General features: G+C 40.1%; 4 protein-coding genes across 12 annotated transcripts in view; 3 read left to right on the top strand and 1 right to left on the bottom strand.

Moving 5' to 3' along the window:
• Positions 1-2,996: 2,996 nt before the first annotated feature.
• On the bottom strand, positions 2,997-7,631 carry s1pr4 (sphingosine-1-phosphate receptor 4). Its single transcript, XM_059341524.1, has 3 exons — positions 7,490-7,631; positions 5,496-5,541; positions 2,997-4,860 (listed from the first exon to the last, which is right to left on the bottom strand). The coding sequence occupies exon 3, from the start codon at positions 4,721-4,723 to the stop codon at positions 3,479-3,481; it is 1,245 nt and encodes a 414-aa protein (XP_059197507.1). The 5' UTR covers positions 4,724-4,860; positions 5,496-5,541; positions 7,490-7,631; the 3' UTR covers positions 2,997-3,478.
• Positions 7,632-11,745: 4,114 nt separating this feature from the next.
• si:zfos-588f8.1 lies at positions 11,746-77,637 on the top strand. 9 transcript variants are annotated; one of them, XR_009394895.1, is made up of 45 exons: positions 11,746-12,174; positions 32,161-32,381; positions 32,531-32,750; positions 33,486-33,992; positions 46,257-46,351; positions 49,976-50,038; positions 52,561-52,660; positions 53,140-53,240; positions 53,624-53,753; positions 53,841-53,930; positions 54,797-54,913; positions 55,112-55,246; positions 55,714-55,835; positions 55,961-56,102; positions 56,215-56,410; positions 57,745-57,820; positions 58,363-58,455; positions 60,644-60,757; positions 61,938-61,977; positions 62,428-62,550; positions 62,664-62,744; positions 63,011-63,121; positions 63,396-63,521; positions 63,638-63,787; positions 64,317-64,477; positions 64,735-65,913; positions 66,429-66,504; positions 66,630-66,745; positions 67,955-68,073; positions 68,586-68,782; positions 68,874-68,981; positions 69,175-69,342; positions 69,893-69,934; positions 70,063-70,174; positions 70,319-70,392; positions 70,783-70,975; positions 71,063-71,191; positions 71,435-71,540; positions 72,170-72,301; positions 72,435-72,558; positions 72,712-72,762; positions 74,095-74,210; positions 74,856-75,007; positions 75,096-75,149; positions 75,450-75,528. XR_009394895.1 is itself a non-coding variant. In XM_059340844.1 (45 exons), the coding sequence occupies exons 2-44, from the start codon at positions 32,224-32,226 to the stop codon at positions 75,107-75,109; spliced, it is 6,447 nt and encodes a 2,148-aa protein (XP_059196827.1). In that variant the 5' UTR covers positions 11,746-12,174; positions 32,161-32,223; the 3' UTR covers positions 75,110-75,149; positions 75,450-75,586. The 9 variants fall into 9 exon arrangements, 8 of the variants coding, with proteins under 8 accessions (XP_059196827.1, XP_059196822.1, XP_059196828.1 ...); XM_059340844.1 differs by having other exon boundaries at positions 74,856-74,995; positions 75,450-75,586; XM_059340839.1 differs by lacking the exon at positions 75,096-75,149 and having other exon boundaries at positions 74,856-74,995; positions 75,450-77,637.
• Positions 77,638-79,466: 1,829 nt separating this feature from the next.
• Positions 79,467-87,762, top strand: use1 (unconventional SNARE in the ER 1 homolog (S. cerevisiae)). Its single transcript, XM_059342124.1, has 8 exons — positions 79,467-79,589; positions 81,495-81,544; positions 81,653-81,731; positions 81,976-82,128; positions 82,942-82,957; positions 83,085-83,115; positions 83,405-83,567; positions 85,492-87,762. Exons 1-8 carry the CDS (start codon positions 79,491-79,493, stop codon positions 85,672-85,674), a joined length of 774 nt encoding a protein of 257 aa, XP_059198107.1. The 5' UTR covers positions 79,467-79,490; the 3' UTR covers positions 85,675-87,762.
• A 23,405-nt stretch (positions 87,763-111,167) lies between these two features.
• Positions 111,168-144,179, top strand: part of insrb (insulin receptor b) — a 91,242-nt gene continuing 58,230 nt past the window's right edge. The window contains exons 1-2 of the mRNA XM_059341946.1: positions 111,168-112,609; positions 133,240-133,788. Coding sequence (XP_059197929.1) covers positions 112,516-112,609; positions 133,240-133,788 — 643 coding nt within the window. The 5' untranslated portion in view covers positions 111,168-112,515. The remainder of the gene's footprint in view (positions 112,610-133,239; positions 133,789-144,179) is intronic.

Raw genomic sequence — 144,179 nt, forward strand, 5'->3', positions numbered from 1 at the left:
ACTTGGCTTCAAAAGAGTAGTCCCAACCGTTCTCATCCCAGCTTGTCGTTTAAGCCATTTTGTCTCAGCCCTCTGCATGTGATACATACGCACACAGAAATAGTTTTTGACGTGTCGAGATCTTAGAACAACCATATTTCATATCTATGAAAGCTGACTAGAGATTTAAACTTTTTTTCTTCTTTTTGTCTTTTGTCCAGGCTGTTATGTCACATTTCGTTTTTGTGGCGCTGAGTTGTCGCAGTGCTGATGGCAGCGTATCACACTCTCTCCCCGTGTAGCTCCTCAGTACGTCACCCGCTGCCTTCCCCTCTCCTCAGACAGTACATCATTAGCTGTCTGCTGAACACCTGGAGGCACAGCCAGCGAGGTAATTATTGAGGGCATAGCCACGTCTGCACGCAACCATCATTAACCCATCGTACCTCATTTAGAGCAGAGAAAAGGCCTTGTTGTTGTAAGGGGAGCAGGAGAGGGAGAGAGAGAGCAGTGGGACTGCTGATCAGCCCCTGACATGTCAAATATGATACAACGAATGTCTCTGAGGCTCGAGCTAATAAAGCCTGGAATTTGCTGTTGCTTTTTCATCAGGCACCGGACCTGGAGCTGTGCCAGGACCAAGGATGAGAGAAGCTTATCCCCTACTCTTAACCGTAAAGATGCAGGAATTCATGAGAGGGGAACTCACAAAAACATACACACAAACACACACACACACACACACACAACCAGCAATGACTTGTTTGCTTCCCCAGCCACAAAAAACAGGAAAAGATTTTGAGGAGAGCCAGCCTCAGAAATCCTTACTTCTAAGAAACCTCATAAACGACTGCAGAGACCGGATTTGGTGTGTGTGTTTATGCGCATGTTTGTCTATAAGAGTGTGCACTTGCGTCTACAGAATGCATGTGTGGGCCTGTAGGTTACGCATGTGCGTTTCAGTATGTATTTATATTAAAGAAAACATATGTGTGCATTTGCATATTTGAAAGAGTGCTCTCCTGCCGTTACTGCACAGTCACATCAGCCGATGCGTGGGCGGCCGTTTCAGGTAAAATAGAATAAAAGCAAAGTACTTCCTTTCTCACCTCGACGCCTCATTTCCTATCTCCAGTCGTCACTGACGAGCCTGTACAGCTCACACACGTCACAAACAGGAATGCCTGCATGGTTGTTCTGCCAGCGTGGTAGAACATCTCAAAAGTCATTAATGATAAGCAAGTGTGCACCAGGGGGATCAAACTGGATATGTTTAGTAACTGTTGAACAAATTCATTGTTCTTTTTTTGCAGGAATAAACAGTATATTGTAAAGCTGAAGTCCCATTTATTTTCCAGATTAGATTATTAGTTTTATTTTCGAGACCATATTGCTAAACCTTATCTTTATAACAATGGCAACACACTTAAAAAATAATCTTCGTAATTCGTAAAAGTACTCATTAGACAATGGACAGCCTTTTAACAAAAAAAAAAAACGATGACGAAATACACTTTGGAGGCTGATGCAAGAGAGAGACTCTGACAGCATTGTGCAAGTTCTAAAAAAAATTATAAAGGATATTTACCTTGCTCAATCTCTTACTGACAGCATGACTCACTCACACACACACACACACACACACACACACACACGAAACCTATAGAGTCTTATCAGTAATTTTAATCTGTCGACTGTAATTTGTGATGATAAATCATTTCAGCCATAACTTATTAATGCATCAATCATTTTCAGTATGTCAGATGACACATTACTGTTTTAATGTCTTTTGAATGGTTTTACACTTAAAACATGTGGAAATTTAATGGTCATTAAATCACTAAAACGCTGTTTTTTCCTCCTTACCTCCTCGCACTGATTGAAGAGGGTGGAACTTACTGTAGTAGGAAAAAGATGATGTCTCGCACTCCTGAGCACCAATCAGCATTCAGCAACATTTGAATCTCATGACAGTTGGTGGGTTGTCTACTGAAGTCAATCATAACTGAACAAACCACAGCACCCTGCAACAAACTAGCTGAGATTTTGAGTAAAAGCATAATGAGTAAAAACTCATAAAAACAATCGTCTGAATTTACTAAAAAAAATGTCTCACTCCTAAATTATTGATTAATGAATCATGTGTTTTCATGTGAAATAGTGCTTATAACGGTAACTCCTTTAAGATATGTGATGGGCTCAAGTATAAAAACAGAAACTTAACAAATTAAGCAAGCACATAATACTGAAAGTATTGACCTCTCACACACACTGTGTGTGGGACTGCACCTTGTGGCTACGGTCTGTTGCAGTGAATGTTGCATGAAATAAAATAGTGAAACTCCCTCAGAGCGCACTTTACATATGCTGCCTCTGCAGACCGTTTTTACACGTCAAGTCAAAACCAGTTGTTCCACCATACAGTAGCAGGAGTACAGTACAGCAGCCTGTATAATTTACGGGTGCATACTATCTGCTGAACCTTATCTATCCACCCTGCCAGACAGTCATAATGCATTTATCAATTAGCCCAGGCTGTGTGTGCCCTTGGGGCTGCAGTCCCAGCCCTCACCTCCTCTGCACTGAACTCCAATCAGTCATCCTGTCAGAAAAGCAGGGAGGGGAGAGCAGCCTGCAGAAAGGCCTTTTGAAGAGCCTGACAGGTCTAACAAAGCAGACAAGCCTTTAAAACTAAAGCTAACTAAGTATTTAATCTCATGTGCAGTCACATTATTGTTTTTGCAAATCCTGATGAGTGGACAAACATCTGGTTTCTGGCGAAGAATTGATATGTTATTTTAATGTGGTGCGATTTTTGTAATATGTAGATATGGTACAATTAGATGTGTTTGTGTTGAGGTTACTGTAATATAGGTTTTCATGAAGGAATAATCTAAACATTTTGAATCATCTGATCCATCTGCAGGAGCCAGTCAAAGCTTCGATGATGTGTCTCCCTCCAGAGGAAAGCAGAGGTAGTTTACTTCTACAAAACAGCATGCACTAATGTATGAACCAGCAAAGTAAACTTTATTTATAGTCTCATCATACAGTCTACAGGCATCAGACAGGCTTACACACTAAGTCACACATGAAATACAAAAAATACATACTTTTCTCTTTTGCTCATTATACATTTCCATATCAACTCTTATGTAGATTTTATTTAAAAAAAAGCTGCTTTCATATTTATAAAAAATATACTTTTCAGGTTAAGGTAATAACAACTGGTACAGTGCAACAACAGGTCAATAAAGTGTGTCAAATGCATTGAAAAAAGTAACGTCTGGTAATACACGACACAATGCTCATGCTAATGCTTATTATTGCTTACTTAAGAATACATTCATATTTTTAACAGGATTTCTGACAGCGTGCTATCATGAGTGCAAGAACCTTCAGGCAGCATTCAACATTCAAACCAAAACTCAGAGGAAACCGTTAGATGTGTATCAGTGCACACAGGTCTTGTTTGTATGGGAGGGGAACACATTGTGGTTTAACCACTTGAAACTGACAGGCAGCTGGTGGTGGAGCTCAGCCTATATTTTTTTGGTGCCCTGCGAGGCTTGCTTGGAGTTGATGGTGGAGAGGCCACGCTCAGGTTCCTGACCTTATTAAAACTATTTCTGAGACTGTCCCTCCTGTTCTCTGAGGTGCTGCTGGTGTCCTTGGATGTGAATGTTTCCGGGTTACAGAGGCCAGCCTTCAGGCAGCAGCAGCACAGCAGCTGGGCGATAGCCTGCTTCATTTCACTGCTGCCAAGCGCGTAGATGATGGGATTCACGCCTGAGTTGAGGACAGCCAGGGAGATGAAAAAGTCAGCGCTGAACAGCAGCGTACACTGGCGGGAGACACAGAAGAAGTCCACCAGTAGCAGAAGGAACAGGGGCCCCCAGCAGAGCATGAAGACCCCCACAATGCTGATCACAGTTTTAAGCAGAGCCAAAGAGCGTTTGCGATTGCGCTGAGGGCACCGCTGTGTACTCTTGTGTACGTGGCAGTAGATGGCACCATAGAGCACGCCAATAGCCAGGAGGATGATGAAGAAGATGATGAGAGAGAAAAAGATGTAGGACTTGGAGTAGAGAGGCAGGAGGGTGGAGCATTCGTCCAGGTTGCACACGCAGTTCCACCCCAGCATGGGGAGGAAGCCAATCACCAGCGCGAAAACCCAGCAGAGCGCCACCAGGCCGTAGATCCTATAGTAGCTCGTCTTGGCTGACTTCTGGTGCAGTGGCTTCATCATGGCGATGTAACGCTCCACAGCAATCAGCAACAGACTGAATATGGATGCAGCCAGGGCCACAAACAGCATCCCTTCCCTGAAGAGCCACAGAGCAGGACTGAGGCGAAACGTCTGGCTGCCAGACATGCAGATGTTGACCAGGTAGGCGGCGCCAGTGAGGAGGTCACTGAGGGTGATGTTGGCGATGCAGACGTAGACCCAGCGCCGGCTGTGGCGGATGCGGGAGATGACAGCCACCAGTACCAGAAGATTCTCCAGGATGATGAAAATACTGACGAAGAGGAAGACAGCCATGGGGGCACTGATGTGGTTCTGGGAGTTGGAGACGGTCCTGTTCTGCAGGCGGCCCGTGTGGTTGTAATGCCGCAAGATCACATGACTGATCTGAGAGGCTGCAGCGGTGTCGTTTGATATGGTGGTGTTGTCGGGGTAACTGGGATGGTGGTACAAGTGGGGGCACGAGGAGGAGGAGGTGAGGGAGGAGAAGGCATCCATTGCAACAGATGGGCTGGTCGAGATCAAGGCTGTGAGTGGGAACCGAGCTGGTACGGGAATTAGTGTGGAACTCCTGTGATCAAACAGGCTATCAGCACACTCTAACCACTGGAGCTCGTCCTGCGCACAACACACACCTGAGAACACAAAAGAAGAGGAAATTCCAATGTGGCATCTATGTGAAAATAAAACACAATCCCCCTCACTTTCATGTACTGCGTTCTTCCTGACTACAGTGCTTTAATCAATTTAAAAGGCATCATTTAAATGCCACCTGCATGTGCTAAAAATCTCCACCTAGTTGTGGTTAACACAGGATGACTGAGCAGCTGCAGATAGAGGGCATTTAAATCAACACATGATTATTTTCTCACAACAGTGCCGGGCAATTCTTTCATGTTCCTAAACAATGCTGCTTACTGCTTTACTAATAAATAATTGCAAAAATCTTTTTTTTCTCTCTTTTCATAAAACTCTATTTAGTGATATGAATAAAAAAAAGTGAATAAAGCATGACTTAAGATGCATATAAAGCTTATTTCCAAGGTTAATATTATTTTTGAATCAAATTAGAGCATAAACCTTTTCAGAAATTGCACATCCAAACATTCTATATCCCAAGAGTTAAGTAGAGATTGTGAAATTTGTTCAAAAACTACAATTTTACGCTGCATTGTAATTGCATACTTTTATAAGTTGTTGATTAAAACAATTACAGGTATTTGTTATATGTGTAGAGTGATGTGAGTGCTGTGCAGTGGGGAGGACTTACTCTGGCTGCTGCTGGTGATGCTGAGCGAATGAGAAGATGTCGCTTACTACAGATTTTGATGGGGAAGTAAGCCAAAGACGTTTAGGTAGTCACACCCAAAACAACACCACACACACACAGATACACAGACACAGACACAGACACAGACACACACACACACACACACACACACACACACGCGATACGCAAGAGAGATTGCTGTTGGTTCCATCTATCAACTTGAAAAGAGACAAAGCAACTGTGAGACTTTCCCAGTTGCGAAGAAGTCAAAATTGTTCAACAAGCATCTTTTTTCTCTTTCACAACATCTGTTTTACTCTCACTAATACCACGGTCATCCATGAAATTGGAATAATTTTGTTTTCAGACACAATCCTCTGTTAATTGTGGTTTCATTTTTATTGTGATATGTTTGAAGGAGATTGATTAATAAAGTTTTGAGAAGATATTATTGATTTATCTGTCAATAATAAATCACATTGTCACAATCATTTCATGTAAAGAGGTAAAAAAAAACATTTTTTATTACAACTTTATGGTGACCATGTATTTAACAAAGCACCACTTTTCTAGTGCATCGAGATCATGATGTTATAATGCAGATGTTGCTGCATCAACTCTTAAAATCAAATTGCTCAAGCTGTCATAAGTCATACGGGAAAACTCTTTCAACACATGTGCCACGCTACACGAGTTGTAGAAACACAAGTGAGTGTTTTTAAAGGATGTGTGGCAATGTGTGTCACTTGCATTTACAAGGCCAAGGCCAGGTTATTACAAAAGCCTCAAATTAGGGCTTATGTTTTTCTCAATATTTCTCAGAAAGTAAAAAACAGGAACTTCCAATCAGATGGAAATAGCCCCTCCCTGCAGATCACACAGCTGTGGTTGCTGGTTTGGGTAGACGGGCCCACAGACACACTCCGCGCTCCATGCTCACTATTGTCACCATGCATATCGCACTTGACTTCAGCAAACTTCCACAGCCCTGCACCAGCAGAATGTATAACCACATGCCATAAGACAGGCGGTGGCATTGAGACCATATCACTTTCAAGTCAACCATAAACACACAATATACTGAGAACCAGCATACGAGGCCTCTCACAAGCACCAGAAAGTGATGCCAGACCCCCAAATCAAGAAACCACTTCTCATATATGAGCAAAACCAGAACTCGTGGCTGAACAAATTTGCCCTTCAGAGTGGAGTTTTCAAAGACTTATGATTATATATTTCAAGCTTTCACCAAAGTAGGCTGTAATTGTATCACTGCACTATAATTTCCATTTATCAAATGCTTCAAAAGCATGCAAGTGTGGTCTGAAAAAATGTCAAAATAACAGAACTATATTCATGCCAATACCCCAAATGTTTCATATAAAATATAGTTTTTCATGCTCATTTATAATGTTGTTATTTCAGTAATCTGAAAAATTGTAAATGGGTTAAATCTGTCATCTTCCATCTATGTCCATCACAAACATGTTTCTGTGGTTTGACTCAACAGTTCTCAGTGTTTGAATGGTTTCTCTGCTCAAAGACTGAAACAATGCAAAGGTAATATAAGTGTGCAGCTCTTGACCTACATTCTGTAACTTTCCCAGGCGTGAAACCAAAGAATCTAATTTAACTCAACTTCTCCTTTTTTGTCCTTTTGTTTTTCGATGTAAAACAACAGGCATGCATCAATAAACCATGAAGTAAGAGTATTGATCTGGGATAGATGTTCCCCTTCCAAATTATCTAATGATATTGTGGTGCATCTGTTTCTTGTAAATTAAAAAAGGAAAACGAAAAACACAATTCAATTCACAACAAGCTTCTGCAAACTGAGGTGTTACCAACGCCCAAGAAACACCCTTACTCTGAAAATATCACTTCAAACAACACTGTAACCACAGCGTGCGTAATTTTTAACCACAAGTGCGTGTGTGTGTGTTTGTGTGTGTGTGTGTGTGTGTGTGTGTTGTAACTGATAAGCATAGCCAGACCTGTAAGCTTTGACTGTAGTGGTTCAAAACAACATTGTGTTTCTGCCCTCAAGTCAGTCCAGGGTTTTCTTTTGTTTATCCAACTGCTCACATCACTATCTTGTTGATCTTGTTGAGAGTTGCATGTGGCTGAAGCCAATCACAGAATGCACTCGGGGAGAGAGCATGCACACTGATCGTTGGTTCGTCACACCTGCAGGCATTTACGTTCTCTGTGGCAGGAAGTCAACTCAGCTGGTGTCAGTATTTCACAAACTGCTGATCTACTGGGATGTTCACGCACAACCATCTCTAGGGTTTACAAAGAGTGGTCCGTAAAAGAGGAACTAAAAGAGTCAGAGGAGAATGGCCAGACTGGTTGGATATGATAGAAAGACAACAGTAACTCAAATAACCACTCGTTACAACCAAGGGATGCACAAGACCATCCAACCACAACATGTCCAACCATGAAGCAGACAGGCTACAGCAGCAGAAGACCACACCGCCACTTTATTAGGTACACCTTGCTAGCTAAGTGTGTAAGTCTCAAGTCTTTGCACTCAAGTACAAGTCAAGTCCTCAACAAGTCATAATGCACTCTTTAACTCTCTTCACATGTAATGCCAGTTGCGCAACAGAGGAATAATTTATTACATTCAAAACCATCAAGAATGCTTTTTTACACTCCGGTGTAGTGGTTAGCACTATCGCCTCACAGCAAGAGGATCACCTGTTCGACTCCGGCTTGTTGCTCTTCTGTGTGGAGTTTGCATGTTCTCCCCATGTCAGCTAGGTTCCCTCCAGTCCAAAGACATGCACATTAGCTTTAATTGGTGAATTGTAGGTGTGTATGAGACAGTGAATGTTTGTCTGTATTACGGCAATAGTCTGGCGATCTGTCCAGAGTGTACCCCGCCTCTCGCTCAATGTTAGCTGCGATCAACTGCAGCCCCCCTTGACTGGAGATCGGATACGCGGTTAAGAAGTAATGGATGGATGGACTTTCCTCATAGGTCTTGAGTCCAAGTCAAGCCCTTTATGTTGGATTTGGGTTAGGAAAATTCTAGCCGTAAATATAAATTGTGGGTATAGTAAAACCTCTAACAAAGTGTGGAGCATCACAAACTTAGTCAAAAACAATGTAACAAAGCACTCATGGGCTTGATTTCACAAGTCATGTATCAGTCATGTACCAGTAATAACCACAAGAAAAAGAAAAACAATGACAGGGACAGAGTTTTCGTCTTGTCAGCATTTAGTGAGTACTACTACTTTAGGCACCTCCATACTTGCCTCTGTGTGCAGAAAAAAACGGAGTGGGTTTAACCTTTGGTTTATTTTGTGTTTTTGCCACACCTCCAACCAATGATGTCAACAATCTTAATAGGACCTTTGACGAGTGATTGAAACACCTGCACTTATTTCATGTTGTGATCAGACATGCAGCATTCCTAAGATTACTCCACTGATTAAGGTTTGCACTTCTGTAAAATTGTTGGACTCACAATGAAACAGTGAAAAAGACAAAGAATTGATGCAACAGTACTAGAGATGTCTTTGTTTTTCTGTTGTCCAAACCTGACGCCTACATTATCGACAATACTGCCGATTGTTTGCCCACTGTTTGTTCCTTTGCTCTAGCAGAGATGTGGAGCAGGCAACAGAGACTTGCTCTGACTAACTCCACACTTCCATATGTTTTTTTCTTTCATTTTCTTTTTGTCTTCAGTTACAACCAATGCTGACTCAAGTGACATCACTTGAAGTACTTTATTAGATTTTGTGTAGTTCTTCTGGAGCCACAAATGTGTTTTGCAACTTTTTTCACAAATGCAGTAGTACTCCCCAAGAACTGTAAACAGACTTTGCTGTGCTCCATCAGTGGAGTTCCCCTTTTAATGTTTCAGCCTATGCACTGCAGCATGTGTTTTTAAAGCTGCATTTACTTTTTACTTTTTTAAAACAACTTTGGGGTGGAAGAAGTCCACAACAAGGTGACAGACACACAGTCCTGACATGTAGTCCATGCTGCACAGAGAGCCAACAGTCTGCAGGTGTCATTGCAACCAAAGCTTCCACCAACCCAGTATAGCATTGTTAAGCAAAGGGGAAGAGCTGATGCTGAGGAAATCAGTTGAAGAGACAAACCTGCAGGCGGTTGGCTCTGCAAGGCATACACCACCCCTGTACTATTACCTTTGATAGTTGTCATGGTTAACATACAAGCAAACAATTGCCCATGCACTTGCACATCCACTGCACCATCAGCACTTTTACATTAAACACAGCCACTTTGTTGATGTAAGAGATATTGATTAGTGGAGCTTTAAACATTTAGGAAGCCAACTCCCTTCCTGTTTGTGTGTCTTCGACGTCAGCTTCCACTCCGTGTTGTGGTCAAACGACAACTAATATCAGAACTCTGTGATATAAGCATGATGGAGACGGTTAAACTTGGGTTTGTAAAACATCTGACGGCAGTTATGCATAATTTGTTGGAGAAATGGTTTGATAGTGTTACTCCACCCAAAGAGACTAAAAGAAATAAAAGGTAATTCTAATCTCAGGGTTGAGAGGTTGTTGACCACAATACGGAGCTCTATGGTGACACCATCAGGCCAATCAGTGCAGTTTATGAAACAACTTGTTTATGACAAATGTGATTGTGGTTTGAGTCGGGGCTTACAGTCTTTGAGGTAAAGGGACTGGCTAGCATGGTATTGAATAGTCAACATCTGGTGGCCACAAAGCAGCATTACAGTTTTTCCTGTAAGGAGGAAAATGGGCAACATCTCCGTCAGACTGCTGGAAGATGCTAAAAGCTCACTGAAATCATGAAATGTCACAAAATTATTTTTTGTATAATTGTTATAATTATTGATGGCAGACACAACTTAAAAAAAAATTAAGATAAATTTCCCAATTCTAAAACTGCTATAAAAGTACTATATGTTAGTATTATTTTTCACTTTCAGTGAGTTCAAATTTTTTAAACATTTTTTTAATGATTTTTTTTAATTCATTCAGTTATTTTCAAAATAATGCCACTGTTATTTTTGTTTCCACCCCCCCCCCAAAAGAAATATTATTTTCTGTTCTTTTCTTCCTTGTATTGGTATTTCTTTAGACTATGGAAGTCCAATGAGTTGTACCCTTCATAAAATCAGAATTTGAATTAAATGAAATGAAATTTAGTTTTTGATATGTCAATAAGTAGCAACAACAATGATTTTGATGCTCTGCATCTAATACTGCAGAGCTCCATAATACAGCAGATAATAAAAAAAAGTAAATAACCCTAGTAGAAACCAAGAAAATAGCATGTATTGTCCCATAGGGAAAACAAAAAAAGAAAAGAAAATTGCTCTATCTGGTGGGAAGACTCTAGACAGAGATAAGAATGCATGAGTTCATATTGTAATAAGATAAGATAATATAATAAAAAAAGTTTTTAAAAAGGTGTGGGTTTATAAAAAATGGTTTTAATGGGTTTCAATAAGGACATTTTTGTCCTTTGGGGTCCTAGTTTTTCTATTTTTGCTACAACGTTTATTATAGACTTATTATAGTGAGTATGAAGTTTAACTTACAAAATAAAATAAAAAATATATACAATCCCTTACACTCTTGCTTAAATGTGTGCCATATAGCCTACATCAGGGATGGGCAACTTAAATGCTGGAGGGGGCCACAATTTTTCATCGACACTACCACAGGGCCACCGTGCACTTAACCAGATATGATTAAAATGCAATTTTAAATAATGTTTACAGTGTAGTAACTTAACATATTTCATGCTCAAATGCATGTTTAACAGTATAAATAGGAATAGAAATGGTTTGAAACAATAAAAAAAACCCCACTTACTGTGATTTCTTTTTTTTTTCAGTGCAATAACAGCAGACCAACATTAATTGCAAGAAGTAATTTTGTGCATTTTTACACTGCACTCTTAACATTTTATGCTCAAATGCATGTAGTTGTACTGAGGGCCACTTCAAGTCAGGGTGCGGGCCGTATGCGGCCCCCAGGGCCTCCAGTTGCCCATCCCTAGCCAACATTAACACAGACATTTTTTTTATCTTTAAATGCACAAAGGGTTAAAGAAAAAAACAGCTGTCATGTGTCTCTGCTACCATTTTTGCACTGCCTGTGATTGTCGCCTGATCTTGTAGCTTAGCAACTCCGTGGCACCGTGTGGTACCACCGCCCTGAGCCGGCAGAGGGCGCTGCTCTTCAGTTAATGTCGCGGAGCAACAGGGTGCCTGCATTGTATAGAATCTGGCTTCTGTCTTTTTCCTCAACTTTTTTTTCACCGCCCAGACTGCTTCTGTTATTTAGGCAGAGAGAAAGGAAGTAGCGACAGGCTAGCTGGTTAGCCGGTCTGAAACCACACAGTCTGTCAGGATAGAGTGGACTTCTGAGCCTGTTTTACCTCACAGACTACCCTTCTTTGTTAAATATAAGCGGACAAGACGGGTTTTTTTCCGCCGGTTCTCATTTTTTTCCACCCGGGGTTGAAACCTCCAAACTGACTGAACTCACAGCTTTGTCTGTGTGGGACTCACCGCTGCTAGCTGGGTTCATAAGAGTCTTGGCTTCATCAAAGGAGAAAACAAACCGAAAAGCTGCGACTTGATTATCATTACATTTATGACCGGTTGGTTGAATCGTGGAGACAATGAGAAAAACACCCGTTAAAGGTACGTTAAATACGGTTTGCCTGTGCAGTTGGCTTTGTATGGGCTGTTCTGTAAAATACACGTTTGTATGGCAAAATGATACATTTCTCAAAACATTTATGGTTAATTCTTGAAGATATGTGGCTCGTTGTGTGGCTATTTGGCACTGCATTGACAGAGCTGTTATAGGAAGTTATTGTTGAAGCAGCTCAGTGAATATATCTCGTCAAGTTAACCGTTTACTGTTGAATGTAGTTTTTTTAACGTCCCAGTTTTAAGACAAAATGGAGGTTACCAGCTAACTTTCACAGCCTAGTTGGCTGACTGTAATGATAGTTGTTGTTAACAGCATGTCTCCTGTGTGGTCAGTGCTACAGAGGCATAGCTGCATGTAGTTATAGTGTGTGAATGAGCTGAGAATGTAGGCTGACTTGTTGCAGTGCAATGTGCCCAGGCCTGGTTGATAATGTGACTAACCTACATGTCAGTGCCTTGTTGTTTTGTTGGAGTGGCTCTTTTGGATTTCAGATAAAAAAAGCTCCACATTGTTGAGATTCTTTGCACACTCTATAGCCCTTGACATAAATCCAAGACAGATTTTGTCTAGAAGGGGGGAACTACAGTTTATCCAAATTACCAGTGTACCAGAACTGTTATTATGGGCCCTCCATGGTGGTGCACAGTTTATGGCTACAGCACAGCACAGTACAGTACAGTACAGTACAGTACAATACAGCCATGATAGCCAGTGATGGTGAAGCAGTATAACAGAGGAACAGATGTATTTAGAGCGGGGACATACAGTTTATTGATACAGTATTATTATCATAAAATTGGATTGTCTGGACCTTTTTATAGTAGTATCATGATATAGGTTAAATGTTGCCTTTTCCCAGCTGCAACTAACCAACTTTCTGTCTGGCTGAGTAATATCAGCCTTGACTGCTTTTACTTACTTTTCCTGTCATTGCATGCTACTATTGATATTGCCAACCCCAAGGTTTATGTCTGTAATCGTGTGAAAATAGTGTCACCATATCAATCTAGAGGTCAACAAAGAGGACTGGGAGCTAATGGTTGAAATCAATTTCACTGTATTTATCATAGAATATTTCCCACTGTTGATTACTATTTTGGGATGGCAAATGTATTCATAATCGCACTGCTGTGATCATTTTGTAGCTGTTTATTCCATACAGTAGCACAGAAGCCAAAACCAAATCTTTCACACAAGCTACAGTACCGAGCCCTCGCCTCATGACTAACGTCTGGGTGGTGGAAAAAAGTAATCATACATAGGAACATTAAAATACACACATATGCACTTCACTTGGAAGTTCCTCTCCCTCCTCGTTTCCCTTTTTCCATTTCTCTGGTTTACTTTGCTCTGAACTCTGTCATATTCTTCCAGTGGCATACCTAGCAAGTCATTTCCCCATTGCAAAATAATGTATACACACTCTGTGCTTAATAAGCCTCATGTTCTTACACAGGAATCGCTTGAAATATGCTGTCGGACTCGAGTGGGAACTTATAAATATTCACCTGCTGGGGGGTTATGGGATGTACTGTGACCCTCAAAACAAGAAGGTGGAGCATCAACCTATAGAGGATGAATGAACCATTCCTGTCTTAGTGTAATTTTCTAAGCAAGTGACTGTAAAGTTTTGATATTTTCTTTTAGAATTTGTTTAATTTCTCCTCTGATTACAGTCGGTAAGACCACTGAAAATAGCAAGTCATTTCTTTGCCACAAATGGATAAATAATTGTACAAATAACCATAACAAAACAGCCAGAGACCAATTTTCCTTTGATGTCTTGCACACTACAGTTCATCATTGGACTACAAAGCTTCTGCGTGGAATATAAATGCAAGTGACATCTAATTAAAAAGCCATATCATTAACAAGATGAATGCAGCCAGAAAGCCTTTTGTATTTTTAATTCATATGACTACCTTGCATGGCTGTCATTAATTCTTTAAATTTTACTATCCACAATGAAGCTATTCATTTTACCTTTGCAAGCATCATAGATTAATTCTGTTAGAATACATTGTTTGTAACAGTCACTTGCAATATAGGTAGAGTGACACAGGAGGTGTGTGGAGGTGTGGTGTGTCTGTGTGTGCAGCATCTGCAAGCCCACTGGTGGTGTAGGACCTGCCAACTGCACTTTGCTGTGGATCACGCATCAGCATGTTCGATATAATCAAGGTCCCCATCTGTCATATTCAAAAATCCAATTAACATCCCAATCCCTCAGAGAAAGCTTAAGAGTCAAATCTCCATTTATTAAAATGGCCCCTCTTTCACATTTTCACTTATAGTAACTATTTAGAAATGGCAAAGGTAAAATGTAACAGAATAATGATATTAATCAGATATGAACACTGTCTAAACAAGTATGAATTGCATCTAAACTGGAACTGTACTATTAACTTTCACTTAATTATTAACGTAAAAAGGCCTATTCCAATATCTTGAAATGATTGCAAACAGAACCCCCCCACAAATGATGTTGCAATAGAGCCACTTTTATTCTATACCTCCTCAAAGTGCTTCTAAACACTCAGGCAGTTCACAGAACGGCTCTCTGCCATATGAAAGAAAAGGGCCATATGGCCCCCTGCTAATGGCTGCTACTCTGCGAGCCCCGCTGCAGACTGACAGTGGTAAAGGACAAGAAGGGGGTGGGGGACAGAAGACCAATTACATCTCCAGCTCAGCCTTGACTTGTAATTGGTCTACACATCCTGGCGGATGCAATTGTGTGAAACTGCGGATGAAAAGATAATTGCCTAAATCATAGCGATGCCAATATTTCTCAGAGGGGACACGAGCAGAGATTCAAGGGTTTCCTCAGACACAGCTTTCATATTCAGCTTTATTACGTTTATTTTCAACCACTAAATCTTGCCTTGTGTGTTGCTGAATATTAATATCCTCACAGATAACACTATAAATCAATCTTATCTCAGATTACACATTGTGTGTGTTAACAGTCCACAGAGCTGCTAGTTTTAGCTGTAGCAGCACTGCCCTGCTTATTATGTCCTTATTTTTCTTTTTATACATTCAGGGCTGTAGCTGTTTTTGCTCTTCAACCTGAACCACATTAGAGGATATGTTGCTGTTACCTAGAACAATTCTTATCAAGCAGCTGCTCTTTGCTGTGACGCCACAACCGCAGCCAGCAAGTTAGTTTATAGTGAGTGGGTGAGGAATACTAATGAAATTGCATTGGCTTATTTTTACATAGATGTCTTGAGTTCTCATGGTTTGCTGCATATGAGCATTTTTTTTTTTCATAGCTGATGACTTCAGAGGTTGTGGGGGCTGTTTTTCACTGTAGATAATAAAAGCAACTCTGTGAAGGTTGCAATTGATCTCTTCACACATCTGTGTAGTGTCTATCTTATCTTGTTCGTGTTTTCAGGGTTACTTGAATATTTCTACCTGGAAACTATTTTGCTTCTCACAGCTGTTTGATGTTAGTGTGGGAAGTCAGACCCACATTGGTGGCATGTAGATTATGAATTAAGTGTTGTAAGTTTTGTATTTTAGCCTATTTTTAATCTACTGTTTGATTTTTACGTGTAGAATCTGCAGGTTTTGTAGGGTTGGCTTTGAATGAAATTATAATAAAAACACAAAATGTAAGTGCAAGATCTTATGTATTTCGTCTGTTTGCCTAGTTGAAAGCAAAGACATAGAGTTGGTCTACTATATTATAAGCTTGGCGGTGTGAGATCAGTATACGCTACTGTGTTCCTCTTTTTATTTATTGCTTCAGAGTCTGACTAATCTAGGTCCCTGACAGAAAAAGGACAGAGTAACAGGTCGAACTATGGTGTGCTGTTGCAGGACAGTGTTTTCTAATGGCTCCCTCAGCAGCATGTGTTGTCTCTGTGCAGACTGTTCTGGGGCAGGATGATGTAGGCTACCTGTGAAATGACGCAGGCACCTGCAGTCTCATGGCCCTGCAGAACAGCCTCAGTAAGTAGGATACGAGTGATGAAAAGTGTCTGTGTGCTGCTACACTAGGCATAGTGAAGGGCTCACTGCCAAGGGCTTGGCAGGATAGTCAGACGTGTAGAGGCTTGTGATTCTTTTACATGTGTGCTCATCAGGAAGGTCTCTGTATCACTGCGTTACTTACACTGCTGCACAAGAACACAAGGATTGGATAGGTTAGGTGTCATTCCTCCTTTTGTAAACCTGTGGGCTGCTTAAGGAGAGCAGATCTTTTGTCAGTCAGCCATTGAAAGAGCTCCTTCTCTGTATCTTTTCATCGCAGATGTTGACAGCTCATTTGAATAGGCTGCGATGGGTAAAAACTGGATGATTCCCATCAGTGAAAAGCAAGCTGGGTAGGTGTATGTAGACCAGGGAAGAGAGGAATGGAAAGAAGGAGGTCAGAAAGGAGAAATGGGACACCGGTATGTGTGCATATGTGCGTGCTTTTGTGTACATACAGTGTGTCAGCGCTTAGTCCAATAATGTGACAGGAATGCTCCAGGGTCCGCCTTTCTGTGGCGAAAGACAGAGGGGAAAAAATAGCCTTGCGTTCTTCAGAAAGCTGCTATCCGAGCTTTGCAGCGTGGATTTGCTGTGACCTGTATTTTGTAGAGACTGGACCAGATGGAGAGTGCGAGCAAAAGAAAGTTAGTGAGCGAGCAAGTAAGTTTGTAGACAAGGAGAGGTAAAGAAAGGGGGGAAAGTGGTGAGGTTTTAAAGTCATCAATTCCACAAACTCCTTGGTAACTTGGCTCTTTCAATGTGGCAAGCTGAATTTATGGGCTTTATAAATAGACTCAGCTGTAATGATAGGGTATAAGTGAGGAAAAGGCAGACCAACTGTTTAGGGATGGCCTACTTGCAGTGCATTTATTTGTTGTGCCTTCACTCAGCCATCATCGCAGGGTCCAAACACATCAAGTCAAGATGATTGGGATCAAAGCTTGATTGTGATGATTATGATTATACCAAATCTGCCTGCTTGGATTCTGATTATAGGCACAGTCATAAGCCAAGGTTTTAACCAAAATATACAACTAAAGAATTTTCCACAGTGAATTGAAAAGTGGTCTGTCAACGTCATGGAAGACATATTTTAACCACTTTCAGGCAGCGTGCACACATGGACTTCATATGGCATTTACGTTACAGTTACAGTTTATTATTACTCTCTTTGGTTAGTAACCTGCCAGTGTGCACATCACCTGCTTTCATAACATTCAAATCCATGGATTGAGAGACATAAACAATAACTCAGTTTTACCTGTACTACATGCAGCCGTGATTTTCCAGATTTCAGCTTTTTGAATCTTTAGTTATACATGTTGAGAGCATAATTATACTATTTTGACATGAGGTGGTATGAGTTACTACTCTGTCAGTGATCTTGATGCATGGGCTTTGGCTCAGACGGAGACGCCTGGGTTGGAGATGTCCCAGTGAGAGCCTTCAACATGTCGGCCAAAAATGAGTAGCACACAGCCACGCAGGGCCACCAAACAAAAACATTTCAGCTACGAAAACGCACAAAAAATAATTCAACTGTCTTTAATGGATTATGACATCTTTTGCATGATTTTGGTGTTTGATTTGAAGCAAGACCAATATATCAGTTGGCTGGTTAAAATGTTCTTTCCTCTAACCTAAAGATGACAAAAAAGCAAACGTGCAGTAAGGTGTTGGGCTGCTCCTCCAAATATGTCATTGTTGACTACATCACCATCTTTGTATATGCATTATAATGTGCAATGTGCAACAGCCTTTGCAAAGCCATATCGGCCTATTTTCAAAATTTTCATTTTCTATATTGGTTATATTGGTAATCGTTGAATTGTGCCCTCTAGAACCGGTATCGATATCGGCCCAAAAAATCCCATATTGGCCGGGCCCTTGTTTGATTCTCCTCTTACACCCATTTGAAAGTGTTCCATGCATCAATGTCAGTGTCGGTCAGCAACACATGCAACAAGAAAAAATATCAAATCCAATTGGTGCTTGTATCTCAGAAGTCTGACATATTGAGTTGAAACCTTTCTGTCATTTTCTCCCTGCCCCCTCAGCTCCAGTGGTCACCCACAGGAAGGAGACTCTGTGTGTGTATGTGTGTGTGGATACAGATTGACTGACTAGTTGATGGCTGTGGTGAGTGTTATAACCTCCCCCTCCATCCTCTCTGCGGTCACTGATCCTGTCCCTTGGCTCTGGATAATGGGCAGAGAGAGGGCACACCCTGAGGCTCTTTTTGCTGTTACTCTGCACCACCGTCCAGTTCTAGAGGTTACTGTCAAAATGGGAACTTTAGGCATAGCTTACAAGGGTCAAAAGGTACACTTTCTTTAGTATAACTATTAATATTATTTACCTAAATGTCTCCCGTAATTAAATCTCTCTCAGTTCTTCTTTAAAGTTTAGGAAATGGAAACTAGCTGTAACTATGAAGAAAGTTGACAGAAACTAGCTATAAGAGCCTTTAGCGAACAGTTTTCTTTGGACTTACTTAAACAAAAGTCATCTACCTCATCTCACCTGCTTTCTCAATCACTATAGTCACACCACAGAAGTGAAAGTAATAATGTAGGTACATTATAAGAAACAAGAACTCCTTCCTGTTTAAGATAAATTTGCACATTTAATGACCATGGAAATTTGAGTTTAAGCCATCATTTCTTTTGTGTTCAATGAAACACTCACTGCATTTGCCTCTCCCACAATTTTTTGGGAGTATCCAAATGACAAAGAGATTTAAGAATGAACTAATGTCCAAAGAGTCTATAAAGGGGATGGTACAGTCCTTTAACATAAATCTCTCTTGTAAAGGTGAAAAGTATGTTGGGTTGGACTTGTTTACGTCTTGGTTTTAGAGTCATGGACGAACCTTGCACAGTAGACTTCCAACGTCATTCCTTAGTCACTCCTTTTAAAATTATGTGAGGAAAAAATGAATAATCTCAGCTAGGCAAGGCAGTCGAGGTGACAGAACATTCCCATTTAATGTGCCAGGGCAGAAACAAGCCAGTCTATGATAGAGGACAATGGTGAGGGTGGCACAGTGTTTGTTTTGGTGCATACAAGGTCCCTGAAGTGCATGCCGTATGTTGTTGTTTCATTCTACGTGTGTATTTAAATTAGTTTATGGTTTTTATTGTCATAAATTGCCTTCAAACCTGAGAGTAAAATTGGAGTACACCACATAATGTTCCTGTATCAGCGAGTAAAATCGGTTCACAAACCCGAACATGGTGTTTACTCCACTGTACTCACATTGCCTTGATTACAGTTTGATCAGATTATTTGTGTTCATGTAAACAGCCATTAACTTAACCTGGAAATGATTATCTTTAGAGTACTATGTGATGTGATGAAGCTTGATCTTCTTTGGAAAACAAAATGCAACATAATTTATGTGAACTGCTTTTTCTTTTTAGGGGGGATATGCTGTTATTGTGATGTATCTTAGCCTCTGATGCACATTTCCAGACCTTGTATTAATACAAGGCCTGTATTGGAAATTTTAAGCAGTTTGTACTTGGCATTAGGATTAGATTCTGTGCCCCGGCCTGCTGACTGCAGCCTAGTCTTTTACCACCGGGATGCCTGAAGGGCTGTGAAGAGTGACAAGGGAAGTGAAAGAGAAAAAGAAAAAGCACAGAAGAGTTCAGACAAGAGAGGCACAGATGAGGGAAAGAGATGGAAAGAAAGAGACAAGCTGAGGGAGATGGAGCGGGAACAGTAGACCTTGGCCATGTGCTCTGTATTGGCTGGGATCTGCTCTGTTCTGTTTGTTTTTGCTCTATTTTTACTGTGCAGTCTGACTGTGGTCACTGATGAACGGCTCCATATGTAAGTTACATTTCATCTAACAGAAATCATTCAGAAAGTCCAGCCCAGGTGGGAGTGTTCAGAGACATGATGTGATCTGTACAAGAAAAGAAAAGGACAGTAAAAGAAAATGTTTCAAGAAAAGCATTTTTACTCTAAATATATGATTTTTAAAGCACATCAGCTCTCTTCTACTTTTACCTTCCAGTCTATTACTCTTAAAACAATAAAGATAGATTTAGAAAAAGGTCACCCTAGGCCTAGATGTTACAATAACTTTATCCTCTCTAAGATGCTTATCATCCACACGTTGGTGTGTGAATCTGCCAGGCCACCCAAACATCATCAGGACAAACCACAGGGAAGATTGTTTCAAAAGATTATACTAGCTGCACTACATATAATCTATTGTATGTTAGAATGTCTGAGATTATGCTTTTCCCCCCTTTTGTTACTCTCTTTCATTACACATCCTTCTTTACAAGTTCATTTTGTTTTCCCTCCTGCTGCTTTTTGTCCCACTTTTAAGTTCAAACTGAGGTCAAGGCATGTATTAAATGTAGGATGAGTAATATTGCTAACATTGAGGTGTGTGTCCCAGTTGGTAGAGCATGTTTTTGGCACCACTGTTAGCAACCCACACTAAAACATGGTGTTATAGTAGAGTAAGCAGGGGCTTAAGTTTGTGTTTTGCAGGTTAAATCTCAGTTTCTTCCTGCTACCTGTGATGTATGCTATGCTCACAGACAGAAGCAGTTTAGCATTGCACCCTGCTGTCTGATTATTTTCTTTGTCTAAGTAATAGAAAAATGTGTGTGTGCCATGTGTAACTGGCAGCAGGGATAAGGGATTTTAAATAAGTATAAAGTTGGTGCAGTGCAGTTACTATTCTGGCGCTACAATGGAGTCATGTGTTTGGGAAATGCTTTTAGATCAGGGTAGCCCACATGAGTGAGCGTGTACAATAATCCCCTCTGTCTGCCTCCTTCCCTCAACTTCCTTTTCTCCTCTTCCTGATTTCTGCCTGCAGCTGCCCCACATCTCCAGACGACATACTGTATGTTTGTGTGTGTTTGTGCATGTGTGTTTGTCGCAGTGAACGGGAAGGAAGTGTTTCCGTAATGGGAGTCCATCCTGAGCAGAACAGATCAAGTGCACCTGAATCGCACATGAGTAAACACATTGTGCAGATATTAGCTTTTATTTAACAGACTTTATTCAGGGCTGATAAATAACAATCATATTTCCTTAACAACTTGTTGTTGTTTTTTTTACATTAATCAACAGTTGATCAGCTATTAGGTTTATACAATTTCAGCAAATTATTAAAAAATGCCCATTACAATCTCCAAAAACTCAAGTTGGCATATTCAAATTACTAATTTGTCTGACCAACATTCCCCACAAACCATAAATATGGTATTTTTTCTGTCACAGAACACTAAAGTTACCAGCAAATGTTCCCATTTGAGAAAGTGGAACCTTGGGAAAGAAGCATTTTTTTCTTAAATGTATTTTAACGTTGTATGTGAAAAAAATCCCAATAACAATAGATATCTATATAGACTTCTATACTCTTTGCTATTACAGAAATTGATTAGTGGTAGATCCATTAATCAGTCATGTAATTAATCGGGCAGTTAATGCCCATTTTAAGATAATCAGCTTACCGGTTAACAAAAAATGTCTGCGGACATATCTGCAAAATATCATTGTTATATGCAGATTTTTTTTTTTTTTTACAAAGTTGAGTTTTTGACTCACTTACTTGACTTCATTTACTTGATGTATTTTTTAAATCTAAAATAAGTGCCCTGCAGACAACATGCAGATCCACTTAAGCAGGGACAATACCAGGATAAAATAGATCATTTCAGGTAATTTAAAAACAACAGCATGATTTCAGCATTCAATATCGGCCATCAGCTGCCCTGCTCATTAAATATGGGTATCGACATTGAACCATTGATTTTATTATTGGCACCAACATTCACAGTGGAGTTTAAAAAAACAGCTCTGCAATCATTAAAAGAGTATTACAAAAATAGAATTTATTGGAGGACATTATCTCATACTGGTGTTTATGCTGTTTGGTCCACCACTTTGATGTCTGCAATACTAATTAAGAACATACCAGTATCCTACATGTCATCATTTAGCTGTATTTGGCCACCACGGGTCAAAAATAGTCCATTATTAGTCCAACATGGCTGAGATGACGGGTCCGGAAAACTCTCCGGAATCCCCTGTCACCACCAACCAGCGTGGAGTCCCAAAACAGCCAATCAGACTCGGCAGAGACCTTCTGTGTTGCATTAAGTCAGACATGCTATGGCCTCACTGGTCTGGTGTATTTCATGTGGACGCTGCTGCTTTGAATCTAGAGTTTCAGCTCATCACACTGATTAAAAACATATATTTCTCTACAATGTCTTGGTTGCTATGCATCATCTGATCCCAGTATTAACCCCTGGATGAAAGAACCTTGAGACTTGTGCAGGCAGACGTTCAAGGCTGGGATATTATTCAGGGAGAATTTGAATGTGTATTTGCATGTGAGCTTCAACGTGCATTGTTGCAGCACTCTGCCTCGCATATTGAGTGGTTTGATGAAATACAGTGCGCTTTTAGTAGTTTCATTTAAATCTGTATTGTTGTCCTTTTTACTGTTCTTACTGGGGCTTACCCTCAGGTGTGATTGACGGCATGGCAGGATAATAAAAGAGCATTATGTGTTAAACCAAAAACACCAAGACATGGGTTTTTATAGTAAGCAGGGTTCCCTCAACACTGAGCTTCTCCTCAGCTCTCCTCTACTCAGTGTGGTTTGGCATCTGGACTGAGTTAAAGCAGCAGTGCCAAATGTTAGGCAGTGGGGAGCAGAGGGGGGTGAACAGCAGGGGGTCGAATGGGAGGCATTGGAGGGTAGCTTTGGGGGAGATTTTTTTAAAGACAGTGGTATGACAGGAGGGATGGATGGAAGGGGGCACAGTTAAGGAAGTAGTTGAAAACACAGCAGTCCAGCTGAGGCAGACGGGTGGCGAGACATGGGGGAGTAGTGTAAGGCTGTACTCGGGCCTCTTGGATTACTGACCTGCTGTGAAATATACATAAAGTAGGAGTTCATAAACCTGTGGCTAAAACTGGGAACAACAAGAGAACGGGCTGACACGTGGGGGCCTTGGAGGGGTAATAAAGCCATGATTTGTAGTTGTTTTGAAGTTGGTTGTCCAGTTTACAGGCACAGCTGAATGATCTGTGCGTGATACGGGGTCATACCTACCTCCGAGCGATGTCAAATGAACAGCAGCCCACTTCAGTTTGTCAATACGTGACTCAGACACATGATATTGGGAGTGGCAGATCAATGGAGTGCACTCAGATGACCATGTTATAATTGATTAGCATTGTCCATGCAGTTACGGTGATTTATTGTGACAGACAGCTGGCTAGTTTGAGTTTAGTTATGGTTTTGGGAAGCCAAGCTGTCATTGTGATGGGGGATAAATCAAATGGTTTTGTTTATCTCTCTCAAAGACTTACCACTGCGTAGTTTGGCTGTAAGACCAAACAGCATCTGTGATGTCTTTCTCTGCACGTCTTTTATAGCAGCTTACTTGTGGCAGAGAAGAGGATTTTGACCATGAGCTTGGGTCCATATTGAATGAATAGGGTAATATCAACAAGTCAAAAAAGACTGGATCCCTGCAGCTCCTCTGTCCTTTATCCTCTTCTTTAGAAGGAGGCAGCAGATGCTCCTCAGCTCTGGTTTTATTGTTCAAGGCTGGCCAGCCTGGGAGCTGCTGACTTAAAAAAAGGGGGGAGGAGATGAGCTTTTAGTGCCCTTTTTTCATCCTTTTCCTTCACTCTCGCTTCATAGTTCCCTCTCTGTCTGTGTTTGTCTTATTGAGCCCAGTTGGTGTCTGCTGGATGAGTTAATTCCCTGATTGAGGTTTTGGTCCCTTTTTTAAACAAAAGGCTGCATCTTTGAATAGGCCACATGGCTCCAGGGGGAGGTCTCAGATCCATTCACAGCCATTTTGGGTGCATCTGCACTTCCTATAGAGCCTCAACTGTGAGGCTGATTTACCACCACTCAGCAGTAACAGGAGCAATCTCTCACTCTATCACACACGTCCCAAGTGCATCCCATGAATCCCTAAGAGAACACACATACACACAGAAATAGAGTGATTCTGTACTTCCCTTACTTCTGCTTCTCATTGTGCCCAGAAGACAATACATCCTGCTTTGGCAAAGAGCCAGCCCCTCTCATCTCCATTAGGTCATGCAGAGAGAGTTATAGTGGTGATGGATACCTCAGCGAACCCTCAGCTGCACTCTCCCTGGGGAGAGGAAAGGAGCTTGGTCTACAGCGTTGCAGCCAGACACACAGATGTACCCTGGGAAGGCTGTAGGTGGACCTGGGGATTTTGAAATGTTTGAAATTCGGCATAAAACAAAATGATTACATTTAACTTGAGAACAGATGTTCAAATGTTAAACCTCCCCAACCCCACAAGGCCTTCAGCGGGTACATCATTATAAGCACATGTTGTCAGGACAAGCACAGTTTAAACCCACAGAGCTTTATTTAAATTCGAGTTATGGTCTCAAGATTTCTAAAGATATCAGATTTGGACTTGAACAACATTAAACATTAATTAAATACAAAATAGCTTAAACAAAACCTTAGAACAAGCTGTAGAGGTCCTTTCCTGCCATCCAACATCATGGTTGCTTCATGGAGCAGTCTGACATATAGATTTTCATGTGAAAGTGTCATTTCCCTGACGCATCCTTTGTTACTACATCGTTAATCATCCGTCTCTACAATTATACCTGACTTGCTCATCCTTTCTGAGTCAGATCCAGAAACGTCTGCTTTACAACACTCATGACTGGAAGGGTAGCCTTGCATTTACTCAATAGGGCTGGGTCCTCCAGAACAGAGTTGAAGGAATTCCTGTTCAACTAAATTAAAAGTGCTGTAGATGGTGAAATAGCTTTAAATACAGCCAAACTGTCTTTTGAAACTTTATTTAGCCACTGTTATTTGGTTCATTAAGCCCTGAATGCCCCCTCTTTATTCCTTTAACCTTTGTCCCACTTTTTTTAGACTGTGTTCTTTAGCACAATGTTTTTGTAGCCTTCTGACTTTGGCTCTATTGGCGCAAATTAATCTTGATACACGTCTTTTATGTTTTCATTAAAAGTATTTGTATTTAATTGTTTTGGAATCTGTGAATTACTTCTTGTGCGTGTAATGATGGTGACAAACAGAGGCATTGAAAGTTGTAGTTAGCTGTACAGTTTATGGGGGGGAAAAACGCAGTGACTGACTCAAAGTTCAAATACCAGCCTTCTGGGTCTCCTAAGTGCTGTCATTTTCCTGTCAGTGACTGGTTACGTCCATGAGAGGAGCTGCTTGTTGCCCTGACTCATGAGATTTATCAGGCGTCCTGAAGTGGAATTCTGGGAGTCACCATATCTTTGGTCCACACTCACTGCTGACATCCTATCTTGCTTCCTTTTGGATCACCTCTTTGTGTATATGTGTGTATTAGAGTGTGAGGCATACATTGAGGGAGAGCCTGGAGGAGAAAGAGAGCTAACACAGAGACTGAGTCTTCTAGCTGACGCTCATTCAGCCTCTATGTGTCACTGGGTCAATCACTTCCTGCCAGATCATAGAGTCAGCTGGTGGTGTCTCAGCACTGACTGGCTTCTCTGTTTATACAGTCTCTCTCTATATATTTATGTATGAGTGTGAGTGCCAGTCTTGTGAGGTCCATTATGAAGAAAATTTATTGTGTAGTACCGACTGAGAGCATAACAGTCAAGGCTTTCACACATCTCTAAGTGAGATCATAAACACTACAACAACTGGCCATATAAAGGCAAAATATTTCTTTTCTCTCTTCACTAATTGGCACTCGAGACTTACTATTGCTCCTCCTCTTCCTTCTTCTTCCGTGGGTGGAGCTTTTGGCTATTTCTTTGAAGTTGGGTGAAGAAGACAGAGGAGGAGTTGGGAGAAAGTGAGTAAGAGAGCAATACCTTATTGTCTTATTTCACTCCTGCCAGTGAATGTTAAACAGTTCCTGCTCTTTCTGCCAACCTTCAGTTATAATTACATTAAAATATGTTTTATGCTTTTATTATTTATTTTTCCTATTTTCAGTTTGGCAGTAGGGTGTTCACTGCTGTTCATTCTTCTTGTGCACATACATTTATATTCACTGATAGTTTACTTTTATTTATCTTTTCTTTTAATTGTGCAGGTCAGAATTATGAAAAGGCATATAAAAAGGTCCATAACTTCCAGTGTTAACACAGAGCACAGTGAAATATTGACCCCAATGTGACTGTCTCTATGTGGTATAAGAAACTTAAATTTGAAATAATTTATTATTCTGACCTGACGAAGATCTAGGTAGATGAAAACGTCGTCAGCAGTAAACTTGTGGCTGTAAGTCAGTGTGCAGGCTCTCTCTGCTTTTTCATTGATGCTTTTGGATTGCCTTGCACCTGTGCGTGATAAGCGTATAATACTCTCCTACTAAAGATAAAATTAACCATAAACTTTCAATTAGTAGTTTTGCTTTACCTTCTAAATCACAAGCTGTTTCACAGCTTTTTTTTTTCATTTTCACTGCAGTATATAAGTCTTGCACTTCTATGGAAACAGAGGGAGAACTCAAAATGTCTTTTGTGCAGTATAACACAGTAATAATGCCATTCATCTTTTAAAAAAAAAAACAGAAAAAAGCCCAAGTTTGATTTCTTTGTTTATTTATTTTACAAAAATGAGAAAATAAAATGTAATCAATATCTACAACATTTTCCAAGTACTCACAGATTTTCTCAATATTGGAAAAAAATGAGGACTCCACATGCTATTTACATTTTTACAAGCTCTACTGACAACCTCTCTTGTCCTCTCCTCTCTGCTCTGTGTAACCAGCCTGCAGTTCAGTGGAAGTTTCACTGAACTTTTATCATGTGACAGCCGAGTCATTCATGGTTCCTGCAAAAAGTTTATTTTTGACAAAATAGTAAAGTGGTACTTATTGATTGCTCAATTGCTGTTGCTTTGGTGAATCAGCTGAGTAACATTTCGGTGCGTATGCCAGTCTTTATTTAGCTCACAGAGAAATGAACAGTAGATTTAATTTACTGCAAGCCTACTCTTCTTGGCTGGATAATGAGGGGTTAGGTTAGTGAGTCCAGTGGGGATGAGTGGTACCGCCTTAAAAAAATGTCTGGTTTAAGGAGCTTGTTAGTTAGTTAAAGCCCCCTCCTGCCCACAGTAAGCTGCTGAACAGCCCCTCTCTACCCTCAGTTGTAGTCCTTTGCTCTAGTGTCTTCCCATCAGCCCTCAGTAAGCAGCTAAAGTGCCAGGCTAAGCCTACGCAAAGCAGACAACCCCAGGTCTTATCTGAGGAATGCTGGGCATCCTTGCGGAGGATCTCCTCCGCAGGGAGGAAGCTGCATTATCTTAAAGCCTCCGTCTCCTTTGATTGTCCCCAGGGACCTCTCTCTTTTCTGTCTCACTTTTAGATGTTTACTTTTCTCTCCCTCCGTCAGTTCTTCTGTCTTCCTCTCTTTTTCTTTGTTCAGTGTTCTCTCTGTCACTACTCTTTTCCCCCAGCTTTTTTCTCTTTGCACAGCTACACAAACTGAGATGAAATGCTTTTCTGTCTCTTACACACTTACTGTACTTGCTTTTTTGAAAGTAGTTGAGGGAGAAACTCAGGAGTTAAAGTAACAGATTTAAACCAGACAGAGCTCATGATCGAGGATAATGATGATGCTGTCTTTTGTGGTCTCTGCAGTTTTGCATGCCTTGGCATTTTACAGGCTTGCATGTTTTTGGGACTGTGGTCAGCTAGCCTGGCAAAGGCACAAGCTCATGACTCTCAAGCTGCTCTATTTTTCCTCTAATTCTCTACTGTGACCTAAATGATTCCAGAGTTGGCTTTATTAAGATATCTTTGTTCTTGCTGTTCTGTATTGTAGTATGTAGTGATCTTTGTCCTTTCGTAGATATTAAACGACCAATTTGATAATGCTCATGCATCATAAAGAAAAAAGAAACCGTATTTAAAACAGGCAAAAGGACCAAATAAGGCAAATATATTTGGTAGAAACACACAGTCAATTAGTTGCAGCAATGTGTGGTTTGGTATGTCTTAATCGCAAAACAGAGGTGTTAATTCCTTCTAGAGATAGAAACTGTTGGAGTAGATTGTTTGTGATTAATCTTTTCTCAGGATGCACCAGTCTGATACTGGTATTGGATGTAGCGTCGATACTGACTCATAGCTTGATCGGGTATCGTGACAATGGGGCCGATCGATTCAATTCTTTGTTTACATATGCATGCATCTACCTACTAGTTCATGGGTCAGCAGCATGTCAGTAGGCTGCATAGCTGAGGAAACTAACAACAAACATGTCACCGGTTACTTGCATTATCACCAAAGCCAATGTTTTCTAAAGGTGGCAGTATCACTGCAGAATATAACGCAATCAATGTACAGATGCATCATCCAGAAGCCTCCTCCTGAAGAATTTAATGCATTCGACCAATCAGAAAGGAGACAGTTGAAAGTTGAAAACATTGCAAAGGTGCAAGACACTTGCCAGTAATGGTGTGAAATTTACAAAAATAGCAGAAAAGGATTCTGAATTAATTGTTCTGGATGAGCAACCCCTGACTTTTACAATGTTTTACAAAGTTAGGAAGATAATGTTTAAGTCAAGCCTGTGGTCTTTGAATGGTCCCAGTCACTTCCACATAGTGAAACATACAACTTGTTAATTAAACACTGTTATTGGATTGGTACTCAGTATTGGCCAATACCAAAAGCCCAAGTATTGGTACAGGTATCAGGACTGAGAGAGTCGAATCATTGCATCCCTATTCTTTCCCTGACAAAAGATCCCATGGTTAAATATTAGAGGCGAAACATTATCTTTGCCTCCATTACGCAACTAGATGTTTTTGCACATGGTGGAAATTAGCTATCCTATTATTTGACCTAAATGCCTAATTCATAAAACGGCTACTTAGTAGATTGTCTGGTGTTTATTATGATGATCATGATAAGTCCACAGAAGACATTGGATATATCAGCGATTGGAAAGTTTCAGTGAAAACAAACCGTGTAATGGAGAAATGGAGAACTTGATTTCATAACGCATGCAAACATCTGTGAGAGCCTCTTTTCCCTCAGCGTGATTTTTTTGGGTCATATGTCAGACTATAACATTTCTTACTTTTCAGGTTGAGAAAATAAACTGTCTCTGCTTGAATGATAAAAGTGATAAACTGTAGGGCTCGGTGCTTTCAGGACTCGACCCAGGATCAGGTTACCAAAGCAGGGCAGTCTGCCTGCCATACAGTGATTTAAACCAGGTTCTTGTTTCCCAAGGGGGGCTTACAGTGTACACAGAATACATTACTGATGCAAAGCCGCGCTGCGTGATCCTTCATTAGACCAAACTTTACCCAGCTGCTGTCTCTGTTATTCAAACTCAACTATACTTTCAATATCTGCATACATTTTTGTTACAGATGGCCGTTAACATGGATCATATTCTTTTGGCTGTGTTCCAGCTGGATGTTTAACTGACTCTGTCCTGACATACCCGAGCATTGCTTCAAAGAGTTGCCTTTAAATAAATCTGTAATAATGGCCAAGCTTTCCGTTCATCTGCTATGAGGTAAAGCTGTCATCTTGTCAGTCTGGTAAAGTAACCACAGCAACTCACTGTCAGTAATTTGGATGTGGAGTAAAGTTAACTTCCAGTTGTACGAAAAAGTATGATTGTACGATGATTTGAGCGCTAATTACAGAGTAGTGTTAGCCCTACATGGTTTTGTACCAACGATGACTATTGTAAAGTAGATTGTGGTGTGGAAAACTGCTACTCCAACCTGGATAAACCCAAATGTTCTCTTTATCTATGTGCAAGTTGATGAATAGCCATGTGTTTAGTGGAAGGTGTATAGACTGGTATTTAAGAGCAGGAGGCAATTTATTACAGATTTGTGACATCAGTAGAAGCTGTAGAGTCTAGCTCTACTTTTAAGATGCAGACACACAAAACTGATACTAAAGAACTAGTGCCAATGATGGCAGATTTTTTTAAATCCTGTCAGCGCCAAAACACGTTGGGCCACCAGCTAGGGTCACAGACGCTCACTGATGGCCCGATATAGGGTAACCTCTGGTCTTCGACCTGATGCTACAGGGTTTTTAAAGAAACAACATGTAAACACTATGGTTGAATCTTTTGTATTTCACCTGTGAAAACGTACAGTTGAAAACTAACATGTAGTGGTGTGCTAAAAGTTTGCGCGGTTGATACTTTGATTTTACCAAGTCAGCAAGAAATTAGGTATGGTGATTGGATTTGAATTAAAACCTAATTCATAGCCCTCTGTTGCCACACTCGTAAAGCATATTGCAGTTACAAGAAATGGTTTTAAAATAATTGTTGTCTGACTTCGTTGACTCCAGTGAATTTAATGCCATGGACGAGGTCATGTGATTCATCAGTAAGAAGTTTGTCCTGCCCCTCTACTTTGTTGTGGTTTAGTCCGGAATTTTTTAAGAGTCTGGTACATCTTCAAGGCAGCTTCACCTCAGTGAGGGAAATCAGTGATATCCGTAGTAAGGACTGAACAAACCTCTATTTTGTTCTCAGTTAATGATCTGTTCAGTGCTCTGTGATTTCGTAAGGTCTTTAGTGTTGGAGCCTTGCCCAGCAGAGAAAATTGAGTTATCCATGGATTGTGAGATGAGTTTTTGTGGTGAAAAGTTGCATAACACTTCATCCTGCCACCAAGTTCTACGACACACATCACTAAAGGTTTCTTGCCTATGGGAGTGAATTACATGCAGTCATTACACCATTTGTGGTTTAAGTGTTCTCTGTTTTTGTGTCTTGGTTGCTATCATCAAGCGGAAGGGTTCAATTTCTGTGCAGCATCTGCAGCTGCAACTTACGGTAAAGTTTCAGTGGCACAGCTACTTACATATAATTTGATAATACACTGCAGTGTTATTATTATATTTTAGCCACCCAGTGATGCACATGTCAGAGCCCTATACCCCGGCCCATGTGCTTTTTAGAGCTAGAGGAATATTCTTTTTATTTTGTCAAAATGTAAGTAAAGTTTAATTTTCGTTTGATCTTCTCTGGTGACTGAGCTGTATTTTAAGATGCAAGGAAAACCACAAACTGGAAACTAGTTACAATGATTCACTCCATTTAAGCATTAGCTTTTTCTCTGTCAAATGTCATAAATCAGAATATCTTGAGGTTGGCTTTAAAATTTGATTTGTTGTTTTTAATTTTTTTAGCGTAGCAGTTATCATTTCAGACTGTTTCATAACATGAAGATAGGGTCAACAGGATAGCTTACCTTGCTGTTTATGATTTTTCATCTAACGTTTCTAACCTAATGTTCACATTTTAGTGTTATGATTTAGTTCGTGATAAACATTATGAGTAAATAGCATTCAGCTTTGGGCACTCTGCTCACTGTTCACAGAGTTAAAATCTAATTTAATGATAAACCACTGATTACAAAGAAAGGGTTTTAGGCAAGTAAAAAACTTGATGAGACACAGGCCTCACAAATGATCCACTGCTAATCTACAAGGCCTGTATCCTATCAAAATTTTATATTTCTTGTATGAGCCTCTTTTCTAGGCTAATAGAAGACACACCTCTGTAGCAGAGTTACATTATGTCCAGAACATAAAAAATCAGAGGATACCAAAGAAGAGCTTCCCATGTGGTTTGAGACTTTGTTTGAAAATCAACTATTTTGTTTGCATTTTAAGATTCTTGCTCAGAGCTGGAATGACGCATTGTTTAGGCTTTTAGAAGCTGCAGAGCTTTATATTGGAACCCCTACTCTGTCTTACTGTGTTTCTACTGGCAGTACACCACTTCTGAGTGTTTATTGGAAGAGAATAGCTAATTGTTGGCATGAGAATCAATCCTCTCTCTTTCATCTCAAATGTTGAAACTACAAAGGTTTCTGCTGTGGCCTGAATATGGATAATCACCATGTATCATTGTTAGTGTCAATGTATAAAGGTGAAGATATTTGTTACTGATCAATCAACCTGTCATTTATTCAGGTGCTGCGTGGTGAGAGGGAAGCAGTGGGTGCGGCATGCTGAGGCCACTCCCCCTGGCCCAGGATGAGTGTCAGAGATGGCGCTGCCACCATGGCAACGAATGCAGGTGGAGGAGGGGGAGGAGGCGGGCCAGCTAGCCCTAACGATCACGATGGCCGCTCATACCTGCTCCAGATTTACCCACGGTTGGCTGCCCAGTCCTCCACCTGCTGCAACATTAGGTGAGTGTGCTACAGTATTACGGTTAGAAAATGCAACAGTTTATGTTTAGCTAAGATGTTGTTGAAGTAGTTAAAGTAGTTAAAGTAGAGAAACTACTGTAACCCAGCATTGATCAAACTTGGTAATTATTTTTTTCCCTCCACATCAGAGTGCAGAAGGATGCAACAGCGGCCTCCGTGATCTCGGACGCTGCTGCGGCACTTGGGCTGGACCCTGGCCGCATGTATGTGCTGGCGGAGGTGAAAGAATGTGGCGGGGAAGAGTGGGTGCTGGAGGCCGGAGACCTGCCAGCACAGAGGTTTCTGCTGTGGCCTCGGAAAGCCCAGGAGCAACACCCCAGGAGTCTTGGCTTTTACTTCTTACTACAGGTAGAGTTGATCTTGCAGTCAGACTCAGAGAATTTGCACCGCTGAGAAAAATTCTCCCACTTTCTGACTATTGCTTTCTGCTTCCTTCTGCTCTCACTTCCTCTTTGTTGCCATTTTCATGAGAAACAAAAATAAGTTGTCAACCTAAACAACAAATGACACACTAATGCAGAAAAATATAATAAAAAGCATAGTTAAATTAGCCACATGCACAATGTTTCAGAATATAATTTCAACCCTGTGAGTTCAAAGTCATTTGGGATTAATGATAATCCTCTGAACCCCTTCAGGGTGGTTTCCTGTCACATTTTACTCACTGTGGCCTCATTTTTCACTGCAATGTATAGGTCCTGCACCTTTTATGCAAACAGTACAATCATGGCTAGAAGTAGGGATACATCCAGAATATCTATTGTGCAGTACAACACCGTTATAATGCCATAAATCTTTTTTTTTTTTTTGCTCATTTATTTTACAAAAATGTATATACACAGTATATTTCCAAGGACCCTTGGAAAGTTGAAAGTCCAATGATAATGCCTGTACACTTTCTATCAATGAAAGATGGTATAATTTTGCATTTATTTTAAGGAAAATGTCAGCACGTTTCAGGGTTCACCGTTCACACTATTTTGACCCGTTTGAAGAAATTCAAACAAGCCAAAATATTTGTGTCTCAGAAAGATAGTGTATCAGTTACAGTAGTAACAGTTTAGTTTCTTTTCTCTAATTCAGGAGAGGAACCGTGATGGCACTATCCATTATGTCCACCTCCCACCTGTGACAAAGGAGCAGGAGGCACAACTAGCCGCCAGAGGCTTCCTCCCACCTCCACAGGATGACTTTGCAGACCTCTGCAACCTCCCCGTCCTCAATGAGGACAGCATATTAAACAACCTGCGCACGCGCTTTTACAAGAAAAAGATCTACACATATGCAGGCAGCATCCTCATCGCCATCAACCCCTTCAAGTTCCTGCCCATCTACAACCCTAAGTACGTCAAGATGTATGAGAACCACCAGCTGGGCAAACTGGATCCTCATATTTTCGCAATCGCAGACGTTGCCTACTACGCCATGCTCAGGAAGAGGGTCAACCAGTGCATCGTCATCTCTGGGGAAAGTGGCTCAGGCAAGACCCAGAGTACCAACTTCCTGATCCACTGTCTGACTGCGCTCAGCCAGAAGGGCTACGCCAGCGGGGTGGAGAGGACCATACTGGGAGCTGGACCAGTCCTGGAGGTAAGATTATAACGTGTGACAGCTGTTTTTTGGTCTGTTTGTACTCCACTGGTCACTTTGGTTCACAACCAATTCATGTCCAACAAAACGAAACCCACTGTAGCTCTTAGACTAAGCTTAATAACCTGCTCTGGTTGGGGCAGTGGGTTAATACTTGTGAAGAGATGAAAGGTGGGATACAGTCTGCAGTATAAAAGACAGCCTCTGTGTTGAATAAGGGCTCAACAATGAAGTAATGAAAGATACTGCAGATTGTGAAAGAAATAGATGTGTTAGTTCCTCTCTGAGCTTCTCGTCTGTCTGCCTCAACGGTCACCATGTCACAAATGATCTGTCATAGGGATTCACATTGTTCTTTTGTGCATAGGCATCAGTCAGGTGTGAAATGCCCTTTCTCTTCTCTTTTGATTAAGTCACATCCAATGATGGTGACGGTGCTTCCTCAAAAGAGACTGACTCATCATGTTGCTATGGCATGCAAAAAAACTAGCCGTTCTACAGATAATTTGTTTAACAATGCAGCCTTTTGAGTACCTTTGCATACTCATATAAGTGCAAAATTGTTGTGTAATCCAAATGAAAAGTTTTTTTTTAATTCCAGCTCAGAAAAATCCCCATATCATCTGCCTTATTGGTAATTAGAAATTTTTCCTGCTTAAAATCCGTATTGGTCTAAAATAGATCCCATATTTCTCCTGCTCTAAATAGCACACGCATAAAAATGCAGAGGATGCAAAATACACAGAATTATATTTTGCAATTGTTTCATGGGACAATAATAATCTCCAGTTCAGTAGTGATGAATGATAAAACATCCCATGAAAGTATCAGATCCCATGCAGTACAGAGTAAATGTATTTTCAGGCTGTGACTCCACTGCACTTCCGTGCGTGGGCTGTCCTAATGGGGCATATGGTAGTCTGTGCGCAGTGTAAAAGACTTTAACATAAAGACTATGATCTACCCAGAAAGAAGAAATGAAAAAGAGGATGGGAAGTTGCTTTATTAACCCATCATAGGGCCCCTTGCTGTAGAAAATGCTGTGGGAATCTAGACAAGACAGAGCAGTTTGTTTTCTATCTCTACCTACTTTTGTGTTTTTGATTAAGCTTTAGAAGAGATCTTGCTCTCTTTGTGAAACTGATTGCGTAACAAATTAGAATATGAACAGCACAAATTTTGTTTGTAGCTATTGTTAACCAAAAGCTGGTATTTCTTTGTTGCCCTTTCGGTCAGGTGACTGATCCTCTTCCTGCTTTCTGCTCTCTGAGAAATAAAATGCTTGTGCTGACTTGCCCTCTGTAACAGCTGACAGGACAGAATGAACCAAAACTACAGCCAAACTGATACAGAAAGCTTTATGTAAGTAACAGTACTGGTAGCTAGTGAGAGAATTCCCCTCAATAAATCATGAAAACTCAATAAATGAGTTGTACATGAAACTATGTTAAACAGCAGCGTTGCCAGCTGGTTGATATAAATGGTGCACAGGCCTCATGCCTGACTCTGGACAGACAGACAGACGGACAGACTGACCAGCAGTCTGTTCAACTGAGTCATATGGACTCTGACCAGACAGTGTCTCTCTTGCTTATAGTTGTATGATTACTGCCTGCAACTGTCTCACTGATACACAGGAACATACATCTTTCCTCTCTCATGTATTTGCATTGAAAATGCATACATTCAGATTGTTACTGAACCATATCAAAACATACATATCTGCTAATTTTTATTTATCCTGACCTGTCAGAAGAAGAAATGTTAAAGTGAATAACTATGGTTCTAGAAGCAGCTACTGCATGAGGTGTCACCAGTGAATAAAGGCTTCTGTCTGTACTGAGAGTATCTTTATGCTGCAGACAGTTAAATAACCATGGCAAACTACAGCTCTCTGTTTTGGTGACAAACTAGGCTCACACAAATACATGCAGACAACTAGACATCTGTTAGCTTTTACATTGTTTAACAAAAAGATGGTTGCATCACGAGAGGTAAGTTATTAGTTGAATCCCTGAGCTACGTGGCAAAGAACAGAGTTGACTTCATTTTGTTTATTTTTCATCCCTGTAATGAGAAATGGGGTCTCCTCCACTTTCACATATGGAAGGATTTACCTCTGGTTAGACCTCAAGCAGGGTTATTATTGTGAAGTCGTTTTCAGCATCCACATCTACCCCCCTCTCATGCTCTCTTATAAGTAAAGAGTGTTGTCTGACATTGTGCTCTGCAGAGCAGGCCTCCATAACTGGACCTTTACTTATGATGTATATTTCAACACTGTGTGGACTGTCCTCCAGTTCTGTGCTCTGCTGATTTAACTTAATGTTGTGTGCGTGTGGTGCTGTAAGTGACCCTAAATCATATTATGTTTGAGTGCTTCCTGTCAGCGATGTAATCTGGATGTATGTTAGTGATTTGAGATACATAGAAGGACTAGAGATGGGGAAAAAGATCAAATGAAGTTCTGCCTGAGGCTGCAGAGTAAATATCAGAATGGGAACCCCCATATCTCTGCACAATCACCTGAATACCACGTATACAAAAAGCAGAAATCCCAGCACTGAGTTTGAGTTTAATAGTCCTCCTTGGTGTGGGGAACTAATTACTCACAGTCCTGATCTGAAAGTAAATCTCCTACAGATTTTTCTGCTTTATTTCGCAGTAATGTGGCTAAAAATAGACCTTTAGCCTGAAAAGCTGTATGTGGAATGTGGTTTAGCACAGAACGGTGCTGAAAAGTGAAACTCCCTGATCTGTGAAAGTACGTTCATTCGAACACACAATAATATGGGGCAGAACAAAATTAAATAGAAAGAATTGGCCACACGCAATTGGCTTGAGACGCAATGGCTTGAATAGACAGCCAAAGTAACTTGCAGGCACCGTGTATCTATCCATCATCTGTCACTGGCGTCTCCAGACGCTCTGACTCAGTACTGCAGCCTTCGCTCATCAAAACGCTGCTGCTTTCAGAAACATTTAAAGAAGTGCAGCGTTGGTCCCTTGATGTGTGTCAGTCTGTCAGAGTCTTCGGTTCCGGGCGGCTGATTGAGAAAGTGGGGAGAGAGATTTTCCCCTCCATCAGCAGAGTTCTTGTCCCTTTGGCAGACACACTGCCACACTGCCGTTCACTCCCAGAATGCAGTGCGTGTGTTAGCCCGGTCCAGAGCTGTGGTTGTAGGGGCAGACAGGGAGACGGGTTCGCTCCTTGCTGGCCTGCTTGGCGGAGGTTGGATTCCATCTGCGACCAGTCAGTCAACATCTTAGCTGTGAAACATCTGCAGATTTCTTCCCCTGGCAGTGTTTTTGCATATACATTTGCATTTAGTCCAGAAGAGTTAAAACCATCAGCGGAGGCAGTTGCAATAAACGTTTTTCCATATTATTACATGCCTCCCAGTTTATGTGAAGAGATTCTGTTTGGACAACACTGCCAGGTTTAGCAGCAGGCTCGTAAGATGGCTGACATGAAAGAAAAGTCACTTTACAGAGGAAGCAATAGCTCCTCTGAAATGATGTTCCCTGCAGTTTCTCTCCACACAAATAGTCTACCTCTTGTGGTTCCTTCCTGACAAGTTCCAGTCAAAGCCTTTTATATGGACCGTAGAATGCTATTTATAGATACAAATACCAAAATGGAGGTATTCTAACTTTGACAGAAGGGTTGTATATGTTTTGTTTTTGTCCTGGATGCTGATCAGGTTACCGTGGTGGAAAGTGTTTGTGTGCATTCTATGCATGTCTATCCTCAGGCTATAGGGGAGGTCTTCAGGCCTGGGTCACACATTTTAAGGAGATGAGATCATCGTTTATGGAGCTGGTCTGACTGTGTGCTGTGTTGCTGGCAGGTTGAATGGCCCCAACCTGAAACCATGTGGGAAAAGCTGCTGTCCTACTTTAGTTCATTGTACCACTTCTTTCTATTCGATATTCTCTTGTATTCTATAAATTTCCCTCCTTTGTCTAGAAAAGAATGCAGGTAAAGGAGAGATTGTCCTTTATACTTACTGCAGCTTGAACAAATAAGGCTCCTGCCAGCAGAGCAGCTTACCAGTATGTCACTTGTGAACTGGTCCAACTGGTTGATCCTCTGTTACGTAGTTCTTTTGGTGTCTCTGTTTTCTTTTGCCAGACTTTGAAGCCAATTTATTCTTAATGTCAACAGGGCCCTCCTGCGCTGCAGAGAGTTGGCTGAAACATTGCAGGTTATGTGTTCAACATGGGGAAGTGCAGAGCAAGTATTTCTTGTCCACGTGTATTAACAGAAAACGAATGTTTCCTTGATATGTTTTTAAAAATAGGTTTAACAAATACTAGATTTAATAATCCATATTGAACTGATGCCTCTGCAAAAAGGGAAAGAAAAATTTTGGGCATTAAAAAACTTTCCCTTTTCTTTTTAATCAACAACAAGCACACAGTGCCAGTCATCTAATGTTGCCTAACTTGTAAACACAGTACAATGGATAAATAAAATGAAATAAGTCTTGGGTTGAAATCTGATATTTAGATCTTTTTTTTCCATAGCAATACATTTAACAACCACATTAAATAAGTACTTAATAATGAGGTTGTGGGCCTGAAAAGGCAGCATTCGGAATAGCAATCATTTCATCACCAGAAACTAGTGTATTATCAGTCAAAGTTTGTTACAGTTAAAAGCTTGATTTAAACCACCAGGGTCATCCAAAGATGAAAAGAAATTGGACATGCTATGATCATTTCTAGTGTGAATCTAATTAAGATCTCTATTTTAACATAAAGTCTTTTGATGTAAAGTTTGATTGAAGTCACAATCTTTTTATTCTCCCATCCAGTCAGTGATTTTATTAAATTAGTTGGTGAGGAGAAAAGACCTCCTAGATTCCTGTTTAACTCCTCCAGGCCTCCTGCCTGCCACCCTGTCTCACAACTTCAGACAGGAAGTTCCTATCACCCGGAACCCCTTTTAACAGGAAGCAGCTACGACACGGGAAGTAACTGCAGTGGTTCTCTCTGCTGTTAGCTCAGGGCCTTGAGGGGTGTGGATACACCAGAGTATTGTATTGTTGTTCAGGAAGTGCAGAGGAGTAGCTGCCCATTCTGTCTGCTGAGCCATTGTTTATCTCTTAGTTATGGGTTGCACCTCTATATTCCTCAGCTATATTTGGTCAGGCTGGGTGGCATTGTGTTTGAGTCTGGGAAAAGCTGGCATTACTGAGTTAAAGTCACTGCATCATGCACACGTGTCATTCATTTCACACACATACAGTATACAAAGGCCTTACTGTAATCATATCGCTCAGAATGACACTGAAGAGTGGAATATGCTGTTCCTTACAAGCCAAATACAGCTTACATGTAGCAGCATGTTGCGGGCCTCTTCAGGGTCTATTCATGGTGCTCTGACCACACCACAAGCTAAGGTTTGATGTGGTACTCATCGAGACATGGGTGGAGCTGCTTGAAATGGCTTCAATCTGGTAAAACACCAGACCACAAGAGGAGCAAAACTGATGTTAGAATACTTTATTCTAACTATTCCAACCTCTTACCTCTGACATCTTCATTACTTGACCCTCTCATATGTAAGCATACAGTGGTAGGGTAGACCAAATAATTTGGACGTGTCATGAAATTTGATCTAAATGTTGGTTTTGCCCGAGCAAAGATGTTTTAATCCCAGACAGACGACACCAGTGAGATCACAGAAATACCTATGAAGATGCAAACTGCTGCTGGATAACAGGCGACAGAATCATGTTTGTCTTTCACACAATTTGGTTTGCATTGGGACATTTATGTGACTGAGTCACAGAGTAATATACAGAGTGCCAAGTAGGCCTGCTCGATTGTCTCAACAATCATAATCAAAATCATAATAGCTTGGTCAATATTGGGACCACAACAATTTAGGGAAAGTACTAGTCAGTACTCATTACTCAGTATGCATTTATCGACCTGAAAGAAACCCAGTAAATTTTCTTTAACAATAAATATATTCAACTAAAAAACTATTTCTAAATAATTGTAATAAATTAGATGAATAAATTAAATAAATAGATATATACATTTAAATAAATAATATACGAAAATTAATAAAGCACAAAAATGAAAAATAAATTGGATTAAAATTAGATCTACTATGTTGTAACGTTAGTGCACTTCCACAACCTACTTAAAACTACTAAACATATATTCAACATATGAAAATAATAAATAAATATAAATAAAGGCTAAATAAATAAAGGCTACTGCAAGATTGCAAATGCAAGTATTTCAGACCCATGTTAAATAAAAATAATACAAATATGGACCAACAATTAAGAGCATTGGGTAAATAATATAGGATACAGAAAACAAAAACTTTTTCATTTAATCCAACAGGCTTGACAGAATTGAGGGTAAAATTTTAATGCTGCAGAAAAGTTATAGTTTGACTGACTATGTTAGTGTAGAGTTGAATAGTTCATGTTGCAATTTACAGCTCTATGTTCCATAGTCAGTCAGTTATCAGTTGTGACATCTCGCATGGTGTATACTCTTGATGTTGAAATGCCTGTGTGGTCTGTGATGTTCAGACTAAACATGTCTTAAAGATGAGGATTGCTGAAATTCTTGCACTAGTAATAACTACTAATAAAGAAAGTATGTTGTGCTTCAGTTTCTTCTGGGCTCAATTAGATTGTAATATCTTCTACTCTAATACTGTAAAGACTGAATCTCTCGTAACTTTGTGGGTTTGTTGTAGTTTCTCAAGTATTCTTGTTTCAGTTAGTATCTGTTTCTGTGTATGTATCAGTACTTCTAGTGTCTGATCTGTTTTCCAGCCTTTGCTAATAATAACGATGATCTGTTACAATCAACCATTGCATACTGAAGCAATTAGGTTTTTTTTCTCCCAACCACCGCTACCACCACTTTGTTTCCACTATGCTGTCATCCAATACGATTTCATTTTTTTTCCCCCTGTCGTTGATTTACTGCTGTGTAGCTGTCATGTGATAACAGGCCTAACGTTTTTCATACAAGCTTTGTTGTTTTAGAATTAGCGTCTTTGCCATCATTTACTGTCTTCTATATATTAATCTGTAAATCATTTATGACAGAAGCAAACTATTATCATTATTGTTTAATCTGTTGATTATGAAAAAGTGAACATGCCTTTTACAATTTCTCAAAGTGCCAGTCCAAACACAGACATTTGTTCAAATAAAAAACAGAATAGCAGCACACCCCATGTGACACACTAGATCAAATTAATATTTGGCATTTTTTCTTGATATATTACTCAAGTACTCAATTCTTGTTTGACTACAATTCTGTTGATCTCCTAATCCTTTAGAGGGACATTTCACCCCAAAATCAAAAATACACATTTTTTCTTTTACCTGTTTCAATCTAGATTGTTCTGGTGTGAGTTGCTGGGAGTTGGAGATATTGGGCATATATATCTGCCTTCTTTTGAATATAATAAAAGTAGATGGGACTTTGCTTGTGATGGTCAAAGTGCCAACAAAAATGCATTTTAAAAGCTTGAAACTGCCCACAACAATGTCAAGTGACATTTCTTTTGAGATTTTCGAATTTATTTCTGCTTTGAGCACCACGAGCAGTGCCATATAGCTCCATTATATTCAAGCGAAGGCAGACAGCTGATATCTCTAACACTCTGCAACTCCTACCAATAAACAAATTATAAAGATTAACAAATATCACTACAGCTAAGAAAATAATGTACTTTTGATTGGGGGGGAAATGTCTCTTTAATCACTAACATTGTTATATATAAATCATTTACTGTGTAAAAAATAGATCTACACAATTTGCAAAAATCTGCAAATCATTTCCTCTGAGAAAGGGAGCACTGCCATGTCATTCTGCTCAACATAAAAAGCAAAGAGTGTCAAAATAAATGCTTCTGACCTTCATGCTGTGGAGTTATGAAGTGCTACAGTGCAACGTCTTTCATTGGAACAGTCACAGTTATTGAATCGAAGCACTGACCCCTCTGAGCGCTATTGATGGCGTTGTTGAACGACAAAGAATCAATTCTTTGTTATCACTTCGGTTGAGTTAAGCTCTAGGGGTTAAGTGTAGTTGATGGGATATCGTGGCAGCTTGAAGCAAGGCCAAACATAGAGGAGGAACTGTGTAGAGACGTGGTTGCATTCAATCACTGCCAACATCATGTGATTTCACCAAAGCATTTTTCACATTTAGGACAACAACAAACAGTGATTATTTTGTCACTAAGTACTGTACTGATGTTGTACTGGTGCTTTGTCTTAGTAATACAGCCACCAGTTATTATATAGTTCATTACCTTTCTGCTTGGTTCTCCAGTTTAACCTGTAATTAGAGATAATAAAGTTGAGTAGGGCTTAAAGAACATGATTGGTATCTTTGTGGGTGTAAAGTGTCTGCAGCTGAGTCAGTGAGTGAGCATTTCTAACGAGAGGTTCGAACGTTTGCACGAGCGCCTGCTGTTGCCCTCTGTGAATGTGGGAACTCTCTTTGTGACGGTTGGACTATTTGGACTCCTTTTGTGAGTGTATTCATGCTGTAGTGAGGTGTCAGTGTCAGGGCCTTGGCAGTGCCTGTGGAAACGTTAACCGAAGCGCCTTTTAGCAGTTAGACTTTAAAGGATGCAGCAGTGCCCACTTTGTTAGTCGGCCCTCAAAAATGGCCCCACCTTGGGCTGCAGTTCTCACCCGAAGAGGCTGAAATGGAGTTCAAGTGTTTGTGAGGTTGTGCGAGTGTGAATGTGAGTGTGTGGATGCACGTGTGTATGTGGTCACAGCTTTTGCAAATAAGCTTCTGTTTCTCTCAGTTTTGTAGGCATATTAAAATTGTGCTAAAAAAGCTCAAAACTCTCATGCTGTCAGATCATCAAAGAGGTGACTTATAGGAGCAACTGCATATATTTTAGGGGGAAGTATGGAAACTCTCGGAGCATAGAAAGTTGTTTCTGAGAAGTCAACAGCAAACGTAATTAGTTTTTTCCGTGAACATCTAATCTCGTTCACAACATTACACCGTTTTTTTGTCTGTTTTGTTTGCAAGTTGATACTAGACCAAACATTTAATGTCTTTTTAGAGTATATAATTTGTACTCTCTCCCACTTGCTTGTTGAAACAAACAACTCATAAACTGTACTGTTTTAGGGACACTCCCCTAGTTCGGTTGTAAGGAGAAGTGTGTGTATTTATTTGTGTGTCTCTGTCTCTCTGTGTGTGAGTGTGTGAGGGGGCTGAATGGGGATGTGAGACTTCATTCGGATAATTCTGGCTCTGATGAAGTGGAAATGTACAGGGGAGGGAGCAGCCAGAGAAGCCAGCTCACCGCAGAGAGGAATAAGTTAAGACAGTATTGTACGTCATGAAATGGTCATTGGATATGCATACCTGCAACATGTAGATGTACACACTGCAGATAGTGAGTCCTTCTGCTTTCTGTCTCTCGCCCTCTTCCTCTACTTCTCACTCTCCCTTCAGTATTTTTTTTACCTTCGATAAACTTCTTGAGAACAACCCCTATTTCGTAAGAATGCAGATTGAATGCTGTTTGAAAACCATGAGGCTGCTTCCACATACCTGCAGAGCCTTCCAGCCAATCAGATTGTCCGCTCACGGGCAAGTTCGAATACGAATGATGCTGTGACATGTTTAGCATTCCCTCCATGGTGCAGCGGCCGGGGCTTTGCAAAGATTTCCCAGGGTTTTGTGCTCTTGGCTGCAAGGTTTGTGGAGTGGGGGTGATCAGAACAGTGCTGGGCACAGTGGGCACCATTGAGTAGTGAGACGCTTTGGAGTATCGGTGCCAAAACACACTTACTGACCTTCAAACCTGGAAGAGAAGTGATGGCATTGTACACTGTAAACACAGGCAACACCTGATTAAATAAATGTAGTCATTATTTATTGGCATACTAAACATACTGGCAAGCAAGCACATAGCATAATAACAGCGTGGTAGAGTTTGTTTGTGGTCTACACACAAACATGGATAGAATATTTAAAAAAAAAGAAAGTGAGAGTGTGGGTGGGTGAGCCAAGTGAGTGAGTGGGTAAAAGTCTTGTCTGAGCAAGTCCAGGTTAGGCTGAGGATAGATCATTCTGGTCACGGATAAGAGACAACAGAGCATCTCTTTCATCATCCATCAACAAGCAGCAACACTTGCCTCATACTTCCCTCGGGTCCCAAAGCAAATTCAAATTTTAGTGCACTGAAAGAAAAGTTGGTGCACAATTGTATTTGTGCCAAATGGGTAAAAAGAAAAGAAAGTTTCAGTAGAACAAGAAAATATTTAATGTAAAACTTGCAGGTCTACCTCAGTGGCAGAAATGAAAATAGGTCAACGGTTCACCCTTAAAAATCCCAACCAGACCCTTTAGCTGTGTTTGTGTGTGTGTTTGTGCTCCCCTAAGTCCAATCAGCGTCAACACCACTGTATCAAATTCACCCTGCAACTGCTTTGGAAGATACAATGTGGCTCCTATTTAACATGCACTGAGTCAACTTCCCCTGCGGTGGCCTTTTGTTAAGTGTGTGTGTGTGTCCGTCTATCTGTAACCATGTGAGCAAGTGCATCATGAAGTAAAAAGAGTGCTATTCTGTTACCGAATCAATGAAGTGAACGGGGCCCCTGAGTGAGGGCTGGTAGCTGGGCTCTCTGTGCCCCTGGCTGGGTTAGTATTAGACTGAAACCTGGAGAGAAACTCTGGTCCTCTCTGTTGCTGTTTCTGCCTCTGACACTGCTAAACAGAACGGCTGTCCCAACCTCATTTATCATCACTGACCTATGCTCTCTCTCTGTCTTTTCACTCTCACACACACACACACACACACACACACACACACACACACACACACGAGGAAAGATGGAGGAAAGAAAAGAGGAAAGACAAGAAAGAGATGGATGGGAGGAGAGTGAGAGGAGGGCAAGAGGGGACAACGAGTTGCAGATGCTCGCCCCTCTTAAGGCCCTCAACATACATAAACACCCATGCACACACACACACACACACACAGTCCCACCCCCTTCTGCCATCTCAGCTGCCATTTAAAAACAAGATTTAACCCCTTGACTATCCAGTTTCCTTTGTTGTCATGTTGATTTGTTATTGTTGTTGTTGACCTCAGTGAGGGTGCTGATACATGTGCCGGCACCAGAATGTGTTGTACCTAAAGCACCTCCATATAAGGTTTGAAACTCAACAGAGTTCACAGTTAAGTTTCAAAACATTATCAATGAGCCGGAGGAGATTTTTAAAACTTTCGGGGCACTAGTGGCTGCTTCAACAAAAAATGTGTTTCTTCAGCAGTCAAGACACAAGGCATATTTACAGCAGCGCTTTTAAATTAGGTTAAATCGGTCTCTGGTTTGTTTCCCCCTTGTTGCAGTATTGGGTAAGTGTGAACACAGTAATCACACTTACAAACTCATGAACCGGTTCAGACCAGAGCCAACAAAGGATAGGCAGAAAAATCTTAAAATCAAGCCAGATATGGATATTTTTATTGCAAAAAACGTAGATAAAATTAAATACCTAAAGTTATAAATGCAGATATTAAAGCTTAAATAGTATTATTTGTAGCATGCATATGGAATTAACTGATGTGTAATTGAAAACTAAAATATAGATAGATTAAGATGCAATATACAGTACAGGCCAAAAGTTTGGACACACCTTCTCATTCAATGCGTTTTTCTTTATTTTCATGACTATTTACATTGTAGATTCTCACTGAAAGCATCAAAACTATGAATGAACACATATGGAATTATGTACTTAACAAAAAAAAGTGTGAAATAACTGAAAACATGTCTTGTATTTTAGATTCCTCAAAGTAGCCACCCTTATATAAGATGATAGAAAATAAGACATGTTTTCAGTCATTTCACACTTTTTTGTTAAGTACATAATTCCACATGTGTTCATTAATAGTTTTGATGAATTTACAATGTCAATAGTCATGAAAATAAAGGAAACGCATTGAATGAGAAGGTGTGTCCAAACTTTTGGCCTGTACTGTATATGCTACAGCAATTATAGTACAAGCCACTGTGAAGGGCTTTTATAATATTATATGCATCTGGATTACAAGTGCTTAGCTGCATTGCATCTTTTACTTTCAGAGAAATAGGTTTGTTATCTGTCTGCTGTTACGAATATACAGTGTAAATGAATGCACTTTATAGGCAGTGCATGTTTTTGACTTCATACCCTGACATTTACCCTGTCTGTCTGTCTGTCTTCTTCTGTTGTTTCCATCAGGCCTTTGGGAATGCCAAGACAGCCCACAACAACAACTCAAGCCGCTTTGGTAAATTCATCCAGGTGAATTACCTGGAGAGTGGAGTGGTCAGAGGGTGAGTAATTAACAGCAGGTGCATGTGTGTGTAATTTTGAGTGTGTGTGTCTCTGGTGAGTTTCCTTAATGTGCAGTACAGCACCATACAGGGACATGTAGGCGATTGTTTTTGTGTTCTGTATCCGCTTCCTGTAGCTGGTCAACGGGGTCTTCCACCTCTCTATAGCCTAATATCTTCCTCTTTGCTCTTTTTATGGCTGGTCATGTGGATCCCCCTCTGTGCAATATGTGTGTGTGTCGACTGAAACTTTCAACCACCGTCCTGCTCTTCCTTTTTTCTCAGAAGTCAGACTTTGGTTGTACCAAAGTCTGGTCAGCCATGTCACTTCCCCATTTCCTCATCAGGAGAGGGGAACAGCTGCAATACAGTGTTTTTTTAAAAAGACAACATGTCATGCATAACATGTAATTATCATATAAAATGTCTAAAATGCACTAGACCGTTATATATAATATATTTTGTTGAATTGTGAAATTGCATTATTAAGTGTTTCCAACATATTCAAGATGAATTTTAGTAAAGATAACAGCCAGATCCTGTTAATGGTGTCATATCCCCTTTGGTCAGTGAGTCAGGGTTGTGGTTATCTGCCAGAAGCTGACATAAATTGACTGTTTATATATATCTTGAATGGTTTTAACTATATATCTTAACCAGATGTCATGTGTGTCAGATGTCTGGATCTTAAGTTATCAGAAAAACGAGCGGAGCACACAAGTGACAGCCCTGACCCTCGGGGATGTCCTCTGTCCGCCAAACAGCATCTGTGAAACGCTGATTTTAAACATGAAACTGTTTTATTCTGTATTTTGGAGAGGAGCAGTCCTCTGTGGATAATTCGGCTCCTGGTAAAAACCTCCTGAAAGATAAACACTGAAGGAATCCTCACTTCTCATAGGAATCACTTAGAGAAGCTGAGTGCAGGTGCTGAAGGCTGCAGCAGGACCATATTGAAACTCTTTTGTTTTAATTGAAAGAACCCGAGGTGCAGAAAATTAGATATCATGCATTAAAAAATGAGGGACTGCAGAGAAATGGTGCAACACTCAAAAATGTAATCCTGTTAGCCTTTCTGGTGTTCATGCAAATGTTTCCTTCTAGAAATAGAATTTAATTTGAAACTTGTAAATGCCTGTGGCGACAGCTGCTCAGTTCCGCAGTAAGTGGGCATCCCCGACCTGATTATCCCCTAATGGCACCAGGTATCATCATGCTCTATTGAATTGCTGCGCCTGAGAAAGGACTGTAATCTAATCAGTAGAGTTGATTTTAGCTGGCTGATGTTTTTCAAAGTGAACCCGCTTAGACAAGGAAATGTTGAAAACTACAAATGTAGTCATCCTAAAACACCTTCCATAGTCTATCATTACCATTTTGTGCTAATATAGCTTTCTTTTTTACATCAGTAAAGTGTTGGACTCAGAGGAGCATCGTAGCTCTGCTCTGTAGTCCGAACAAAGGCTGCCTGTCTATCTCTCCATCTCCAGTGGCAGCCATTCAGACAGTCAATAGAGGAGATTAACAAAGGGAAGGCTGCTGTTCCGCTCTGCTCTGCTTTCTGAGTGGACTGACTAACTGACAGACGGGACGTTTTATGCTCTCTCCCTCTCCCTCTCTTTCTGGCTAATCCATCCTCACTGGGATCTGAGAGAGATGGAGCAGAACGATGAAAGGAAACACACATAAGGAGAGGTGTTAAAAAAAGCAAAAGAGCTGGTTTGTCAGTGACAGATGTCTGAGCATGAACATATTCTGTATGTATGTGTTGTGAGACTTCTTACTCTTCAGTATACGCTGACAGATACTGTATAACTAGTATCTCAATCAGCTCCTCTGTACTTTTCTGCAATGAGGTTTCTGTCAACATTCCTGCACACGTGTACTGTTCTCCATTCGATCAGCTCATATGAACAGACAAGAACTTATTGTAACGTTTAGGGGGCTATTGTATATTTATTATTATATTTATTTATATTGTCTCCTGTGGTGGTCTTTGATACTCAGAACACCCTGAAAAAATTATTTTAAAAACATACTTTAACACATTTATATGTCATGATGTAAATATGAAACACATTGCCCAACTACTTAATTCACTGGAATGTAACCTGGAATGGGTTCAGGTGTGAAACAGGTTCACTGAAACAAACTACCTCCACATGTATGGGAACATTTGAAATACTGGACACATTTACAAAGAGTTCAGATGCTTTTTTAGGAGGATATCTGCTGAGTTTTTTCAAGAAGCTGCACCTAGCTGTGAAAGCTCACATGGCCTTTATTTCTGTATTCATAGTTGTTTCATAAGCCTTTGTCACAGTTGACACTCAGGCTGCAGGTGGCAATTATTGTCATTATTGATTCATCTGCAGATTATTTTCTCAATTAATCGTTTAATCGGTCAGTCAAATGTCAGAAAATAGTTGAAAAATCTCATTAAAGTCCAAAGTGATATCTTTTAAGTGTCTTGTCAGTCAAAAACAAACATTCAGTTTAATATGAAATAAGACTGAGAAAAGCAGAAAATCTTCAAATTTGAGAGGCCAAAAACAACTTTTTCTTTCATCATTAAGCGATTATCAAAATTGTTGGCAATTACTTTTCTGTCTATTGACTAATCTGTCTGTCGAACAAGGGTTGAAGCTCAACATGATGCATCTACAGGTCTCTGAGTGGTTCAAGAGGTATTTATCGTACAGACGTTAGTGTCTGTAGATTGCCCAGACACTCTAATGTGAATTTCCTGTCAGTTATTTAAGGCCACAAAAACATCTGATTCATCTTTATACATGTACATCTTCAACTTGCAGGGTAATATTCATCCAATGTGAATTAAGCGTAATGGTGACCCTGTGACACCTACAACAAATCATATCCAAACATTTTATAACAATATCCGTTAACATAGATTTTTGGTGTAGAATTAGCAGTGAGTGTTGTGAGAAAAATAACTAGCTGCTCTATGCAGTCAATGTATGAACTTCAGTTAATCTGTCTATAGTTGTGCCTGCAGCAGTTTTAGCAGATGGACACAAATATGTTTCTCACAGCAGCTCAGCTCTATTCTTAGTGTGTCAGACTGGCGTCAGTATTGTTTTTGCCTGGCTATAGAAAAAACAACTCTTACTTATAAAATCTGATTTAGACAACTTTATGGCCTTGGCCTGGTGCAGTAAATACCACTGCTTTTAGTGCATATCTCATGACTGCAGTGGTCTGAAAACATACCTCTACCCAGGCGGTAGCCTTCCAGTCTCCTTTTCTGTCTATACTATAAAATAAAATAAAATGAATTAATGCCCAAGCTGTCCGTTTGTTGTTTGTGTGTGTGTTGCTATGTGATGTGCTACAATCCATCTGATCGTATCTGAACGCTCTGTACACTCTTTGATTGTTCCGACCATCTGTCCTCACTTCCCCTACTGCCCCTCCCCTCATCCTTTATTACCAGCCCACTTTCACATATGACTTGAACACACACACACACACACACACACACACACACACACACACACACACTGAGTTTCAGAGCTGAGTGACCTTTAGTGTTAAGTGATTCGTCCTCATTGTTGTTTTTCTTCCCTCTCCTCTCCCCTCCCTCTCTGTCTCTCTGTCTTACAGGGCTGTGGTGGAGAAGTATCTCCTGGAGAAGTCTCGTCTGGTTTCCAGAGAGAAGAACGAGAGGTGAGGAGCACCAGTAGGGGCCTTGACCCTTCACCCCAACTGACCTTCATGGGGTGCTTTGTGCAAACATGAGAAGCCTCTGATGGTTGGATGTGAAGTTCAGATGAAGGCTTCAGTCTTTGACTTTAGATGTTTATCTGCCTAAACACTTACTGACATGTTCTCATCATAAATTACATTTAGAACATAGGACATTTAATCTGATTAATCATGTTATCGAAATTGTGGATTTCATTCCAGAGGTTTTTTGGGTTATTTTTTTAGGACAGTGATGAACAGTCAAAAACTTCAGTAGAAGCTTTGGATCTAAAACAGACACATTTGGTACAGCCCTATATCTGAAATATCATCTACCTAAATGCTACATTATGTACCTCTGTATACTAATACAAGTGTAATACTAATATCAAAGTGGACACAATGTAGAACTGAAAGAGCGTTTTAAAATAGATTAGTGTTGTAGTGACCTTCAGTGACTCCAGTTTGTGTAAGTTAAGGGTTAACTGTTGCTATACAAACAGAGCTACAAACAAGAGAGAGAAAAAAAAAATCACTTTCCTGTCCTCCCTCACCATGTCGTCGCTCACTCTTCCTTCAAGTCATCTAAGCCTTTGTTACTCACTGTGACGTTCACTACAGACTAGACCACAGGTCTGTTGCTACTTGTGTAACTAATACGCAAACAAATATGTGAGCTTTGGTAACTGAGAAATACTGTTAGAGTTAAAGGGGAATGAGCAAATACTCTGCGGTATTTTCATTTGCAGTAATTTATGATACAGAGAAATTAGTCAAAAGATACAGATTCTGATTTCCCCAAGATTAATCTGTTACATCAAGGGTTTTTCTAACAACACATTTCATATCCTCTCCACCTTAGATCTGTACAGATAAAGAAACTCAGGGGGGTTAGTCTTTAAAACCACAACCTCCCACTGAACTGCTCAGCTGACGCAGTTGAGGCCTTGATATGAAAACATACTGTAGCTGTTGTAAGTGGGAGGAGTGTTACACATTCACATTTCTTGTGCAGATTTTCCCAGTTAGTTTTGGAAAATGTAATCCCTTTCCATTGACAAAGCCGCCTCCGTAACTGTCAGGCTGCTACCAGCCTGCACAGTGGACTATTAATCACCTAGCCTACAGTTGCTGTTGATGGTGCATCTTGTCTGTCTAGTCAGGGAGTGACTCTACTGCATGATGTAATTGTTTCTTAGCGATAAGTGTGGAAACTCATTACTCCTGTGTGCTTTACAACAAAGCTTAGGCGCCTATCTGCCTACCTGCTCACTGATAGCACCAGTGGAAAACTGATATCATTGAGTTCCACACATTGTCTTATTTCTATTAGCTTTTTACAATGTGTTGACTTTTGGTTTATCATCAAAATTTTATTATCCCCTTATTTGTTCCAATAAACATGAAGCGCATATCCACTGATAACTGCTCACCATATAATAAAACACCATGGATGCTTGATGCATATAAGAATGTAGTTTAAAGGCTCATTTCTTGTAGTAATAACCTGGTGTGAATAGGCCTGCCATGATAATTATTTTATCAACTTTTGAGGTCACCAAAAATGATCGAGGTCATGTCCATTTATCCTACAATATCTCCTGTTGTAATTACATGTGTGTTTGTTTACATAAGAATGTCATAAACATTTAAGCCAATATGATGCCAGAAAAACAGCAGGGCTTCCCCAGATTTTATAAGACTTGGACGCAGCGCCTAACAGTGGCAGTATATTGCCTGTTAAGGAATGAATGACTCTTTATACCCCTTTGCCAAATGCTTAAAATTTATTTAATATGTAATATGTAAGTGAAATATCTGTTAACGGAGCTCAAGAGTCAGTTTTATTTCTTGTCTTTGTTGCATGTTTTTTTTTTTTTGCTGATATTTTAGTATGTTCTCACATTCAAATTTGTCAAAATTATAGCCCCACTGATATGTGATTTATAAGTCCAACGGCGATTTTTGTAGATTTGTAGATTTTCGAATTGGTGGTGGAGTAGACTTTTAAGTTGGAAGGAAAAAATACTTTTTCTAAGAGGATTGTGCACCAATTTTGCAAACTCTGCAAAGTTATTCAGAAGACTGCTTTCTTAAACAGACAACATTATACATAGTGTGTTGCATTGTCAACTAATTCTAGACATGATAACTGAGAAAATAATAAATAGCAATCACATAAGTAGCTAAATAAACATCCCTATATTCAGTATCAGTCTGTTGCTGACCATATAAATAAAGAATAAATAAATAATGTCTTAATATTCTTAGGAATTACAGTTTATGACTCTTTAAAAGGTGTACTAGAATTATAATACTAGTTACTATACAATGTAATACTATAATAATTTCATTATTATTTTATCTGGGGCATAAAATGACAATAATATTATTTGTCACACTTATTTCTGGAACAATATATCATCCAATAAAAGTAGTGACCGGTGTGAGTGCAGTTTTGTGTATAGTACAGGCTTTAAGAATGATGTGTGTTGTTCCTGCAGGAACTACCATGTGTTTTACTACCTGTTGTTGGGAGCTTCAGAGGAGGAGAGGAAGGAGTTCAAGCTGCTGCCGCCTGAAGAATACTTCTACCTCAAGCAGGTACAGTACTGCTGCCCTGCTTCACATCCAGCAGTTTATTGCATAGGAATAGAATTGTAAAATGGTACACTTCTATGTTTTATTGTCTCATCATTTGATAAATATTAATTCCCCACTGTCAATCTACCCTGTTAAGTTCACTCAACCTCAGTGGATAACCTTCCAAGCATGTTTATGACCTATAACCAGTTGTTGTGTGTGATCTGACCTTTAAGGTAACACTGTAATTCCCTCTGAGTGGACTCTGTATTCATGAAGACTGTCAAGCTCCTGAATAAGCTGCTGTATACACTCCCAGCTTACTGCGCACATGTGCGCTGCATGTTAATGAAGAAGCCTTTGTTCTCTTTCATTTTTATTCCCCTCTTTCCTCACCCTTCTTTTCATTCACCTCCTTTCTTCACCTGTTTGTTTGTCAATTTCACTGTCTTTGTTGCCTCTTTATACGCCTCTACTTACTTTTATGTCTTGTCTTGTAGCAAAACTTTAAGATAGAAGATGAGGAAGATCTCCGTCATGACTTTGAAAGGCTGCAGCAGGCGATGGAGATGGTTGGCTTCCTTTCCGCCACTAAGAAACAGTAAGCAAATCAGTAAACGTGTTTAGTTTATTGTGTGTAATGCAGGAAAGAGACTTAATGTTCTTCTGTTTAAGGGATTGTGTTGAAAATCCATTTTCCACTCAATCCTGTAAGAGGTTATTTTGGTATGAGCGTTGAGTCATGTTACCAAAAATATAAAAACACAACAAAGAGACTTTTTAGAGCACCAACAGCACAACAATAGCTGCATCTAATGGGCTTAATTTAGTTTATTGTCAGTTTATTAGAAACAGTGTGTAGAGGCAGCTCCAAACAATGGTTCCATTCAGTTTACAAGTTATTGAACATAAACAGATGATCAGACCGATGATGTCTAGCACTGATATTGCATTTGTCATATGACTGCTTTGTCTCTGTCACAGGATCTTTTCTGTGCTTTCGGCCATCTTGTATCTGGGCAACGTGACCTACAGGAGGAAGTCGACAGGCCGAGACGAGGGGCTGGACGTGGGGCCGCCAGAGGTCCTGGCTACGCTCTCTGACCTGCTTAAGGTAACATATGTGTTTGTTTCCCCGTGACTCCATGCTTCACTGCGTTTCATGAGTTGTCAGCTTTAACCTGTGTGTGTTCCCTCTCAGGTCAAAGAGGAGCTGCTGGTCGAGGCGCTGACGAAGAGGAAAACAGTGACAGTCAACGATAAGCTGATCCTCCCCTACAGCCACTCTGAGGTAGGCACCAGCCGCAAAGACATCTCTGCAGCCTGTCATTACTTTAATGGTGTCCAACTGCATACTAATTGGTGGCTTTGTGTGTCTGCCTCTTTCATATGCCTTACTGCTTCTTTATTGATGGCACACCTACTTCGTTTCTCTTCTTCCTGCCAGTGCTTTCATGTCCTCCTTTTCTTCTCCTTTTTTTCTTTTTTTTTAGTTTTTAGGTTTGCCTCAGTCAGACTTCTGTTGCACATTATGAGATGCAGTTCAGCAATGTTACCAGGAACATTTACTCTTGAATAACTAGTTGCTTTCAGATTAAGATTAATACAAAATACAAACATTTTAATTCTAATTATGATGTAATATTCAGAATTTTTGATGCGTGCTGGAACTCCTTGAAAACACTTCTTTAGTAACATCTAATTTAATGTGATGTGAAGAGAATCAATCATCAGTATACTATATATACTGTAAGTACTGAATAGAAATATGTAATTTCCACAGCTGTAAAGATTGAAAATGCTTGAATAGTGCTTCCCCCAGGGAAATTGACAAACTACTCAGCAGTATTTAAATCAGTTCCACCTTCAACAGCTTCAGCAAGTGATTTACATATTAATGCATCACAGATTAATTAATTTACACTAACATACATAAGCGTATGTAACATAAGCAGAATTAACCAGATTTGCATAATAAGTACATTTTTAATTAAGTAAAGTTTTAAATGCATTACTTGTTACAGTTTTTCTCAACTATGGTATTGCTACTTTAACTTCTTCTTCCTCCACTCATGAAAACGGCTGTTTTGCTTCTGTTCTGTAACATTTATTACAGTTTTCCTCACAATATGTACCTTCCCTTCTTGCTCCAATCAGGCGATCACAGCCAGAGACTCCATGGCCAAATCTCTGTACAGCGCCTTGTTTGACTGGATCGTCCTGCGCATCAATCACGCACTGCTTAACAAGAAAGATATGGAGGAATCTATCCCAGTAAGACACTCACACCCAACAACAACACAAACTGACAATTAGAGATTTCCTCTGCTGACGTAATTGAAGGAACTTAATTTTTATGAGGCAGGAGAACAGTACATCATTAAATGCTATAAATATTATTATTCTGGGGAGGAAGATTGTTGTTTATTCCCCTTCCTGCTCCTCACAAGTGTTCCTGTTGCTATTTCCCAGTGTTTGTCTATCGGTGTCCTGGACATTTTTGGCTTTGAGGACTTTGCGACCAACAGCTTTGAGCAGTTCTGCATCAACTATGCAAATGAGCAGCTGCAGTATTACTTCAACCATCACATCTTCAACCTGGAGCAGGTGAGTGGTCTCGTTTTGAAAAAGAATTCATTTTTTTTACACGACACACCGAACAACCCACCATCAGAGGATTCACTCCCCTGTTATTCAAACGTATGACTCCCTTCTCCGCTCTGTGTTTATAATAATGAGTGCTTAAATGGTGACTCATCCAAACATTTCCTCTCTGAAGGGAGGAAAGGTTACATGCTAATTCATGCTAGTTTACGTTATCCTTCAAAGCCTGGTAAATACAAATCAAATTTAAATTTATTGCTAAGATATTTATTTATTTCATGAAACTTGACTTTGCAAACAGTATACTGCTGTATAATCTTTGAGCATACATAATATCATACTTATATCTGTTCCGTTCATTCATCTCTTTGGGTTTTTCTTGTGTTTTTTTAACGTTTGAGACAAAATGGTCACATGACTTGTTTAACCAATGAGTTTATTCACCAAATGTTCTGTCATGACTCAACCAGGAGGAGTACCAAGCAGAGGGAATCACCTGGCACAACATCGACTACACAGACAATGTGGGCTGCATCCATCTCATCAGCAAGAAGCCCACTGGCCTGCTCTACCTGCTGGACGAGGAGAGCAAGTAGGAATAGCTATTCACACACAGTGAGAGTATGAATTAAGTTTGTTGTGATTCAGTTGAATCTTTCTATTAATCTGTCACATATCCCTTGTTTCCCTTTCTCTCTCTGTTTGCCTGTACTCCAGCTTTCCCCATGCCACAGATGAGACATTATTAGCCAAATTCAAGCAGCAGCACCAGGGGAACAAATACTTTGTCCCCACGCCAGTCATGGAGCCCGCCTTCGTCATCCGACACTTTGCTGGAAAAGTAAAATATCAAATCAAGGTAAGGAGGGCGGACATAAAAGACATTTATACCTAGTTACATTTGAATATGACAGAGACTGTTGTGTTGATGATGCCTTTTTTAATGTTTTTGTTTTATTTGACCACACCAGGATTTCCGCGAGAAGAACACAGACCACATGCGTCCAGACATCGTGGCGTTGTTGCGGAGCAGCGACCGCGCATATGTGCGGCAGCTCATCGGCATGGACCCGGTGGCCATGTTTCGATGGGGCATCCTGCGCGCCACCATCAGAGGCATCGCTGCTTTTAACGAAGCTGGACGCTCCTGGGCTGCCAAAACTTCAGGTACGTTATCAGTGTAACATTGTCAGCCCATTACAGGGTAAAATAATTAGTTGTTAGCATACTTTCTTGTTGCTGATAGCAGTGACGGAAAGTATATACATATGTTTACTCAAGTACTGTACAGTTTAGAAGTACATCCATCCAGGTTACTGCATACTTCTCTGGTATATTTCAGAGGGAGATGTTGTACTTTCTACTCCACTACATTTGTTTAGCTTTAATAATAAATTGCTTTTAAGATGAAGATTTATATCTTGGATAATAAAGTTTTCAAAGACTAAACCAGTGGTTTCCAACCTCTTTGGCTTCTGATATCTCACAAAAAGCAATGTGTAGTTGGGGGTCACATTTTAGAAATCTATGAGTTGTGATTGATTCCACCAAATATTAATACTTCCTCTAAACCTCTCACATGGTTTTATTTCAGTGCATTTTGAAATGATTAAATGGCTTGAATAAATCAAAGAATAGAGAAAAAGTCTGAAAAATGAAAACAGATTTGTGTATCAGAACTGTTTTTTCTTCTTCCTCTCCCATTAATCAATCCTCTGTTCTCGTATGTAGAACTGTAAGCAGCTACGGCAAAGATGATGCTGACACACTAAAAAAAGCTAATGATGTCATAAATAATAATGCATCAGTCAGAGGGAGAAAACTGACAACAAACAAAGTACTTTCACTTAAAGTACATTTTGCTGCTCATACTTATGTAGTTACTTTTTCATGCAGGACTTTTCCTTTGTAGTATTTTTACCTTCCTGTATTGTTACTTTTACTTAAAAAAGGATCTCTGAATACTTCTTCCACCACTGGTTGATGGCTTGTTAACAATTTCTGGATTTTGCTAATGCCAAACAAAGACATGATATTTTTGTTTCAAGCCTTAATCAGTCAGGTTGAGGGGACACAAGAGTGCAGCTGTTTCATTATAGTAAGATACATTACAGTACGTGTACAAATATGTCACACACTAGCTGCCTTCACTCCACTTGTGCAGCTTATACCTCAACTCCAGAGTGCTGCAGTTTCTCTGCTCTGTAATTAGCCTCTCAGGTCAGCACAAAGAGGAAAATTTAGAGAAACGTGAGGCTTTAAGAGATTTTGATATTTTCCGTGCAATTCTCAATCCTCTGGACTATTTTGGGGCTCTCAGGCGTAGCACATTGACGTACAAGCCTTTTTATGTGGTTTTACAAGATTAAATAATGTTGAGACAAAAACCAAAACAACAAAAACTACTGCAGTCATGTGATCCCCTTTTATTCAACTTGAAAGCCTACTTATGATTGATTTACTCGTTAATGATGCAGATTAATTGTGTTCCTTTGTTTCAGGTGTTGTCCGTCCAATCTCCAGAACTCCTTTAGGAGAGCTGCAGCGATCCAATGCCCCAGTAGACAGAATGTACAAGTAAGTAATGCTCATAATTGAATATAAAACCATGAAACTTGTCTCTCGTGGTCTTTGTTGGGTGCTGTTCTAACTGTCAGGCCTGTTTCCTCTCGAGGAATCTGTGGACGTGGAGGCAGACTGACTTGTCATGTTTACTTTATGCCTAATAACTTTTCTTCCATGACTCACGCAGACTGGTTATTTTAAATTAGATCAATATTACACAGCCTTCATTTAGCTGCAGCCTTTCCTCCACTTGTGGACTACACACAGCAACATATTTCCTGTTTGATGCTCTTGTTGAAGGTGAAAGAAACATTTCAAATGGTTGGTGAACTGTGGACCTCCACATTTATCCTGTGCTGCTGGATGAGATGAGGAAGGACAGTGTCAAACACATAAACTTTGTTTGGCTTCAGTTACTGTAACTGAGCAAATCACAGCTTTTATTTGACATCAGCCTGACAGATGACTCCTCCTTCACCTCATCTCACTCACCCAAATCCTCTCCACCTTTTGGTGACCCCACTGTGTGCGGTTCTCTCCTCTCCCCTCCACAGACGAGCTTCTATGCTCGATTTCTACTTTGATCACTCAGAGGAGCGCCCTCTAGAGGCCTTTGAAGACATCTTTGCTAGCTATGAGAGTAAGAAGTAAGTGAATTTGGATGGACAGGAGAGAGGAATGAAGAAATGAGGCCAAGCAGGAAGGAAATGTGTTTTGTTTTGGGTAATAGATACGGGTTTGCTCCATTTTCTGAGTTTGCTCCCCTCAATCAAATCTGATCGGTTTTTAGTTATGTATTATAGTTGAATCAAAACTAATGTATCAAACAGGTTTCATCCAAGAATGTCCAGGTTGGCAAGTGGTGCAGTTTCGGCTCCTTTAAATATGAAAGTAGAGGAGGAAGTTCAGTGCAACAATATAAGGCAGCACAACAAAGTTGCCCTTTACCTTGCATTCCCTCTCTTCCCTCACTGTAATCCTCGTCTATTACTGTAGCTGTGATAATCTCTCTCCTTCCTCACATTTATTATTCTTGTTATAGAGCACAGGAAGGTGTTTGTACTGGCCTACTCTGATTAGCCATCCGGATTACTTACATCAACTGTGGAGCTTTGGAAGCACACAAGTGTTCATACACGTACAGAGGCCCCAAGTCAAATAGACAAAAAGAATTGGGGGAGCTTTCTCAGAATGGAGCCAAACTATGAAGAATATTTTTGGATCCTGGGCCTCTGAATCTTGACCCTACACCTCCTGCTTTCAGATCTAAAATTACTGGGTTTTATACAGAGCACCTGAACTGAGTTGAACCTCCCAGCACATTGGACACATTATTAACCATCTGAACCCCACACACCACCGGCAGGTTTGAAAGGCATGCTTTCTTAAGAAAAAAACAACACCAAAATTACACCATTTACTAAAGCCAGAACATATAAAAATATAAATTAAAAAATTGTCACTTTTCTCACCATCATTAAATTAATTGTAATTACCACTTCCCTGCTTTACTTAAGGGCTTTACTTATGCATAAATATACGTATCAAATAAACCAGAAAATATGACTGTTCATAAAATATAAAGAAGTCATACATAGGTTAGTACACGTAGGAAGTATATTAATGAAATAATAATAATCAATAAGAATTCAGGGTTAAAATATTGATCGCTCATTAATGTCACTTCAAACAAGTTTTATATCAAATTTGCCAAAATAAACCGTTTGCACTAAATCCTTTGAAAACAATGTTATTCTGCACTAGAAGTCATGAAGTCATAAATATTTTTTTCAATATGTCAAATAGTTATCAAATAAATTCAACTTACCCTTTTTATGACTGATATTACAACTCTGTTATACTGCCAAAAGAGTTCTCCCTGCTTCTAGCCATGACCGGCAATTGCCATACGCAGCCTTGTTTTACACTGCAGTATACAAGACCTGCACTGCGTATGGCAATTGCCGGTCTTGTATACTGCAGTGTAAAACAAGGCTACAGTGAGTAAAAAAAGAAGTCCTGCTTGGGGTTCAGAGGGTTCAACCATCCAGCCTTGACCAGATCTGCAAACACTGAAGTGTAGAGGTCAGATTCAAAGCGACTCGTTTGCTGTGCACGTTGCCCATTCCTTCACTGCCTGACCTCTGTTTTCATGGTCGGTCATGGTAAGTATAGAAAAATATTGCATGGACTAGCTCTGGGACACAGAAAAGATATTAACCTCACCAGACTAAGTGTTCAACGTAACAAGCCCAATTAAAGGAGCATAAAACCCAACAGCCTCACCAGTAACAACTTACAGTCACACAGTCAGTAACTGCCCCAGCATGGAAACAGACGGCCGGCCACACTGAGCTCAGCTCTGCATGTTAACTACCACAGTGGCGGAGATATGGGTGTGAATACAACCCCTACGTGCCCCAGCCTCTCCTTTTATGTGTGTGTGTGTGTGTGTGTTTCTGTTCTCCAAAATGAGATGGCAGCATGGTTGGGTGGTCTAGTGTGTCTTGTGGTTTCCATGTACATAAACATGAACAAAGGGAGAATACATTTTGTGGGTTATTCTTCAAGGATGAGCAGAGCATGAGGTTCCTCTTGATATCAGACCCCCAGCTATCCTGCAGTGTGTGTCCCTGTCTTTGGTAACTGCGGTGGTGTGTTTTCTTCTAAGGTAACCTAACAGTGGTGTTCTGTCACGCCCCACTTTTTTTTTTCCTTTCCTTCCTCCTTTTGTCCGTTTTTCCAATCTTTTTCCCCTCCCTTCTCCTGATCCCTGTACTCCCTTTTTCTTTTTTTTCCCTCTACACACTGGGTGTGTGTGTGTTGTGTGATCAGAGACATGCATGCAGAGATCATCAGCTCCATTAAGAACTTACAGCTGGATGGTGAGGACCCTCGCAAGTTGCTGCAGTCCTGGGGTCGCCTCCGCTTCCCTCGACACGTCCTCCAGTGAGTCTGCAGACAGACCTGGCAGCAGATCAGTCCAGTCTAGCTGGCTCAGGCAGAACATGCTCTTATTCAAGCTTTTTTTTCTCCCCACAAGAACAATGTAGACTATCGACTCATTTTGGCCCTCCAAGTTCAGCTCATTAACCAGTTTAGCATAAGCAGCAATAGATATTTAGAGCTGTCACATTTATAGCCACTTTTCTCAATGGATCATTGCTGTCTCTTTACAAAGCTTTTCTTGGTAAAATTCCTAGTTTCCTACTTTTTGTGTTTTATTGTTCCCACAGTCAGAACTGAACTGGGAAACAAAGCTTTTAGATCTTTTGCACACACTGCATGAAACAATCTTGAGCTAAAACTTCAACACACAGTAATCCTGAATGAGTTTTAAGCTATGCAAATGCTTTCTATGATATTTTTTAATTAATAAATGTTACTCTAATCTATGTGCTTTTATGGTAACCATTGAAACTTTGTCTCCCTTGTAAATGTGATCTTCGATCTCAATGGGACAATCCTTGCTAAATAAAGGCTGAATACTAAATTAGAAAGTTGTTATCTAATAAAATCATCAAACACTCTCCTGCTTGATCAGCGGACATTACATCATTAGATATGTTTTTAGTCACTATCTAGATTTCTTGAAGGCTGAAGCTGTAATGCCTTCAATGCCTCTGTTAACTGCTGCATGAGCATCATCAGTAAGCTGTGCTGGCATGTGAGGTCTTTTGGAGCATCTTGTGAAAGTATGTCCCAGCGGCATGTTAGAATTTACAGCAGGTTCTGCAGTCTGACGCATCTGCAGCAGAGAAACGCTGAACATGAATTTAGAGCATTTTTATTTAGTGTTGATAGAAAGAGAGCATGTCTGTCTGCGTATGGTGAGTCTCTGCTGAGCTGATTAGACTTTCATCCCATCTTCTACAGCAAACACCTTCCTCCTCCACCTCCTGTCTGTCATCCTCACCCTCTCACTCATTCATACTCTGTCTTTGCCCGTCAATCATCCCGACTTCCAGGTGCAACCCTGGATTACTTCACTGACTGACAGCGCATGAAGAAGTCAACCGTCCGTACTAACCCGGCTTCACACACTCCATCTACTACTTGTTCCATCCTCACGCGTTAAAGCCTTCAGTCCCTGTAGCTGACCCTGCATCTTTTTCTTTTCTCTTCACAGGAAAAACAAGAGCACCAAACAGAGGCAGGTCATCCCCAAGGTAAACCTGAGTAAAGACCAAAGACCTCAAGTTTAGGGCAAATAAGGAAACATACTGTTTAAGACAGTGGATGTGATATTAATATTATTTTATTATCGTTTTGATTTTATTTTTTATTTTTTTGTTTAATTTGAGTGTGTTTCAGAGTGTGTTTGCTAGTTTTAGTTTAGTTTGTATTTTTAGAATTGTTTAGTATACAGTAGAAGGTAGGTAGCTACACATTAAATAAAAATAACTGCAAAAGAGTGGTCATAATGTTTAATTTTTAATCTTAAGGCCACTTTAGTGTTTATTGTTGAGCAATCTGCTGGATTGTCAAGTCCGTTTAATTTCTGTGTTATCCCTGGTTTACCATCATGTCATTAGAACTATTGACTGAGTTTAAGTATTATTATAATAGAAAGATAAAATGAATTCATACTTATAATTTAAACGGCCAATGCTTTGCAGAGTTTGCTGGATTCCCGCTCACTGAAGTTCATTGTGGGCCTGACGCTGCATGACCGCACCACCAAGTCTCTGCTCCACCTGCACAAGAAGAAGAAGCCTCCCAGCATCAGTGCCCAGTTCCAGGTAACATCATTTTAAAATGATGTTAACATGTTCACAGACAGAAACAAGCCAAACGAGCCCTCTATCAGCAGAAGTGAACATTCGGAAAACTCCCTTTTCTCTGTTTTCCTCAGACCTCTCTGACCAAACTCTTGGAGACTCTGAACAGAGCAGAGCCTTTCTTCATTCGTTGTATCCGCTCCAATGCTGAGAAGGTAAGACTGTTATTGTTAACCATTTCTTATTTTGGTCTTTAATATCTTCTATTCAAGTTGTTGAATTTTTAATGAGTACTGAAGTTCTCCTCCAGCTTAAAAAGATTTAAAAGGGAAAAAGCTGAGTGTACATGTGTACTTTTTTACAGTGTAAATGTACAAAAATGTAAATTTGCAGTCCCAATTAGTAATATAGAATGTCTTCATCACGATATTGAGTTATGCTGATGAAAACCACTGAATGTGCTTCTTGTGCATGTGAGCAGAAGGAGATGTATCTGGATGAGGCCTTGGTGGTTCAGCAGCTGCGATACACAGGAATGCTGGAAACGGTTCGCATCAGGAGGTCAGGCTACGGAGCCAAGTACACATTCCAGGTACTGTAAAGTTAATCCTCTTTTTGGAAAATCTATGTGGTAATCACACACCAGTATCATGTTACACCAGGTACTCAAGACAATATTTCAGTTAGAAGCTAATGCAAAACTGTCAAAATATAATTCAAGGCATCGCCATTATTCACTCAAAGCTCCTGCCTGTAAATAAATATCTTTACCTTTATTTTGACCATTCGTGTCAGCCACATAAGTCCTCTCCTAAACAGTCCATTCATTTTTCATTTGTATGATCGATGCTGTCCTGTCCCTGCAGGAGTTCATAGAGCAGTTCAGGGTCTTGCTGCCAAAGAACGCCGCTGCCTCTAAGGAGGACATCTCAGCGCTGCTGGACAAGAAGATGGGTCTGGACCCCACCACGTACCAGATAGGCAAAACTAAGGTACACCTCCAAACTCTAATCATTTCTTCAGATGTGTACACCTTATAAACATCTCATTCTTATCAGAGTTTGCTCCTGTTCCCCTCCATGCATTTAGTTTTTTTCTCTGTGTTCAGGTGTTCTTGAAGGAGCTGGAGCGACAGCAGCTGCAGGACACGCTGCACAAGGATGTCATGCGGAAGATAATCTTCCTTCAGCGCTGGTTCAGAGGTCGTCTGCAGAGGAAAGAGTTTTTGGATATGAGACAGGCAGCCATCTTGATTCAGGTAAACAAAGAAGCATTTTATTTTTACGGCTTCCGCATTGTTGTATTCATTTTGTGTGCTGTGTTCGTATTTAATACCATTTAAAAGATCATTTAAGGGATGGGTAAGATTTTTTTTTAGTCTGTGTATTACCTACAGTAGATGGCGGTTGGCACGCCCCAAGTTTGGAGGAGCAGGCAGGACTACTCTCTTGTTTATATACAGTATCTGTTTGGTCAAATTGCTGTTGGGGCCACTGACAAGACCATAAAGGCTTCACTTCCCTGTCAGAAATGGTGACAAGTGAAAGAGGTGAAAATATTCTAAATATAGCATACAAATGCTGCTGCCCCCATCCTCAGCAGTACATTGGTTACCACCCATGTTGGTACTCCTGAAAGCTTTTTCACACAGGGGGTGAACCAACTGCCATCTATTGTAGGTATGGTACACAGACCATTGATAAGAACCTCATGTAATCTCATTTAACAAACTGAACTATCCCTTTAAAGTGTAACACTGAAATTGTCCTGTTTACTGCCCTGTTTAGCGTTCATGGCGCAGGTACTGCAAAGAGGAGCAAAGGCGAGCGGCAGCCACGCTGATCCAGGCTGTGTGGAGAGGGCACAGTCAGAGATTAGAGTACCACCGGCAGAGACGAGGGGCTACCAAAATACAAGCGCTGGTCAGAGGACACTCAGCACGTAGAAGGTAAAACAGAGACAAGATATTTAAAGTCCAGTTGAGAAGAAGTCAGCTGGACCACATATGGACATGCAAAGCTCCAAAAAATTTTTTTAAAATGGATGTACACTGTCATATTTCCGGAATGCGCTTCATGGAGGAGCAGCAAAAGTTTGGTAGCTCTCTGTTTTCAAGAGATTCTATTAACTGAATTTCCCCTTGGGGATGAATAAAGTAATTTTGATTTGATTGATTGATTGATATTTCTGTTTTGTGTAATACAGGTGCCACTCAATCCGTGAGGAGAAACAGAAAAAGGAGGAGGAGGAAAAAGAAGCTCTGAGGAGAGCAGAAGAAGAGGAGAGAAGGCGGAGAGAAGAAGAGGAGGAGGCGAGGAGAAGAGCAGAAGAGGAGGAAGAAAGGAGGAGAATGGAAGAAGAAGAAGCAAGGAAAAAAGCAGAAGAGGAGGAGGCAAGGAGGAGAGCAGAGGAAGAAGAGGAGGCCGCCAGGAAGGCGCAGGAAGCACAGAAGCAGAAAGAGGAGGCAGAGAAAAGACTCACAAGCGAACCTGAAACGAGAGAAGACCCGGATATAGAGCTGGTCACAGAGGAGACGCTGGATGACCAGGAGACAGAGGAGGAGAGAGGAGAGGAGGACGGAGAGATTAACACAAGCATGCATACAGAGGAGGAACAGGGCAAGGATGAGGAGCTGGACGAGGATGATGAGGAGGAGGAGGAGGAAGAGGAGGAACTGGATATGGAGACCAACGGTACCCTGGCTGAGGCTGGACCCCAGCTGGACGAGAAAGAAGATGATGACGATTTAAAACCTGCTATGCCCACTGATGAGGTCACCAACGCACTTACAGCCACAACTCCAGGTGACGGGTCGGACAAACAGGCTCCCGGCACCTCCTCACCTTCCAGTGCTGAACAAAAGAGAACACGAGCTCCTCCTATAAGCCGCGGGCTTTCATCCAGGAGCCAGGAGAAGAGGGAGCAGAGGAGACGAAGAGGGCTGGAGCACAATCAGAGAGAGACTGAACGAGCCGCCTCCTCTTCCTCCACCTCGACCAGCAGCAAGGATCAAACATCTCCGCCCAAGAGCAAAAGCCAGGATCCCTCGAAGTTGAAAGAGCGGGCGGACAGCAAGGAGCTGGACCAGTACACTTTTGTGGCCTGGAAAATGAAGGAAGACAAAGGAGGGAAGAAGGAGGCAAAACCATCTCCTCCTGCCGCCGGTCCAGTCCGCCCGTCTTCTCTGCCCCTGCACATCGCAGACCCTGTGCCGGACAGAAACGGTTTAGGTGACAGTGTCGGAGCAACAAACCTGCAACGCCGTACTGGTGCAATTAAGGAGAAACCGGAGAAGTGGAGGGGGAGGAGAAGTAATGGAGAATACCCCGAGAACACCAGTCCTCCTCCACCTCACAACAGGGAGGAAAGGAGGAAAAAGCCGCTGTAGGTCTTCTGTTCTGGTCATATTCTCTAAACTCTAAACCTTGTCTCAAACAGATGGTACCTTTCTTAACACTTACATTTTTTGCATTTTCAATTACTTTAGCTGTTATTTGATATGGCATAATTTTGGGTGGGGGGTTTTCTCTGAATTTTAGAAGTTCAACTTCAGCTCCAGTAATAAGTCTACAATAAACTAGCCAAAATACAGACCTTTAAGGACAAAAAATGTTCCCATGAAAACCACAATTTTTGACCTACAACCATTAGAGCCTGAAATCATGCATTCTGTAATATTTAAAAATAATAACAATGATAATAGTATTATTATTGTTATTATCATGTATTTATTATTATTATTATTATTATTGCTTTTTTTATTTAAATGGGTTTGTTTGTTGTTTTTTTTTACAAAAATCTGAAACCTCTCTTACTCGTTTTGACATGATGCTTTTTAATGTAAAGCGAGATGAAGATACAATTTCAGAATGTATATTTTTCTGTCTGTTCATCTGCAGGAGTGAAACAGCCTCCTCATCATTTGACAGTTTGTCTCCAAGCTCTGAATTTGCTGGTGCTTTGTCAGGCAAAGAGGTAACTTAAATACTCATCTATTTGATTTTTTACACTGCACAAATCCGTTCTAACTGGCAATCAATGTATGGTCCAGTTATTCTGAAAATACTTTATCACTTATAAGCTATACTTTTGTTCTGCAGTTGTTTTCCCCCTCAGAAAGCCAAGCCGACGGCTCAAAGGGAAGCTCCTTCAGAAGGAAACACCAAGATGGCTCTGGTCACCAAGAATCACCCTCTATCCCGTCCACACCTGACAGGTACTGAACTCTTCTGGACTGGCCTGTAGACGCGTGTATTTGTGGGGGGTGGGATGCAGCATGGTTGCCATTTATGTGGAAAAAGCACTTTGGCTCAGGAAAGGAGATGGCTCAGATGGGTGAAGCCCAGGACGATGTGTTCAAGAGGTGACAGTGTCCATTGTAACTGTAAAAAAATTCACAAGAAATCAGCCTCAGTTTAATCTCAACTAACTGCAATCTCTGCTTGAGTCAGATTGTAAAAACTGGGAAAACTCTTTTGTCTCATGTAATCAAAACATCCTCGGCTCCTTGTGTGGTGTTGCACGCTCACAGCCGGAAATGCCTGATAGCTGAATTTACTCTGAATGGATTATGTGTCAGAAATGAATACTTAAGGCTCAGTCATGAGGCCAGAGTTCAGACAGAGGCATCGGGTAGACTGCTTTGTTTTTCATTTGTATTGTTGCTATGGTGACAACACTGGAGCAAGGCTTCAATATGTGGCACTTAAAAAAAGACTCTTTCAGGATGATTAAATGTGAATGTATTTTTAAAAACTGGACTTAATGTTATTTACTTAGTTTATCTTGTCTGCCTGTTGCCAGGAAACAATTTGGGTAATTATAAACAGTCATATGATTAAAAGCACAAAACAAACCTTACTCTGCTGCAGTGATGAAAGAAGTATTCAGGTCCTTTAGTAAAAGTACTAATACCACACTGTAGAATTACTCCAGTACAAGTAAAAATCTTGCATTCAAAACTTGCTACAGTAAAAGTACTCATTATGCAGAATGGTTTGTTTTATGTATTCCAAATATATTATTGTTATTGTTATTGTTATTATCATTATTATTATTATTGTTGTTATTATTAATGCACTTATGTAAGCAGGATTTTACTGTTGTCCAGGTAGGGCTAATTTTAACTATTTAATATACTTGTGTGTGGTTCTTGTGCATGTGGTTTAGTTTATAATCATGCGTAATCATTTTAGAGATTTCTGCAGGAATTGTATTTTTTTGTGAGAAGATGGCGAGCGCCACTGTTCTGAAAATTTCTCAGAAACACCCTTATTGTCAGTGTAACCTGGAGAGTCAATTATCCTCTGCGTGACATCATTGGATCCATTTGACTCTTTAGGTCGTCTATTTCCCGCAGGTCTCTGAGGGCTTAAAAATGTTTGTGAATATTCCTTCGAGCATCCTGTGTTTCTGTGTCCTGCAGGTCAGGTGGTTTCTTCAGCAAGATTTTGAAAAAACGGCCACACAAGGAGGCCCAGACTCCTGACAACGGAGAGATGACTCTTGCTCAGATTCTCAGTGAGAGGCCAACAGGAGGGGAAGGTAAAAACACAAACAGTTTGTCCCTGTCATGTTTTGGAAGAATTAAAGGATTTACTGGATAAGGAAGATTAACTTTATTCCTTTAAGTTTATTGCCTTTTAAGATGGTAAAAAAGGAGTCATTCAGCTGATCCAACTGATAAATTTATCAAGAATCAAAATGGTTATTTTGAGATCAAATATTGAGATTTTATCACCCTGCGCAAACTGTTGGCGGCTCAGTCCACTTTTATCAAGCCTCTTGAGGTGAGAAATGCAAAGAAAAACACAGGTGGATTATCACTAAAATTCTCAGGCCTAAAATGATCCTGCTCTGTGCTTTCTGAGAAAATACTGACCCGTGCAGGATCACGCTCAGGGCAAACAGAATAACTTTACTCTGGGTTTCCTCCATGGGACTCATGCGCACTTTACATTCTGCATTAGTAGTAGTGATATATGATTTATTCACCTTTTCCTGCAATAGATATTACTTTGTGATGCTAAGTAATAAAACATTCTTCCTCCCTGCAGCCCCAGCTTCTGGACATCCATCTCGGCCTCTGTCCCAGCCACATGGGGACCGTGCTGGTAGAGGTTTAGGCCGCAACCCAACCATAAAGATGATCAGTCGAGCCACTCGGGTCTCTGAGCAGTGGAACGCCTCGCTGGATCGAGAAATCACCAATGCCAATGAGCTACGGCACCTCGATGAGTTTCTGGGCAACCAGGTCAGTTAAAGCTGCCGATATGTTTGCTTATTGTAGGCATTTATTGTATCTTTATCATCCACAAAACATTTCCTTTCCGTTCCCTTTATAGGTGAATGATTTCCGCTCCAGGGGGAAATCACTGTCAGCCACAGAGGCCATCTTTGTTACAGCCACCATGCAGTTCAGAGAAACTATCAAAGCCATGTATTCTCTCCCAGTGAGTTTTTCTCTGCAGACACACAACACACACACACACACATAATAAACATAATACATGACGTTCAGAAAGACGACTCTTTCTACAGAATCCGAAATTCGGGGGTGAGATGCAGATGTTGGTATATTTTATAATGTGTACATGTTTTTAAAGGAAAAAATGATAATCTCTCCTGTCCCCTGAATGTTACTAGAAACCCACCATTGGCTACAAAGGTCTGATGACGGGCTACCAGAACAAAGTGATCCACCTGGCGGGTGAAAGGCAGAAAGGAGAAGTCCAGCTGGTGGTGAACCTCTTCCAGTCGGTGCTGGACGGCTTCATCAGAGGCGAGATGAAGAAGGAGGAGGAGCCTGCAAAGGTGAAAACACTGACTGAGTTCTGAGGCACCGATCACCCCTCATATTATTTATTTATTTTATTTTTTTCCCCATCTTCTATGTAGGTTATGGATAGTGATATCTGGATTGACTGATGTATCAAATATTACTAATGACACAGAATGCACATTTTCCATTTATAACATCTACACTGAATATTCTTTTGATAGATTATATTGCATGTTAAAAATAATAGAAAACTACAAACCATGCAATAGAGGTCAAGGATTATTATTATTATTATCATTATTATTATTATTATATCCATAAACATGTGCTATGGCCTATTTTAGATTACATTAGATTTTAACTCCTCCCTACTCTTTTCTTACTGTTTTACATTATTTTGTTATTTAATGTGTCTGTATACATGTATGTATGTAGAGTACTGTGTATGTACTGTACATAATTAGTATAAGACAATAAATACTGTTTTAAAAAAAGCAAAGGATGCTCTGACATCCATTATCATTCTATCAAATTAGTCCAAAAAAAGGAGGAAAAAATGCTGATGCTCTCTGTGTTTTTCAGCCTGCTAAAGCTCGGAAGAAGAGAAGGAAAAAGGACAAAAGTGTAAGTATGCAAAGATGAAAGTGACTTTTTTTCAGTTAATTCAGTATTCTATTCTATTTCCATTCAGTAATGATCTCTAATGTATTATAGATTATGATTTCTAATTGAGTTTCTGTCTGTCTTGTTAGATGGAGAGTACGCTGGATCATGTCTTCGTCAACTATCAGGTCAACATCATGCAGTCATGTGACCACTGTACCTCCTACATCTGGGGCATGGAGAAGGCCTACATGTGCAGCTGTGAGTCCACACCCCAACAGAACTCCTTTCCTTCTCTTATGTTTCTTTGTGTGTGTCTTCAAATGTTAACTTAAAATCTTAATGCAGAATAACAAACAAACTGCACTGATTCATAATGTACATATTTTTAACCTTGTCTTAAAGATTGTAAAATGGTGTGCCACAAGAAGTGCCTCGCCAAATTAGTCACCGACTGCACCACCTTCTGTGCCAAAAAGGTAGGCTTTTATTTTTAGACATCTTGCTAAAAGTGCTTATAATATATGAGGGCTTGGAGTGGGGCGGGGCTTCATACAGTAATTTTTATAATAAAACCTGTTAGTTCCAGGAAACTGTGCTAAATTTGACCCTTTTATTGACAAATGTGAATATTCACCCATAATATCAAATAAACTTAAAAAACTTAAAAAAAATTGAGATTTCTGTACATTTTTGGTGATAAGATGACGAACACTACTGTTCTGGAAATTGTTTATAAACCCCCTTATTGTCAATGTAACATCAAATGTAAACTTATAGTGAATAATGCATGATTTCAGTGGATGTTGTTGATAGTTTGTGGTAAGTCGTGATCTGATCGACTGCTGCTGTCCGTCTGGAACCCACAGAGCGACGAAGACTATGGCGCTCAGCACTTCGGTGTGCGTGTGTCCCACCTGGTCAGCGATAAGAACCCGGTGCCCATGGTGCTGGAGATGATGCTGGAGCACGTGGAGATAAACGGCCTCTACACAGAGGGCATCTACCGCAAGTCAGGCTCTGCCAACCGCATGAAAGAGCTGCACCAGCGACTGGAGACCGGTTAGACTCCTCCTGTTTGACACTTACAGATAACTGATAAAAACTCTGTCGACCCTCCTTTATTAATTTTTCTATTGATGTGTTTAGACCCCCACCTGGTCTGCCTCGAAGACTATCCCATCCACACGGTGACGGGCCTGGTCAAACAGTGGTTAAGAGAGCTGCCAGATCCTCTCATGACCTTCACACATTACAGTGACTTCCTGCATTCAGTGGGTGAGGAGGACATTCTCCACCAGGGGGCAGCACAACACAATAGATCATCTGTCTGCAGGGCTTTTGTTTTCTGCGTTTTCCTTATTTGCTTATCTTAAGTTTTTTATAACAGTTTTTTTCTGTTAAATCGAAGATTTCACTTTGAAAAAAAATATTAGTTAATGATATGAGGTATTTTCGGAAATATAATGAGCTCACATTTTCATTATGATGTTTTATTTATGAAGTGTTTTCTCCTCCTAGAACTACCAGAGAAGCAGGAGCAGCTTCAAAGTGTGTACAAAGTGCTGGAAGAGCTCCCTACAGCAAACTTCAACACATTGGAGAGACTCGTCTTTCACCTCGTCAGGTAAAAATTCTCCCACTGTGGTCTTCTGTATTTTAATATGATCACAACAGAAGCCCTGTTCGGACCTCACATGCGTCCTCAGTAATCCAATCACAGGAGTGCAGCTCGAAGTACAGGTGTGACATACTCAAGACACATTCAGGACATTTTGCGATCACTCAGACCACATTTGAAGATAGTCTGGGCTGCATATGGCTGCATTACTTTAGCAGTGTGTACATGAATGTGTGGTCTCTGCCAGTTTACACCAGGCAATATGTATGTATGTATGTATGTATGTATGTATGAATGAATGGGCGCAGAAGTGCAATGTTGTCTGCTGCTGTATTTTTTCATGTCTCAGAAACCACTGAGAATTAATCTTGTACCCTGAGGTGATACGATAAATGATAACCTCATAATTTTAGGAAAATAAAATGTACCGAAATTCACAGATATTATTATTATTATTATTATTATACCGGGTCTGTTAACACCAGTTCTGAAATGGGACATAAATCTCTGTAAACTCCCTCTATTAGCTCTTCTGCTGCTTGACTTATTACGAACATTTTCACTTTATCTCAGCAGTTACAACTTAAATTATATGATTTTGCATCTGAACTACATACTTATAAATTCTGTTGCAGGGTGTGTAAAGAGGAGGCTCACAACCGTATGTCTCCAAACTCGTTGGCGATAGTTTTTGCCCCGTGTATCCTGCGGTGTCCAGACAGTGCCGATCCACTGCTCAGCATGAAGGATGTGGCCAAAACAACCACGTAAGACTGAAAATATGCCTTTTCCTTTACTTTAACATAATTAAATACATTCTGTTGAGCATTGCCAATAAGATAAACTGATGCAGATCAACACCTATACTGTCTGACATCTTGTCCCCTCGTCCTCCTGTAGGTGTGTAGAGATGATCATCAACGAGCAGATCAGACGCTACAACGAGAAGATGGAGGAGATCGAGCAGCTGGAGTATGCTGAGGCTTTGGCTGTTAACCAGCTCAAACTCAAGAGACAGAACACGGTGAGAAACAAACACTGTTTCGCTCTGGACCTTTGTTTGATTAAGTGTGGTCTTAATACCATGACGGCAACGATATAAAATGTTAGATTGTTGCTGAGCCTCGTGCCTTTATGTAAAGGAGTCACATGGCCACTGTTCCTTGTCTCTCTTTAGCACTTCCTGCATTTACCTCTCAGGTTCTCAGCTCCTTTCAAAGGAGTGGTGGTATGTATCATCGAGTTCTCGTACAGTAGCTCTAGTACTCGTAGTGTGTAGTAGTGTGCCATGGAGAAGTGCCTGTGCATGGCATGTTAGATGTGGGTGATGCTCTGGCTGTTTTTTACTTTATTTTATTTAATTTTTTTGGTTCCTTCTTCTCGTAATCCTTTTTTACTCTCCTTTACTAACTGGTAGTAGTTTGCATGTTGCTGTTTGTTATTCTTGTTCTCTTTACGAGAGGACAAGATGGTTCTGGGTTGGTGTAATAATACTTTTGTCTCATTTGAAGACAATCGCCTGACAACAGTGTGACTTGCAAAGCTTGATGGTTATCATGCTTTTTTTCCTTTGTGCTACTCCAGTGTGTTCTGATCTTATTTCATTTTTGTTTTGTTTAAATTAGACTAGAAGTTTATAGTCTTACTTTTTGATGTCAATCCCCCCAATAAATGGATTCATCAAATTAAATAAACCTCTTTAATGAATATAAGTTGTAAGTTGTCAACATGAATACAACACTATGTCCTGGGATCCGCAACATGGACAAGACATAATGCATACCAAACATGACATGAAACCTACATTAAAAAATAGTAACGAAAGACACAAAGCACATTCAGATACTTGGCTTTATCATGTTGTTTTTGAAATGCTAAATGGCAACAAATATGCATTGAAACTGAATATTTTGTTAGATAAAAAATAAATTCTGCAAATGATTACATTGATCGTTTTTCAATACATTTTGACTTTACATCGCTCTGGACTTATTGGAAATGTTTCGATCACACGAGTCAGAAACAATCAGCCACCACTGGAATCTAATTCTACAAATACTATATTACTAATATTTTTAGTGTCACCTTATCTTTATCTGCAACTGTGCAGAAATACTAAGTTTAAACAGAATGAATAGACATGCAAAACTTTTTTCAATGTTGATTTGGAATTTAGAAATGAAGCTTCGAACCATCAAAACAGCCCTAAAGTCTTGTTATATTTGTTGATGGGTGGTTGGACATTTCTTGGTTGTGGTGGTGTGCCTTTTTAACTTTAATCAAAGCTCAAGCAAACCATTTGCAAATCAGTGATATTATAAAATGTGTTAACTAGATTTTTTTGTATCACAGCATTTTTTTTACTACCTATAAGTTATTGTGTTTCACAGAAGTGCTGCAGCAATGTTTTGCAGATGCATGAATGCCACAGGCACCATCCAGCCTCTTCTCTTTTCCTCACTAACAAAAAGAGTTTGATTTGGGTCAAAGTCGTGTGTATTTTGTGCCCATTTGTGTTCACTGTGTAATTATTATATGAGTAATGTTGTTTTTTGTACAGGTGCACGAGAAGGTCAGTTCTGATCTCAGCGTGGTCCCTGAGAACGAGCCTCTGGACTCGGACACGGAGGCTGAGAAGAACCTGGTGGAACGCATCAAGTCCATCAAACAAGAGAAGTAAGCATGCTTTCATTTTATGGAGAAAATATAATCATCATCACATGTGAATCTGTTATCATCACAAGTCAGGAAAAAGGACACATGCACAAATACATAAATAAATAGTAGTAATTATGATCATTATTATGGTTATGATGTCAGTAAATATTCAGTTTTAATCCTGATTAAGTAAATCGAGATAATAAAGAAATATATATATATATTAAATAAATGCATTGGATACGCTGGCGTATTAGGGCCAAGTATGAAAAAATGATAATAATACGGAACCAGTGGAGGGGCGTAATTTATGAGAAAAAAATTGCAGATTTACGAGATTAAAAGTGGCAAATTTGCAAGAAAAAAGTTGGCCAATTTGCCAAATTAGACTTTTAATCTTGTAAATCTGCAACTTTTTTCTCACAGATTTGCTTCTTACTTTACCCCCCTCCCCCAGATCTGTTTTTTTTAAATTTCGTAATTGGCCCTAATACGCCGTCGTAATTGGATAAATACATTTTAAACATTTAAAACATTGAACATTTAAAATAAAATAAAAACAAAAACACTATCCAGAGTAATGGTGTGTGAGTCAGGTATCCTGCAAGTGGGCTCAAATGATACCAAAAAATTCTCATTTCTCTGTCCTGTGTTTCCCTGCAGAGAGGATCTGGCCTGCAGACTGCCAGAGATGGAGCAGCCCGGTTCTGACCAGGAGAACTTTGACTCTGAGGCCTCGCTGAGCTCTGAGAGTCTTTTGGAAGAGCAGCAGCGCTCTTCTGTTCACATCTCAGAGCCTGAAGGTCAGTATTAAGGTACAGTCCCGCCTCTCCTTCCTTCTGCCTGTTTCTCTCACTCACCCGTGGGTTTCTGACCAGACCAGACCTGTTTTTTGTGGTGCAGGTCTGGACCAGTGATGGTGATGGGGGCGGTGACGTCTGCTCTGTAACCAAGCAGGTTGGAGGAACAGCAACCGTGTTTTGTGTTTTTGTGTGTGTGTTTGTGTGCAAACGTCTGCACACCCATGTATGCATGTAAATGCATGTGTGGCACAGAAGCATGTTCTAACTTTATCCAAATTAACTAATTGAACATTTGACGCAACATAAACAATCAGATGCTTAACTACTGAACATCAGTTTTAGATAACATGGTTGCATGCTCTTCCATTTGTCTTCACCCTCTCAGGATTGATGTGTGGATTTAACAAGTAGCTTTAAAAGAAAACATGTTTATCGTTTCCTCTCTTTCTTCCAGGACGAGGTGCCTCCCACCTGAGGAGACACAGGCCAGTTTGTCCACCCAAACCATCAGACCTGGCCCAGCGGCATAAAGTCCTTGGTGGACGCGTCTCTCTGCCAAACCTCACCCCTGCTAGCTCCACCTCCTCCGTGTCCAGCTGCGTTTCTTCCACCTCTGAGTCCTCCACCGCCTCCTTCAGGCACCCTCGGCAACGTCGCAACCCCATCATCCCAGGCACAGTCAAACTGCCGCCCGGCATCCACTCCCAGTCTGCAGCCTCGAGTCCATCTTATACCCCTCCTGGGAATCGAGCCTTAAAGTACCTGGTCCAGAGAAGGGAGCAGCCGGGCCGCCGTAAAGACAGCACCCAGTCCCTGTACATCGACACCCCTGAGTGTGACCTGTTGTTGCATTTTTCCTCCTGCCCTCCCTCCCCTTCCTCATCTTCCTCTTCCATCGCCATTGTAACACCCTCTCCTCAGCACCAGCCCCACGACGCTCAAGCCACGAAGGGCCAGAGACGTTTTTCTGACCCAGACATTCCTTATATGGATGATGATGTCTGACCAGGGCAGAACAGAAAAGACGGAAGGATTACAACCTCCTGTATACAAAAGGAAATGAATTGTTGCCACAGAGGACAATGATGGATTGTAGAGAGCAAGGAGAGCAAAAGACTTAAGACTTCACAGCAGAGAAACAATACCTGTGCATGTGAGCGTGATGAGATGAATCTACAGAAGAGTGGCACAATATGGAAGCTGTTTCAGCCACTATAGTCAGTGGGAGCCAATCAAAGACTTGGGTCTTGTGTCTAAAGTCTTGTTGTCCTCTGACAGTAAAAAATAACTGGACAAGATGTTGCCAAGCACCTTTTTCTACCATTTTAATATATTGTGGTGACTGTTGATGAGTTGGGAAAGAGGCTGTGTTTTCTGTAGCCTCATTATGACGGACCAGCAATTTTGTTTTCTTTCTCCTCTTTTTTCTGTGCTAATTCAAGGAGATATTGCAGGTTCCAGCCGCACTTTTCATTTCTTAGTTCTCCTAATGAGCAAAAAAAAAAACATGCTCACTGAAATGTTAGTTAGTGCCTTGGTGTAATGTACAGTCAGTCGACCAAGAAACTAATTTCTTGTGTCGTGTTATGGACAGCTCTCACATGTGTTATGGGAGGGAGGGTTCTTTGGGATTGAGAGAGGGTACCTTTTGTGTTTATTGTACTGAACCGATACAAGACATGTTTAAAACAAGGACCTAAACATGCACATTGTGACTGTTGTGTAGGTGCCTCGTCACGACAGCTGCAAATGGACAATGTTTTCTGGCCACCTACCGCACAACAAACAAACCCCAGATAGGAAGTCATTGCCTCACACAGCAAAGGGAAATGGGAGCAGCACACGCCACTTTTTTCCTTTTGAAACCAACAAAAACACAAAGCCAGCCATGATGCAACAACCCGTGCCACGATGTCTTTGAAGCTCCGAGTCCTTGAACTCAACTTTCCTGAAATGAACTTCACTCAGCTGTACCGTACTTGCCAATCAAAGCAAACAGTCCCATAATGAGCAGGTTCTGCTGAAGCACAGCTTCGGCCAACTTTGTATGAATACTAATGTTCCTCTCTGACTGCTGTTGAATGATGTCTGTTAGTTTGTCTGGATTATGAGGAAGATGTTCTGATGTGTAATGTGTAACAGAGAGTGTGTGGTTGGGACTGAATGACGTGAACTGTAATGGTTATTAGTATTAACATGTCAATACAGAACGTGATGCTTGTAACATCTGCTGCTGTGTGTCTATCAATGATTTTTGTTGCCTCCAATGAGGGTTAGCAGACGCATTCATGTCATAAACGGCAGTATTGAAGAAAAATTTGAATATGAGCACATTCAGAAATGTTTCTCAGAAAAGAATTTGTGCTTTCATTGGCATATTTAGACAGAAGAGAAGCACCTGGCTGTCAAATAAGTCTTCAGTTTTTTACAGCTTCAAACCGCCTCATGTCTATCTGATATAGGGGGAGTAGGATGGTTTCTCTGTCACACAGGAAGTCCTTTGTACATTATAGTAACACAAATGGTATTATTCAGAGCCTTTCCTGTTGTTTTAAAGATCATCCGTTCAGTTTCACATTCAGTCTGCAGTCAAAAGAATCCCCTGTAAAAGATGAGTAAAACTCTTGAATATTCTCTTGAAATACCGGCATGTTGTTATATTCACTCTCACTTAACCTTGCTTTAGACATTGACATGTTAACTTTTGCTGTTCCCAGTAAAGCTGCAGCAATCACCTGGTAAATCCTCTAAGGAACAGTAGTGTTCAAAATAATAGCAGTCCAATGTGACTAACCAGATTAATCCAGGTTTTTAGCATATTTTTTATTGCTACATGGCAAACAAGGTACCAGTAGGTGCAGTAGATTCTCAGAAAATCAACAAGACCCAGCATTCGTGATATGCAGCTCTTAAGGCTGTGCAATTGGGCAATTAGTTGAAAGGGGTGTGTTCAAAAAAATAGCAGTGTCTGCCATTGACTTTACAAACTCAAAACTATTTTGTACAAACTTTTTTGTTTCTAGGATTTAGCAATCGTGTGAATCACTAAACTAATATTTAGTTGTATGACCACAGTTTTTTATAACTGCTTCACATCTGTGTGGCATGGAGTCAACCAACTTGTGGCTCCTTTCAGCTGTTATTCCACTCCAAGATTCTTTAACAACACTCCACAATTCATTTACATTTCTTGTTTTGCTTCAGAAACAGCATTTTTGACGTCACCCCACAAATTCTCAATTGGATTACGGTCTGGGGATTGGGCTGGCCACTCCATAACATCAATGTTGTTGGGTTGGAACCAAGGTTTACTAGTGTGTTTGGGCTCATTGGGCCTCATTCACCAATATCTTCTTAAGAATCTTCTTAGATTCTTTCTTAAGTCCTTCTTAAGAAGATTTCTAAGAAGACCCTACGTCAGATTCATCGTGTTCTTAAGCCGCTGAATTGTTCTCAGCCGTGTTCTTAAATTGATGAATGCCATCTCCTCGTAAATGGAGCGGGCGTGCCAGGTGAGTGTAATTAACATAGGATTAGCATAGGTAACCGCCCATTAATGCCCATAAAAGGGCCCATAAAAAGAGTGCAGGGCGGTGTGTAGATGCCACACACATATGTGTGTGTGTATATATATATATATATATACATATATATATATATATATATATATATAATATGTATCCTCCTGCCCTATACAACACATCAGGACAGACCCCACCTATTTTACACGTTCTTTATCAGAGTTAAGTTCACACTATGAGTTCCCACAAGGCCTTGTGTGTGTGTGTGTGTATATATGTATATATATACACACACATATGTATATACAGTATATATATATATGTGTGTGTGTATTTATGTATGTGTGAGGTGTAAATGTGCTGACATGAATAATAGATTAAGACTGTCTGATGCTCATATATATTAATGTAATCTTTTTTTATTCTACATTAACAGTTACACATTAAAACAATAAAAATGATAAAAATCATTTAGCAAAGGAAGTAACTGCATGTATTATAAATAAATGAGATACAAATATAAGAAAATATCTCATAAGGTAAATTAAACACTAATTAAAGTACAAACTCTTAACTACTAACAGAGCTTAATATCTGAAAGTGAATGAAGGATGCTTTCTCATTATTATGAGATACTAAGTCATAATGACGAGATACTAAGTTATTATTATTATTATTATTATTATGAGATTCTAAGTCATAATTATGAGATACTAAGTCATTATTTTGAGAAAGTTTCTCATTATAATGATCTACAGTTTTTTTCCCGTCACATTGGCAGTAATAGGCATAGACTGTATAAAACAATGGGCTTCCACACAAACAGGTTAAAACCATAGCCTGTATGGCTAAAACTTTTGTATCAAATATTAATTCAGTGCGATAATATCTGGACGCTGGTTGGACAGTTCGCCCCTACGTCATCTCTGAGCCGTTTGACGCCATTTTGCTGCGACCGTTTGTCGGCGTCAACTATGGCTTCTAGATTAGAAATAAATTTTATCAGATTATTGTCCCGCTGTGAGTCCATAGCGTCGGAAAAACGAGGAGAGACTGAATGGAGGTTAGAAAAGGTAAGACGGTGCAAACACGGAGTGAATGTTGTGGTTCAATGTTGTTATTTTCTGACCTTCATCAGCTAAAGTTAGCATGACTGTTGTTGTTGTTAGCTGCAGCTCAGGCTGTTAGCCACGTCGTCACTGAAACCACCGACACATGGATTCATCACAAGATACATTTCACTGTTGTTTTCATCTCTGACAGTCGTTACACACTAACAACATTTAAACAGTGTTACAGTTGACTTGTAGCTTGTTTTCTAACCTTGCTACATTAGGCTAATGTTAAAACGTTACACAGTTTATTTGATCAGGTAACTGTCAGAACTGAAACATTAGTAACACATGCCTACCTTTGGAAGTTAAACTGTTCTATGATCTATATCAAACACTTCTGTTTTACAAAGTTGTTGTTGGTTACTATGGCTACGATGCGGATCCAAAGTATGAGTAATATCTCACTAGTGTCATTAAATATAAATTGGCTAAATAACCCAATTAATAGAGGCAAGGTAATTTTGAAAATGAAGAAAGTTAAAGCACAAATCATCTTCCTCCAGGAAACCCACTTATCCAAGGAGGAGCATGAAAAGCTTAAGAAGTTTGGTTATAGGAAAACCTACTGTAGCACATGCAGGCAAAGCCGAAAAAGAGGGGTTGCTATAATGATAAAAAACACAGTTAATTTTGAATGCTTGAAAGAAATCGATGAAGAAGGGCGATATGTTATTGATAAAGGGAAACTAGAAAACAAGATGGTCACATTAGTTAATGTCTATGCCCCACCAGAAAGTGACAAGCATTTTTTAAAAAGCTCTACTTGCCACCATATCATCTGAGGCAGAAGGTTTTATGATGTGTGCAAGGGATTTTAATGTCATTCTGGATCATAAGATGGATACAACAATAACACAAAAGAATAAAAACTGAAACACTGGAGTCGTAACCATGGCTACCACTTCATATTCACACTTTAACTCTCAGTTTCCAGTGTTTTCCACACGGTTAGCTAACAACAATGTAGTCAAATTCAAGTGTCTTGTAATAAATCCTTCATGAAAGATGTATTGTTCAGGTTTTGTTGGTTTAACTCATTGGGCATTTTAGAGAATGTAGTTTGTTGTGCTTTTCAGCTGTATTGCTTCACAAAAAGTGTTTGTATGAAACCTTAATGCTGCTAATAGGATTTGCTTTGTATAAAGACTAGAGGATGTGGTGGGAATGCTTAATAGCTGATGCTAAGCTGCCGTGCTGGCTGGCAGAAGAAGTTGAAGTAGGTATAGTTTGAAAAGTGGGTTTGAGTGTTAATGATATAAATGTAATGAAAAGTAGAATAATACCAATATTGTATTCGAAAAAGTTGATTGAAGAGCAGAAAATACACAGCAGTGCTGGTTTAAATGTGTCAGAAGAAGCTGAAGAAAATATAAAATATATAAAAAATATTTTTGATATGAATGTAGTGAAAAGTTGAATAATACCAATTAGATATACAAAATGTGGAACATTTTAAAGTTAATTGGAGAGCTGACGCTACACTGCAATGGCGGCTTAAAAGGGTAAAATAAAGTTGAAGTATTAAAAAAGTGCTGGAAATGATGGAAATCTAGTCAGCTGTCTAAAAGTGGTATTAAAAGAGCTTCAACACCATATCCGACGGCCCATAATATAACATAGAACTTAATTAAATCATTAAAAAAATTGATAAAGGACATCAAGTGCAAATGTGACGTCCACAATTAACATCTGGATTTTTTTTTTCACAAGAGTAGTGGTGAAAGTCATCGGCACTACATTGCCTCAGTTTTCTAAAACAAAATAGACAGTGTGCACAACTTGGCATCTGTTATGAACTATATAATCACACAATGTAAGAAATGTCAGCAAACAATCAAATTTTCTGTGTTTTCTCTCCTTTAGTATGTTGGTGCCCTGGAGGAGATGCTGGTGGCTTTGAGGAAAAGCCTGAGGTAACATCTTTCTCAACTCTCATGTATCTTAAAATTTTATTTTCATTATTATTTTTGCTGTGCTTATTTGTAACAAACCATTTAATAACAACTTGTTGTTTTTTGCAGCAAACCTACAGCAGAAACACTGACTGAATACACAAGAAAAGTAGATTTTCTGAAAGGTCTTCTTGAGGCAGAGAAACTGGTCAGTGGCAACATATATTTATTTCTTTATTTCTTATTTCATCACTTCCAGGATTATTGCAGTTTTCTACATTGTGTTCTGCATGTCTTATTGTAACTAATATTTATGGCAGTGTTTAAAACCCTAGTCTACTCACTTTATTTCTTTTTCGGTATCTGAACTGTACAACATCCCAAAAAGCTAAAAGCATTTATTATATTTAGACTGTTTTCTGATCGCTTGTCTCTCCTGTTTTCATTCACAGTCTTCACCAACAGAAAAAGCTTTAGCTAATCAGTTCCTCGCCCCCGGGCGAACGCCTACAATAGCCAATGAGAGGATGCCTGCCTCTAAAACAGTCCACATGCAGACGAAGGCCCGGTGTACTGGAGAGATGAGGGACGAGCTGCTCGGCACGGTAAGATGAGACGTAGACGTGCAGAGTAGTCATGATTAGGGCTCGACCATTGATCAATGATTATTTCCAGTTAATGAAGTTTTGCGTCCAACGATTGTGAAAATAAGATAATCGAGATAAAACAATATTTGCGCTGCATTCAGTTTTACGTTGATGCTTTTGTTTTGTTTTGTGTTATAAATCCTGCAGCTTTTTTCCTGTTAAGGGGTTTCCAGAAGGTTTTGGCAGTGCACTACAACATATTTGATCAAATTTATTTCGCTTAATCAAATGTTTATATATATTAAATATATGTTGTAGTTTCCAGTAGGTTGTGAAAGCTAACTAACATTACAACAAGATCACCCCTTGTCTATTTTTTATTTATTTGAATATGTATAAAATATTTGTATATTGAATATTATAATATAATATAATATTATTATATTGTTATTTGTTTCAGTTGAATTATATTAAAGGTCTACTGTAAAAAAAAAAAAAAAAAACTTTTTCACTAAATTATTTCAAAGTCAATGAGTAAACTGTGATTATGATTTTTGCCATAATCGAGCAGCCCTAATGATTGGCTCTTGGATTTACACACTGTAGAAATAAAAGCTGATGAATGATACCTGTGTTGTTTTGCTCACTACTTACACACATACACATTAGTCCATTCATTAATTGTTTCCCATTGAAAAGTTGGATGTTTTTGCCTCTAGTCTCTTCAAGTAGAAATACTTTAGGGTTTGGTAGAAAAACTAGCTTTAAAGAATAAATAATGAAGGTCTCATTCTGTCCAATTCACACATTTGTTTATTTGTTTCATTTCAGGGAGGAACAGGCAAAGGTAAGAAAATATTTAAGTCAGATGCATTTTGACTTTAATATAATACTTCATATTTAAACAGGTTTTTCTGGCGAGTGAGAGTGATATTTCAGAAAAATGACGCTCTCCTGTTCTGTCCTCTCTATAGGCACGTCAGAAACAGACTTAAGAAACAGAAGGTAAAATCGCACATATCATTTCCTGTCTCAAAAAGCTCCTGTCCATTATACTGCATTTATTTATTTCTGTACAGTATAGGACTGTAACAGCCAGTGGTGGCAGCTCTGTTAAATGATAAATGTGTCCTATACCATCTTTCAGTTTGTCACACTTCATCTGTGTCTCTACAGACTCCTCCCTGCTAAATGCTTTTTAAATGATAGGAATCTATGAGCTTGTATCAGCCTTTGTAATGACTTTTCCTGCAGTCAAATAAAAACATTAACCAGGCGGTCCCGTCTTGTGCAGAGGTCTTCCTCTGGACGAGCGTCAGTCTGCAGCAGAGCTGGAGGCCGTCCTGCAGCACCACCACAACCTGCAGGAGAAACTCGCTGATGACATGCTCAACCTTGCCCGAAACTTGAAGAACAACACTCTGGCAGCTCAGAATATCATCAAACAGGACAACCAGGTAACCAGATACATAGTATTCATCATACTGTTTTACAACGTCAGGGTTACTTCAGGATAAGACAGACAGACAGACAGACAGACAGACAGACAGACAGACAGACAGACTTCATCCATCCATCCATCCATCCCAAGCTGGGAAATTACAGTGTAGCAGCAGCATGACACACAGAGACAATAACAACACAATTAAATAAAAAGAACAACCTAGGCATACTTCAAGCAATAAAATATAAAAATACAATAATTATCTGTCACTAACCAAAATGATGTGTAAACAAAACCCTAATACAGTAATACATCACCATGTCTGTGTTTAAAACAATTTAATTAATTTAATTTAATTTGTTAAACACAGAGAGAGATACAATGTTTTGGGGAATAAGCTCAATAATCAACTAATGGAGAATGGCAGCTGACTGGATTATGGATGGCTGTTGTAGTCTTTATTAAAGCTAAACATATCCAAATGAGCAAACTTACATTCATTAAACATTCAGACATTCATCAAAGTTCCCTTCCCGACATGTTTTAAAGTATGTCAAAATACTCCTTATTTTATTTTACATGGTTTTCCAAGTTCTAAAAACTCTCAAACAGGGCTGGGAGCTCATCAGCTTGTTCTCCCTCACTGAGTGGCACTGATTGGATCTGAAAGAGAAAGAGAGCAGTGTGTATTTACATGAGAGCGTGGAGCTCTGTGTCCCTCTCGAAATCTGCAGTTTTGGCGTCTGGTTTATTTTGTCCATTTGAGGAAACATCGAAGAGAGTCAGCCATACATGCGTGAGTCTACACGAGGCCATAGGTGCTCGATCATTTGCTTACCCCGCGTGCTAGATGGTGACAGAGCAGTGTGTGCAGACTGCAGCAGTAGAGTCAGCGTCTGGTCTATTTTCTCGGTTAGAGGAAACATCTGTGGCCTCCAGACTCAGATGAGGAGTCTGTTGTGCACCAAAATTTGCAGCTAGCAGCTGTATCAGAATGGTGAGTGTAGTTAGAATCCTTTTACAGGTGCATCTCAATAAATTAGAACATCATAGAAAAGTTTATTTATGTCAGTAATTAAATTCAAAAAGTGGAAATGACACTTAATTTATTTTATGTCTTCTAATTATAATGATTATGGGTTACATTTAATGAAGACCTAAATTCAGTGTCTCAAAATTGTTTAATATTACAAAAGAATGTTTAATATGTAAATGTTGGCCTCTGAAAAGTATGTCCATCTATATGCACTCAATACTTGGATGGGCCTATTTGACTTGAACTACTGGAAATGGACATTTCTATGATATTCTAATGTATTGAGATGCACCTGTATTTGTTTATGTTGTTTCTGGGCTTGTAACTGGCAGTGGAGGGACACAAAGCAAACAATAATATCTGCTGCAATGTGTGTTTTCTCCGCTCCACGCTGGAGGTTCAAGGTTTCTTTTCCGACTTTTGATTGGCTTTTAAAGTTTTTGACTTTCCAAATCTAGTTTGCCCGGTGTATGTTTGAATCTCAGATTGTAGTGAAGTGCACTAACACCTAAAAATATATCCGTTTGTAGAAGAATGTGAAAACTCCTCGCTAGTGACAAACTTTGTACAGATACAAGTCAATATAATCAAAGATTTTTAGGGGACATGAACATAAAAAAATAAAAAAAAATTTAATGGCTTAACTGACGGAACAAGCTGTGTTACCTTTTTGTTTTATGTTTTTATGTCTGATATTTTCATTTGCTGTTGGTTTAACATAAAGTAGGTAATTTATGTTTCTGTTCCTCAAACAGAGGAACTCATTTTGTCCACCAGTGGGCACTGTAAGACAAATTACATTCACAGACAAGCTATGCCTAAAAACCACCCTAGCAGGCTGAGCTTTAGGTTTGTGTGCTCCACGTTTATCTCGTTCTGTGTTTGTTCCCCTCCCTCCCAGACTCTGAGTCACTCGATGCGTCAGGCCGACATGAACTTCGAGAAGCTGAAGACGGAGTCGGAGAGACTGGAGCAGCACACCAAGAAGTCAGTCAACTGGCTGCTGTGGATTATGCTCATCCTGGTCTCCTTCACCTTCATCAGCATGATCCTCTTCATCAGAATCTTCCCCAGACTGCGATGATGACAGTCGACAATCTCAAACTCTTTGTCCTACAGCCTCCTGTGTTTACAGAGCAGTAACTTCATACAGTAGGCCTCATAGATCTGCACAGCTCGTCTGTACCTGTGATACAGATCAGTAGTGGTCAGAACCAAAACAACTCAGTTTGAAGAGCTGAAACATTTGCACTTTTGAAACAGAAATTCTTCCTCTTAACAGGCTGACGGAAGTTAGAAATGTGGTTTGTAGCATCAGTATTCCTTTTTTTAAGCAGGACAGAACATGAATCAAGGTAAAGAAGTTCCTGTTGGAGGGTTTTGGTGAGCAGCAACATACAACATAGTCTTAATACCCAGAAAGCAGAGACTGAGCCTTAATTATTTTAATCCCTCATCAGGTCGTCTACCAGCCATTTAAATACATGTACGTACTTCCTCACTTATGCTGTTTGTTGTTTGTTTTTTACATGGCACAGCTCGACTCACTTTTGGCTCCAGGTACTTGTCTCTATTTTCAGTAGAGACATAAACTTCAATGTGACACTCACTGAATCATTTTACCGGCTGCCGAACAGAGGTCTGCACTTCTTCAAGTTGTAGCTTTGTGGGCTGCCATGTTTTAAAATCTGGGTCCAGTTAATAAGAACTAATTTGGGTCGCCATTGATAGTGGGTCGGCTATTTAAAAATCGTGGGTTTGTGCTGGATGTCCTGCTAGTGTTGTTTCCCCTTATCAATCAGTAGTCTGCAGTGCTTTAACAGTGTTTAAACTCCCCAAAAAACATACCAGAAGTAAATCGAGTTGAGTTGAGTAGAGCCATGCCCAGCATCTGAAATGCAGCATTTGTGTAACTAAAGTCAAAATCAACTTTTGTAGAAATGCATACATCTGAAGTATGCATGAACCGTCCACCTTGTGCTGTATATTAGCCACAGTTTCAACACTACATTAAATTCACTGAATATCTAAAAAATCGCACTTATAAATAGCTGTGGTTGTGCTAAAACTCAGAAGAGATTGGTAACATGTTAACTGCCTCTATTTAGCATTTGTAAGCACTATATAAAGGTTTAAACCTCAGATTCACTTGTTTTAAAACAAGCTTTGTCCACTTTTTTTCTGTGCTGTGTCTGGTTTTCGTAGCTCCGTTCCCACATGCTGACGCCCAGCAGAAGAAAGCAAAATGTTTAGGAAATCCTGCATCATATACCTTTTTTAAAAATGGTTTATAACACTATAATGATGTCGAAAGAAGCAATATGTACATTTTTAAGTGTTTGTCAACAATTCTAACCTAGAAAGACATTTTACATTATTATTATTATATTTACCATATTATCAGTCATTGTCTGTCTAAACAGCAGCCTTCATTGATGGAGGCCCAAATAAGAGGTTACTTTTGTTGAAAAATACAATAAACGACTACATTATAGTGTGTTATCAGCCATTTTCCATTTTTGAAATCAATTATCAAAGAAATTCAACTTCAGTTTTTTTTCTTTGTTATTGATTTATGACATTATAACAGTGTTTAGGAGTTCTCCCTACTCCCTAACCATGATTGTGCTGCTTACATTTAGGTGCAGGACTTAAATATTGCAGTAAAAAATCAAGGCCATGGTTAATAAAATGTTACAGGAACAAAAAAAAGCCCTGACACTGCTTGTGGTTCAGAGGGATAAATGTTTATATAGTGCTTATAAATGATTAATCAAGGGGTTAAAATGAAGCTGTTCACTAAAATTAAATAATACAAATCAGTTTTATTTTTCATTTTCAAAGTTAAGTTTTGGAGAATATCTTTGTTAAGAGGTTTAGAGCTTTGTGCTGTTATTGTTGTTTGTGAGTTCACTCATACTTTATGTCTTGTGTTCTCAGTCCTGTTTATTGTTTATCAGTCTGTGTGTTGGTGGCTGATTCCATAAATGTCCATCAGGTGATGATATTTGTTATGTTGGTGATGACGGGTGACGCTGCCAATGTTGAAGAAATCAGATTTTGTTCCCATTAAAATGACTGTAACCACATGTATCACATCATTCAGAGCGGCTGTTGTATATGTGTAAAAGTTCACATGGAGTTAATTATAAGAAAGAATGAAGACGCTTAATTACATTGTTTTGGCATATTACTTGTGAGTACTGTCTGTGTCTGTGTCTGTGTGAGACTGTTAATCATTAACTAAAACACCAAATCGCGCCCTCTGCTGCTGAAAATGTCAGATGCAGTGACTTCATGTGTCCAGAGTGTGTCAGTAAAATCCCAAATACATGAACCCAGAATGACCTCCATGACCGTGATGGCCTGATCGAGGCATGAATCCAAAATTATCCCCCCTACTCATTTAGAAGTGACCTGAGGACTGAAGTATGGCTAAATAAAGGCGGATGGCCACAGAAAAAGCCCACAGCGATCCATATGGGACTTCTGGGTAATCTGTGCATTTGTCAGCTTTTGTTCATGCTTAATTTAGCCTGATAACATTTGGGGATGCTTCAAAACGGTTTTACAAGCGGACGCACTGAAAAGCTTCCAACATTCCTGCAGTGATGTCAGTCTGACTGTCGTCTGAGGACCGTGGAGCTCACTAGCGTGTCCAGGCTTGCAGCTCTGCCCCTGGCCCTTTCCTCTCCCCTCTCCCCTGCTGCTGCCCCTCCTCACGTCTGGCTGGCTGGGCCGAGGCCTGGTCTGCCGTGTATTTTGGGATCCCTGGGGGGTATTTTGCCTGCTGGAAGCCGAGGTATGCAGGCCACCAGGAGACCAAATGAGGTTGTGTCACTGCGGAGGATCATCATCCCTCAGTTAAATCACAGCTGTTTGCGCCTCCATTCTCAGGCCTTTGCTAATGCTCTCTCTGACGCTGCCGCTACAGTAACATGACTTCATCAGCTGTGTGGTTTCTCATGTTCATTATGGTTGTGGTACCCCATTAGCTGAGAGAGACTGCTTCGTTTTAGTGAGTCTGGGACGTGTTAAGTTCCTTTATTCAGTAAATGCCTCGAGATCTGTGGGGCACTTTTAACCTCTGACCCCGGAAACCTGAATGGGTTCCTTCCTGCACTTCTCTCCCACAGGGACACTCTGATAAGTGTTCAACACTCTGTGCTCTGTGCTTGTAAATTGAGCTGAATTGCCACTAATAAGACTCTTTATGAACAGCCCAGGCACCAGCACAAAGTGTTGGCATTTTGACTTTGAACCGGGAGACTGATTGTTGGAAGTTTTGTGTGGAAGTAGGATTTAAAAAAAAAACCTTACCCTGTTGTTTTTAACTAACCATAACCAAATTATTTTTAATAGTGTTTTAAACGGTGTACGTCACATCTCACAAGGAGTTGAAGCAGTTCAGAAACGTTCATTCAACATAATTATGGTTCAAAAATGTTAAACAGATCTGTGGTTTGCAGAAACAACATTTATTCTTGTGACTTGAGTTATTATAGAGGGGTTATAAATTGTATCTAGTGGTTAAAAAAGATCAGAAATCTACTTGGATATATTTCCAAATAGTTACTTTGATGTAATGGTGGCTCGATAGCACTTTATTTCTATGCCTCCTACCGTATTTTTGCCTCTATATCAACTAAACTGTGAATAAAACATCTGTATGCATGCACAAGTAGAAACATAAAGATGTGGAGAATCTAAATACATAAGTCAAGTAAAAATATCTCAAATTTGTACTTAAGTACAGTACTTGATTTAATGTACTTATTTGCATCCCACTGCTGCCAAATAGTATGCATATATATATATATATATATATATATATATATATATATATATATATACTGTACACCTTAACATATATATGAATGAGAAAAACGTGAATTTTTTAGATGGAATGAAAATAGACCTTTCTATGTGGATTGTGCACCAATTTTGTACCAATATGACTGCAAAGATACTCAGAAGGTAGCTTTCTTTACTATCTTTATGATTACATTCATATATAGTGCCTTGTCAACCAATTCTGGAAATGAACACTGAAAAAAAAGAAAAAAAGAAAGATGCACATCAGTACTGTGTTAGTATCAGTCAATTGCTAACCATTAAAAAAAAAACCCACTAAGAATGAATAGCTAACAGTATCTAAATCACCCAAGCATCAAATTCTGCAATATATGTTGTTTAAAAGAAGTTTTTCATGTTGGAAATGTTTTTGGCAAATACCAATAGATAACAATATATTTGGCCAATAATCAGCCGACCCATTTCTATAATATATATTAATTTATTTTAAGCAATTAAGTGAAATAACAAAACACTTCACAACCTATAATAACCCTCCCAAACTCTTCACAACAACATCATATTCTCAGTTAAAAAAGGGAGGGAAAGAATAACATGAATGAGCGTTAATAGCCATTTTCTAATAATCTAATCACAAGTGGGGCCTTTCTTACACTTTAAATAAAACTTTTTTCACTACAGACTACTCACTGTATGAAGGACGCAGATTTCTGCTGCATTCGGACATGTGAGATACATGATTTGTTGTGACTGCGGTAAATGTATCAAAGAATCATCATTTAGGAGGAGAGCAGTTGTTAAACAAGTAATACAGTTTGATAGTGTAGTGCTGATATTGAGCTAGTGTGTGTGTGTGTGTGTGTGTGCGAGAGAGAGAGAGAGAGAGAGAGAGTATGTTTTTAATTGGTTTGATCCTTCCAAACAGCAGAGAGCAGAGGAACAAATTGTTAAGCATGAGAGAACTTCCATCCCCTCTCAGCGCAGCGCTGCGCCTGTTAAACACCAACACTCCAGTCTTTTTAATTTAGTTTTTGGCTGCAGCTACAGTGAGGATTTGGGTTGCCTACAGAGATGAAGGAGATTTTCCTTTCATTCTCTTTTTTCCATGTACTTCCCTGAGGGAGCAAAAGGGTAAAGAGGGCTTTTCTTTTTTTTTTATTTCTTCTTGCCAAAGTTTTGAATGTGCTGTAATGTTAATGACCTAATGGGAGCGTAAAAGGCTGCACTTATTAAGCCTATAATGTGACTCACTATCTCTCTCACACACACGTACTCTGGATTCGTGGAAAACAGAACTGATCTGTTTCTGTCTTTGCTCTCAGTCACAGAGGCCTGGTTTGGAAGTTAGAGTTAAATCTCCACGAGTCAATAAACTTCTTGATATTCTTTTATTGACTGGCTGCTTTTAGTGTTTAATTTTCCAGTTTTAATCACGTGTACATCTAGATAAAGGTCAATAGACAGTTAAAGGGATAGTTCAGATTTGTATGAGGCATTACAGGCATTACCTACAATAGATTGCAGTTGGCATGCCCCTAAATTTGAAGAAAAAGTCAGGGGTACTGGCACAATAGCTAAGCTCGGCAGGTCATTTGATGAACCATCTGTCAATCACCGTCTACGACATAGTTGCCATCATTATTTTGAACGCCACCTTGTGTTAGTGTACCAGCCAGTTAATCACACACTTGAATCACGCCTGTAGCGGAAAGTGTCTCCTCACAGGACGCTGATTGGATGAAAAACTGGCAGACATTATGTCCCGTGATCCCGCGATTCTCATGTGAACTTGTGATAGTGCGAGAAAACAGCTGCCGCTCAAGGTAAGCTTTGGCTGGGGGCAGCATCAAATCGTATTTACCAATGAGGTAAAATGATTGTTTTAATCAATGGAGTCTTGTGGCCCTGAGAGTAAAAACTGGCTTCAGTCGCCCCTTCAGTCGATAGAAAATAATAAAAATATTCTAATTTTACCGGCACAGATGCATGCTTCTCTAAAAGTGCAGATCAACATCTCATATCCTATCTGCTACAAAAAAACAACAACTTTGGTGCAGTTAACTTTTATTTACAGACTTTTTTTTTTAGGGCTTAAACTGCTAAAACACTAAACCCTATTGTCTGAACCGAATGCCTGAACCCACTGATTGAATAAATCACTCTTTTGGCAAAACCATAAGCACTTTTCACCTGTTTAGACACAACTTGCCAACACATTTTCATTGTGATGCACCCGTGCTGCATAATGGTGAGCACAGGTGACAAAAGTGAAACACAACTAAAGCACAGGGGTCACCACTTGAACACAACAACTCAGAATCGATCACACTTGTGGCTGATGATGTGAGGGAACATATAAGCCAGTTCAGAGAGCACTGGTTTGTGAGGCCGTACAATGGATAGAAATCTGAGAGGAGTTTGTGTGAGAGAAGGTCGAGGTGGTGGAGGTGGTCAGCGAAGACAAAGAACAGTAATATCTGATGAAATCAGAGCTCCTGTGATTGACCATGTTCTTGTTCATGGTATGAGCATGAGGGAGGCCGGACAAAGGGTACAACCAAATATCAGTAGATTCACTGTGTCCACCATAATCCCAAGATTTAGAGAAGAGAACAGGTAATTACCTTTTTTGACATTATAGTACAGTATGTAAATGTTGACAGCAATTACTGTATGACATACTATATACTGTACCACAGCATACTGTAAGTAAATATATGTTTCAGTACATCACTGTACCAATGTACTGTAGTATTGTAATGGAGGGTTGGTCTGTTTGTAGGCCCAGTATTTCATGTATATTTTTTACAACATGCATTTAGCCTACAGCGAACAATGAACATGTATTTCTCCAGCTTCATGTCCTGAGCATTGTGTTTTCTATTTTTCTATGTAGTGTTTAGTGACTGCTCTGTCGTGTTTTTAATTTCGATCGACTCGGGCACGATTTGACAACATAGTTCAGTTTTGAGCACAAATTGAACTGTTTTGAGGTGAAAGTTTGGTTTTGCAAGAAGAGTTTGAGGTTTTGTGAAAGTAGCTTGAAATTTGGGTTTTGTGTTCACAGTTTAGAGAAAAGGACAGCAGCTTTCAAGAAATGTGTCTTAGCAATCAAGAAAAACGGTAAAACTTCAGTGAACTGTGTCTTCTGATCAGCAATGCACCACTGTTTATGTCAATCTCTTAATCTCTCTTGTCTGCACAGGTGCTGTGGAAGTTTCTCTGTTTTCATTTTGCCGTTACTGTTTCCCTCGACAGGACCCGCCTCCCTGTGTGTGTGAGACTGTTTCTGTGTCTCTGTGTGTCTGTCTGTGTGGTTGTGTTGTGTCTGTGGCTCTTCCTCAGTCTAATGAGGGCTCCTCTCAAAGCTCTCACACACACATATACAGCTGTGTTGTGGCGGCTCTCTGCCTGGTGCGTCAAGGCACCTAGAAGGACCACTTTCACTCATCTTACTGTGTGTGACAGCTGAGGATCCAGGTAGATATCCAAGAAAAGCCATCAAGAGTCAGATCCCAGATACACTAAGCAGCCATAACAGTACTTCCTTTTATATCACACCCCAAAGACCTGAGCCGTATGTCATTCTCTGCAGCCCCCTATTGCCCCTCTATCACTCGCAGCCTAGTGTAAACATGTGGGTTAAAGCACTGAACCTTCCAGCCTATTTGTCAGGCAGCGCGGTGCTGAAAGAGTCCCCAGTGAAAGAAAAAACCTCCCTGCTGGTTTCTGCTCAGCTCTTTGATGTATAGAGCCCAGGTAGTGCCGCTGCTGAGAGGCTTAATTTCTTGGTTCTTTGCTCCTTCACCTTTTAGTGATTCAGGTTCTCCCAGCGGGCAGAACTGAAGACCACGGCTGCTGCTGGTACTACAGGAGGCTTTGTGGCCTGACACTGAGAAGAAAAGCTTGTCCGCCTCTTGCTTGACATTAACGCGACAGACTTATAGGAATAGTTTGACATTTTGGTAAAATCTGCTTATTTGCTTTCTTGAGAATGAAGAGTTTGTGCCTGTATGCTAAATATGTAGCTGGATCCAGTTAGCTTAGCTTAACAAAATACCAGGACTTCTAAAGCTCACTATTTAACATGTTTGTCTCATTTGTTTTATCTATATAAAGATTGTAGGGAAATAAATGACAATTAACAGCTTTTGCAAACCAAAAAGCAACAACCATGTCTTCCAAAAATCCCCACACAATGAAACTGCATTCTCTCTTACGTTTAGGAAAATGTTTTATCTTCCAGGTTACAAAGAGACGGGTAAAAACTACCCTGTATGTAGTTTGTACAGGCAGCAAAATACGACCCATATTTACGTTCCAAACTGACCTCCAGCCCTCTAGTGGCTGTAGCAGTAATGATTGACGGGATGCCACAGCGATACATGAGTTGTGGTGGATGAGTCGAACAGACATCAGACTTTTGCCAAGGAGAACGGGTTTTGTGTCCCATGTGAAAAAAGAAAACGATGTGATTAAAACATCACTGAACTTCCTTGTTTCCCATTTGTGCATCAGGTTTTAGGTAACTATGTCACTTCCAGTAGTCATGTAACCCTCGTAGCTACTTCACACCCAGCATTTACATACATTTTTTACTGTTTAAACTGTCTTTTAAAACAGCGGAAGTTTTTTAGCCCTAAACCTTAATCAGCAGTTTTGAAACCTAAATTCCAGAAAACTGCTTGGTTAATGTTATGAAATAGTTTGGTTAGGTTGGGTAAGAGATCATGGTTTGGGTTAAAATACGTACAAATGTTAAGTAATTTGGTTTCACACCAGAAGCAAACAGCAGATCAACATGTTGTCAACATCAACAGCTGTTGATGGCTCTAATTGGATCGATGACTTTTTCATCTGGGAAACTGCTGGTTCAAGTCATGTTCAAGGTTCAAGTTACTGTTCAAAGCAAACAGTCTCCAGTGTTAAAACATAAAACTAATTTGATATATGATTGAGTTATTTATTAAACCATAAATCCATGTATACAGAATAGTGTTGTGTGACTGCGTCTGAACCACGGCTGTTTATGAACAGATTTTTTTAAGTGCACATTCAGAACAGAGGGATTTATTGGGTTAGATTTACAGACTCCACCTTCAATTGATTCAACAATTGCCATATTAATGAACAATTATGCTATGCTATCCAGCTGCTGGTGGAAGTTTCATGTTATTGATCCTTTCAAAGAGCAAATAAATGTTTTTCCTGAAGCGTCCAACTGTTCCTGGTGTTTAATACTAGGATTTGGGACTGAGGTAAGAAGTCGCAGGTGTCTTGGATGCAGCTCTTGTTTTTCTCGGAGCAGACTGAGTCTTGGGCTGGGAACCGCTGCTCAGACAGGGAGGAGGCCTTGAGGGTAAAAGCTGTCAAGGACGTAAAGGTGCTGTAGACAGTTTGAAGTGTGGAGCAGTTGAGGCTTTGGGCTCCGCCTGAGGCTGCAGCCAAGACTGGGATGTGTCCTGAGGGATGAGGGGAGAGGGCTGGGTGGGGGTTGATCCCAGGAATAATGTGCTGTTAACAAAAGTGATAAGTTTGAATCAGGCACACCTCTCATGGGCCTCCTCAACGTTCTCTCCCAGGAGGCCCCAAGCTGCCACAGCAGGTGCAGAGGGCCCCTCCTGGAAGAAGGGAGGCTCCTCAGGGTAGAAGATTAGGGGTGTGTTTGCAGGGTGTGTGTGTGTGTAATAGCTTTCTGTTTTTGCTTCCATCTGCTAGGTTCCTCTCTCATTTCCTACTAAACCTGCATGTTTTTTTTTAAATGCAAATGGACAAAACACCTCAATTTACTTCAATTTGTAATCAAATTCCTGTCAGTGTGTGTGTGTGTGTGTGTGTGTGTGTGTGCAAAACACTGTGTTGATGAAAGGTCTGGATCCTTGGCTGAGCTGTTATTTGTGAGGATGTTTGAGACCAAGGTTTCTTTCAAGGGTAGTTTTAACGTCATCCATCACATGTTTTGTCCAATGTGTTGGTATGTCAAGGCCAAACAGATGAACCTTGATCAATTACAAATACTAAAGTGCTACATTTTGGCAAAAAAAAATCCTCTCCAAGGTTTTTTCTTTGACGTGTTTCTTTCTCAGTGTTGATGCATCCCAAACAGTGAATATTATGATTTCAGTAGTGGTGATTCTTACTCTGTTGCAAAACAAGGTATTTTGTAAATGCAACATATTGTGTTTGGTCTTATTTTCATATTTGTGTGTGCACTAAACCTGCCTCCACATGGGTAAAGGTGGAGCAGATGGTGCTCTCCTCTCAGATCCATCATATTCCAACCAATCCAGATCAATAGTGATGCTGCTTGTTTGGTTGTCAGACCAACTCCAGCTCTTATTGATTCTTTTCTTTCTCCATTTCTTCTGCCTTGTTAAATGACTGCACGTCTCAGAGGGGAAGACGGCAAAGAAGGTGCTTACAACAGTGATAGTGAAAGAAAAAGGTCTCCTGAAAGAGCTTGTGGGCTACTGGAAACTAGTGAGACAAAATTCAATGAGCGGTAATGTACAGTGAATGGTTTTTGTGTATACAGACACTGTGCTCACAGCATTGTGCTTTATATCAATACAAAAGCATTCATAAATGAATGAACCACCTTCCTCCTACTGCAGGGTGAGGAGGTTTGACTTGCAGGATACTTTTGGCTGCAAAGAGACATTGTACTATTTGAAACCACTGATATATAACAGCTTTAAGATGCAATTGAAAGTGAGTGAATAATAGATGCTTTGAGCCTGAGCATGAGGCCTAAATTGGTATTATGTGGTGTTTTTCTGGTGTTTTGTATGTGATCAAACATGATTTAATATGATGGAGTGTTTGAGGCACTGACCGCCTATTTCACTGTCTGCTGTTGGACCTGTGAACTGTGCTGTGTTTCATAGAAAGCACCTTTTTATGAGGCAACTTGGACCTTAGGTAATACTTATTGAAACTAAAAGCATTGCACTGTATAGTAATTGTATACATGTATAAGTCTACTGTGTGCACATTTTTTTTCCTCCATGATTTTAAACTGTTATGGAAGCCCAGCTGCTTTAGATAAGTGGCCAACAGTCTGTACCAATGATCTGGATTGTAGGTGAAAATGAATTAATGACCCTGTTTACACTTGGTTTTAACCCATTGAAGCCTGGAAAGCGGATACATCGTTTTGTAGTATTTGTATAAGCTCTCAAATACTTTTTGAATTTCATTTCTATCTGCTACAGAGGCTGAAAAATCTATTATTTAGTAAAAGCGTTGACACTTCTGTCGAATTTCCAGAAAAACTTCAGGTTTTAGGGGCTTATTTTAAAATCGCCCAGAGGTTTTACAGGCGTTTTAGGCCTCATCAAAGTTTATACCTGTGGGTATCATACGTCTCCAAGTGTGTCCGTGACCTTCACCACTCTTGCTAGGTGAAATTACCTCGCGCACATTTATTATGTTGGATAACAACAACTCAAGACGCTGGTCGCTATCTTGCCAGCAATACCCAATGTTTGCAGATCAAGATTTGAAACATATGAACAATATGATGATGTGTACAGATGCATGAACAGAATAAAATGCTACTTTCACATGAATACGCTGCTGTAACAATAATCCAAAAAAATAACAATATAACAATCAAAAGAATGTTCATCTGCATACCAAATACTTGCTGGTGATACTTTTGTACTTTTGCTGATATGAATACAGTATTATTAAACTGTTGCTTTGCTGTCCACCACTGATGGATTCCCTCAACCTAAATCTTTACGCTGAGCAGACTAATACTATTTTTCTGTCTTCAGCAGCTTTGCTTCAGTGTCTTTTGTGTTTTTTTGCACAACCTGGTGTAAAAACTGAACTTAAATGTCACTCCGGCCTCGACCACTGCTGCCATAACAGATACTGATATTCTTTCTCATAAGGTATTTCTCTGTATTGCACAATTTCTTCTCAGTTTTACCTGTTCACCTCCCCTACTCCTTCTCCACCCTCGATCCATCTCACACTGCAGCACAGCGAGGAGAGAAATGTTACAGCTGAATAAAACATCACAGGACCAGGGTGGAGGGTGTGAGAAACCTTGACCTACAGTTGTAATGCTTAAGCTCTGCGTTTTTTAATTTAGTAGCTCAGAGAGCTTTTGGCTAAAGCCTCTCCACGGCTGCTGCACGTCAGTGGGATAATTTAGGCACTAACTGTGCTGCTGCTAAAGGAAACTGAGAAATTGATTTTGTATTGTCTAGACGTTCCTTTGTTGTGCTTTTTATTCTGCGACTTGCAATGTTCAACATCAGTTCACTTACCTGTGACTGACAGTCCTGTTGTCTGAGCAGCAGGCAGGTGATAGGCCGTGGAGGAACACTGGCAGAGCTATTGATCACAGCTCAGGGATGCTCAAATACAGCAACAGTCCTTATCAGCCGAACAACTCCAAACACACAGGAAATCCATGAGGCAGAACCTAACAGTAGATACAAGATTGATGAGAGTTGAAGGATACAGTCAAAAATTGGCATTTCCTTGTAGGGGGCATGTGTTGGAGAAGAGAAGAGATGAGAGAAAATACGTGTATTTTTCGAAAATGTTAGAAACTGTTACGAAAGTTTCTGTTAGAAAAAGTAACCAAAATGAAGCTTAAAATTGTGATATTTCAGTCAAAATCAGTTTTTTCTACATTGCTCATTTAAAACATCACCAAAATGAAATTGTTTGGAATACCTAGATCCTGTTAAACATTAAAACATTAAATTCTGCTCCTCAGCTTCAGACACTGTGAAGCCATGATTGATTCTGCTGAGACGAATGGTCATGTGACAAATATTCACTGAGAATCAGACAGAACCGCAGGCTGTTTACATACCATGTTGAGACCCCCTTTTTTTCCCCCACTTGTGGGCAAATGGAAATTTGTTTCATATATGACTTCCATTTTATTTCAATTTAAAAAAGAAATATATCAGGGAAATTCAACTTGCGTTTTTTCTTTTTATTATATATGTCATAACTGTGTTAATCTGCACAAAATACATTTTTGAGTTGTTCCCACTTCTAGCCATGATTTTGCTGACTCCATAGAGGTGCAGAGATGCTTATATATTGCAGTGAAATACAAGGCCACAGTGAGTAAAATGTAAAAAGAGCAAAAAATTCCCTAAAATAGCGTGGGGTTCAGAGGACTGTGCCCTCACTAGTTATGATGTACAGAAGTGTAACTGTTGTATGAATATTTTTGACCTACGTAAAAATGTATGAAAGAAACATATTTGCTCTGTTTTGTGACAGAAAAACAGAATCTCCAAACGTCCATTACATAAGTGTCCCTGTAAACCTTTGACAACCACCTGCAAGAAAATTAAAGTGATTACACAACATTTAATAAATGCAGGAACATGTCCAGCTGATAGTTCCAACATGTTCCCAATCATCACCTGTCTAATCTTAGCCCGCATGCTTGATGGGATTGGTTATTTTTGCACACACTCTGAATATTTATGTCCTAATTTGGGCTATTTTTCTCTCATGTTTTTAAACTGAGGGTTTATTTATAGGGACTAGACACACTGTACTCTCACACAGCCGGCCTCTTTCAGGCATGCAATCATCACACAAACACACACAAACACACACACACACACACACACACACACACACACACACACACACACACACTTGCACTCTGTCAAGTAAATGTCATTACATTACAATAATTCCAGCTTGCGTAACTCTAAAGCAACAGTGTGTTTGTTGACTCCCGGACCTCTCGCTGAACTTTTACACTCATCCTACTTCCCTGATCCCCCACTTCCCCATCCCGCTCCTTGTGAGAACATAAACAAACACTGTTTTTATTATTGTCATTCTGGGAAGTTTCAACACACAACAAGGCACCCCCCTCCTGGTTCCTCCCGTTCTCACTGTGCAGATCGCTGGCCCCCGGGGTCACACAGCAGCGCTGTGGTCAGTCAGGCCTGAGTCTCAGGATGTTGAAGTAGCATGCCTCAGGGCTGTGGCTGGAAATAGGACTTGGGAAGAGCGAATAGTTAAAGCCTTGATGCCTGGCTTCCCTGTTTCTGCTCCTCTGGGACGGAAAAGAACAGGCCACACACACACACAGACACAAACACACACTCAAACCTCTCTGTCAAACAACTGACAAGGGCTTGGGGCCAGTACTTAGCCTTCATTCCACAGGGTCAGTAACAATAGTAAAAGGCAGACGGTAGAGGAAACTAATCAAGGATTTTGGCAGTTTGTTTGGCAGCCATATTGCTTCTAATTTTGTCTCCGGTTCAGAGGAGGGGGGTTTGGTTTTGCAGACGTCGGGCCAGGTTACTATCTAAGAGTAGCAGTTAGTCTGTGGCTCCCCTGTAACTGAAGGTGCCATGAACGCTGCAGTCTGTCTTTGATCCTCTCACAACAAGTAGTTCTCACCTTGGATGTGGTGTTTGCAGCGTCCAGGATGGGTGGCGCGTGGCTGGGTGTGTTTCCTCTGTAAACAATAACACAAAGCTGCTACATTTATCCCACAACCCTGCCTCGCTCTCAGGAAGTAATCAAGTGTTTTCACCTTTTCTCTGATTTCGTCTCAGTTGATCTGTGGGCCAGTGAGAAAATATGTTCTGCACTCTGACCTGCATCAGCCTCAGAGCTTTACTTACGTAAGGAAAACTTAAAAAAAAACATTTTCCCCTTTACGATACATTTCTGCTACATACTCTTCTGCCTCACCTGCAAAATGACCATTTCTATAGGAGTTACTCACCTTATGTTGACTTTAAATCTGGGAGAAACTTTTAGATGAATTTAAGTAAATGGGGCTCATGCAAAATTATCTGAAAAACATCCAGTGGTGGAAAGAAACATCAAGTAAAAGTACATTTACTCAAGTACTGTACTTAAATACAATTTTGAGGTTCTTTACTTGAGTATTTCCAGATATATGTAACTTCATACCTCTACTTTACTACATTTTGAGGCAAATTTTGTACTTTTACTCCACTACATTTAGCTGCCAGCTTTAATTACTCTTCAGGTCAAGATGTATCATGAAAAAACACATTTGACTTAAAATGATTACGTATGTTTATAAATTAAACCACATAGAAGTATATTAAGCAGTTGAAATGAGCCCTACCTCAACGACAGCATAATGCTGATTACATAAATGCATCAATAATAATACAATAATATATATGGAATACATATATTTGTCAACCTGAGTGGGGTCATTCTGCAAAACGAGGACATTTTAATGTTGATTCTTTCGTACTTTTACCGAAGTAAGTTTTGAATGCAGAACTTCTACTTGTGTAATTGAGTAATTTGTCGGTGGGGTATTAATACTTCTTTCACGTTCTATCACTACACATGACTCAGTTTGGACTCATAACGCATAATGTTTTTATATACGTTTTACGCAGCATCCAAACCTTATTTGGAATGGGGGTTATACTCTATATTTGGATTCTCAGTTTATAACAGTGTCATGCGAGAAAAACAACATTTTCTCCAAGAATTCATGTGGAAAACACGTGGTGAGTAATTGATTTACAACTTATAATTTTAAGGGTTGTTGACGTAAATCTGACGTTTGTAATTTCATAAGATACAAGGTTTAATGTACATATTTTGAAACAACTTCCTGCTCTCTTCTATCACTCATGAAGTCATTTGGATACGGGGTGCTTTGATGGATATTTAAATCCTCAGAGCATTGGATATCTCCGTCACCATTCAGGGAGGACACAGAGGGTCATTGTCAGGTCCCTGTGTCACTGGAATCCTGGGAATTTTTATCCCCACTCTGATCTGCACTCACAAGTCCCCCAGTAGAGGGTTTCACATGCAGTTCAAGAAAGGGCTTGACAATTAAAAACAAATGAAGATTTTCACTGAATGCCATGACTGAATCTACGGCAAATTATATTCATCTAATCATTCATCTACTTGTTAACACTGGATCACATGGATTAATTATTATTATTTTATTTTATTTTATTATTATTATTGAATACTTACATTGAATTATCTGTTCCTTTTGTTTTTGAGACCTGTGCTAATAATATGGCTTCCTCTAAAAAGCTCCTGAAGATCTGGATCTTAAGTTAAAAGAGAAACAAGCTAAAGGAATAGTGTCAGGTTGTCATTTCTCCTTCGAGCAGCGATGAGACACTCTCATTTTTAATGTGAAACTGCTTTCCCCATTGTTATAATTACCAGGTCTGCTTGTTTTGGAGGGGAGATGTGTGAATCAATCAGCTACTGGTAAATACCTCCTGAATGAAGAATAATAAAGGAATCCTATCCTAACATTTTTATTTATCAAGAGACCCCTAGCAAAAGAAAGTTACACATTGTGCATTTAATGACCACAAAAATATTGTTATCGCTAAAAAACGGAATAAATAACATCATTAAAGAAAATGTGAATTAAGGATGTTTCCATCAACTGGTTTAGAGCAAATAAACAAAGCTGCATGAACCTACTTTTGTCAGAAGATGGCAGTGTGATGTATTGCTGTAGGCTAATCCATCAGTAAACAGTAGAAGAAGAAGAGATTACACGCAAGAGAGAGAAACAACAACATAAAAGAGGTTGCTAACTGGACAACTTTGGCTGCCCAAAAGAGAAAATGGAGAGATGTATTCAGGAATTAGATGGAATTGGGCAACTTACAATTGTTCTTTCATGTCAGCTTGGAAACAGCTAATCAGTGTGAGTTAATGTTGACTGTTGACTTGTTTTTTTGTTTTTTTCAAAAATGACAAAATCACCTCAAGCAAGCCTAAAAACGTTTATGCACATTTTCTAAAGTTTTATTAAATTTCCATAAAGCTTTCCTCAGAAGAATCTTCAAAATGTGCAGAGAAATTTGTTGATGGAAACGTGCCTTGTGATTCTGAATGAGGTTTTCTCATTCTTGGAACAGAATCGAATAAAAGTTTCTAAGAACTGAGCTGTTTGCATGCTCGCTGTCCTGCATGTGCGTGCACACATGTACGCATTTACGTGTGAAAGGAAGCAACAAAACAACGGTGTCCCCACATCTTCCTCCTCCCGGAGTGAGGGGAAGTTTGAGAGCCATACTTTGATGTTGTGCAGCACACACTATCTTCCTGAAGCCAACACACCTTTCCCCCCTGAGCCCTTGCTGCTCTGGGAGCTGTGACATTGACCTGACCTCGACTGTATGTACTATGCCTCTGTCTCTGGACGTGTTGCTCTCACTGTCACTCTGACAATTTATGGATAAAGCTGTCACTGACACATCCTCTCAGGAAGGGCATTCAGGTTCAAGCCTGCCATGCAACGCTCCTCCCCAGTTCCTTATCAATGATAAAGCTAATCCTTTAGCCCTGCGTACAGCCACATGGCCCCCTGAACTGCCCATCAGTGTGAGAAAAGGAACAAATAGAGGGGAGGGGAGGAGCAAAAGAGGAGCAAAACAGAAGAAATGGGTAGAAAGGAGGGGGAGAAAATGATGAAAAGACATGAAAAAAGAAGGAATAAAAGGGGGAAAGAAGTTGCATTCAGATTTGAGAGTGTGAAGAAAATGAGCAGGTGATGAGAATTTGTGCACAGAACGAAAAAGACTGGGCCGCAGCGGTGACCTTGACAGCCTAATCTGTTTACAGATAAGTGTGTTGTGGTCCATGTGTGGGAAAAACAAGGCTCTCTGGGATGTGCGTGTGTGTGACCCAGGGTTAAGTGTCTTACACTCGCAGGAACACACATCACATATGATGGAGTAACAGGGTGGAGGGTTACTGAAGGGTCCTATAGTTCAGGACGTTGTGACAGAGGGAGATAGAGCTGTCTGAAAGAGGAAGTCAAACCTTTCCTTTTGAAAATAAACTGCTATATGTCTCACTTTATCTTCAAAGTGGTCGGAAAACTCACTTGGTCAGCGTGACATATAGAGCCAAAAAGGAAGTTAGATGTCAAGGATATGTTCAAATGGTCACGTTTGCTGCTTCACTCAAAAAAAAATAGACAGTTATGTAACAACATCAGCAGTTGCTTCCTGTTTAATACAAATAATGCAATAAAGCTGCAACTTACGACTATTTTTAGCATTGATTTTTTTGTTTGACTAACAGACTAAACCCATTTAATTTACAAGTGAATAATTACATGTAAGACACTATAAAAAGAGAAATTATCCAAACAATTAGTCAATTATACGTTTTTTACAGATAATTTTCTTTTGTTGCCATTTGACTAATTAAATAAACTCCAGTTTTTGTAAAACGTTCAAATAGATCCAAATGGGGAAAAAAATATGTTTGAGAAACTATATTTTTAATTTGAAGTAATTTAGGATTTACCACATTCATGTTTTGTCATTGTTTTTGTATTGATTTGTATTTGTTATTACACTTGGTGGTGTAATAACATTGCATTTTGAAATAAAACATAATAATAAGTAAAACAATTGGATGTTATCAAGTGAAAGTGAATTTTTTCCAATTTCATTGGAAATTGTGTTTTCTTTTCAGTATTTTTTCAACCTGGACCCTATTTTCCCATGTTTTTATGTAAGCGGTGACATCAAGCAGAAGAGTGCTGCAGCTGCAAAATAAAAATAAAAAACTTTGGTATCTCGTGAGCACAAGAAACATTTCTCGTGCTCACGAGATACCAAAGTTTTTTATTTTTAACCAAATGTTGCTCTGCACAATTTTTGGAAATGCACAAACACAAATCATTATTTTTATTGAAAATCTTTTAAATAACACTTTTCACTCCTCTTTCTAACTATAAAGTCATGTGTCCACTGTTGTCTTCTTGCAGCAAGTCACCCCTTTCACCTCAGACATCTCCTGTGGTGGGAGAAGTATTCAGATCCCTTACTTAGTATAAGTACTAATACTACACTGTGGAATTACTCCACTACAAGTTACATTCCTGCATTCTAAACTTACTTAGAAGTATAAAGTTACATATGTGGAAATGCTCAAGTAAAGTAATTAAGTACAGTACCTGTCAGTGGTAAAAACAAGTGCTTATAGTGGAAAGTTGCTGTGCTCCTGAACATTACTAGAGCCCGTTATCCTCATAAGTCACTTTGATACAAAACCATAGGGAAAAGCATTCAGCTTAAAAAATACAGAAGTTCCCCCCAATACATTATTTTGCATCACACTGATCCATACCACAAACACTTTCTTCCTAACATGGTAATCAATCAATAAATCTGTAGCTTGTAGTTTGAGAAACATGAAAGTAGAAGGAGAATGGGGGGAAAGCAGATAGAGTGTGTTTTAAATATCTTCCAACGTGTGCACCCATGACTTGTCTGAATCTGTCAGGGAGCAGTAAGCTGCATCCAGTCAGAGACTCGCTATATGAAAGTCTCATTGACATTCAGTATGGACTCTATGATTCATAAATCCACAGTAATGCATACGAAGCTGCTCTATAGATAGGACACTGTACACTCCGTTACAATTTCATTAGTGACAGAGGTGATTGATCAAACGGGGACAGACAGACTCACTGAGGCTCCCCTGATCAATCCGACGACCTGAAAGGCAGCTGTTATCAACATGGATTATCAACATGAGCTGTGTGGTCTGTGTGTGTGAGGTTTATCGGATCACTGAACGCATCATAGGGCACATAATCACAGTGTTGAGCCGACCACGGTGTTCTTTCCAAAAGCTTTAGTCTTCCTCATCAATGGCTTAGTCCGACATCTACCGTTGGAGTCAGCAGCGCCCCTCATCTTCCTCACTGTTACCATCGACATAAAACTAAATATTTTATATCAATAGGATCTAGAGGCAGGGGGTCTTCTCCACTTGGATCACCTTGTACCAGTTCAGTCCATTCAACTGCACCCAATAACATTCATATACAGAAATAGGATATATCAATATCCATCCAGCTATGTGCTAATATGACAAGTGACTCATGCCAGACACAAAGCTAATGCCTCAGGTAGCACTTTCAATTATTTAACTGTTTGTAAACAAAACATTTAAAGTTGCCCCTCCTCCCCAGCTCAACCAAAATGAGAGTAAAGCCCAGATTCACTGTCATTTTTACAAGCTCTGTCCGCTTGACGTTTGCCTCCAAACATATGCATTTCTCTTGCTGTTGTATCCACTGTTTTTGTAAATTTGTGTCCAAAGGGTGACACGAGAAAACACTGATAATACAGTTAAATAAAAAAAAGAGAGAAATAATGACATAAGGCTTTGTGTTTGCCACACACTTAATGTGGATCATAAGTAATAATAGTAATAATAATAATACACTCAATTTGTTTAGTGCTTCTAGATACCCAAAAACGCTTTACATGAAAAAAAAGAGCAGTATGCAAATGAATTAGTCCAAAAGAAGGGAGAAGAGTGGTCAGTGGTTGTATGTGGATTGGAAGAGGTGAGTTTTGAGGAATTTCTTTAAGATGGAGAGTGAGGGGGAGTGACAAATGGTTATGGGAGTAAGTTCCAGAGGGTGAGAGCAACAATGGAGAAGGGTCTGGGTACTAAAGTATAATCTGTTATTCATTTGTAAACCAAAAATCAATAAACAAAAAAAAACGACTTGTTTTCTCAATATTCGTTTCCAAAACCAAAATTAAAAAACAGATAATGACTCGTTTTTCGAGAAGGCCCCTCTCACCCCAGGTGTGTCGTTTAGTCCTGTTTGGGATAGGGGGAAGGAGGTTGGTGTCAGCAGACCGGAGAGTCCGGTGGAGGAGCTATGGAGGGCTTTGTAAGTAATGGTGAAGACTTTGAAGTGAATTCACTGGGGGATTGGGAGCCAGTGGAGGTTATCAATCAAATCAAAAAATCAATCAAATCAATCAAATCAAAATTACTTTTATTTATCCCTGAGGGGAAATTCAGTAAGTCTGTTAGCTCTTGAAGAATTAGACAGGAGTGATGTGGTCACGGGATAAGTGTTGAATCAAGAGGGATTACTTTTGGGTGAGTCTATATATTGTTTTTCAGGAAAATCCTACAGTATACCTTTAAATAAAAGGAAGTGAAAAGTACAAATGAAAGATCAGTGAAACTAATGATAGCATTAGGTTCTGGTTATATAAAGTTATATGTTCTATTAGGTTTTTCTTTTTGTCTTTGTTGTTGCTGATGGTTTTTCTTTCTTGATCTCGATTGGTCGTTTTTGTTTATTTGCCCTTGTTTTAAACTGTTGGATTTTTTATGGTAAGGCACTTTGAGGTACATCTCATGTATGAAAACTATAAATACAGTTTGTTATTTTTATTTATTCAGCCATGATAGTGATGATTATGATGAAGAATAAATAGATTTTGAAAAAGAGCCACAAAATACAGGCCCCTATCAAACGCCCCCACACCCACTGCACCTGTACAGGAAGCAGAGCTGATCATGCTCCACATCACAAATCTGCCACAGTATGAGAGGAATAACACAGTGCAGTGTTTTCCATGTATGATACAACTGAACCTTATGTGTTTATGCAAGTTACAGAGGGAATTTGTTGATTTTATGCAGATATTTACCAATGCACAACTTCCTTCTCCTTCCACTGATAATTTGTATGCAGTGTATCACACGTGTATCCTGTTGTGTGCGTTTTTTCCGAAGTCACACGTGGAGAAGCTGCAGAGGAAGGACGTGCAGCTCCTCCACATGAGAGGAATAGGTGTGGATGCTATTGCTAAAACGACAACATACAGGACATGTGATTGCATTGTGTGACTGAGAGACATCAGGGGAGAGAGATGAAGTTGTTTGTGTGTTTGTCTCGGCTGCAGGCTACAGGGACTGAAGTGCAGGAACAGCAAGTGCTAAAAGTGTAAATCACTAACACAGGGAGCCGTTTAAAGAGGATAATCCAGGAACGCTTTGTCTGTTTAAGCTCATGACCCTCTCCTTGGTGGACATCTCACACACATAAACACACACAGATGCCCTCATGCATACACAGAGACACACACACTGAGGTTCCTGCTTCCTGGCTCCCCAGGCAGCTAATTACTGAGCCTTCCACACCAACAAAGGAAAGAGACTCTCTCCATTCAAACATATTAATCCCTCCATTTACAGGCTGCAGCAGAGGCGACTGCGGAGAGAATGAGCAGGGGGTTCGTTTTGCCTTCTGCATCTGCGTATGTGTGAGAAAAACACACAGAATATGTAGTAGGAGTCAATGTTGCAGAAGTTATGTTGTGTGAGGCAGGAGGTGGAAATGCAAATGTATGCATTCGTAATTCATAACTTGTATGTGTGAACTGTACTAATAAATGCTGCTTCTCCTGACTGCTCCTTGGTTGATGAGGGCGATGACAAATTATAGTGTCTATAAATGCACTTCACACATCAACATGACTGCTGCTATAGAGACACGTGCAAACATCTTTTTCATGTATGTAAAGAGCATGGAAAATATTTTTTTCATGACAAAACTGAGATAGTTATCTTCTTAATTCTGCAAAAAATTAGCAGAATATTTAGTTTTTCCAAATGAAAGAGAAAGCAGTTTTTTTCCCATGACAAATAAATATCTCATTAATTCAGAAAAACAGGGCAAATGTTTTTTTTTTCCTCAAGTGAAGGCATTACACTTTTAAAAGCTACAACACTTTGTCTTGATCCTTGTTTTTGTATCCAATATAATAAATGCATATATTTTGCGGTGCTACTGCTAAAAATGTTATATGAGGACAAACGCTGACAAAAAAGATATACACTGGGACACTGGGGGTGGAGAAACAGCTTTCACTGATGTAATGAGTGCTGACCCTGCAGCTTTTTCTTCAACTGTCAACCATCTTTGTATCACTCACATATCTGCATATCCTCCAGTCTGAATAAACTACCAGATACCAGGTGGAAACATCCCGATTCTGCCCTAGAGCTTGTGATAAAAAGAGAAGTGTCAACATGTTGATGACAGGCACTGCTGCTGTGAAATATCCATGTTCCCAGTGGAGAATACTGCCTTTGTACTATAGAAAATAACATGGTTAGGAATCTTTATTTAAAATTGTTCATTTACAGCAACCTTGAATCCATACAACCTTCCCGTGTAAACTGTGTATATGCTGACAGAATCACATTATGTTTATTTGACATAGTCCAAAGCTCCCTACGCTTTTCTCTCTGGTCAGATTTAATCCTATTTGTATCCCTTTGTCCCGGTTTGACATTTGGAGTAAGTGAATTGGCTGGAGTTATTTTTAGTGCCACCTACTGAAATGAAGTCGTAGTACAACCACTGTAGTGCTGCACAAGTGCTGCATGTGTAGACTCATAACAGCACTCTAGGTAGGTTAGTGGGATAAAAAGCCATTCACTTGACTTCCTCTACTCCCACTGAAAAAGGAAAGAAATTGGTGCTATGTACAGTAGGGGAAGTGGGACAAGTGTGTGAAGAGAATACGAGAGGAGATGTATGTGTGGCACCAGTTGGCGTCAGACAGCGTGACTACCACAAAGAGATCTGTTTTGACTAGATTCCACAACCCTTAGTCCTTCAGACCTGTGACATTTAATCTCACTAAGACCTCATTTACTCTGTTCACTGGGTAACAACATTCCTCAGATTAACAAGCCTGCTCCACAAGCCCTCAGCAGAACATGTACCCATCCAAGCACACAAACGGCACCCCATTGTGATAAACAAAAAGCAAAGTTTTACTCTACACTAAACTATATTTGTCTCATGTTAGGGTGAGAACTGTGGTAAGACTCCTATCATCAGCAGGTTCAGTAGTACAAAAAGGTCAAAGAGAGGGAGGCCATGATTATGAGGTAGACCATAAATTGCTTAGTGCATGTTCAGGTGACGAATAGCTTGTGGATAGGTACTATCCCTGAAGCGTGATGTTTTACATGTGATGCTCTTATACCTCTTCCCTGATGGTAACAGAGTGAATAGATGGTGTGCTGGATGGGAGGAGTCAGAGGTGATGTTACTAGCTTTCCCAGAAATTCTGGTGTTATTGTGCGAGGCTATGGTGGGTAGACGACAAACAATGATTTTATTTTTCAATAATTTCTGCTATGCAAATCTGAGGGAACTATATTTACCTTCCTTACTGCCGGCAGGTATTTTACTTCCTGGCTGCAGGGCCAAGGCAACGTGTAATGTTGTTTACACTGCTCTCTAACACAGAGAAACTTTGTTTGCCCACAGATCTCTCTATGAATATGTGAAAATATTATGGAAATATTATGGACATTATGGCCTCTCAAACATCGAGATGTCCTGCTTTCCTCTGTTTTATATAATAATAAACTGAATATCTGTGGGTTTGGGGCTGACAAAACAAGACATTTAAAGACATCTCCTTGATATACATTAGCCTTTTTTTGTTTGAGTATTTAATACATTGACATGCCTGATTTGATATATTATATCAAAGCATTTTATTTAAATTATTCTGCAAAATGCTCCTTAAAGACTAATGTAGTAATAATGTATCTTTGTGAGCTTTTATTTTTCTGTAGTTTGCTTTTAAAAAAGGTGAACATGTAAATTTGAAGAACTGTTGTTGGTGAGTTGTGCTATCAGTAGTATTGTCAGATAAATTTGGTTGGGTCAGAGGATTATGAATTGATTTTTTTTAAATACAAAAATCTTAAATGAGCTCTCATTTTATTGGTATTGGCCATGAGAAGCAGGGAATTACCGGTATTGGTTGAAAAAAAATCCATATTCCTTATCATAATGAAAATATTTGTTGGCTGGAGACCTCAAACTGGTAATTACTGCAGGGCTACTGCATTTCTGTTATTTTGTCCACAGCCATTATTCAAGAAGTTGAAGCTTCCCTTTTTCAAACTGTCCACTGTTGTGAATACTAACAAGACAGGTTTTCTATTTTCATTTTCCGTGAAAATGAATACATGATATAAAGGTAACTTCTGCTTGACACATTTTGTTTTTATTGTGTTTGTGCATTTGGAAATATATGAAAGAGAAATAATTATACAAACTAGTAATATTTACAGAAAATGAAAAGCTTCAAGCAAAACAAATGGTCAACCACATGGTTTACATGTTTGAAAAGGGTGAGAAGTCCCCACCCCTTCTCCATAACTTAATAACGGATTTTTAAACAGCTTCCTTATTGATCTGAACCTATACATAAATTACTTTTACTAAACTTGTATAAATATAAAAGTTATTATCTTTTCATAAACAGAATCAGGAATACTTTATTGATTCCAGGTGGAAAATTGCTTTTGTTATTGAAACAGAAAACAGTAAGTCTGTAAATAAAATAAAGATTAAAAAAGCATGCTATAGCCTACTAAATATACAACAGTATATTGGAATTACTAGAATTATTAGAGACACTAAGTAAATTGAGATATGTGCAAATAGAAATAAAAATATGAAATATAGAAATAGATTTTAAGTAAATAGAGATATGTACAATAGAAATAAAGACATAAACATTAAATATTAAACATTTATATCTGTCAAACCCAAGTGAAAACATTACTGATATACATATCCTTACCAAAAATAGCAACCAACCCCCCAAAAAAAATCCAATTAATTACTTAGGCTATAAATGTATATTCAATTAACATAAAATTATATACCTTATATGTGTATCTTCTTCGTGTTGACTAGTTATCTTTTGTATATGAGAATGTTATTATACATAATATTTAAAACATATATTTACACTTCAATGTTATCCTATTCCACACTATTCCAGTTTTTAAAACGTGTTGATGCGTATTCACCCCCTCCTCCCTGACAAAGAGCACCGGTGTTTTGACACCAACGGCAGCGCCGGCTCAGACACTCCAGATCCGGACCACGGCGGTTGGCTAACCGGTTATTCGCTCCGTGTTTTCCCGCAGACCATGTGTGGCCCAGCTGAGGTGACTGGCAGGACTTGTTTACTGGTGGAGAGACTCGCAGATAGAGAGACTGAAAGAGGGGGAACCTGAGGGAGAGCAGCCGCTACACGGAACGGGAATCCAAGTTTTTACACTTGACCCGTCTTTTTAAGTCTTTTCATGTTTGTTTACCTCATTGTTTTTTGACTATCGGAGATACTGACTTTGTCTGCGCGCGCGCGTGTGTTTTTTTTTAATTTTTAACTCTCTCGCCGACACTGAAACCTCGTTTGTTTTGGATTAGCTAGCTAACGTTAGCTGTTTTTCCCCCAGCAGCTAACGTTAATCTGAGAAAAAGAAACGGGCGGCGCGTGGTGGAGAGTTTGCTCACTTCATAGCAACGTGCAGGTTAAACGGAGCCGTTATTTTTTTCCCCTTCTCAGCGGTTGGAAAAGAAGTAACGTTTAGTTCCCAAGTTTCATCCTCTTGTTTCTTTCTCCCGTTTTGTCGTTTTATGGGTGTTCAGTCGTTTGCGGCGTGGTGGTCAGTCAGCGGGGGTGAAGGAGTTCAGAGGAAGGTCGTAGTGGGGAAAGCTGTATCTCTGCACGTTTTTCCTGCACGTAGCTGCTCGGAGGAGTTTCCTGGGATGTGCTCCCATCTGTTTTAAAAAGGGTGAGATTCTGAGAAGATACTAGCAAAACAGGGCTGATATAAAGACCTGTGGACTTCAAAGGAAAGCGCAAACCCTGCCAACTCCCGGTCTTGGCGCTGCGTTTGGCGATATCCATAACTTCAGCTCATGAGCAGCAGAGGAGGCTGTTTTTAACGCCGTGCAGAGGAAAAATACAACTTACCGATTGTTTTTGAAGTACCTCATTGGAGCAGTGCATTACAGAGAAATGAGTCCGAGGCCAGTGGACCTCCTTCGGGGACCTCCAAAGTAGACCCCCCTTGCTCGTGGGATATTAATAATTATACAGTTATTTCTCTTGATTCAAGCAGCAACATTAAACAGATGAACGTGGACTGTCGCCTTCACTTATGGAAAATGAAGATCTTCACTCGCACATGTGTTGCCAGAACCCAAGATCACGTTATTTAGTGGTCTGCATTTGTTTCCAAGGCTCACATACATCACAAACTTGGCTGGGAAGATACTCCTAAATGTAGTACTCCCCCCGGCTTACGGGGGGCAACGTTGAATCAGTTGGACCTTATTTTTTTAAGAGTTTGTTCAATACTTTTGATATTCCTTTTTTTGAGATAAACATTTCTCCCTCAAGATTGTTTTTTTAGAAGCTTCAAGAGGAGAGCACAACTTAAAGTCAAAATGAGACGGTGGACGCTCAAGCTGCGAGCACAAATTGTGTTTTTTATCATCGGCACCTGCATTGTATGCCAGTGTGGACTAATAAACGGAGAAAGTAAGTATTGCTTTTACATTTTTATTCTTAGCAATGTTGCTGCGTGTTTTTTCTGTTTCCTTGCATAGTCAATGGAAATACACGTTTTAGTTTGTAAATGCAAAAGAAAGAACAGTTATAGTGGTTTAAGTAAATTGCACAATGCAGTAGATATTACATTATTTGTTTAAGATAATTTTATCAGGACAAAGTAGCATAAAGTATCATAAACACACCAAGGAGTTCAACTAGTAATGTTATTGTCTGAATCTTATAAACAGATTTAGGTAAGTTTGTTAATCACTGACACGCTTTTAATACCTTGTGTGGGGGCTAATGGAGCGCCGAAAATAAAAAAAATATTATTTTACTGTCTCTATTTTATTAATTAAGATTGTAAATTATAGTCACGAGACTCTCGCCTTCATTCTGGCGCATGCGTAAAGTTTCATACAGGGTCTAATTAAGGGGCTAGTAATGTCAGTTGTTGCGTATGCGTAGCTGCGCGCTAATAATTGATATTCCTGCGTAAATTTATTGAGTAATATCACCGCCCCCCTCGCGCCGTCTCTTAAAGGTACATGTTTCAGCGGCCTGTGTTGTATGCGCCAGCCCCAGGGCCAGATTAGTCGCTGTAACTGGACGAGTGTGGTCTGCTGCAGCGAGTCTAAACTGGGAGTAGCAGGATTGGCCCTGTGAGCGCAGCTAGGCCTCTCATGGCGACAGACACACACCGAAAACAACACACGCACGCACGCACACGGCGCTGCTGCAGCCTGAACGTAAACAAATTAGCCGCCGACGCTAAGAAGTCTCTTTATAGGTGGTGGATTAGCCTACATTGCTCTTTAGCAGATCGCAGTAAACTATGGGCGTCTTCCTCACCGGGGAATGTCTTTTCTGTCTTGTGCTTTTTCATTTTTTATCATTGAATTAGTGTTTTGGTTGTAATAATGTAACAGTGAGTGATATAAACAGTGCCACAATGCCTTGCCAGAAAGAGAGGTGGGAGGGAGAGGGATTGATTGCGCTGTATACCGCCCAATGACCTCGCAATAATAATAATAATAATAATAATAATAGTGGAGTGACAGTTTGCAATTTCTTTTCTCAATTGATGCGATTATTATTTGCTGTTGACTCATCAAAGCAGTCATATAATGCAAGAAGAGTCCCTTAAAATAAAAACATATTTTTTATTAGCATTAAAATTCATCCATAATCCAATGTATTGGTGTGATAATCGACGTTTAGGTAACATGAGATTGGCCCATGTTATAGAAATACACTGACTTGCCTCATACATTTTTGTCCAGCTGGAATTCAAGGTAAATCTTTTAATACTGCCAGTGAGAGAGGATTGAATGAGAAAAAACCCCCCAACAACCTTGTTATTGTTTGAATGGATGGATGGATGTCTCAATGGAAAACATTAATTGTCGGTAAACAATAGCAGGAGTATAAGTGCACTGGCTTTATAAAAGCGCATACATCAATTAAATGACGGTTAAATTGTCTATCAGTGGTTTAACCTTTGGCCTACTTTTAAACTTTTGAGATTTGTGCTCAGTGTTTTTACTTGACGTGTTGCAAAAGTCCTCAAAGTATTTCAGTACATGAAGCTAACTAACATATGCAGATTCAGCAAGTGAGCCTTTACATCAGGTTAAGTTAAATATAGTTTAATAATCAGCTTAATGAAACCATTTATAAAATTGTGTTTTTTGTTTCTTTTATCTATTAAATTAGTCACGTTCTGACTTTTCCAACTTTGAGTTGTATTACTTAAAAATGGCTGCCAGTGGCCAGGTTCAAAGGAAATGTTCTGGCTACTTTACACAGGTCATGTATGCAGACAGAACAGAGGCCCCTGAAAGGGGGTCTTATGAGACAGGGCTGCTGGTACCCCTCCTTCCTCCTTTTTTCGTCTTTCTTTCTCTCTCACTCTCAGGGAGTGGGGTCCATGTCATTGGCTGTTTCTGGCTCCTGATTTACTATTTACTCAATTCTCTGGGAAGTGACCATATTTGGCACTCTTGAGATGTTTATGCCTAAGGAGGAGGGGGGCAACAACCAAAATACTTAGAATATTTCATTCTGAATCCACACGCTGCCTCACATCTCCCTCTCAGTCATGGGAAAGAGGAAGCAGTATTGATATATAAACCACGCTGCGGCTGTGATCTGCTGAATGCTCTCTAGAGAATGTAATAAAGCATCTTTTACAGGCTGTTAGTTGATTTTGATTGGGCTGTTTGTCATAGTTATCAGCAGTTTTCTGAGGTAAGGAGCTGTCTCCTGGTCTAACTCACGAAAAAACAAGTTGTGCAACTGGAAGCCTTGCCCCCTTCTTGTTCCTCAGGCTTGTAAGCACAGCTCTGTTGGAAAGGGGTTGTGTGCATGTGTGTATGCATGTGTTGTTATGTATGCTTTTCCACAGTCTGTTAAACCAAATCTGTCACACAGACTGCAAAGCCTAAAGAATCTCCACCCCGACGATCTGAATTAAACGTCCAAAGCAGTCTCATTTATTCAGGAACAGTTGATTACACCAGCAGAGTTCCAACTCTGCTGGTGTAGTAACATGTTAATTTGTAAAATTTGGACAACTGGAGATGTCCTCCATTTGCGTGTGAGTTTGTCTGTAGCCTATTTGGATACTCAGGCACTCTTCACTGGAGTGCACACAGTGGCATTTTCCGACAATGCTGTGCATGCTGTGGAATTTGTTTGAAGTGGCCCACCATGTAGGTGCCTGTGCATGTGTCTCTGTGTGTGTGTTGTGTGTACGAGCATATCAGTATGCACCCCAGCCACCCTGTGCTGTCTGCAGGATCTCATCTCTCAGCTCCTGACCTGCCCACTTCCGGGCAATGTATGTTTTCCGTGTATCTGTGTGTGTGTGTGTGTGTGTCTGTGTGTGTGTGTGTGTCCGGAGGAGGTGGTCATGCATGGGAACAGTGTGTACCAGAGCGGGAGGCTCAAGAGTGGGCTGCCTGTTAGCACTAGCCCCTGCTCCCTGAGTGGCCCCTTGACCCACCACACATCCAACTCATCAAATGGACAAGTTGCACAATGTTTTGTTATGAAATTTGCAAGAGTTAATGTGTGACAAGGTGTCTGATGCATAAAAAACAATGACCGAGGGGAAGGTGAAGAATGTCACAATGTAAGGCAGAATTAACATTCTTCTATTGGATCTATTACTTTATCTCAGAAGACACAATGGCCAGGGAACTGACATGAAAAACAGTATGTATTTCAATAAACCATTTAGGCTGAAATGTACTATTTGATATATGCACATGATATAAACAAACCTTGAGTGAATTAGCATTAGCTGATTTTATCCTACAAAATAAATAAATAAATACAGGATATGGACTCTGGATTTTTTTTCAGATACTGTCAATAAGGATAAAACGAAAAGAATATTCTATGGCCATGGTATAACAATTAGAAAATTAGGTTTTGGGTGACGGGATTGGAACAATGTGTGAGACACACCAGTTGCTAATAAGAATGTGTTATTGTATAGCATTGAATACATATGATTAACATTTTACTATAGTCTTTAAAAAGCATTTCCAACATATAATACATTAAAAATTTGTTCAAGTAATTGTTGTTGTTGCTGCCTTTCACCTATTGTCCTCATACCTCGTTATTAGAACAGTTTTCACTGTGTGTTTTAATGGCTCCATGCAGAATTGTGGCTTTCACAATGCTGCTGCAGCGCTCATCACAGATTGCCATTGTACGTTTGGTTAGTCCATGTTCACAGAGCCTGCAGACAATGGGGGTCAGGACTCCACCAGCTGTGTGCTGCGTTTTGACTGTTGGACAGGAAGGCAATATGTACTGCTAAAGGAAATTAACTGTTGAGGTGCCTTTCCTAAGTGCTTCCTCTTCTGCTCTTATCTTTCCAAGTATCCCTTACAACTTCTCCCAACTTGCCAATGAATTTTTTTTCATTTTGTGTGTGTGTGTGTGTCACACACACACACACACACACACACTGTTCCTGGCAGTGTTTTCCAACAGCAACACGAGCGGAGGATGAAAAACACAACTTGACCTTCTGACTCCCACAATTCACAGTTGTATCGGCAGACAAGCAAATACATTCCTACAGTGTGTTTGCTTGTGTGTTCAGTTGTGTCTGCTTTCGACAGACGCCTTAGTCCGATGTTTACATTTTCATTTTGTAATCAATTGAAAATACCTAAATAATTTTTAAAATCAGCCTTTGGAAAGTAGAGACAACTATAAATTGCCATGTTCCCTAACCCTATCCTTCGCAATTAGTTTGTGTTTTTAAAGCTTGACTGATATAACATTTTTGAGACGATACCGATTTCAGAGACGCAAAATTCATTTTGATACTCACTGTATTTAACTCACATTTAACTCATTCAGGCATTTCTATAATGTGAGGACAGTGAGGATAATCAGGTTTAGCATAATTATCTTAAAGCAGTCTGTAGCGGCATTATTGATGTAAAAACAACCTTTTCTTTGTCAATTGTGCGCTGATACGACTCAGCAAAGGTACTCAGAAGGGTACTTTCATAAACAGTTGATTTTAATGTAGAACATTATACATTTTGATACATTGCATTTTTATACATCATACACAGTACAGTTTATTGCGTACATAACATAAACATAAATGCTGTAGGTTAAGTCAACTGCTAGCCATTTAAATAAACCATTGACACCATTTCTAAATCACTGCAAACATGGTTTTCTGCATTACATGCTCTTTAAAAAAGTTTTCATATTGACCTACACATACAGCAATACCGATAGATACCCATACATCAGTGGTAGGCTAATGTAGTTGGTTTTTATTAGAAATAGCTTTTCACTTTTGTGTATTGAAAGGCTCTATAAATACAACACATGGCATAGGCTTCAATGTCCATTGAGGCTTATGGCAGTTTTATGGAAAACCCCAACCAAAATTTTTCATATTCTGTAAAACGTTGTCCCTGCAGGCTTCATATTCAACCCGGTGTCATGTGAGGCTGAAATCTGTGCATTATTCTTTTGCTTCTTTCCTTAATATGGAGCTTAGCTGATGCCCTTTTCTATGACTCCCATTCCTAGATAGAGAACTGTGGCTGTTTATGTAAACCTCTGCTCACTGCACAGAAATGTGGTTGAGTTGGGAGGGGATGGATGGGGTGCGGGGATCACACACACATAGACAAACACACATAGAGCGCTGTTACGCCATGCTGCAACAATCTGATTTGATAGTCCTTGTTGCTGTTTGGATCTGCCCTATTTTAACTGTTGGTGACTTCACACAGTAAAATCCAAGCTGAGCTGGTCCTGTAATGCCGGGATCAGCAATGGGATCTTTTGGGGCACTTTAGTAGGCCAGACCAGAAACTGGCTGAGGCAATGTCCATGTCCAAATATGTGTGAATTTAAAAAACCCTGTTTGTCTTCAGATTGCCTTTTTCTTGTTACTAGATGCTATCCCAAGGCTGATATGGTTCAAATGTGTCTTGATTTCATCTTGATGAGGATAAATTCCACTTTTTAAAAATGTTGAATCGTCATGTGGTCCAGACTTAAGCTGCACATCCAAAATGATTCCCTGTCCACAGTTCGTTATCCCCCTTTGCTTTGTAAACAACTTTTCAAAAACAAGGGAAATGTCTTCGGTAGAAATGACGTAAAGCTGCTGGCTCAGTGGGCCAGCGCCTGCCCAGTTCAAGAGATATAAGTGTTTTTCTTTTGTTTTGGCAGCTCAGTGGACGGCAGACTTTTTATGTAAACAGTTGTGTAGAGAGAAAACTTTTGACATTTTAAACAGTGTTTCCAGATTTATCTACATTAGTGTGAGAGAGGAAGGGTGAATTGTTTGTGTCACATGGGAATCTGTATGTGGGCTCTGTTGGTTACAGTCCAGAAAGCCATCCTGTAATTTGAGGGTCAAACTCGCACATGTTAACGTGTCCATCTCTGTCGAACACTGATTTCGCTCTTTCTGACTCTGACTTCACTGATGAAATCTTATATGTATGCAAGTTTGTGTCTTAAAAGGATATGTGAAGAAACAACTTCCTGTTTACAGTTTAACAGCACAGATGTGGAAAAGATGTAGCAGAGATTTGAACGACTCTGCAATGGCAGGATAGAAGAATACTGAATCATTATTATTCTAAATTTAAAATATTTTTTTCTTTATTCTGAGGCAATAAAATATACTATTTAATGTATTTTTTTGGATTAAAAAAAAAAGTGTGTGGCTTGTGACTTTTTCCGTAATACTGGTATTCTGTAATTGTATTGAAGTTCTGGTATCGGGATGACCTTAGTTTCGTGTGTGTGTGTGTGTGTGTGCGTGTGCGTGTGTGTTGGGTCGGAGTGACTGTGTAACTGAACCTGATGGGTTAAATTTAGTACAGTCATATGACTGAGAAGTGGTCATTTGACACACAGCTCACTAAGTCTCTTAACAGTTAATTGCAACCAAACACACAGGATAAATATGTTGATAATTGTTATTGAGCAGAGGGACTGATTCATGCTTTAACATTGGCTAATGATAATGAGCATGACTTCTAGAAAAAATCATGGACATTAGGTGATGATAAATGTCAAAGTAATTTGAACATCATGGTTTTATAGACACGGGCAACTGTTGACATTTGTGATCACAAATAGCTTGCAGTTGGGTTTTAAATTCTTAGGTTTTATTAATCGGTGCAGCGGCACAAATTCAGAAAGTTGCTAGTAGATTTCCTTGACCAGCCAAAACAAAAACAATCTTAATCTGTTGAGTAGCTGGTAAAATTAACTTGCAAACAAAACATTCATTAGCCATTTTGCCAGTGGACAAATTTTGCACCCTGATTACTGCAATTTCCTGGATAAAATCATACCAATCAAACTTTTACCTCAACCAGCTAGCTTTAGATATGTACTTATGTAATTGATGAAAGGCATTAGTAGGGAGGTAAGAAGTCCTGCATGTGAAATTCACATCCTTAACATATGTATTAGACCTATGCATTTTGCCTTTTGGTATTTTTTAACCTTTAATCAGCCCTGTAAATTGACATGTGCATGTCTGTGAGCCTGGGTTGATCAGTGAAATGTGAAATCTGAATCTGTAATAGTTGTTTGCACTACAATAACTTATACTTGTTCTTTTCCTCCCCATGGCGCGGCTTTCTCTCTCTCTCTCTCCGCTGCATTTCTCTCTCCCTCTTTATGCTGGAGCTCCTTCTCCTCCCATATCCATCTCTCATTCTCCCTCCCTCCCTTCGTTTGCTTTTACGTTCAGGGGTAAGAGGGTTCACCTTTATCCACTGATTTGTTTTTCTTTTACACTGCAGATGCGCACAGCCTGCGGACCTGTCTTCCACACATACATACGCAAACGCACGCACGCACACACACACACGCGCACACACACACGCACACACCTGCTAATCCTGTTCTGTATGGGGTGGGAAAGCCTCCTATTTCAAACCTCTTAAAGGTGTGAATACCATCCATTTGACACCTCTCTCTCTCCCCCTCTCTCTTTCCCCCTCTTTGTTTTTTGCTTTCTCCTCTCTTATTAGGCCTGCTTGCTCCAGCTGGGCCTAAGTGATGCTTAACATGTACACCTGCATGCTGTGAACATCCAGTCACATGGACCTTTCTGATTATGTTGTGTTTGCTGCGTCTGTGTGTGTTTGTGTGTCCTTTTATGAGCACTCGTGTGTGTGTGTGTGTGTGTGTGTGTGTGTGTGTTGGGGGCTCTGTTTTTGTCCTGATGAACTAGCCTGAGATGGGTTACTATGGTGACAGCACTGGCTGTTCCGGCAGTGCGGTGCCCCCCCCCCCTCCTCCCCTGTCTAAATACACTTCTAGCCTCGCTGCATTTAACTCACATTTAACTCATTTATGCATTTTTAATGTGCGAGGAAAGAAAGTAGGAAAATCATTTCTAGCATGGTTATCTTAATGCAGTCTGTAGTGGCATTATTGGTGTGATTTTGAAAGGTGCTAGTGGTGAGACAATCATGGCTGATTTTTCCCTCCCTCAGTCTCGACCCCCAGAGGTGAGTCCACTGTAAACAAACCTTAATCTGTCCTGATTGTTTCAACATTTCAGTCTCTACACCTGTAATCAAACCAGAGCCTCTAATCGATCAGTATGTGTCCTGTACTATGTGGGAGTAACTCACTAATTCTCAGAGTATGTCAATAACTGATCAGCGTTCATTCCCACTATGGTCCCAGGCTCACTAGAGTTTTATTTGAATCATAATATTACTTGTCAATTTTGCATGCTCAGTGCCTGCTGAGCATCTGCAGAAGTCCTGCACAAGACAAACTGCAGTGTTAATCACCTCCAGCAACACAGCACCCCACAGACAGTACTCCTTCTGCTTTCACAACATGTACTATAGTACACAGTCTTCACTGCATTTTCAACAATGTTATGACAGGTAGAAAGAGAGATGAAAACTACCTGTTTAACAGGAAGAAAGGCTACCTTTCATCCCAGTTTCTTCTTGTGCTCACTTTACTGCTCCCTCGACCTCTGTCATGAAACCAGATGGATGACAATCAAGACATGCTTCACAAAATCACTGACCAAGCAGTAAATATTATATTTTCATGACAGAATATATGCTTATATGATTTTTATTCATTTTTTTTATTAACTGATTTTTATTAACTTGTTTGTTTCTGTGTTTTGGGAGTTTTATCTATTGAATGTCGGCTTTTATTGGATTGTTGGCAGTGATACATGGAATAACAAACCCAATTATGGCCTCACACATGGCCACTATGCCCCTCAAACTCAGTTTTTGTTAAGAATGGAAAACATTTAATGCAAATCAATTGAGCTCACTTATGTTTCTACTGGACAAATTGGCCATTTCTTAATTCACAAATTGACAAAATGACAAAACGCAATGTAATTTACAGTTTGGGAAATCAATAGCAAAGACCAAAGTCCTAAAGTGAGTCGTCAAGAATGATTCTCAGACAAGCAAATTAGAAGATTTCCCTGAACTGCATGGCAGATTAAAGTTCATGTAAGGTTCATGTTGAGGTCCAGGTTGAAACCATATTGAGCAAAACAATCAGCAACAGTCGAAGAAAAAAAAAGATGTAAAACAAGCACAATCTGAAATATACTTTCATAGTGCGTATGTGCGCATGTGTGTGTGACAATGTTCTGGGAATAAAATAACAACAAAGTATTTGAGAAGAGACGTAAGCATAAGTTATGGCAAAACATTAAGCTTTGAAGCATTCAGGCCAGGCCTATTTTTTTTCCTAATGTCATTGGATGATTGTTTACACATGCTTTGGTGTGTGTGTTTGTGTGCGTCACATGCCTTTTGCTGCTGTAACAATGTTTAACCAGCCATTAGGCGTCTTGCTCTCGAAGAAAGTGAGGAAAACAGACACTTAAGGACAGACTGTGAAAGGAGTGTCCCAGTGTGGCAGTGCTGATACCGTAGCCTCCATCTGGGTGAAAACACTGCAGGGACTCGTGCCAAGAAGGAGTGAAAAGGGACAGAGAGAGATGAAGAGCTTGCGCCTAGTTTATGAGCCTGCATCGAGCATTCCTAATTCACTTACAGTTAAAGGGGGCCCATATTGAATCATGCCTTGCTGTTAAATGACAGCGTAATGAATGGAAGTCATTTTACAATACCACTGTGGCCACAGGCCCTCCCCTCCAGGGACTTGTCTGTCAGAGGCTAGGTAACAGCGAGTGATTTGTTAGCTGGGGGGCCTTTCAAACATTAACATGACGTCAGTATTCCATCCATGCCATACCTAGCATGCTCATGGATATCCTGTATGGAAAAACCAACAGAGGAGAGCAATGATCGAAAGTCTTTGGGAATCTGCAGAGTTTTTGTGGAAAAACAAACAGCAGGCGGAGGGGATATTTGCCCAAAGTCAATTTCTACATGGCCCACTAGAAATTGTTTTATCTATTCACGCTTTATAAGTGAAAAACAACCCCTTTCTCTCAAACTTGAGTTTGACCCACATCCTTTAGAGAAGCAGGCTTGTGACAGGAAGGTCGAGGGTTCAGTCCCCGAACTGGGTTGATAAGTCATGACCACCACTGAGGTGCCCTTGAGCAAGACTTGTACCTCCAACAGATAAGACTGAGGATGTACTGAGAAGCTTCCAGGTTTTGAGTGTATAACTGTGTGAATGTAATCAATGCTCCTAGTAAAACTTCCCTGACTAAATAAAGGTGAAAAATATATTAAAATTAAAAATGATAAACTTTGAAAACAATGCTTTTTTTAAAAGTCCTGTGCATGTGCAACTAAGTAAGATGTCTAACTCTAACTGCTTCCATCATCAGCTCTGGAAAAAAAGACAATGTTGTAATTCTTTTTCACTAGTTTCCCGATCAGGCAAGTAAGTTACTAGATTTACAAATCTGGTGTGGCATTTTACTTGCCCCAGACAGTCAGACAACACTTCAAAATACAATAACTTAGCCCTGATGTTGCAACAGGCAAAAAAAATGTATTTCAGTTGGACTTTAAATGGAAGGAGGCACTATAGCTGTGGGTACAGGCCTGAGCAATGGAAAAGGTAGAGGGAGGGAGAGATATGGAAAGAAGGAAGCAGAGAGGCAGGATGTGTGTCTGCATGTGTGTGTGTGTGTGTGTGTGTGAGAGAGAGGTTTTCCTGCAGTAGCCAGTGAGAGCTGGTGGTCTAACAGTGCAGACAAACGGGCCATTAAACTGACCTGGCCCCTCTGCTCTCCATCCCTCCTGCCTCCTCTCTGCTTCTCCCTCTTTTCCGTCTTGGTTTGTCAACTCTCCGCCTGTTTCTCTATTTGCTCTTGTACCACTTTGCTTTCTCCATCGCTCAAGTTCTGCCTTTTTTTGCCACCTCCTGAGCTTGTTAACTTGTGTTCTCACTCCTTTTAGTCGCTGACACACACACACACACACACACACACACATACACACACATTCGTATACAGTATATACACACATGAACAATTGAAGTCTCATTTCAAGGCAGTTAGAATCAAATTATTTCCTCTCTGGGTGTTTTTCTTCGTTTGCATCAAATTTTGGATTCCGCTGTAGCACAGAGTTGGCTGCCTTGCAGCAATCCAGTCAAATCAATAGGATTTGCCATGCTTGGGATGAGCTCACTCGTCCATTCACCACACAGGGAATACCTCCGCTAAACCCCTAAACTGTTTTAGCTGGAGGTAAAAACTACTCAGTGTCAAAAGAAAGAGTTAGCATGTTGAGCTACAGCCTGGGCAGCTGTCCCATCACAGCTCTTGTACTCTCCCTTTCTTTTCTGAATCCCTCTTCTTGATTTCTCTGTTCAGACTGAATGCTTAGTGACTGCACAATGAGCAGTACTACAGGAAGCAGGTTAGGATTGGAAATGTAGCTTCTTCAACCATAGAGGTCTTAAGCAGGCAGACAGGCCGATTTTGAAGAAGAAAGAAAGCCATATGGGATTGAAAAAGCCGATTTGGCAGAGCCACCAGGCAGGCGTAGCTCATCCAGCCTCGTGTGTAGATCTGGTTTGTGGGTCGGAGCGTTGGTGGGGCCGGGCCCTGCAGCTGCTGCCATGCAGCTGCAAGTCAAGCAGGGGAACTGAGCCCCGGCTGCCTCCCTCTCAGGCCGAGGCTCACCACACCAAGACGCTGCTCTGCACTCCACTCTCTAACGTGGGAAGATGAAAAGGAACATCAGATGTTTTTTGTATTACTCACTCTGGTGTGTGTGTGTGTGTGTGTGTGTGTGTGTTGTCTGTCTGTCTTGCACTATATCTTCGACACAGTCCAGCCTGCAGTTGATTACCTGCTCTTGTTTCATAGTCGTCTGTCTGTTCCCAAATGCTTCGACTATGTCAGGAATGCTGCCCACCCCCCCAACATGCTTTTTATTTGTTTGGAGCACCACCTGGTTTAGCTGTTTTGTAAGGCGTGGCCAGAATTTTTCAGATTTTTCTTTTCTGGGATTGTGTATTACCAGCTGTCCAATTATTTTCCAGACAGGGAACATGTTGGTTACAGTCGGTCATGAAATTAAGCGGAAAGACTGAATAGATCTGTATGATTGAGAGTATATTTGTAGCGAACATGTACTTGCAGATGCAGTTTGCACCAGCCGTCTGCATTTTAAATTCTTTCATGTGACTTTCTTTGCAAAAGGTTAAATTTCACCACACTGTGCTGCAGAAGCACATGAGGCAGAGGGAAGGACACAGAGAAAGGGCTGGAAATGGAATGAGGAACTGGGCAATAAGGAATACCTCAGATACAAAGACAATGGACATCTTATTTGCTTAACATATGGACTGAGGTTTTTAAATTCTTGGCCTTTGTTTGCTGGTTTTGTGTATGAAGTCAGAGCAGGGGTGCAACAGTATGCTGGAGATATGGACATAGCAATCTGTAAAGCCGCCAGATAAAATTTATTTGAATTGTCTTATTAAATATGGACAGAATTTAAGCCCTTCTTTTAACCCCATGTTCTGTTTTTGAGTGTGAAAGAAGCAGGTGAAAAGTCACTGAAGACGCATGTGGAGACACATTCTAATACCAGGTGTGAACTGTCTTACTGGGAGCTGTCCACTAGTGATCAGATCACCCAAGACATGTGATAAAGCCAGGTCTGAACAGTGCCAAGGTCATCTTATCTCATATCAATCTTACATTATAGATGGACATGAAACATGTTGAAATGTCAGACAGCGCATGTTCACACAGTGAATATTTGGTGTTTGGGCTGGTGGACATAGACTCGAGGGATCAGTTTCTATCAGGTACCCTGTCACTCTAAGAAGATGTCAAACAGGGCCGTCCACACACATTCTGCCCTTGTTTCCTCTGCTCTCTTCTCCTCTACCTTGTTCCTACACCTGTTTTTCCCCCTCTTCTCTCTCAGCAGCCTTGAGTCCAAGGTTGAATAAAACTTGGTGGAAGTAGAAAAATAGTGAGTCATTGTTTTTAAAAACAAGTGACAGTGACCCGGCACCTCCCCTGCCCTCCCTTTCACTTCTTTTTCTCTTCCTCATTCTTTCTCTCTGTTAATATTCTGCCTCTTTGTCTCCCTCTGTCTGTACCTATCCTTCCCTCCATCCCTTCCTTTCTCTCTCCTTTGCCAGTGCCGGAAGGTAGATGGAAGGAGACGAGCCAAAGTCACCAGTGTGATCTGATTTAGGCCTCTCTTTTCTTGGCCAGCCATCTGACAGTGCAGGGCCTGCATGTTGCTCTTTTCTACCCGCTTCAATCTGCCACAGCCTGGCCCGGTGCCACAGCTGTAACTGGACCCAGCGTTGTGTATAAATAGGCTAGGCCAGCTCCCCTTGCCATGCTCCTCAATGGGAAGCTGAGGCAATGGAGGAACAGGTGCTCCAACCCACACACTCCCTTCCCAAGCCCCCCCACCTTTATCAGATGCCCTCAAATGTGCTAGTACAGGTCAGTCACGACGCACATGTTTTCTACACTCGCTGGTCATTGTCCCCTCTAATTGTTAACAGAATATTTCTTCTTTAAAATATTTCCTGTGTGGTTTAATTTAATGGCGCGCTGAGGTTATTTCCACTCTTCAAACTGCCCCCCTCTCTGTCTTTCCCTGGCTCACGTACTGTTATTTTGGTCCTCAACTCTCTTTGTTTTGGAGGTACAAGTTGGTACATGTTAATCAAAATGCCTCTCATGCAATTTCTCAGCATCATTTTTCACTGTAGAAGCCACAGCTTGGCAGTGGGCGCACAGGGAGCTGGCTTTACTTCTCAGGACTTTCCACAGCTATATTAACAAACAAATGCATTTTTCCACTGGCAGTCCACTTGGCACTGCAGCCGCATATTCTCTCTCCTGGGGTTTGTTCAGCAACTGAGCTGTTGACAAATCTATAATCAGCAGATCACCTCATCGGGGGCAACGTGCGTCTAAGCTGACAGAGAGAGGAAACTTCTCACAGTCCAGAGTTAGCTGCCACCTGGTTTCATGCTAGACCGGTCTGGTTTCACGCTAAGCTAACGTGCGGCTACCCTCTGCTGCAGTGAAAGGCAGAGGCAAGCTGGTCCCTGGGCCACAGAGGGCTCCACTCTCACCTTCTAAAACTGCCAGTGAGATCCACTTTCTCACCGCCAGCCAGCACCGGGCTAGCCAGCCAGCTACTGTTGGTTGATGCATATTAAATTCTCTGCAGGGAGCACAACTCTAAAAATAAGAGAAGAATCTGTCTGAAATTGTAGCTACACTATAACGGAGGCTGCAGCTGTGGGTGCTCAGTGAATAGTGAAAATGGCAGTTCCTGTCAGAGATAGCCGTTAACATGGCTATGACCTCAGTTGCACCGGTCATGCTCAAGTAATTCTTGAGCTGTAATTATGGCGAGCTTATTCTGTGAGCTAATTCTGTCTCATATTTGACAAGGAGAGGGAGTAAAGATGTGAAGGAGACGGATGATGACGTGCTTTAATGGCTGGGAGCTAAAATGAAATTTGCCAATGTTTTTGCCGTTTAACAGATGTCTTTAGAATAACATAGGAAGAGTGCAAATTGGAATTTTATCACACTCATCACAAACAGCCAATACTTGATTTATATATCCCTATGATCTAAGCAAGGACAGATTGAAAACTGCATATAATAGGTTAAATTTCTTTTTCAGTCATCATAATTTATACTGCAGAATAATATAGATTACATTATTGTTTTTACCCAGAATCATTAAGCCCCATTCACTCTTTTTGACCAGTATTGCTGGTAGTGTTTGAATGGTCAGATCATATTCATATAACATTAATACACACCTAGTGTAAAATAACATGGAGGCATTGCTTGTGTAAACAACAGAAACTGCGGCCTTCGCTAGAACAGTTTGGGCAATTTATTCAGTTACTGTTACAGCACAAATGTGTGAAAAGACCTCATAACTATTCAAGCAGCACACAGTGACAAATGTCTAGACGGTATCTCTTTAGACATGTTTGTTATTAGTGAGGATGCAGTTTTCTCAAAATGTCCATGTAAAATCTTTGAAAAGAAATTTGTTAATCTCCTATTGAGGACGTAAACTCATTCACCTCGCTCCATCTCCGAGCTTATTCCTCTGCTGTTTTCTGTTTGTCTGACACCCCTCTATACCTCCCTCCTCCTCCTCCTCCTTTTCTCATTCCTGCTGCCAAATTAAGTGTCAAACAGACAGGGAAGGCGGGTGGATGGCCCACATTTCTCCTATAGAGATCCACAGTATGGTACAGTACGTTCCAGTCTGCTCTGTTATTCCATTCTCTGCTCCAATACAGACCTCGCCCCCAACCCCCCCCCCTCATTTGGGCTCATTAGCGGCTGATTGGGTTGTTATTGTAATTAAGAGCTCCTGTACAGCCAGTGAGAGCACCAAGCTGTCTGCTTATGGGTGGTCCTCAGTGGGAGGGTGGGCTTTAGAGGGGTCACAGTCATTGTCCACTAAAACCCCCCACCCACACAATGTCTACCAGGTTTTTTTAATATACAAAGCTCTGTTTATGTAAGTCAAAGTCTAAATTAAAGCAGCAGTTCCCAGTATTTGTCTTTGTGCCAGAGCATTTTCACTCTTTAGATGACAAACAGGAAAAATTGTGCAGCAGGTGTCTTCCTTTCTTGTGTTTTCTCCATTTTTTCCTCATGTTCTTTCATACTCTGAGTAGTTTTAGTTTATGTTGGAAGTGAACATTGCTTATTGTTGTGTTTGTTGCCAGTAGGTAGCAAACTCAACCCCCTGTGAGGCTGTGTGTGTTGCTTGTCACATAGCAGTGGTCCATAGCAGCCCTCCATTCATGCATGTGATCACCAACCGTCCTGTAGGTCCCTTACGTCATCCTGCGTTCCTGCCTGGGCTCAGGTTACACTTTCACCCCACTCACTCCCCTCCCATCATTCCCCTGCCCCCCCTTCACCCCTTCTTCTTCCCCCTTTTTCTATTCGCGCTCTTTGCCTCTCCTGTGTCCCCTTGCTCTTAAACCTGGGAGGAGAGAAGGAGGAGATGGCTCATTATTTTAAAGACACAGCGGCTCTTGCAGGCAACCCAGGACTACATAACAACCCTTCCTCCACTCCTTTACTCTCCCTCCTTCTCCTCCCCTCTTTCCCATCTGCCCCCCAATGACCCATGCCTCCCCCCCACGTCCCCCCCCTCGCTCCTGTCAGTCGAAAACAAGACTCCATTTTGCAGAGGGAGCTCCCGGCAGCACTATGTACTGCTTCCTCTCATGGCACACTAACATTTCTTTGTGTCAATAAAGCTTCTCCAACAGAAGAAGTGACATATGTGCTAACCTGTTAGCATGTTGTGCAAAGAGAAAGACCACATTTGCTACAGTTGGAAAAATACATAATTGTGAAAAGTTTGTATGTCCTGTTGGTGTTTTTTTCTTGAAGATCATTATGGGCAGAGGTGAGTTGCACCCTGGCCCTGTTGGTGTTGCGTAACATAGTTTATGTTGTCGTGTTGCACAATAGGTATCCGGTTAGTGCTGCAGGCTGACAGCGAGTGGGTGGCCTGTAGGCCTGTTTGATCTGTCCAGGAGATAAGGCAGGAGGGGCACAGAGGTGTAAGGTTGCTGTTATCACTGGGAATAACACCAACTGCAACCAAGAAGTGTGTTTGTGTGTTTTGGTTTCTGATACAGTATGTGTCTAATAAAGAGGGTGCGGCCAGGGCAAAGTGGCTAGCTTGTGTGATTGAGTAGCTGTTGTTTCAAACTCTGCCTTATCTGATGACATGTTTAACAGCTGAAATGAATTTATTGTCTTATTTTATGAGTTGTTGTTGGTTGCTGGCAAGGCTGGCTGCAGCCGGAAATGTGCAAAGTTGAGCTGGCTCTGGCCACGTCGACACAAGATGCATATTAGTAGTCCATTTAAATGTTTTTCATCCACACTAGTGTTTTCAGATTGTTTTTGATTGATGGAAGTAATTTCACTACATGGTGAATGATTGATATTACCGCTTGTTGCCGTCTAACATAACTGAGAATGAATGAATGAATGAATGTGTAAACGTCAAACTCTGCTCCATTGTTTATTTTCCTCTGTCAAGGAGATGTTGTGTGTTTATGGCCTTGGTTGGTCCGTCTGCGGGTCAGCAGCATTACAGGGAAAACTACTGGTCAGATGTTCATACATGAAGACTCCATTATAATCTATTATAATTTTTAGCGGTTCCGAATTATGGGATACACAAACTGATTCTAACTTTCATTGACATTTGTGCTTTGAAAATTTGTTACCAAATTGGAAAATTAACTTTAACATCCCTTTAACTCAAAACGACAACTTGGAAACTTAGTGAAGGTTTTGCTACACATTTTATGGCTCAGCCGATCCATTCATTTGCTCTCCATTGACAAACAAACACTGGAAACCACAATCAAATGCTTTGAGCAATTAAATGCAACACATGTCCTTTGTACCGCCCATGTTGTTTTCACATTACATCTGAGGAGCAATTCACCATTGGCCTTGGTGCTTGCCGAGTGCTAGCTTGGGAATACTTTCAGGTAATGTGGGGTCAATTATCCTAGGATTTATGACAAGTGCATCTTTGATGTATTTGTGATAATCTCATCCTCTTAATAAATGTTCTGATTCACTTTTATTCAGTTTCTGGTGAGCTTCTTCCTGGTCAAGATAGTTTACACTCCTGCTGACATGTGGTCATGGACAGCTCGTACCCTTTTTAGGAAGGTTTGTCCAGTTGTGGGCATCTATTGGAGTCTGACCTTTCTCCAGTTTAGGTCCTCTAGTTGATAGTGGGTCACCATGACAAATTCAAACACATTTAGATATCCAGTCAGCTGCTAGCTGACAAGCACAAGACTGAATAATTAACAGAGTGGCTGCTCTTATGTACAGAGGAGTAACGTTGATAGCTACTGTTTAATATCTCACCTGCACAATTCCTTTTATCTTAAAGGTTTTGTTACCATGTCAAATAAGATAACTGTTATCAACATACCTGCCTTTGTTTCATTACTCTTTTGTAAGGCGTCCTACAGATGCAAATAGCAAGATTTTGACATTCGTTCTTGCTATCGTCCATATATTTCTCTTCAGTTCAAATGTTTGAAGCTCTTTTTATTTTGTACTTTATTTTTGTTTTTTACTTAATCAGAAACAAAAAATAACTAATTTTCACACTTGAAATAATGTGAACACTGATGCATAACAATGATGTTTAAATGTCAATTTGTCTTTTCTTTTCTCCTTAATCTAATTGAGACATTTTTTTTCTAAAACAAGAGGCTACCAGTTAGGACTTGGTCAAATATGTTCTGACCATTTGATATCTTAGTTTGACTTTTTCCACTGACCCCTATTGCAAACATGCTGTAGTAGTAAACAACATGGTTTTATTTGGCAGTGCAGTGATTACTGGCTTTATTGGCACATATCCATTATTAGAAGTCTCTTAAACTGTTCAATTGATTTGCTGCTGGTCAGCTGCTGGAGTTTGTACCTGGACTGTTGACATGTTTGTCTCGCTAACCCTTAACAGAATGGGAAGTTAATAGGTAGCTTACACCTGGGAAGTAACGGCAGTCAATAACAACTCAATGGATAAAAGCAGCCCACTGCAAATATTTTAGACTTTTATTTCTATTTTAAGATTAGTGTGATTTTTTTTCTTCCTTTTTTTCCATGTGCTGTCTGGTAGTAGGGGGTTTAGCTTATTAAATGGGGAACATAGGAAGAGGTGGCAAGCAGATGGGGTTCACACCATTAAGATGCATGGAAGACACGGACAGACTCAGTGTGATTAGCAGGTGTGTGTGTCTGTACCATTGATGTGAGAGCAGCAGACTAGATGGAGACCATTAGATTGCTTCTATGATAACAGGTTCAATTTACCCTACATGCACAGACTTGGGCCCTTATTCACCTTTTATCGCAAAAAAGTGTCCTACGGGCCATTAGTTTCTTGGTTGTGCAGTTAATCCAATAAATGACTGAGAGAAGTAACCTAATGTTTGTTTCTCATCATGGAAAAAAGTTTCATTACCAAACTGCATTTAAGTCCAATTTCCTTGCATGTTGGTTATTTACTATAACCATCTGTTTGTTTCATTCTTTTTGGCAGCACTAATGGCTAAGTGGCAATCATAGGCGTGCTTTTGGTGTCTTGGATTATACTGCAAGCAGGCTTTCATCAGTGGGCCATAGTGACTTAACAGACATTTATTTAACAATTTATCTCAAATAATTATTACTTAAAGTAAAATGAGTATTATATATCTTACCACAACCAGTGTAGTGAATACAGTCCACTGAGTTTAAATGGGTGTGTTAACACCACAGTATATATATGCAAATATACCTTGTTCAAACATCATCACTCATGACACCACATCAAGCAGTAAATCATATCTCTTCCACTTTAAACAGCAAGTCTGTTCACATGAGCTGACATAGCTTTGATCAGGTGTCGGCAACAAGCCTGTTCATATTATTAGGGGGATCTGGTAAAAAACATTCCACCTGTTTGACCATTCCTGAAGGACAATTCAAAGAAATCTGATTTTTAGAGGAAAATTGTTACATGGTTTTGACATTAGTAAATTTGTAAACAATGAGGCATTCTTCCCTCCCTAATAACTTGTCTTCAAGGAATACATTGGAAATGTGTATCTTGTTATTCGTAGCGAGCAACAACAGCATGCTTTTTCTCTCTGTACATCTCTTTAAGTAACTGTCCCCTAATGAATTCTCCAATCTTCTGATGTGTGTGCATGCATTTGCTGGTCCAAATGTGAGTGTGTGTGCCAGTGTGCAGCAGCTAAAGACTATGAATGAGCATGGATAAGCATTTTGCTTCCAGGCTTCATTTCTGTTAACCCCTTCATGTCTGCTTCATTCAGATCAGACAGTGCCATGCAGTAATTTCCTCTTGGGAGAAATAATGCTGGGGCCAATGAGAAGAGAGAGTCTCTCTTTGTGTGTGTGTGTGTGTGTGAGAGGGAGAGAGAGGGAGGGAGTGCTCGCGGCCAGTCAGATTGTGGAGAGGACTTTAGTGAGGCTGTTTCATGAATGGCTCTGCTCTACTTAATGCAGATCACTAGTGGTTTCATGGCTTAAATGGGGAAAAAGAAAGATCTGTTGATGTTCGTATCCGGTTGTTTTGATGCTGTTACGAATCGAAGATGAATCTTTCCCTGTTTGGCCTGTTACTGTAAGCCACAGTCAAGGAATGACATGTCTCCATTTATACTGTGATATGCTCTCCTTAATGATGGTACACTAAATCAGCTGAAACGATAAGTCAGTTCATTAGTCTATCAATATAGAAATAACCACTAATTTCTACTTTTTCAGATAACCTATTAATTACCAGTTATTTTTTAAGAACTGCAAAACACACTCAGTTCTATAGTTTTTTTGCTTTACTTTATCCTATGTGAGAAACTTGCAATTTAATGGCGTTACCCAGAGATTGTAATTTTCACTCTTTCCTAACAGTTTTCATTGACTAAACAATTACTTCATTAGTAGAAATACAATATAATGTTTTGTTGCTCAAAAGGTGTCTCCACAAAACTATAGTTTACATTGAAATACCTTTAAAAGACTGACTTAGTATTGTTTCTCACATCTTCCTCCCTCTTTATCCCTCCAGTCTGCCAGGGTAAGGACATCCGGAACAATGTGACCAACCTCCAGTCGCTGGAGAACTGCACCATCATCGAGGGCCACCTGAAGATCCTGCTAATGTTTAAGACCAAGACCGAGGACTTCCGGGGTCTCAGCTACCCAAAGCTTCGAGTGGTGACCGACTATGTGCTGCTGTTCAGGGTCTATGGCCTCGAGACCCTCAGCGATCTCTTCCCCAACCTGACGGTGATACGCGGAAACAACCTATTCTTCAACTACGCTCTTGTGATTTACGAGATGCTGCAGCTGAAGGAGGTGGGCTTCCACAGCCTCATGAATATCACCCGGGGCGCTGTGAGGATCGAAAAGAATCCAGACCTGTGCTACCTGGCCACCCTCGACTGGTCCAAGATCCTGGATTCGGTGGAGGACAACTTCATCGTGGCTAATAAGAACGAGAGAGAGTGTGGAGACGTGTGTCCTGGCACAGCCCAAGGCCAGACCATCTGCCCGCAGAACACCATCAACGGACACTTCAGGGGACGATGCTGGTCACAGAAACACTGCCAGAGAAGTAAGTGTATATGTGTCTTTATGTCTTTATTTTGCTTTTACCCTCAAATGGTCCCATATCATTTTTTTAGTAGGACTTACAATTTGAGAGGATATCAGTGTTTCTGATGTCCATATTGGTCCAAAAAATGACAGAAGTTATAGAAAATGGACGCTCCTGAAAGCCCCTTAACAGTTTGTAAATATCGATGGTGTACGTAAGTGTGCACACGCAGTTTGTCAATAGAAGTGTGACAGAGGACAATATCTTTTAGAGCTTTGCAAGGGCATTAACCACCAAAGAGAATATCATAAAATTCTACATCCATTTCCACCATTCATGTGCATTGATGAGGTTGACTGTAAAAGGGCTTATGACTCAGGAACTTGCCTGAGAATCAGCATGTTTTTTTCGATATAAAAGTAACCCAGTGATCGATCTCTACATCAATAGTTACATTGCAAACAAGAATGGCTAATAGTTAATTCAGCATACGTTTAATGGTTCCAGTTGGTCAAAATATAAAGTAATACAGAGTAAAAAAAATGGGTCTCAAGTTGGAGCCCACAGCTAACTAACTGACTCCATGGCATCATTATTCTTCCTGTTTAAATCCCCGGCATTTGTGTCAAATTTCTTTAACGTTTTATTAGAAAGTTGATTGTTGTCGGGTGTTTTAACCAGCCGGACACTCGCCACATTAAAAATAGACTGAACATTTATGTGTTGAGCAGTAGAAATATCTCCATATTGACTGGCTGTTTTGTGCAGACATGATAGTATAGCACCTTTCTAGGATCCATCACCCTGCTCATTGTAAAGTGCTCCATTGAGACACATAATGAGAATACGCACTGGAGTTTTTTTCTCCCAGAAATCAATTGAGACGACGATGTTTTCATTCCAAATGGTTTATGTAATGATTTCTATGATGCAGAGGGTTGCTCCTAATATCAGCAGCCAAGGGTCGTGGACTCCCTCTGATTAGCATTCATTGACTAGATCATTGTGGGCAAGTGATCTGTAATTATAGGCTCGGGATCTGCTTGATGTGTGAAATGACTCAACTGTATTGTTGAGTCAGGGAACTGCAAGCTCAAAGGTAGGCATTATGGGAAAAACATGCAGTGAAAGAAAGAAGGTTAGAGTGAGAGGTGGACAGCAATAAAAAGTGAAGTACACTTGTTTGTTTGAAATTGTACAGATTTTCTCTCATTTTTAGTAGAACAACTGTGGGTTTGCTTGGTGTTGTGGCCAGCTGTCGGCATGTTGTCCAGCCAGCCAGTCAGTCAGTCAGTCAGTCAGTCGTCTTCTACCATAAACACAGAGAATGGCTTCTATTGTAAGACACACAGAGAGAATGCTTATTATTTTTTGAAGGTGATTATAGCTTGTGTTGTTTTTTTTTCCTTCTATCTGTGTCTGACAGAAAGGCTAGAGTTCAAAGCAAAACGACCTCGGCCATGTTTATACTTTAACATCGACTGTTGCAGCCTGAATATAATGTTGGCTCCTTGATTTTCTGCCAGGTCTCATTGTTGGGAAAGTAATACAGGAAATGTCTCGCTTTGTGTCTCAGCCTCTGTCACTAAGCATGCACATGCACACAAACGCACTCATTGCTTTAGAGTTTTCACTTTGACTTTTTTTGGATAGGTTAAAATAATACATTTTAGCATTACAGATGAGGAGTAATGAGACGTGAGATTGTTACCCAGGACTTCAGGTGTTGGAAAACTCTCTTAGGTGTTACAGATCAGATTTTGGACTTTGAAGTGAAAGATAAAATTAGAAATCTCTGAAGCTGGTTTAAGTAGATCTTATATGATTTTTGCACAGACAGAGGTGAGAACACATCTGTCTGGGACATGCTTTTTGACTTGAATGTACACAATTGTACATGAAGAGTTATACATAATCTAAACCAATATGTATAATTCAGAAGTGGTGGTAATTTTAGCTTATTATTTATATATATATATTTTTATTTTCCTTTTCCCCCTCTATCTTCCATGCATTCTCACTGTATACTCTTGTCAATGTGGTACTAAAATCTCTGTAGAATCTTTTTTTATTCCTGCATGATGCATTCATAAGTGTAACTCAGAGAAGTTTGATAACTATGGCCCCTGGGTTTCATTCAAAGACAAACCACCTGACCATTTAAAAAAAAAAAAGAAAAAAAGAATGTGGACTGATAAACAGAAGTGGGTGTACATACAGTACGGCAAACAACCTGTTGCACATGTGCGTTCATGTCTCCTTTGCTCCGGATAGGCCGGGGGAGCAGGTATGACGCTGTGCTCTGCGTCATGTGACAGGCTCCAGTTTAGTCAGGAGCTGTATGTCAAAGCAGGAGCCATTTCTAGAACATGATGCAATGGCTGTCTGCCCCTGCAGCGGGGGAGTGTGACTGTGTGGAGGCTGGGCATAGGGATGATATGTGTACACTTACTGTAAATGCTTGCATGTTTGATGTATGTGCGTGCTTAAGTGCATGTCCCCACTGGAGGTGAGAGGCACAGCTCCACATGTTTTTGGCCTTCAGCAAATTCTTCAGTGCTATTCTGGATATAAGTATAAAAGGTACAATAATGACAGCAATTTTAGCAATAATAGTAGTGACATTTTAGTATAATTAGCAGTGACTTTTGCAACTGTTTAATATCACTTTTATGCAGTGTATTGCTGTGCAGGCATGTTTTAGCCCCACATGAGATAAAAAGACGTGAGATGTGAACATCCAGAAAGAAAAATGTGTTGTTTCCCTTGGGTGCTTGTGTGCAGTGATATACAGTGAAACACATGCTGGGTGGTGGCGTGAGGAAACTGTACGATCTTTAATTAGAGCTTCTGTGAATGAAACTCACAGTTTACAAACTTAGATGTGCACATACACACATGTGTGAGTGTGCAGGGCGGAGGAACATTAGATGGGGCATTAAAGTTTATGTGTGAGTGGAAACTGTTGGGTTGTTTTTGTTGTGTTTTTACAGGGTTCCAGTTGCCTTAGGTAAGAGCCAAGGGAGAGCCTACATTCCTCTGATCTTACACATGCTCCTTACAAGCAGGAAAACCACTGCGAGCGTGTGTGTGAACCAAGACATGTCATGTTTAACTGTGCAGGGCCCTTAAGTAACTTGTTGGCAATCCAAACAGCCTGGAGAGTGTATGAGATCTGACATTCATTGGCTGGTACAATTTTCCCTGTTCTGTATGTGTGTGTATCTGATGCACACACGTATTTTGTGCAGGTAGCTGTTCGGATGTGGAAGTCAGTCCAGAAGAAGGTTTTGTCAAGTGCACTCAGGCTGCAATTTTCTAGCTTTTACAAGCTGTCACCAGTCACTGTGGCTTTGTTGCCTGATTAAATGTTGGTGGTTGCTTGTAGAGTGCATTTCAATCAACAATGTTTGTCTGCTTTCTGCAGGCGGTGTTGTGCTGTAGAGCAGGACATACGTTATTTTCATGGCATAAAACCTTCCAAAAGTCTCAATACATACATCCAGTGTTTGGAGGTTTACTTTTGAAATGTACCCCATGTCAGATACATGCCATAAAATGTAATTTGTAACATATTCCATTAGATTACTCATGTATTATAAAATACATGGATGACTTTTCAAATACATAAAAATGTCCTGCTGACCTTATATGTCCGTCTAATATATTTTGATTCTGCACATGCTGTGTCCTGGCTGTGTGTCTGCCCTTAGCCTGTACAAATTGTCACAAAAATCTGTTTGTAAGAATGCGTGCCTTATTTGAATTTAAAAGTATATAAAAGAAAAACAAATGAATGCACATACTTTTGCCAAGGCTGGGCCCTGTCTTACAATGTGTACAAAAACGTGTGTTTGTGTATCAACCATGTGATGTGGATCTGCTTTAAAATTAAATGGGTTCTTCCTGTGACCATGTTACTCCATTCCACCAAGTTTTGTGGAAATAGGACGAATAATTTTTCCTAACAGTTATCCTGCAGACAAACCCAACTGAAAACATAACCTCCTTGATCCCTTCAAGTAATCTATTTTTACTGTATTAGGATTACCACCAATTTAAACTGTATCTGTAATGGAATACAGTTACTCATATTTTATATTAATATATCCCATTACTTCTCAACCCTGCAGACATCACAAGTTAGTTTTTATGGACGTTTCTGTGGACTGAGTCTGTTGAAATGTCTTTAAGCAGTGAATTCCTACCAGTCCTACACGCGCCATTCTCTGCAGCTAAGAATGAAAAGAATTGTTTCTCAGTCAAGGATCATAAGTTAAAAAAAAAGTTTTCTACTGATGTTGAAATATCAGATTGTCAAGAAGAAGAACACCTCTAGGAGAGAAGGGGAAGGTTGTCAGGTCTGAGATCAGTGGGGTCTTGGATCTGTGGCACCTGCTTTAAATGAGACAGACAAGATGTGTAGGCATGTGGCATACAACCTCTGCACCCACATGTTTGCACATGATGCATCCAGGACGAGTAAAATAGGTCTGACTGGTTTGTTTAATGTGTCGGAAAGCAGTTGCTTTCTGTCTCCGGCTCTTTGCTGCCTTTGCACTTATTGTTCTTGTGTGAGATGAATCTACAGGGTCCTACGGGTGCTCGAATTCCTCGAATTCCTCTTAACACTTAATGTGGTGTTTTCTAGGTTTTAAAAGTGCTTGGTTTTTGAACAAAGTGCTTTCTTGAAATTTAGGTTTCATACAGGGGTTGTACAGGGTTTGTCTTGAAAACAGGAAGAAAGCTTATTTTTAACCATTAAGTTTACACGGTTAGGGATATGCTTGAATTTGAATATACTGCTTGAAAAATAGCTGCAAAATGACAATATACATTGATTGCAATTTAGATGATATTTGGGCTTTGAGAGCCTGGAAAGCCTTGGTCAAGATACCTCGAAAGTGCTTGAATTTTACTCTTAAAAAGCTGTATAAAGGACACAAAGTCTACTTTAAACTGGTGACACATTTGTTGTGTTTTCACTCATTGACCTTCTCTTGAATACTGTCATGAAAAATGTATAGAACTATATAATCTTATTTATTGTGAAATAATCAGTGTACTACTGAATATTCTGTATAGAAATATGTAATTTACCACAGCTGTAGTGCTTGAATTTGACTGTAGAGTGCAGGAATTCTTAATGTGGTAGTTCACCTCTTGTCTAATTTACTCCCTACTCCCTTATAATTTGATAATTACAAAAAAGTGCAACTCTTATTAACAATAATTGCCCTTTTAATGTAAGAGTGTATGTTTGTGTCAGTAAGTGGGACCTTCCAAAATGATTGTTCCATGAAACACATTTCTAAGGAGAGTTGGTTAAATTTACAAAACAAATAATAAAGAAATAAATGGTAAGAAAAAGATGATTTATAGACGAGAAAGAGCTCATTTCACAGAAGAGAGACAGATGGATAGTAGACGTATACAAAGGCAGATTGCTAGCAGGAAAGTAAGCACGCTAGACGGAGGAGTGGATTAACAAATGAGAGGTGAAGAGAGAGAAAAGTACAGGTAGAAAGGAAGTAAGGGTAATATTCACAGATAGGAGAAAGAAGCAATGGCCGCAAACAGTGGATCTCCTGTTTAGATAAGGCTCTGTGTGTTACTGAGGCCTGGCACACTGTGTTCAGCCTCACAGACACCAGCCAGCACTCTGCTTGCACAACTCACACACACGCAGGAGGAGAGAAAGCTTTTCAGGTCAAAGTTCACTTTTCCTGCGCCTACGTACTTTGTTGTTTGCTGCGATTGTTTTCACACACACACACACACACACACACACACACACACACACACACACACACACACACACCAGCACACAGAGACACAGCTTGGCCTCTCAGTGACAAAAGCCACAGAGGGGGAAAAGCCCTCTCTCCATTACACGTCCCACTTTCAGATCATTGCAGTCACACAGGTTAACCTGGTGCGCTGGTAGTCGATCTAAACGGGTCAATGTGCGTCATTCGCCGTGGCTTTGTGACCCTCCTACTGACCAGAGTTGAACACGGGTCGGGCTGCCCAGCTCTGAGCAGGCTTCTCTACTCGGGATGGGAAGTAAATTTTTCCTATATGGACGACTTTCAACTACCTGCCAAGCTTTTGTAAAAACAAAGCGCGAGAGACAGAAAGTACAGGAGCAGTAGAGCAAGAGAGAGAACTAAAAATGAAACTTTATGGTGTTTACAGTACTGTATGTTATTCTCAGATACTGGAACTTAATTTCCAGGAAGCTACAGCTGTACTCTGTGAGCGGTGATAAACCTGTGTCGACAGTCTTGGAAAGAATGGAAAAGCAGGTTGAACTCAGGATCAGAAGACATTTAATCTCATGAAAAGATTATAAAATATTAGGGTTTATTTTTGTCTGTCTTTAAACAAAACTCACGGGGTAGAAAAATGTGGCATTGACTGACTTTAAATTATACTTTAGTTGGGTAACCAACACTGATGCCCACCTGTAGGTTGAGAGAACCATTGGTTGCTCAACAGTCTGAGTTTGCCAAATCAAGTGGGTATCTTATGTTCAAGCAGTTGTGTGTAGGCTTATTTGTTTATTTTATACTTCTGTGGTTCTTTTCTCCCAGCAACATATCTCCATGAAAGCACCAGAACATTTCCTCAGAAAGGGAGCAAAGCCTGTTGAGCTGAGAGTGATATTGGTCTACTAACTCAGAACAGCCAAGTGAATAACTAATTTTGTAAATGTTAAACTATTCCTTTAATATTTATTAATGTTGCCATTAAACAGTACCACTCTGCTGTCAATCATAACTTAATATTCAGCCGATATTCACATCTGACAGAACTTGTCATCAATGACATTTCCATAAGGGTTTTATTTCTCATGCTATCCAATGAAAATGGACGGTCGGTGTGGATAAGATGAGGGCCAGATGAGGAGGCCAGGAGGGGAAGAGAAGGGGTTGGGCAAAGCAAAATAAACAGAGCAAAACAAACAAGTCAAGTTTCAAGTGTAGCTCCCAGGTACACACTTACAGACACACACTCGAAAATGACACACACACACACACACACACACACACACACACACACACACACACACACACACACACACACGGCAAGTGGCCAAGCTAGAGGAGGCTAAGAGATACAGAAAATGACAGTATTAAGGATGCAGGCGTTCAATGAAGCGTGCTGTTGGCCTGCGCTCACAACCAAACAAAAACACTTAGCCAGCCTGGCCTCTTAATTGGGGTGTAAAAGTGTCTCCACTCAGGCTGCTTCCACACTCGATTCTCTCTTGATCTCTTCTTCTCTTCTGTCTTTGGTTCAGTTTTTGCAGTTGTTTCTAATGAAAGAGGTTTCCTGAAGCTGCTGTTCTTAATTAGCCATTTAGTGCTCAGTGACACAGAGAACACAAGAACATAAATACAAAGGGACAGACTGCCTGATGGTGCAGGAGTGTTACCCTCTCTGTAACTAGCTTCCATGTGTCTCAACAGTGAAGAAATGCTGCATGATTTCTGTAGGTTTGTGTGAATCCAAGAATCCTTGCTCATATTCGGGACTGCAGCATGTGTCAAGTTTGAATGTTGTGTTTACAAACAGTAAGAGATCATTCCTGCATAGTACACCTTTAAATTTAAGTTTGATGAGTGAAGCAACAACCTTTGCACAAATATTGAATCACTGCTCTCACCTCTCCTCCATCTGGACAGTTGTCATTTTTTCTGACCACATGTCAATCACCTGTATAGATCACACAGGCAGAAAACACACCAACTCTCTTTCCCTCCGGTGATCAACTGTTGTGAGGAAAATACATACCGTAATGCCCTGAGGGCATATTTGCACATTTGTTTCAACCATGTTTAAAAGTGTTGTAAATAAGCAAATAAATAATCTTATTCAGGAGCTGTGAGGCCGCTTGAACTTTGACACAGATGCTTCTCCAGTGAGAGGGGGCACGAGCTAGAAATGGTATCATTTTGCTGTCTTCTCTCTTGCTAGAATTAACTCAGCTACCTGGAAGTGGGAGCTTGTTTAACAGTTTACTAAATACCTTTAAATAAAGTACTGAATATGTACCTCACATATAGGATAGTATAGTATGGGCATTTATCTAATGTACCATTTTAGGAAATTATAGTAAGTTGTAGGAGCTAGTAAAGGTTAGGTTTGGTAAACCACTCCTTTCAAAGAAATCTAAATTTGATCAATTACAACTTTTTATGCAAGCGTTATTGAAAACATATACAGATGTTAAATACTTTCTAAATGAAACCAAATTAATATATTCCTTACATGTATCGGAACAATATGAGCATTCAGTACTATCAAAAAGTATTACGTATAGTAATAAAGTATCTACTTCTATCTATTCAAACCTTTATTGTGTCACGAATTTGCATCACTGCTGGTATCAGTAGTTTTGATGTGAAATATTTGCAGGCGAGTATTTTGCACTTAGGTGCTTATGATGATATTAGAAGTACATTTTTATGATTTGTGATATACATACAACTGCTTTTGCAGCACAGTTATGAAAAATCTCCTCTCTTCCTTCTGTTCATTTAAACAGGAAAAAGTAGTGAGCAGACACATGAATAATTTGAATTGTTTCCAATTTTCTTCGTTGTTCCAGGTTCAGAGTAAAGTGAATTCCAAGTGATGTGATCCTGATAGTGATACACTCTCACACAGAAGAGAGAGCTGCATACATTTGTTCTCATCTGTCTTTCTTTCTTTTTTCTACTTTTTTTTTTTTGCTATAGACAAAGACAAGCTCATCTTTGATGCTTTCAATTTGTGATAGTTAAAGCTTTTCTGTGGTGGCTTGCCTTACATCAACACACACTCACTGGTGTTAGAATTACCATGAATATCTTATAAGGGACAAGGAGTGAGAGGAAGAGACAAAAACTGAAAGAGAGGGGAAGAGAAGAGGGAAGGAAGGAGAGAAACAGACAGATGGACAGGGAGAGTTAGTAATTGTGCTCTTGTGTTTTCCTTCCTGGCAGCTTGAATCCTTGTTAACAAATCCAAATTAACTTTGATAAGCTGGCGTCAGTTATGTATGTGCATGTGTTTGTGCGTGTGTATTTCCCTCTACCCGCTCCATTCGTGCAGTGAGTGCTGTAGCAGGCAGCCAGTGCTAGCTGAGCGCCCCAGGGGATCTGGAAAACTCTCTCTCCTCTCTCCTCCAGCTCATCAATGGACAGGCACTCCCACATCCTGCTCTTCACACACACACACACACAAACACACACACACAAACACACACACACACATACACACACACACAAAGTGCGCATGCGTATACGCAATTGTAACGGTACACATTCAGATAGACACATGCACAACAAATGCACGCTGCAAACATGCTGCAAACCGGGCCAAGTGGAGCACAAACGTTCACACAAGCCTAAGTAGAGCACACTGACACTGCTGCCCAATATTTTAACAGGGGATTGGCTGTTGGGGGAGATGTAAGTAGCCTTTAGTGTGGAGAGGATGGGGGCTTCTGAGGATACCAACATGCTGGAACAAGATGTGCGGCTACTGCTGCTGCACTGTGTTTTTTTTAAGTGCCAAGAAAGAGAGTGAGAAATTTCTTACCCTTCTAATTCCTTCCTCTAATCATGTTTTCAAAATACACATTACTTATGTTAAAGGGAGCATGTCATGTTCTTTTTCAGGTTCATTCTTGTATTTGGGGTCTCTACTAGAAAATATTTAAATGCTTTATGTTCCCTCCTGAAAAAAAACCCAAGTCTGCACTGACTGGTCAGTGTTTATGTGCGGCCGCTGTCTAGGTAAGCTTCATCATTGTAGACGTTAGAGTGACTGTAAGGCTGTAGTGGCACTTTCTAGCAAAATAAAACCAACAATCATACCTTCAAAATCCAAATCTACATAATCGAACATGTTCCAGTAGAAACGTTATCCAAATATGGGGATAAATGAACAACATTGGGGGCCGAGATTAAAGGTTTTGCAGATGTTAGCATGTAGCTCCATGTAGCAGTGTATGTAATAAAAAACACTGCAGTAACATGCCTGAAGCAGATGACCATATATAGAAGGTCTTACGAACTGATTATTTTTAAAGCGCTTTTCTAGTCATAATTACCACTTCATCACTACAGGTCGGTATTCACCCATTCACACACACATTTTAGTATCATGCCCTTGCTTCTACATGTGTACTGCTATGGCCAGGGAATGAACCACTGACTCTCTGATTAGTGAACGGTGGCCGCAGCTGCCCCACAATTGATTGTATGTGTGTTTTTCTGTGGGAATCCGTGTGTGAGTTGTGGAGGAAAGCATGTTGGCAGGCAAGTGGTTGTTACAGCCTGAGCTGTCTGAAAGGACTTCCTCATTACTTCCTGCCTTTGTCCAAAACACTTCCTACTGCCGAGCTGTACAACTGG

Source organism: Centropristis striata, chromosome 9, assembly GCF_030273125.1.
Source record: "Centropristis striata isolate RG_2023a ecotype Rhode Island chromosome 9, C.striata_1.0, whole genome shotgun sequence".
Lineage (NCBI taxonomy): Eukaryota > Metazoa > Chordata > Actinopteri > Perciformes > Serranidae > Centropristis > Centropristis striata.

What these genes read in the sequence shown, in the direction of transcription:
- s1pr4 (XM_059341524.1), bottom strand. Translation starts at nt 4,723, where the DNA reads ATGGATGCCTTCTCCTCCCTCACCTCCTCCTCCTCGTGCCCCCACTTG.
- si:zfos-588f8.1 (XM_059340839.1), top strand. Translation starts at nt 32,224, where the DNA reads ATGAGTGTCAGAGATGGCGCTGCCACCATGGCAACGAATGCAGGTGGA. An exon ending in GGACACTCAGCACGTAGAAG is followed by an intron (nt 64,478 to 64,734) that starts GTAAAACAGAGA and finishes TGTGTAATACAG; the next exon opens with GTGCCACTCAATCCGTGAGG. An exon ending in AGGAGGAGGAGCCTGCAAAG is followed by an intron (nt 69,343 to 69,892) that starts GTGAAAACACTG and finishes TGTGTTTTTCAG; the next exon opens with CCTGCTAAAGCTCGGAAGAA.
- use1 (XM_059342124.1), top strand. Translation starts at nt 79,491, where the DNA reads ATGGCTTCTAGATTAGAAATAAATTTTATCAGATTATTGTCCCGCTGT. An exon ending in TTCTTGAGGCAGAGAAACTG is followed by an intron (nt 81,732 to 81,975) that starts GTCAGTGGCAAC and finishes TTTCATTCACAG; the next exon opens with TCTTCACCAACAGAAAAAGC. An exon ending in ACAGACTTAAGAAACAGAAG is followed by an intron (nt 83,116 to 83,404) that starts GTAAAATCGCAC and finishes CGTCTTGTGCAG; the next exon opens with AGGTCTTCCTCTGGACGAGC.